Source organism: Solanum verrucosum, unplaced genomic scaffold (assembly GCF_900185275.1).
Source record: "Solanum verrucosum unplaced genomic scaffold, falcon-dt-bn FXZP01000049.1, whole genome shotgun sequence".
Taxonomy (NCBI): domain Eukaryota; kingdom Viridiplantae; phylum Streptophyta; class Magnoliopsida; order Solanales; family Solanaceae; genus Solanum; species Solanum verrucosum.
In genome coordinates, this window is record NW_026020221.1 from 5,438,601 (window position 1) to 5,563,514 (window position 124,914).

The following is a 124,914-nucleotide window of genomic DNA, read 5'->3' on the forward strand; positions in this document are numbered from 1 at the left end:
TTTGCCAATGCTCAATAATTTGAAGAATTCGAGTCCATTCAGATAGCTAACTTTAGTTTCTCAGCTAGCAGTTGATAGGTCTGGATCTTAAAGAAATGAGGTGTAGTCTTGAAAATTCCACTTTGATTAATATGACGACTTCCTATTCATGTTGGCGCCAAGCAGCTCGACATCATCACAAGGCATTTTTGCCAAGGATGAGAGATCACCAGCAGAACAGATAAGTTGCACAGCAACAACACTCCCAACAACAGCAGAAAGATTGGGAGCAAAGTATCCCATTCGATTCTCGACAAATTGGAGAACCTTTTTCTTTGCATAATCAAGTGCAAGCAGTTTATCACATGCTTCCATTGTTTTGCACAAAACATCTTATGGTAATGGCTTGCCAATTTTAGTTGATCCCGAAACAGAGACAAACTCGATAATATCAGCAATCCCTCCAAATCCACAAAATTTGCATCCATATGGTTGCCAATCTTCTTAACAACACAGGAGTAATCAGTTGGATGAGGTAAAATTGAATCTAACTCAGGAAATTTCAATCGATACTTTTGGATTATGAAATTATGAATTATAACAACTTCACTATCAATATCAACTAATAAAGCAGTACATGCTACTACAAAATTATATTCTGAATCATTGTTTGAATATATTGTATCGTTTGAGAAGAAAATATTAAGGTATGATACAATAGAGTTTAAATGATATGATACAAAGTAACAATCAAAACAAAACATTGTATTTAAACTTACAATACAATACAACAGGTAACCATCCAAACAAGGTGTATAATATGTATAACTATTAATTTATGGAAAAACCTATTGAGATGTCTTTTCTAGAATTCAAAACCTATAAACTCAAAATTTTACCTCCGCTATGAGTGCTGAATACCTTTTTTCTTATCTGCACTAGAATTACAATACAATTAATGTAATCTGGGGATAATCTGGGCTTGAAGGCGGATTGATTTTTGAGTATCCGCCTTCAAGCCCATCTTGACCACTATCTATAAAGATGAAAAAGGGGAATTTGTTTTATGCTGCTTTTGCAGTCGTCAACAGACAGGCAAATCTACTGGAGGAGCTTCCAATGATTCTAATTCACAAACTCCGTTTTCTACGAGGAACGCCATGGCCAAGCCCCATGTAATGTGAACATCCAAATGACAGTGCATTAGCCACACTCCTGAATTAAGTTAAAATTGCTAAGTTTGTACATTGAAATGTGAAATTGTATAGAAAAGAATTGGGAATAATAGGAGATATAAGTATTTGTTCCCTTACCTGGATTGTTCGCGACAAATCTGATGACTGTCCATCCGTTAACGGGTACACTTGCTGTATTTCTAAGAGGTGGATCAATAAGATTGAATTTAGATGTATCTGTTTTTGGATTGAAGTTACCAAAACCTTCTGCAATGATGTAGAAATCATATCCGTGAAGATGTATTGGGTGGTTCTCAGCTGAAAAGATACTAGTCCCCTGTAGCACAACTTGCACTCTTGCCCCATATTTCAGTTTGTACAGCTTAGTCCCCCGAATAGGTTGCCATAAAGACTGGCTTACGTTGCCGGTATAATCAAATTTTACAGGTGGCACAGCTGGGAAATCAGTTGAGAAAACACCAGGTATGCCTTGGTAATGTGCTTGTAGCAGGGAATTATTGGATGGTAGCACAAAAGATACATTGTTCATACTCGCAGTGAATCGAGTCCCACTCGGACCTTGACAGTAACTGGAGGGTGCACCTCTTGGGCAGTTCTCGAGTCCCAGCCCAACTGTGAAGAACAGATTTTCATCGATTTCCTTGGGAACCTCAACCTTTCTTGGGCTTCTGAATTTGGTTGTGAAAGCTGTGGCAGTGGCTGTGTCATTATATTCTGGTAAAGATGGGAAAACCGGTTTGGTCTTGACACAGTTCGAAGAACAAGAAGCTGTGTTGTACTCGAGGATGGCTGTGGTTGTGGTATCATCAAAGGGGGCGCCTTGAGCACTAGCATAGGCATGTGCTGCCATGTAATATCGAGCTGGTTGTTGATCAGCTTTGATCAGGACATCAGTTGTCTGGCCTGGTCCGAGCATAAGGACTGATGTTGTGAAGGGTTTAACATAAGAGGCATCTGCTCCAACAACAGTAAGTTTGTGATTGGCCACAGCAAAGAAAAGCTGCTGGTTCAGTGCAGTGTTGATAACACGAAGGAGGTTGGTTTCGCCAGAGTCTATATGAACTACGGTGGTATCTGCATAAATATGATTTCTATGAAAATATGTCCTGAGCATGTAAGTTTACTAAATATTTTTGCTTTTAGAAGTAATCTCGACTGTGTGTAAAACACAGTCGAGATACAACTTCTATAGGTCTTCTTTTAGTTTCTAAGGCAAATTTTTTGGTACCTTGACTGGAACATTTGTAGAGGTCACCTGGTTGAGAATTAATGGTGTATGCATCAGATAGATTAGGAGCTGCTCCTGTTCTTGTTGCTTGTCTTACAATGTCAATAGGGTTCGTATTCCACCACTCACCTAATTAATCAGCATTTCCAAAACTATCATTTCGACAAAATTTATAGGGGAAACAGAATATGAGAAAATGCTTAAGTAGGTATTTCTTTTGGTGTTAACTGAAGGTAGAAGTAGTACCAAGCAGAATTGGTGTTTCTCTTTTGGGCTTCGGAAATGGATAGATTTCTCCTTCTTTTGGATTGATAATTAAAGCTCCATAAACAGTAGCCCTAAGCCACGAGCTGTGGGCGTGCCACCAAAGAGTCCCTTCTTGTCTTTGAATAGTAAACCGGTAAGTGTAACTCTTTCCTGGTCTAATTGGGCACTGAGTGATAAATTCTGGTCCATCTGCCCATCCTGTTCTCATTTGCTTAACGCCATGCCTTTGGAAACACAACAAATTAGTATAAAAGTGTAAAAATAAAAATCATATGAAATATAATCATGTCCTAGTCTTTTGGAGTATCATATATCAGTTCATATGAGTTCTGCATGCATGAACTTACCAGTGAATTGTGACATTATATTGAGCTCTATTCACAACGTTAACCACCAGAGTATCCCCGTTGTTTACTTCCAATGTTGGTCCAGGGAATTGCCCATTCACCGTTATGATGTTGTGGATTTTGCACAGCCTCTTCACTGATGTTGCTTGAATCTGTTACAAGAAAATCAGAGGTCAGTATCGTAGAATTTGCAAAATTTACGAGATGTTAGCTAATAACAAATGGAAATCTTAGATATCTTACAACAAAATCATGGTAATGAGTTTTCGCAGACGCTGCATTTGCAAACAGAAGCAAAATGCATACAAAACATAAAGAACTCAAAGGGTTGAAGGGCTCCATTTCTTTTCCTTTTTTACTAAAACTCGATTCGAGTATTAATAGAAATGGAAGTAAGTGGTTGTTTGTGAAAGATCTTAGAGTTGAGGGATCTACTTTTATAGATAAAAGTTGTGTGAGGTTGGTTGACAGATTATGTTACCAAAAAAACTTAGTAAAACTCTGTAGAACTGATTTGTTCATCCACTTGAACTTATCTAACAGCAGCAATTTTCATGAACAATGCCTTGCACTATAACTACTTCACTAATTAGATTTTGCTTCACATTAGCAATGTGATGTTCTACAGCAAGATGATGTTCTAAGTTGCTCGGACTCTCCAAAAATGCACTACTGAAGGATCGACACACACTCGATGACATTTTTGAAGAGTCCGAACATAGCTATTGTTTATTGTGATGATTATGATACCACCTTCCACCTGTCTTCATCAATCACAAATTGATGTTATACAGAAAGGTGAAGTTTTGAGTTTTGCTGATTCAGAGTGTGTGCTTAATTGGCATACAATGTATTTATACTGTTTTTGTAGTTTCTTGATCTTCGATTTTGGCTACTGGTGCTTTCTTTTTTGTGTTCCGATTATTACATTATTTTGTTGTCGTTAGTGTTCTTTTTCATGTTTGAGGTGTGTTACTCTCTATTTCACATTATTTTGTTGTTGTTGTTGCTCACATATTTATATCTACTGGCGAATCTAGAATTTTCAACAACAGGTTTAAACAAATCGAAAAATAAAAATATAACGCTTGAGATTGGAACATAGAATCAAAGTAAATTTTGAACTCTCCTCCTTCAACCACTGAACCAATCTCTAATCTTACGTTCAATGGATTAAAAATCTATACATAATTTTTTTATAAAACACCTTATATTTAATGTAATTTTTTGTCGAGGGTTCAGGTGAATCCCCTGGCTATATCTATATCCAGCCCTATCAATCCCCTTTTCAAACCGTTTGGTAGGCTTTATTTAAGCTAAGGGTCTATCTGAAACAATGTTCTATCTCTACGAGGTAAGAATAAGGTCTGCGTACACTTTATTCTTTTCAAACTTCACTTGTGGAATTACACTGAGTATATTATTGTAGATGCTATTATTTAGTAGTTTAATAAACTAATGTCATCAAAGCTCTTAAGGTAATTAAAAAATGACTTATCTCACTATATTTCAACTCCAAGGGACCGACGTAGCTGTAAACAGCAATTTGTTTACTTATTAAAACTCTTGTAAAGTAGTGGCCAAGAATTAGTTAAAACGTAAATATCTCATTATGTTTTTTGTTTTGTTTTGAACCACGGGGTAACTCAGGATCTGAAGTTTACGAGTTTAGAATTTTTAGTTCTTTTTAAGTTATTGAGTTCTAAATTAATAATTTATACTTATTGAATGATTTTCTTAAGACAAATAAAGTTTGGATCAAAGTTATTGAATTTGGACGATTTCATATCTCAACATCTAACTATACAATGTATATAGACTAAAGTTACTGAATTTTCTTTAATTATATTCCAAATTAAATTATATCACATAAACTGTGACGAAGATTGTATTAATTAGATAGGTTTTTGTGTATTGACTAATCGTCCATAACAATGACATTTCGGCAAGGAATTTTTAGAATTAAAAATGCTACTTAACCTAGATTGCATCGAATGTAGTGGATGATGCGGTTAAAGATGGTAAAGAGTCTTCTTCAGTTTGTTGTGTTTATTAAATTAGCACTTTCTAAAACATCTTATTGGTTCTCAGTTCCTTTTTCTAACTATACTAGTAAAGAAAGCCCGGGCAACACATTAATAAAGTTATATTGTTACTCTCTTCGTCCCATATTAGATGAGAATCTTACTAAAAAAAAATATTTCATATTATTTGAGCACTTATTAAATTAGGATAGAATTAATTAATTCTTTTCCATTTTACCCTACAATTAATATGACCATTCCTATATTGTATGTGTATTTTTTGTAACTCATTTCAATGTGCATTGATATAAACAAAGGGTAAAATAGTGAAGTCTTCCAATGTATTAATGATTTCTTAATCACCGTGTAAAATTGGAAGTGCCCATCTAATATGGGACGGAGAGAGTATAGTTTATGTATTGTTATAAAATTAGTAAAGATTGTTATAATATATTTTGCTCATAAGTGAGCTAATATAAAAACTTATTTGTCATTTGTCTTTTTAATTTCAATTTCAAATAGCAAATAAATGTACCGATAAGATTGAGGGTAGAAATGAAACATATCTTTCTAAATTTAAGTAAAAATAAACAGAGTAGAAGTAACATTAGGGTTATTGATAGGACGATTCATTCAGTTATTTTTAAAAAAATTATATCATTCAATTTTTCGGCTATTTTATAATGTATAACCAAAATTAAAATTTTAAAATCATCCAATCCTAATTTATGTGACACAAGCAGTACAAAAATTAGTCTTTTTTTTGTTGTCTTGTAGATATTTTAAGTTATTATTTATTGTAAATTATAGTACTTTTTATTAAAGTTTTTAATAACATATGTTACTTTTTATGTTTGAGAGTTAAACCAATTTTTTTTATATGTCTTTTAATTTTATATGTGTTTTGTCCTTTTCCATTTTCAAAAACTAATACTCTGTCCATTTCATTTTATATGTCATTTCTTTTTATAAATATATTGGTTATTCCCTCTTCTTATGTCATATATTATGAAATTTGAGAAGTTATTGAAATTTTTATATGATTCTAAAAATATTTTAAATTGTTAGCTATTGTGATTTGTAGTACCTTTTTTTTACAGAATTTTGAAAATAATATTTATTACTCTCTTTGTTCTAATTTATGTGGCACATGCAAAATTTCAAATATTAACCATTTTTTATATGTCTCTTTACTATATTAAGTTGTTAATTATTGTATTTTATAGTACATTTTGAACTTAATTTTTAAAGAATATATGTTATTTTCCATGTCCCAATTTATGTGGCATTAATTGATAGATTTGTTGGAGTCGAGAGAATTTTTTTGTTAATTATTGTAATTTATAGTTTCTTTTTCGTCAATTTGAAACAATATATGTTCTTAATTGATAGATTTTTTGGAGCCGACAATTTTTTTTTGTTAATTATTGTAATTTATAGTTTATTTTTCGTCAATTTCAAACAATATATGTTTATCATATAATCCATTTTATGTGGTAGCAATAGAATTTAGAGAGTCAATTAAATTTTTTATATAACTTTTAAATATTTAAGCTATTAATTATTGTAATGTATAGTATTACTTAGATTATTTTTGAATATAAATGTTACCTTTTTTATCCTAATTTATATGGCATTGATAGAATTGAAAGTGTCAAATAATTGTTAATTATTGTAATATGATATGTAGTACTTTTTATGTAGTTTTTACTATTTTTAAGCATACTGAGTATAGTATTACTTATATTATTTTTAAATATATTTAAATCTACTACTTATATATATTTTTTTTAGTAGATAAGTGTGAATGTGAGGGTATTTTTAAATACCCAAAATACCCTCACTTTCACACTTATCTAGTACTTATATTATACATTATATATATTATATAGTAATTTTTTTTTAGTAGATAAGTGTGAATGTGAGGGTATTTTTAAATACCCAAAATACCCTCACATTCACACTTATGTTCAACCCTCTCCTTTTTTGGTGCCACGTGTCGAAAGAGGAGTGAATTTATTCACTCTTCTTATATAGTAATAATATAAACAAACACTTGATCTGATAAATGATGTCTTGAGTAGGTGGTCTGTCACGCGATTTTAATTTATTTGTCTTATTTATGTTTAGTTCGTTAAATATATGCTCTTTCTATTTTGAAAACATCTAAATTTCAACATTTCACATATCTTGTTTTTTTTTTTTTTTTTTTTTTGCAAGGAGAGAGAGCAATATATTTTATTAACAAGAAAAATACATATCTTGTTTAAGATTGTAAGGTTAAAGAATTTTTTAGAACATTTTACGTATTTTTAATTTAAGGCCATAAAATTTTAAAAAATAAAATTAAAAAATAAATTGAAATAGAAGGAATATTCTCTTATCCTTAAACTTCTCCATAATCCTTATTTAGGGATGGATTTAATATTTTTGGGTTGTATAAATTTGTGTAACAATTTGACTTAAAATATAATTAATAATTTTGTTAATACTTATACAAAATTATTGAGTTTACTTTCATGTTGCGCACACACATATTTTAGCTCCTTTTTATTTTATTTTATTTTATTATACATAGATATATCTTTTAACTTTATTTCATTTAATATCCATGTCTTCTAACTTGAAGCGTGCACAAGTAAATACTGAAATTTGTATAAAATTAAACAATTAAACACACATGTTCTACGTGATATAGTGCAGGGGCTACACACAAGGTGCCACATAGGACACAAAATTGCAATATAAGAAGTACGTATCTACTTATGCACACTCAAAATTGAAGAATGAAACTAAATTAAATGACATATTTATATATTAACACGAATTTGTGTGAATTATTTTTTTCTTTTTGTTACGTAGAAGTAGTGTCGAATCTAACGTATATGGTAGTGTTCAAGAAAATTCAATTACTTTTACTATGGACAAATTTTATATGTGTATAAAAAAAATTTATACCAAATATTTATAAGTATTTAATTATAAACTCAATTAAGTATTTACTTTTGCCAAAAGAAAATGTTTGCAAGCAAAATTTGCTGAAATCACAAATTATGCTGATCGGAGTACTTCAGTCGCCGGCGGGAAAACGTACCAATGCTCCCACCATATTGACCGCCGGAGCCCGGAGGAACTGAAGCTCAAAGGTTGATGAACAAACATTGCAATCATGGAACGCGAAGGTAACGATTGATTAGGTCTGTTTTTTCGCATAATTTCTCGAAAGTGATCTGTCTTTTTCCCCCAATATATTACGTACTATTTATGCAATTCTTACTGTTGCTCTGATGCTCGTTACACTAACGGAGAGTCTTTCGGAAGCAACCTCTTTACTCTTTACTCTTTATCTCCTTGAGGTAGTGTGGTAAGGTCTGCGTACATTGTATGCTCTTGACATACTATACTGGATTTTTTGTTGTTGTTGTTGTTATAGCAATGTGAGATTCAAGTTTAGTTCAAAATTCAAGTAAATTCTTCTGCACTCGAAACAATACAACTGGTTTAATCTGGAAAATATGCTGCCTTAATTCTAAGATATCTGGTGTATTACATAACAATTTTTGGCACTATATTGACCATAAATTCTAGGAAAAGGGGGGAAAATGTAGTAGAGCAAACACAAAAAAGAAGAACTAGCCCTAAATGGGGGGAACAATATCACTTGGAATTACTAAAACAATTAAATTGATTTCTCTAGGGCTTTGAATTTTGTATTATGTTGCTTGTTCCAGTTATCAGCAGACAGGCAGATCTACTGGTGGAGTTTCCAATGATTCCAATTGGCTGACTCCGTTTTCAACAAGGAATGCCATGGCCAAACCCCAGGTAATGTGAACATCCAAGTGACAGTGCATTAGCCACACTCCTGTATTAAGTTAATATTGTTAAATATGTATCATTGAAATGTGACATTGTATAGAATATTAGAATACTAGTATTTATCTTACCTGGATTGTCAGCGACAAATCTAATAACTGCCCATCCATTAACGGGCACACTGGCTGTGTTTCTGAGTGGTGGATCAACAAGGTTGAATTTAGATGTATCTCTTTTTGGATTAAAGTTACCAAAACCCTCTGCAATGATGTAGAAATCATATCCGTGAAGGTGAATTGGGTGGTTCTCAGCTGTGGAGATATTAGTCCCCTGTAACACAACTTGCACTCTTGCGCCATATTTCAGCTTGTACAGCTTAGTTCCTCGAATAGGTTGCCATAAAGACCGGCTTACGTTGCCAGTATAATCAAATTTTACAGGTGGCACAGCTGGGAAATCAGTTGAGAAAACACCAGGAATGCCATTGTGATGTGCTTGTAGCAGGGAAAAATTGGATGGTAACACAAAAGATACATTGTTCATACTGGCAGTGAATCGAGTTCCATTTGGACCTTGACAGTTTCTAGAGCGTGCACCTCTTGGACAATTGTTGAGTCCTAGCCCAACAGTGAAGAATAGGTTTTCATCGATTTCCTTGGGTACCTCGACCTTTCTTGGGCTTCTGAATTTTGTTGTGAAGGCTGTAGCAGTGGCTGTGTCATTATATGCTGGTAGAGATGGGAAAACTGGATTGGTCTTGACACAATTGGAAGAACAAGAAGATGTCTTGTACTCGAGGATGGCTGTTGTTGTGGTATTATCAAAGGGGGCGCCTTGAGCACTTGCGTAGGCACGTGCTGCCATGTAGTATCTGCTTGGTGGCTGATCAGCTTTGATAAGGACATCAGTTGTCTGGCCTGGTCCGAGCATAAGGACTGATGTAGTGAAGGGTTTAACATATGAGGCATCTGCTCCAACAACAGTAAACTTGTGGTTTGCCACAGTAAAGAAAAGCTCCTGGTTCATTCCAGCATTGATAACTCGAAGGAGGTTGGTTTCGCCAGAGTCCGTATGAACTATGGTGGTATCTGCATAAATATGATTTCTATTAAAACATGTCCTGAACCAGTAAGATATCATATCATAGTTTAGTGAATGCTAGCATACATTGTTAGCTGGAAATTATTCCTTTTACCATGTATAAATTTGCTTCTATTATTTGATCTTTTAAGAGTGATAGATGATTTTACTGTCTTGAGTATTTGAACAAAATAATTTTGCTTTTAGAAGTAATCTTGACTGTCTGTACAAAAGAGTCGAGACACAATTTCTTTCTGATGCAAATTTCATGGTTACCTGTTTAAAATTTTCTGTGAGACTAGAATTTAGAGCTAACCTTGACTGGAACACTTGTAGAGGTCACCTGGTTGACCATTGATGGTGTAAGCATCTGATACATTAGGAGCTGCTCCTGTTCTTGTAGCCTCTCTTACAACATCGATTGGGTTTGCATCCCACCACTCACCTGATCAGCATTTCCAAATTATCATTTCAACAATATTTCTAAAAGGAAACAGAATATGAGCAGATGCATAACTAGTACCCCCTCTGTTGGATTTTATGTGAACCACTATCCTTTTCAGTCAAACAAGGGCACATGAAATGGGACAGAGGGAGTATTGCTTTTGAAAATTGGTCAAAGCTTCTAATGATAAGAGAAGGTAGAATTATTACCAAGCAGAATAGGTGTTTCTCTTTTGGGCTTAGGAAATGGATAGTTTCCTCCTTCTTTTGGGTGAATAATTAGAGCTCCATAAACAGTAGCCCTGAGCCATGAGCTGTGGGCGTGCCACCAAAGTGTCCCTTCTTGTCCTTGAATTGTGAACCGGTAAGTGTAACTCTTTCCTGGTCTAATTGGGCACTGAGTGATAAATTCTGGTCCGTCTGCCCATGCTGTCCTCATTTGCCTAACCCCATGCCTTTTGAAACACAACAAAATAGTATAAAAAAGTAAGAGAAAAGGTCATATGAAACTTAATCATGTCTTATTCATTGGAGTAGCATATATCAGTTCATTTGAGTTCTGCATGCATGAACTTACCAGTGAATGGTGACATTATATCGAGCTCGATTGACTACTTTGACAACTAGAGTATCCCCGTTGTTTACTTCTAATGTTGGTCCAGGGAATTGTCCATTCACCGTTATGGTGTTGTGGGTTTTGCACAGCCTCTTCACTGGTGTTGCTTGAATCTGTTCCACAAAAACAGAGGTCAGTATCATATAATTTGTAAAATTTATGAAATGTTAGCACTTAGCAGATACCAAAGAAGCGAAATCTTGGATAGCTTACAACAAAATCATGGTAATGCGTTTTCGCCGATGCTGCATCTGCAAAGAGAAGGAAAACACACATAAACAAGAAATAGCACAAAGGTTTGACAATGCTCTTGAACGCCTCCATTTGTTTTCCTTTTTTTCTAAAACTCGATTCGAGTATTAGTAGAAATGCAAGTCAGTGCTTGTTTATGAAAGATAGTAGAGTTGAGGGGTCTGCTTTTATAGGGGAAGAAGTAGAGATAAAAGTTGTCTGAGGTTGACAGATTATATTATCAAAACTTAGTTGAACCCTGTTGAGCTATATTGGTTCACCCACTTAACCTATCTAACTGCATAATTTTTCATGAAAAATGCTTACACTAAAAGTCTCTTTCTTTGAAAAATCACTTCTATGGTTTTTACTTAACATTAACGATGTGCTGTTATCCAACTAATTGGAGTTGTTATGACTAAATGGGAGTTCAATTGAATTTCTTTTGTCGGAAAATATTATACTGGACAAATAGGATCAAAATGTTTTTTTATTATAATATGTAAACCGTTGAATCCCTCTGATATAAGGGAAGATTCTAGTGTTATGGGTTCAAAAGTTGCTTTAGATATTAAGTTCACATGTTCTGCGTCAACCTACAGATGCACTAATTTGTAGGTGTGAAAATATGGTACATTAAGGTGTTAAAAGGAGAGGTCTAGAAATCACATGGAAGGAAGTTGTCTCGATAGACCTACAGATACTTGGTATCAATGCATATACATATAAAGCTTATTTTTCACTTTTATTTTGTTTAATATGATGATATGAAATGAGTTTAAATGAAGAAGTGAGGATTCATATGGACGATCTCAACTTATTTGGGAGCAAAAACGTAGGTGGTGTTATTATTGTAGGTTCAAATCCCGATATGATATTCTAGTATAAATTCCTGACTCTGTTACGACGAGGAGGTAAAAGTCTTTGGTGAAATTATAAAATCCTACTACACCAGAAGTCACTAATAGATGATGATTAAAATCTTTAGAAAAGTGACAGTTTGGTTGTTAAAAGATTATAACTAAAGTATGGTAAAAACGTAATAGGATAAAGTCTAGTGATGATGAAATTAAAGACTACAAAAGTCTTCTTCTGTTTGGTTTTGTCTATTAAAGTAATCCTTTTAAAGATTTGATTGGTTTTGAATTCTAACTATAAGTTCTGTTAGAGAAACCTACAAAAACAAACTTTGATTTTTATTAGTCATGTCTTTAAGTAGGTGGTCTGTCAAAAACTTTTTTTTTTTCAAAAAAACACAATCTCCCCCGAGAGCTCTGGAGTAACGGGTAAAGTTGTTGTCATGTGATCAGAAGATTACAAGTTAAATCATTGGAAACAAGCTCTGATAGAAATGCAATGTAAGATTGCGTAGAATAGGTCCTTATGGTCGAACCTTTCTCCAAACCCTGTGCATAGCGCGAGCTTTAGTGTATCGGGCTGCCTTTTTTAAATCTCCCCCAACCCCTCTTTGACTTCTTGTCTTTCCTTTCCTCGTTTTGGAGCATTTAAAAAGAAAAAAAAAAGAGAAGAATGCACGTGTTACAATTTCATTCCTTTTTTTTCTTTCTAGAGATTTTGTAATTTGTAAATATGTAGCACAAATGTGCACATCAGTGACTATTTCAATATTTAATGCGGAGTATATGACATACGGTATGCATTTCAATTTTCATTTCATTTTTTTTTATATTCAGTATGAAATTTGGTATCTATGAAATACCAAAATACTGAGTATCATACGAAATACTTATATATACGATACTATTATGGTAATGACGGCTGATATAATAATTGTAAATGATTGTTAGCGGTGGTTTTTGTAGCTTTTTACTTGTGCATTTTCCGCTAACATGTTATGAAACACGATTATTATTGAAAATAATTTTTCTACCCGACAAAGAGAGGGAGAAGATATGCATACGCTATATTTTCCTCAAACTTCACTTGTAGAATATGATTGTGATGACTAGTAATTATGGCAATTACTGATTGTGGTGATTTAGCTATAGTGGTAGCTAGGGGTGGCAGAATGGGTAATTAATATGGGTATTCGCTCATATTTACCCATTTTAAATGGGTTGGGTATCCAACTCATTTAAAAATGAGTAAAACGAATAATACATATATTACCCATTTAAAAGTGGGTAATTAAATGGATAAAAAATGTGCATTCACACAAACACAAATAAGTAATAAAGGGTGGGTAGTAAGAAAGTCTTTTTTTTTTACATTTTTTTTGGGATAGGGGTAGGGGGCAGTTAGGGGGTGGGTTGGTAAATTTTTTAAAAAAAATTTTATTGAAAAAAAATTAAAATTTTGTTAATTTTTTTTTTTGGATGGGGTGTGGGGGGGGGGGGGGCTGGTAGGGGGGAGGAGTGGTAACTTTTTTTAAAAAAAAATTAATGAAATTGGGATGGGGTGTGGAGGGGGAGGGGTTGGTAGGGGGTAGGGGATAGGGGGTGGGGTGGTAATTTTTTTAAAAACAAAAATTAAAAAATTTTAATGAAAAAAATTAAAAATTTTGTTAATTTTTTTTTTGGGATGGGGTGTGGGAGTGGGGGGGGGGAGGCTGGTAGGGGGTGTGGGGGGGGCTGGTAGGGATGGGGTGGTTCTTTTTTATTTTTTTATTTTTTACTTTTTTTGGGATAGGGGGTGGGGGGGGGTGGTAGGGATGGAGTGAAGTGATAAAAAAAAAACTTAATTTTTTTTTGATTTTAAAGCTTTTAACAAGATTTCTATTATAATATGGATAAATATGGGTACCCATATTATCCATTGGGTAAATAATTTTTACCCATTTAAAATGTGAGTTGAGTCGAGTAACTTATCCATTTTTATTTATCTCGTTTTTTGATCGACTCATATTCAACTCGACTCGCTCGTTTGCCACTCCTAGTGGTAGCTGTGGTTGAGGTTGTTGGTTATGGGTGGTGGATGGTGGTGGTGATAATGGTGGGAGACGGTAGTGGCGAATGGACTAGTGATGGAATGCTGGGGCGAAGCTAAGTGGGTTTTAGACGAACTTACTAGCTTTTCTGTAGACTCTATATGTGTATTAGAAAATTAAATGAATATATATGTATATTAACTTGTGAACTTCTTAACAAAACTGATTGACGGTTTAGTGATAATGAAGGGGCTGTGAAAATGTTTTTCATGCTAGAGTTGTGGGTTCTCGAACCCCACTATCAACAAAAGTTTCTCTTTTTTAAAAAAAAAAAAGAGAAGAAGCATGTTTTGCAATATTTTTCTCTTTTTATCCTAAAATTTAGAATCCCAAACTTTTATCGTGCCTCTGAATTGGAATGTCATCTTTATATAAATTCTTGAACGAAATGACATTTTAACTATATATATATATCGTAGAGATTATATTTTTTACATCATCAATGTATATATATAACTAAAATAAAAGGTGCTTTTGGTATATTTAAAGTTGTTTCGAAGTGATAAAACATGTAAAATTTTAGGATGTATGTAATGAGAGAAACCTCAATCTCAAGTTATGTTCTTTAGGCCAAAAGGGGATGGTATTTAGGACTCCATTAAGCTCAAACACTTTTAACAATGTTGCACACTTTTATTTAAAGACACTTGAAACAGATCTAGTACTCTAGCAATGAAATTCAAGAATGAAAGAATCATGTTAATAAAATCAAAAACTGAGTATCTAGTAACTTGTCGAGGGACCTGCAGTTGGCGTTTCACGCCTAATGTCTTCCAGTTGCCGGAGAACTTGCTGAAGTTCTGGTCGAGCTGATGGCGAGGGATCAACACAGTGCAAAGCCAATTTTAGTGTAACTAACAATTCATCACCAATTATGGATGCATCCCTCATTAGTTCCAAATCGAATACCTCTTTTGTTCCCTCCTCTTTCACAATTGACGCCACCTTTCTAGGCAAATCTACACCATTCACTGCCTCACCTGGAGACTTGCCAGTTAGGAGTTCAAGTATAATGACTCCGAGGCTGTAGACATCCGTCTTCACATTGGCTTTCTTGAGCTTATTAAGCTCAGGTGCGCGATAACCAAGAGCCCCTGCTGTGGCTATAACATTTGAATTTGCAGCAGCAGTTACAAGGCGTGAAAGGCCATAATCTGCAATTATTGCATCTGTGTTGTCATCAAGTAGAACATTGCTTGATGTAAGATTCCCATGAATGATGTTGGCATTAGTGTGAAGGTACAGCAATCCCCTCGTCGTCCCTTTTGCTATTCTCATCCTTGTTGGCCAATCAATTGGTGTATCCGGTCCACGAGCTGCAACAAAAACAATAAAGCTATATTACCCCCTCCATAACAATTTCCTCCCCATGCGATCTCACAAGTGGGGTCTGGGGAGTGTAGAGTGTACGTAGACCTTACCTACATTGTGTGAGTTAGAGAAGTTGTTTCCGATATGATACATAATCCAAGTTTCATTACGTAAAATGGGATAGAAAGTATCTGATTCTCAAAAAAACAGAAGCAAAAGAATGTCAAATGGAAATCTGTTTTCTGCTTACCATGAAGAAAATTTGAGAGACTTCCTTTAGGCATGTAGTCGAAAATAAGAAGCTTCTCGCCTTTTGTCCCTAAGTAATAAGCCCTAATAGCCAGAAGATTAGGATGCCTTATCTTTCCAAGAACATTGACTTCTTTTTCGAATTCTCTCTGAACTTTCGTGATCTTTTCTCTCATTCTTTTCACTGCAACTTGACTTCCATCTTCTAATGTAGCCCTATACACCGTACCGAAAGTACTCTTTCCCAATATATCTGCAGTAGCACAAAGAAGATCATCTGCACTGAACATCATACCTCCACCAAAATGGACAAGTTTTCCTCCGTTATCCCCAGCCGCCTCAACTTCTCCGGCAGTTGGAGGAACATCCTTTACATCTTTTGCTTTTTTGGCTTCACCTCTTTTCTTGATCAAACAGCAGAGGAGAATGCAACAGAGTAGAAACAAGACTATTATAAGACACCCTACTACTATGAGAATAATGTCTTTAATACTTCGTTTTCTACCTCGTGTAACTGGAGAAGGCGTAACAGGACATGGATTCAAAGTATTATAGCCACATAGCTGAACATTACCCACAAATACACTTGAATTGAATTTCTTAGCAAGATAAGTAGGAACAGGACCAGACAGAGAGTTATATGAAACATTAAAGGAACTAAGATTAGGTAACTCACTAACAGACTCTGGGATTTCTCCGGTTAGATTGTTACGAGACAAATCTATCTCGACTAGACCAGAAATGTCCCCGATAGCAGCTGGAATATCACCTCTAAACCGGTTATTCCTCAGGTTAAGAAACAACAACTTTTGCAACTTCTTTACATCCAACGGGATTTCACCATCAAGATTGTTACTTTCCAAGTTGAGAACCATGAGGGAGGACAGATTGGTTATACTCTCTGGCAAACTACCATTAATCTCATTATAAGAAAAATCAAGATTCCTAACCATACTAAGCCTTCCAATATCATTTGGGATGACACCAACGATACGATTATGACTCAACGAAATCTCAAGAAGCTCACTCAACTTCCCAAAAGAAACAGGAATTCCACCAGACAAAGAGTTATGATCAAGCGTCAACGACTCTAATTTAAACTGTCTATCTCCATTTCCACCCCAAGAATCCGGAATAGACCCTGTCAAGTTATTATATTTCAAGTCAATAAAGACTAGAGAGCGCGATTGAGTTATACTAACAGGAATGGAACCAGACAATAAATTGTAACTAAGATTAAGTCTATAAAGCTTAGATGAATTCACAAGACTATCAGGGATTGCACCAGATAAAGAATTGTTACTAAGTTCAAGTGTTTGTAGAACTGGACATAAACCAAGTGAACCAGGAATAGAACCAGAAAACCTGTTATTGTACAATTGAACACCTCTTAGATTGGGTAAAAAACCCAAAGATGAAGGTACTGAACCACCAATTTCATTATCATGAAAACTAAGTTTTCTGAGTGCTTGAAATTGACCAATACTTTCAGTGATTCTTCCCCCAAATCCTTTTAACGGAAGCTGAATAACAATAACTTGTCCTTGAGCACATTTTATGCCAACCCAAGTACCAGAACAAGCTCCATAACCACTATCATTCCAGCTACTTAAATACCCTCTAGGATCAACTAACTCATGTTTGAGCGCTTCAAGTGCTTGATAATTTGCCTCAGTGATAATTACACCATCCCAAACTTGACCTAAAGCTAACTGAGCTCCACAAATCATCAGCTGCAAAAACAACAAAATTTGGATAAATGGTATCCATTTTTCCTTCATTTTAACACACCCCACATCTCTTTCTTGGATTAAAAACATGAAAACCCCAAATGGGTACTGGTAAAAACAGCTAAAATCTTGAACTTGGTCTTGATTTTTCATTATTTGTTAGAAAAAATGGGATTTTTCAGTTGACATTCTTTCTTTTTTTTGGCTTTGATAAGTATAGAAATGGGATAGGGAGAGTTATTTTTTTTTTACACACACCACAAGAAGGGTAATTGGTATTTTTTGGAGTACTATGTAGCAATAAGTGCGGTTCTTGAAAGGAAGCACGTGAAGAGGGGGAACACAAAGTGCTAAAATGGAGGAATCTAAGTAAAGTATTTTTCTTTTCTAGGGAACATGATAACTGTGTATGTCAGGTATCACTCTAGATTTTTCTTTTTGAAGGCTGTTATATTTGTTGCTCAAAAAAAGGTACTCCCTCCGTCCCTATTTACTTGTCCATATTTTCTTTTTTAGTTGTCCCTATTTAGTTGTCCATTTTGACAAATCAAGAAAGGACAACAAATTTTTTCCTATTATACCCTTATTTACACTTCTTGAAAATTGTAAAAGTGTATGTTGTTTCCCTCCAATTTATTTCACTTTAATTCAAATAAGTGGTTGTAATTTTGAAATGAAAAGTTGTCATAAGGGTAAAATTGTAACTTCACTGTGCTAATCATTGTTGTCTTAATCTGTGTGTCATTTCTAAAGTGGACAACTAAAAAGGGACGGAGGGAGTAATGTTTAAGTTTATATATTCTTGGTGGGCGTGCTCGACTAAATTTGAATTTGTGCATTACAGTGTTTATATTTTAGGCAGCATTGCTAATAAGATTTTTTTTTTTCATTTTTAGAGTTTCTAACATTCTATTTGGATGATTGTTATGTATTACTCTCTTCGTCTCATTTTATGGGAGGTAGTTTGACTTGCTACGAAATTTAAAAAAGAAAGAAAGACTTTTAAAACTTGTGGTCTAAAATGAATGATGTAGAATTTTGCGTGGTTATAAATCATTTTATTAAGAATAAAATATACATTTTAAAGGTAAAAAGGAATGATAGAAATATGTCATTCTTTGTGGAATCGACTAAAAAGAAAAGTAAATCACACAAATTGGGACAAAGAAAGTACTATTTTATAATATATTGTGTTGTATTTTATTGTATTGACATTTCACATGTGGACTCTCATAATAGATAGATTTTATAGCTTGTGTGTCTAAACTTCTAAAATTAATTTATTTTGAATTACTATTATGTTTTTCTGAGTAGATACTGTTTGTGTTGGGCTAAAAAAATTGCAAGTGTTTCTAAGCGGACCTTTTAAAAAGGTACTTTTGAGTAAAAATAAGTTTTTTAGCTTTTAAAAAGGTACTTTTGAGTAAAAATAAGTTTTTTAGCTTTTGAAAAAAATAGTTTTTGCTGCTGCAATACTTATTTTTTCTCAAAAATTTGACCAGAGATCTCACTTTTTAAAAATAAACAGTTTTGACTTTTCAAAAGTTTAATCAAACAGACTATTAATATGTATACAATTTGAAATCTATTTTAAACAGGGTTATGACCACATCCTCTGTCCTCAAGTATAGAGATAGTAGGTTCGAAGTTTGAGAGTGAAAAAATTGCGACAGGAATGTGTTTTATATAGTTTAAATTTAAATTAATCGAGACTCTAAAGCGATTTAATGGATAAATTTTTAATGCTTCTTTTTATTTCCCATAATATTTATGATTACAAATAAAAATGGAAATAAATAACTAACTATACCTTAATTTTTTAGAATGATAATTATTTTGAATCATTTATTTTTTTTCATAAAAACGACAGGTAAAATAGAACAGAAGGAATATGGCCTATGACCTAAGTTGGCTCGGCCCTCGAGTCGAAGTGAGTCCCATTTGACCATCCGAGGTTACCTTGAATTGATATTTTCAATATTCTATTCTTTATTTCACCTTGAACCATGTGATTTGGATGGAGAAACTAGGTAATTTAAGAGTGTGAGTACATTTAAAATATTGTTCGATGAGTAAGTAAAAATTATTGTCTTAAAAGTATTTACATATAATTTAGATAATTATTATAAACGGTAGGAGTGGAAGTAAGGGTGTGGGGTGATGGCGATAGAGGTTATGAAGTTGTTGGAGGATGGAAGATATTGTAAATGTGAAATATCATTTGTGAAACTTATTTTTAGCTATTTCTAGTGGCGGATTTAGGATTTTAAAATTATGGGTGTTCTCTTAGTTTAATAGTGACGGAGTCAAAATTTTCACTAAAGGAGTTCAAAAAATATATAAAAAAACATGTTGAGAGTGAAATTCTAACTCAGGCTCAACAACGCTAAAACAACCTTAAGCACCCACCATAAGTCACTGGACCAATCAATCCACTTGTTTATTGGGTGCTTTATGTAAATCTTATACTAATACTTTTTAATTTCTACATAGATATGCATAGTCCATACAACTTACAAGGTTAATAGGTGCTTTTACCGACGGACTCTATGTGGATCTGCCCCTAACTATTTCCATTAGAGAAATCAATTTCCTCATTTTTAAGGAATTAACTTATTTTCAGTAGGAAAAATATTTTTCAAAAATAATATTGACCAACTTAAAATGAAAAAAAATTGAAAGCATTTTTCTCGGTACCGAATACACCTTACAACATTGAAATATTAGATTATGTCGGATTGCATTGTGACGTGTTATTTAATCCGTTTTGATCCAACTTATTTTGATCGAAGCATATTTTCGATAGGTTGGATCATAATTTGATCTTTCAATTTGCTACATCTGCCTGTCATCTCATCATTAATGAATCTACGTACTCTACAACTTCTTTTTGGAAACACAACACATGTAGGACATGTCCATTAAAATTTAAATGCTTTAATTCGAAATCTCTTATAATAGAATGGATTCTATTTTGAAGTGTTATTAACAAAATTCAGAAATGAGTCTATAACGTATGAATTCAAACTTAATTTAATTTAATTTTAATATGAATATCAAACGTAAAATAGAAAATAAAAATGACAATACCCCCACACACACCAAGGGAAAAGAAGCTTTAGAGCATGCCTATTGGGATTTAAAGTCCCAAATATTATGATATCTTATTAGTGAGCATGCTTCAGAAGTCTGAAAAAGTTGTACGTGGTACTACTAAACAAGGGTTATTTAGCAAGGGAGAGGTGAAAAAGAGGTCAATTGGTAATGTAATATTATACTTACAAAAATTACTTTAATTTCATGTTTTTTTAATTAAACTTTTTTTATTTTTGCATAAAAATATCTTGAATTATCACATAAGAAATCTCTAACTGTATTTTGCTTTTGTTTCAACCAATTCATGTGGCTGCTGAGGTACAATAACTAAGTTAAGGTTATAGCTATGAGTGCTAAAGCGGTCTAACAAGAGAAATGAAAGAAATTGACACAATAACTCCTATAAGTGTTCTAGTTCTAGTTAGGGGATAGATTTTGGGATGAATTTTTAACGTGCTCGAATGACCTTTTGATAATTTAGGATTTGCATGTAGATACTATTACAACATTTTTTATTTATAGATCTGCACTCATCTTTATAAAGATGGTGATGTATTCTAGGTGTTTTGATGATTCTAGGTCCTCAGCAGAGTGTTCTCGTTCAGATATAATATGGTGTACAACTGAAAAGTTGTCTTGTCAGTGTGTTGGTGGAGCAGTTAGTGTACTTCACTAATAGAAATGGACGAGGTTGTTTGTCCAGTGGTCAACAATTCTTCTTGATTGATATAATCAAGAGACAAACAACTAAATGATTCATTCTTTCAAAGAGAGAGAAAAACCAAGCTTCAAAATACAACAAGGGACCTGATCAACTGTAGAAGTGTTATTCATGTGTGTTCTTGTTTTGAATGCTTGTAATGTGCTAAATTTGTAGGATTCGTTTCACTCTTATAAGAAACGTTTCAAACCTTTGTGCGAGTGGGTGTAAGAACATTGTTAGAGTTAACTTTGTGTCGTCTTACTATTGAAGTCTATATTAATTAGTGATAGTTAATATAGTGGAAAATAGATGCATTGATTTGGCTTAGTAAGTAATAGGCATATTACTTAGTATGAGATTAAGAGTTTAGTCTCATTGGTGTAGTTGAAATCTGTATTCACTTTTGATTGGAGATTAGTGAAAGCAGTTGAAAATCCTGTGTGACAGGTCGTGATTTTACACCCTTGAGCAAGGAGATTTTCACGTAAAATCTCATGTGTTGATTTTACTTCCAGCTATATACTTTCTGCAATTTAACTGTACCAAAGGACCTGGTCTTGTGAATCACTAGTGGACGCATACATTCCAACAGTTGGATACAAAATTATTTATTTTTGAAAAAAATTTAAAGTAGCTAGTAAATCTTTCAGCCCAAGAATGATCGAACAGGTTAAAATTTCTCTAAACTATAACTATTTTATGAATTTCATAGTGTTCTTGCACTTATCCCATGGAGTATAACTCCCTTCATAAAAAAAATCTTCAGTTAAATACATGATAAAATATTTAAAATAACTTACTGAAAAGTGATAAAAATATAATTTTTTAAAAATGAATCCACCTAAGACAATAAGTTTTTAATAATTCAACGAATTTTTATGAACATTCAAATTATAGATATGAAATTCATAAAACGGTAATAATTTGTATACATTATGTTACATGTTTTTTTTGATAGAGACATGAGATGCGGTCCATAGACAAACAAGTTTCCGTCGTCTTCAATCAATCTATATAATATACGAGGACCACTCTGGCTACCCATTCATGGACCACAACGACCAACAAGTTAAAACGTAATTGAGAGTCTGTTTGAATTGATTTATTTATCGTGTTGTGTAAGTTAAATTAATTATGATATATAGGTAAAATATATAAAATATATTTTTTTCATATATTTTTAGGTCAAAAAGATGAAAATAAATCAAAAATCATAAGTTAAAATTTTTAACTTATGACTTTTGATTTATAAGTCAAAAATCTTGTCAGACTCTAAGTAGGTAAACTATTGTGCTTGCACTTGAACAATTTATGAGAATATATACACGTACACTAAATTCATATATAGTATAAACAATAAAGTAATATTCTCTACATCTCTCTGTATGACACACTTTGACTTGACACAAAAATTTAAGAAGGAAATGAAGAATTTTGAAATTTGTGATTTAAAACAAACCGTAATGTTCTCTATGGCTATAAATTATTTTATATAGAGTAAAAGAGAAATTTTAAAATTATAGAAAGATAATTTATTTTTTTGGAACAAAATTAAAAAAAATAGTATGTCACATAAATTAAGACAGATCAAAAAAGTCATAAATGTAGTGATATACACTAGTACCTACTCAATTAAAATTAAAATTCGTACCATAAATCTTTGTACTTATTAGATTGATGAAGGTGAGATGGGCTTGGTGTTCACTACTTCTCTCAACAAAGGATTGAGCCCTTTCCTCCATTAAAAGGCAACTCCCTTTCTCCCCCTTTATAATTTTTTTTTTTTTTGGTTTTTAAATTGGTGTTCAATATTTGTATTGGAGTTTGATTATTTTGGATTTGCGCCACGTAGGGCTTCATTTGGGGGAAAACGCTCCCTACCAAGAACTTTTTCATAACCAGGGCTTGAACCCGAGACCTTTAATTAAGGAAGGAGTAGTCCCATCCGCTACCTGCACCACATCCGTTGATGGTCCCCTTATAATACTTGTTTCTCCACTAGAAATAAATTAGGAAAAATTTCGTATATAACATTATTTGCCTCTAGATTTGTGAAAAATTGCGATAATTTGCCTAATTATAGCGAGATTTTGGTTTCAAAATGTGGCGAATATATTGTGAAGTAAAACGAACTGAAACAGAGTTAACACAAAATCTCCATTAACAAGGAGCTAAGATAGAAGAAGAGAAACTCTCATTGTTTGAGTTCAAAGACTAACTTTTACAATGCTGAAAAGTACTATTTATAGAATCTAACTTCTAATCAAACTAACTAACTAACTTGAAGAATTAGTTGTAACAAACAATATAAAAGGTCTATACTACCCTTGAGCATCTTGGTGAAATAACTAACTCCTTAACTACCTTACACTCATATCTCATCACTCCCCTTCAAGTTAGGTGGGGCAAAAAATATTTAAGACACCTAACTTGGATAAGAGATATTCGTGTTGATACTTTGATAGCCCTTTTGTCAATACATCTGCAGGCTGCTCTTGTGTAGGAAGGTAGTTAACTTTGATCAAACCTTGTTGTAATCTTTCCCTTATAAAATGACAATCGATTTCAATATGTTTTGTCCTCTCATGATATACCGGATTTGCAGCAATCTGTATGGCAGCTTTACTATCACTATACACTTGAACTGGTAGCTGCACGTCAACTTCAATTTCTCTAAGTAATCCAAGTAACCAAATTAACTCTGACACAGTGGAGGCAAGACTCCTATATTCAGCTTCAGCTGAGCTCTTGGAAACTATAGTCTGCTTCTTTGCCTTCCATGACACCAAAGAGTTCCCTACCTTAACCACATATCCTGTTACTGATCTTCTGGTAAGTGGACAAGATGCCCAATCTGCATCACAAAATGCAGTGACTACTTCATCAGAAGAGCTAGGAAACAATAACCCCTGCCCAGGCTGTTTTTTCAAATATCTCACTACTCTTAAGGCTGCATCCATGTGAGATTTCTTTGGCTGTTGTAGGAACTGACTTAGGTTCTGTGTGCTGAAAGACAAGTCTGGTCTTGTCATGTTCAGATACAACAGTTTTCCAATTAATCTTTGATACATTGTCTGATCTACTAGAGGATCTTCAGGAGCTCCATGACTTTTCTCATGTTCATCATATAGTTTTGAGGTTAGTTTAACATTAACATCAATAGGAGTACCTGCAGGCTTAGCTGCTGACATCCCAACCTCAGCTATAAGTTCCAAAGCATACTTTCTTTGATGCATCAATATCCCTTCTGCTGACCTAGTGAACTCAATGCCCAGAAAATATTTCAATTCACCTAAGTCCTTCATTTTAAAAGCCTGCTGCAATTCCAGTTTTGTCTTCTCTATTAACTTCAAGCTGCTGCCAGTAATCATCATATCATCCACATATACTAACACCACAACAATGCCTGCTTCTGATTTATTGACAAATAAGGAATGATCATATTGACTTTGTTTGAAGTTAAGAGTAGTAAGAGCTTCAGTCAGCTTATGGTTCCACTGCCTTGGAGCCTGTTTGAGCCCATATAATGACTTTGTTAGTCTGCATACTTTCTCCCCTTGACTAACAAAGCCTTGAGGGAGCTTCATATAAATCTCATCATCAAGATCACCCTGCAAGAAGGCATTGAACACATCCATTTGATGAATGTGCCAATGTCTTGAAGCAGCTAAAGACACCACTGTCCTCACAGTCACCATCTTCACAACAGGGGAAAAAGTTTCTTGATAGTCGATACCTTCCAGTTGACTATATCCCTTAGCAACTAGCCTTGCTTTAAACCTTTCTATCTCTCCTGTGGACTTGTATTTAATCTTGTAAACCCACCGACAACCAATAGGTTTCTTTCCTGGTGGTAGCTCAGTTATCTCCCAAGTCTTATTATCTTCAAGGGCTTGAATCTCAGTTTGCATAGCATCTACCCACCTAGTGTCTGTCACAGCCTCTGAATAGGTGGTAGGTTCTCTAACTGAGGATGTAGCAGCAATGTATGATTGATAAGTAGGAGAAAGATGACCATAACTGATATAATTGCACACAGGATACTGCACTTTGGAATGCAATTTGGAGGAAACAAAATCTTTGAGCCATGTAGGAGTATTTTTAGTTCTGGTAGATCTTCTGGGATCAGCTGGTATAACAGCATCTGTGACTGCTGGAACTGGTTCCCCAACTGAATCAGAAACATCTGAAGAAACAATCTCAACATCTGGTAGCACAGATGAGCCTTCAAGACAAGATAGTTCATCATTGATAGAACTAGGTGTTTGGAAAAATTGAGTAGTGGAGGTATCAAATAGAGCAGCTGAATCTGACAGTGGATTTGGAAACAAGGAATGTTTTTCAGACATCTTGATCTGTGAGAAAGGGAATATATCTTCTCTAAATATAACATCTCTGCTAACAAAGAATGATTTAGCAGTAAGATCAAATAAAACATAACCTTTTTGTGTCTCTGAATACCCCATATGAACTGCAGACTTAGATCTGGGCATCATTTTGTCATGTTCAACTAGATTTTTGGAAAGACACAGACATCCAATAGTTCTCAAGTGTGTCAATCTAGGTTTACTTCCATATAATCTTTCATAGGGACTTTGATAATTCAGAACACTACTAGGAACTCTATTAATGAGATATGCTGCAGCTAGAACACAATGCCCCCAATACTTCAATGGAATTTTACCCTGAAACCTCAATGCCCTTGTCACTTCTAGTAAGTGTCTATGTTTCCTCTCAGCTACCCCATTTTGCTGAGGGGTATAAGAACAAGACCTTTGATGAATAATACCCAACTCTTGAAACATTGTAGTACAAACTGAGTTTACAAACTCAGTACCATTGTCAGATCTGATCACCTTGACTTGTGTAGCAAATTGATTCTTAACATACTGCAAAAAAATCTTTAATGCTACACATACATCAAACTTGTGTTTAAGTAAGAAGAGCCAAGTCATTCTGGAAAAATCATCAACAATGGTAAGAAAGTACTTATTGCCATCAAATGTAGCTGTATTGTATGGACCCCAAAGATCAACATGAATCAAATCAAAGCTAGTACAACTTTTGATACTACTAGATGGAAAAGGAAGTCGAGTCTGTTTTGCATAGGGACATACTAAACATTTGGAAACTTTACACATACTATTGATATTCAAATCAAACATCTTAGCTAGTACTACAGATGACACATGTCCAAGCCTTTGATGCCACAATTCCATATCAGATGGGACTTGTGCTACTGTCAATGCAGTATTCTTTTCATCACCTCCAGAACTTTGTGTATACAGACACCCTGCTTCTTTACCAACCACTCTCACCTTCCCATTGTAAAGCTCCTGAAGAACACAGAAGTTAGGGAAGAATGTAACTGAACAATCAAGTTCCTTTGTTAACTTACTCACAGACATCAAGTTATACTTGAATTCAGGTAAGTAAAATACATTTGAGATAACACTCCTGTCTGTTAAGGCACAAGAACCAACATGAGTAACCTGAGTAGTACCCCCATTAGGCAGATGTACAATTTTAGGAATCTGTAATTTTGACACAGAACCTTTTATAAACATGTCCATCTGAGAAACCATATGGTTTGTTGCACCAGAGTCTACAATCCATACTGCATTAGTCTCAGAAACAAACAAGGATTTACCTGCAGTGTGAGCAGCAAAAGTAGTATTGCTCTCAGATGTTGCAGGGCCTTGGTTTTGTGTGAGACCTCTAAGAATATGGTCATATTGTTCCTTTGTGAATGTACAACCCTTCAGTAATCGTTTCACATCTATTTCTGCTTGACTTGCTGCTTTAGAAATGCTATTACCATCCACTCTTCCATGCTCACTTTGTGCAGTAGCAGACTTCAGATCCCATCCTGCTTCATGCACATTAGTATTCAAGCCATAAGAAAAATGAGCCTGACCTGAACCAGGATTGTTGTAGCCTGAAGGAACACCACCTTGAACCTTCCTTTTGGACTTGAAATCAGGAGGATACCCCACAATTTTGTAGCAAAATTCTTTACTATGACCCTTACATTTACAGAAATCACAAATGAGAAGAGAGTTCCTTTTAAATCTCTGATTCACTCCTGAAGTAGAACCAGCAGCAGATGATTTAGAGTACATGGCCATAGGATCCATACTCTCAGAACTCAGCCCCATATTGCTAATGTGTGAAATCACTGCCTTTTGACTCTCATCCCCTACTACCATAGCATAAGCATGATTGACAGTTGGTAAGGGATTCATCATTAAAATTTGACTTCTAGCCTGATGATATGACTCATTAAGCCCCATTAAAAACTGATACAATTTCTGTCTGCTCAAGTGGTTTACAAACTCCTTCGACTTAGCACAATTACATCCAGGAGAAGGAACTACAGCCTCAAACTCATCCCACAAGGTCTTGAGTCTGGTGTAATACACAGAAACAGAAGCAGTCCCATGTTGTAGTGATACAATGTCTTTATGAAGACTATAGGTTCTCGAACCATCTACCCTGTCAAATCTTTCTTTTAAATCACTCCAAACATGAGAAGCATTTGTAGCAAAAGCAATTCCACTCAGTAAACTCTTCGACACTGAGTTCATTAACCAGGACAGTACTACAGCATTCACTCTCTCCCATTGTCCCCACAATTCTTCACTAAACATCTCTTTACTACAGGTTCCATCAATTAACCCCAGTTTATTGCGTCCTAACAATGCTAGTGTAATCGATCTATTCCATAGAGAGTAGTTCTCAATTCCAAGTAATTGAAACGAAATAAGATTTACTCCACTTAAATCTGTAGGACTAAGAAAAAGAGGATGATTGTAGTCAATACCTTGGCCAATTACAGAATTAGGTATCGACATTGATACACCTGTGTTTTCTCCATTGTTGCCTGGAATTGAGTCTGCAGATGTTCTTCCATTCGTCATCCTGATTCACTGCTGATCAACAATTGTTTGCAGAAGCTAAGCACTCACCAATTATCTACAAATTTTACCCAAAACTTTGTGTAAAACCTATAGATCGACTGATGAACCGATGGATCTGTGAATCTGTAACTTGATTCTATAATCCTCGATCGAAATTGCCTATCACAGTAATCACTGTGTGTGGCTCTGATACCATGAAGTAAAACGAACTGAAACAGAGTTAACACAAAATCTCCATTAACAAGGAGCTAAGATAGAAGAAGAGAAACTCTCATTGTTTGAGTTCAAAGACTAACTTTTACAATGCTGAAAAGTACTATTTATAGAATCTAACTTCTAATCAAACTAACTAACTAACTTGAAGAATTAGTTGTAACAAACAATATAAAAGGTCTATACTACCCTTGAGCATCTTGGTGAAATAACTAACTCCTTAACTACCTTACACTCATATCTCATCAGTATCCACACGTCTAATAAGTATATCAACATCCGCACATATATAGTATCTCCACCGAATTAACTGAAATCGCGCGAATACAAGATCAACTTACATTTACCTGTACACTTCACAAGCATCATCCTAAAATGTCAAACATACAACATACACTTGTATCTCATAAACTACCACAAATAATCACTTATATGTCACTATGTATGACACATGTATTTTGTGAGATATACACGATGATATAGTGTTATCATAAGAAAAATCTGTTGGGTTTTAAAGGTGTGAACAGGAAATGAAGGGTTGTGACTCTCCAGAAGGGTTGTGACTAAGCCGAAGGGTTGTGACCTTTATGAAAGGTTGTGTCCTTTCTAAAGGGTTGTGACCATTTGAAAGGTTGTGCCTTTTCCAAAGTGTTGTGACATTTCTGAAAGGTTGTCTTCTTTCCAAAGGGTTGTGACCCTTACCCTTTGTTGGCTATAAATAAAGAGGTTTTCTCTCATTTTTCTGCATCGAATTCTTCCCTTCTTTTGCATACATTTCTTACAAAACAAAATTGATCGATCGTGTCTGTGTGTGTGATTCGTTGCTGTCATTTTGAGTTCGTTGAAATTATCGAAGTTTGAGGTACCGCTACTTCTTTAATGGTTAATCCGTTTTATCTTGGGAGGAATTAATCTGCAACCTCGGGTACTTGAGGGGATTAAATTTCTTAAGGACACACAGTGAGTTCTGTGGACTCGGATAGTTCTTTGTGTTTTTCTTTTCATCTTTTATTATTTCTGGTTTGCTAATCTGAATACAGGAGATAACAAAATCTTGATGAACCTTAATTTCTATGAAATCTTTATCATCGTGATATTTCAAGATTGGCAAGAATTGTTGCAAGATCATGACTTATTACCCATTATATTGCAAAGTGAAGTAAACAAGATAAAAATGGGAAAACAAAAGAGGGCTAGGAAATCATTCAGCTTAAACAGATTGTAGGACTTTCTTTGTTATTTATTCCTATTTGCTAGAACAAATTGTAACACATAGATCTCGTTGGAGACGATGAGAGATATCGAAACATCAACGATGGGGAGAGAGAGGAGGGCAATGACGATGGGGCAACAATGACCGGGAGAGAGATACAATTATATACATTCTATACTTTTGAATTATTCAATTTAAGAATGAATGATCTCTTTAATATGATTTAAGCAAAGAAGGATCTAAGGCTAACGACTCCGAACTCAATATTCATATTATCATCGAAGCCCTACGCTTCATACTATTCTCAGTTTCTCACTCTCACTCTCACTTATATTATTAGTTACTTTTCCTTACTAATGTCATATATTCAATTGCTAATAATAGAATGTAGCGTGTTAAATTAAGATGCATGTTCTTGACTTTATATAATTTAACTGTACTGCTTTTCTGACAAATACTAAAATTTCTTGAGGAAAATAATAATAATTAAGTGGTATTATTGTTATAAAAATAAAATCAAATTATAAGCAAGTACCAAAACGTGAATGATCATCTAAAAAATAACTCGATAATTAAACAAAAAAGCAACACAAACCTTCTTATTAATGAGAATGTGAAAACAAAAATACTTCTAAAAAACAAGAAGTAATAAAAAAATAACACGTGGCCGCATAAAATATAAGCACACAATTTTGAGATAACGTATGTAACTACGTCTTAGACTTTTTGTCATAAAAAAGAATAAAAAGAAAAATGTAGAAGTCAAAGGTTGACAGAATATATATATACTTTTTTGACAGACCACCTACTTAGGGACATCATATATATTAGCAAATCAAAAACTTGTCGTTTTAGGTTTCTCTAACTAAATCTTATAGTTAGAATTAATTAAGATTTAAGAACCAATCAAATGTTTAACAAACTGAATAAGACTTTTTACCATCTTTAACTTAAGCATGTTAGTCAAAAGTATTTCTATCCTTTTTTTAACAACAATAATGATAGTAATAACATATTCAATATAGTTTCACGAGTGAAATTTCACAAGAGTATTATTAGTGTGAACATAGTCTTACTTCATGAACTTTGTGAAGGTTGATACTTAAACTTGTATAAAATTGATCAAGTAGATACATGTGTCATACATGACGTTCTATTTGACAATTCACATCCTACATGCTGTTCTATGTGCAATATACCACTTAGGATGTGTGTGCCTACTTGTTCAATTTTTATACAAGTTTAAGTTTCTACTTGTGTATATCCATTGTTGGGGCATAAATAGTACTGGTTAAAGCAAGTTAAAGAACATAATTATGTATTATGCCCAAAATAAAAAATAAAGACAAATTAAATGTGCAGTGTTGATTTAATAAACCTAACATTCAAATTTTATTTCTTTTATTTTTCTAATTCTGGTGAAGTTTTTGTTGTGCCATACCAACCAATGACTTCTATGACACAACAATTTTTTTTTGTTTTTACGTTTTAACCAACTTTTGGTCATTACTTTTCAGAGTTTTAAGAAGTAAACAATGCAAATTGCTGTTTACAGCCATTGGTTCTTTGGACTTGAAATATACTTCCTCCGTCTAATTTTACTTGTCCATATTTGACTCAGTACACACTCCTAAGAAATAATTAATAAAATGATAATTTTACTATACCATCCTTCGGTTATAATAAATTCAATACTATGGAAAATGCGGAAATGACAAGACAAAGATAGTTGTTGTATATAATCATAACAACAAACTTAAAGATAGTTGAATAACAACACATTGTTAATGTGAAGCAAATACCATAAAAGTGATGTTTACTTGATGATTGAAAATATAACAAACTTAGAGAAAAGGACTTATAATATACTCAAGGATTAATATTCATGAAAATTTATGCAATTAGATAGGTTAAGTTGGTGAACAAATCAATTCTACAAGAGTTCAACTAAGTTTTTTTGTACACAACTTTTATCTATAAAAGCAAACTCAACTCTAATATCTTTCACAAACAACTTGCATTTCTACTAATACTTGAATCGAGTTTTAGTAAAAAAGGAAAAGAAATGGAGGCTATGAAAAGCATTGTGAACCCTTTGAGTTCTATCTATTTTGTATGCATTTTGCTTCTCTTTGCAAATGCAGCATCCGCGAAAACTCATTACCATGATTTTGTTGTAAGATTTCCTTTCGTTATTTGCTAACATGTCGTAAATTTTTAAAAACATGCTGATACTGAACTCTGTTTTTCATTTGGAACAGATTCAAGCAACACCAGTGAAGAGGCTATGCAAAACTCACAACAGCATAACGGTGAATGGGAAATTCCCTGGACCAACATTGGAAGTAAACAACGGGGATACTCTGGTGGTTAACGTTGTTAATAGAGCTCGATATAATGTCACAATTCACTGGTAAGTTCATGCTTGCAGACTGATATATGTTAGACGCGATTATATGTATTGACATTTATTCTACTTTGTTGTATCTCAAAAGGCACGGGGTTAGGCAAATGAGAACAGCATGGGCAGATGGACCAGAATTTATCACTCAATGCCCGATTAGACCGGGAAAGAGTTACACTTACCGGTTTACAATTCAAGGACAGGAAGGAACTCTTTGGTGGCACGCCCACAGTTCGTGGCTTAGGGCTACCGTTTATGGAGCTTTGATTATCCATCCAAAACAAGGCGAAAACTATCCATTTCCTAAGCCCAAAAGAGAAACACCAGTTCTGCTTGGTACTACTTCACATTCTCTTATGCATTAGCCTATATTCTGTTTTCCCTTTTGAGGAAATGATAGTTATGAAAATGCTGATCAGGTGAGTGGTGGGATACAAATCCTATTGACGTTGTAAGACGAGCAACAAGAACAGGAGCAGCTCCTAATGTTTCAGATGCTTACACCATCAATGGTCAACCAGGTGACCTCTACAAGTGTTCCAAACAAGGTTAGTTCTAATATTTGTAACACGATACCATTATGCTAGCGTTCAGTAAACTATGATTTGATATCTTACCTGTTTAGGACATGTTTTCATAAAAATCATATTTATGCAGATACAACCATAGTCCATATGGACTCTGGCGAAACCAACCTCCTTCGAGTTATCAATGCTGGATTGAATCAGCAGCTTTTCTTTACTGTGGCCAACCACAAGCTTACTGTTGTTGGAGCAGATGCCAATTATGTTAAGCCCTTCACAACATCTGTCCTTATGCTCGGACCAGGACAGACAACCGATGTCCTGATCAAAGCTGATCAGACACCAAGCAGATACTACATGGCAGCACGTGCCTATGCAAGCGCTCAAGGTGCCCCCTTTGATAATACCACAACCACAGCCATCCTCGAGTACAAAACAGCTTCTTGTTCTTCCAATTGTGCCAAGACTAAACCGGTTTCCCCGTCTTTACCAGCATATAATGACACAGCCACTGCGACAGCTTTCACAAGAAAATTCAGAAGCCCAAAAAAGGTCGAGGTACCCACTGAAATCGATGAAAATCTATTCATCACAGTCGGGCTGGGACTCGAGAACTGCCCAAGAGGTGCACGATCTAGAAACTGTCAAGGTCCAAATGGAACTCGATTCGCTGCCAGTATGAACAATGTATCTTTTGTGCTACCATCCAACTTTTCCCTGCTACAAGCACATCACCAAGGCATACCTGGTGTTTTCTCAACTGATTTCCCAGCTGTGCCACCTGTAAAATTTAATTATACTGGCAACGTAAGCCGGTCTTTATGGCAACCTATTCGAGGAACTAAGCTGTACAAGCTGAAATATGGGGCAACAGTGCAAGTTGTGTTGCAGGGGACGGGTATCTTCACAGCTGAGAATCACCCAATTCATCTTCACGGATATGATTTCTACATCATTGCAGAGGGATTCGGTAACTTTAATCCGAAAACAGATACATCTAAATTCAACCTTGTTAATCCACCTCTCAGAAATACAGCCAGTTTACCCGTTAACGGATGGACAGTCATCAGATTTGTCGCGGACAATCCAGGTAAGAGAACAAATACTTATTTCTCCTAATATTCCCAATTCTTTTCTACACAATGTCGCATTTCAGTGTTAGAAAATTAACAATATTAACTTAATACAGGAGTGTGGATAATGCACTGTCATTTGGATGTTCACATTACATGGGGTTTGGCGATGGCGTTCCTCGTGGAAAATGGAGTTAGTGAATTGGAATCATTGGAGGCTCCTCCCGTAGATTTTCCTGTCTGTTGACGACTGCATTCAATATGAAGTTCCCTGCATATTTTTTCTAGCATTTCTTTGTTGCTGAGATTAAAGCAATTGTATTGTTTTGACTGTAATTAACAGAGGAATTTTGGGTTGAGTTGGATCTTGACCTCTTCTATATCCAGTTACCTAATTCATTTTGACCAAAGTAAATTTAGATTGTATTGTTATCTTGACATATTATGAACTGTCTAAATTTGAACCAGCCTGCTCAATTGTTACCCCTACTTTTGAACAATCTTTCCATCTCCTTACAATTTCAAAACTAATGCAAATCCATCACCACGTTTCATCAAATATGACACTTGCAACTTTCATTTTTACATTGTTTCACAAACAAATATCACTTTCTATGCAATTCAAAAGTTATTGTTATTTTATTAACTTTTATGTCTATGTTAAATTATATTAAAACACAAAAAATAAAATGATGGAGTAACATGATATTCTAAGAAATAGAAAAAGAAAACAGTAAATTTAATATTATTGCTAAATAACTCTCTTCTTTCAAATATATAATTATAACAACTTTTCGATCTATTTACAAAAAAAACATAACTAGATTTCATCAAACAAGACCCTTTTAAACATAATTGTAATAAATTTTCTCTCCTTACAAAAGTCGTCACAAAATTTCACCAATATTTTTTTGGTATCATTAACTAATGAGTAATTTCTGAACAAGAAAACTTAATGATAACAATACAGTATATGATACTAATTTAGTATTAGTTAAGCGAAAATTATCAGCCTTAATGATATCAATACAATATATGATACTGATTTTGTATCAGTTAAGCGAAAATTATCAGCCTTAATGTGGGGGTATGGGCTGTAATTATTTATGAGAGAATGAGTATTTCAGGAATTATTTTGGGTTTGAGTATGAACTTCTAATCATTTTAGATTTTTAGGAAAAAAACTACACAAACATTAATATACATTTAAAATAAATAGCTATAGTTTATCTTTTTTATGTTATATGGATATAACTACACAACAAATAGCAAAGTTAATTATATACAAATAATTAGAAAAGTTATTAATATTAATAGGAAAGTCATTATTACACACTTAATTGATTATGTATAGGCATGTTTTATGTGATTGGTTCCCCATGTTTATCCTCATTAACACTTTCTATTTCATCAATATTCCTATATCACAATTTTTTTTGTATTTCTCCCCCAAATTTCTTCCAATTTAAGATCCTTTTGATGGTTCTAGCAGTAATTTTTGTAATTTGAATTCATAAGATATCTTTTGATTGATTTTTTCCTCCTTTTTATGAAGATTATATTTGTATACATCTATATTTTCATCTATTTTTATAGGGTTTCGATTGAAGAATTATTTGTTTCTCCATTACAATGGTTATAGTTATAGAAAAAAAAGTAATATAGGAAGAACATGAACAAAAAGAGATTGAGGTTTGTATGATTGTCAGATTAGTATATAGTAGAATACTTATATACATAGATACTTGTATTGTAATATAACCCAAGTTGAAATGGTGATTTGTGAATACAAGTATATTTGGATACATAAGTGATCTATCCAATTTAAAAGGTTGATTTTTTATAAACAAATATCTGAGTTAACACCAAGCCTCAAGTATTACAGGAAAAACTTGACCAAAAAGAGATTGACGTTTGTTGGCGTTTTCAACTTTTTATACAATCGAATACTTACACACTTTGCTACCTACACATTCTATTATTTTCCATTTTTCTTCTTTCTGGGTTGTCCAAGTATCCATTTTTGTTTAACAACAATGTATTCAGAGTATACTATATTGGAGTATTCATTTTTGTTTAACTATTGTCTATTTATTCTCCAAATTGTCATGTTCAAATGTTAAATTGTTAAACTTTACCTTGTTTAATATATTAATACATGGGAAAAGGGTCTGATATACCCCTGAACTTTGTTATTCAGAGCTGATATAACCCCCGTTATGAAAGTGACTCATATATACCCCTACTTATATATAAATGGCTCACATATACCCTTTTCCTCTAAGGGAAATGAAAAAAATTAATTTTAGTTTAATTTTTTTTATCATTTACAAAAAAAAATATAATCCCATATGGGTATATTTTGATTCTTCTCAAACATTTTTTTTGTTTAAATGACTAATTTGGATTTATTATTTTTATGATCAAATTTATTTGTGTCTCACTAATATTCTTGTAAAACTTATTATAGATGACCAATTTTTTTCTTCAAATACAAAAATTAAATTACAATATCGACAAAAAAATAGTTTTAAATTATAATATAACCAAAAAAATAGTTTTAATTTTTTTTTCTTTACACTAAGGAATGAAAGAAAAAAATAAAATAAGAATAAGAAACTCAAACAATGATAATCAAAGAAGTCAAAAAATAATTTATGTATGAAAAAGAATAAAATATACTTTGAACCTTGCTAGAAGAATCATACATACCCCTAAATACTTTTAAAAAAATTAAAAGTCAAAATATAAATTTAAAACTAATTTTTTTACTTCCGTTAAATGAAGGATATATGTGAGCTCATTTTGTAAGGGTATGGGTATATGTGAGCCGTTTGTATAACGGTAAGGGTATATATGAGCTACTTTCATAACAAAGGGCATATCAGTTTCATATGACAAAGTTGAGGGGTATATCAGGCCATTTTCCCTTAATACATTAAATTTTTATAAATACTTGTATCCTTGATATATTAATACTTTAAGTTTTATAAATAGAGATACCAATTTGAATTTGTACAATTAATACATTTTCCTTATATAGTTCATTGTAATTAAAATTGTATCAGAGAAATAGAAAAATAGCAAACATATATAATAATACAGCTAGAAAAAGACATAAATTATAGTCATTTTTTGTAAATAACATACTTATAGTTATTGAACTTTCATAACCCTATAAATATAGTTGGAGTGATCCATGGTTCATGTCAAAAGCTAATGTGTTTGCCGGTAACCGGGCTTCCATTAGAGGCCCAACTAGCATTGTTTTGGCCCCTTTAGGATGCTTTTCCAAATCAAGAATCGCCACTTGGGAGAATTATTTAAAAATTGAATGTATTGAAACAATAAAATTGTAATGCTAATATTACAAATTGGATCAAATTCACTTAGTTTATTTAATTGAAGGTTTAATGTGCTATGTTGAATATTACAAGGACTGTAAAAGAAATTAAGCAATTATTCAAGGACCAAAAATGTTGTTTTAAATGGAGGAGTAACCTAATATTCCACAACAATAATCAGGGAAAAAAAACTAGTAAACTTATATTGCGATTTTAATAGTATAACAACCTTTCAATTTTCTTTCAAAAATCATCAAAAGATTTCATCAAGCATGAAACCTATGAATTAACTTGAATTTAAAGAACAAAAACCGAGGATCCCAATACAGGCCAACCTCATCATTGACGCGCAATCTACAATTCCTAAATAGATCCGCACAAACAAGTGCATAGTTCTCATTAGGCAACATCTCAATAAAAGTCCCTTCATTCTGATAATTTTTAGGATTGTTCTCTTCAGTAACATCCCATAAATCAATATTCTTCCTATGCCCTAACGTTATAGATCTAACTGTGTCCAATGTCCAGTATCGAAAAACATGCTCAAAAGCCTCGGCAAATGGCAACACAAGTTTTCCGACGACCGTCTCGTAATGTGTAATCATCTTTTTTATCATCCATGGATTTTGTAGGTCTATGATTGGGGCTGGATATAGATCTCGTATTTCTACTAAGTGACGAGTCACTATCCATGGGGTGTTACTTTCTCTGCATGATTCTTCTTCTGCCTTTGATGGAATGAAATTATAGTAGAAAACCGTCTTCATAGTAGAATAACTATATAATAGATAAATGTCTGATGAATTTTTAAGATGTTGAGGAAAATGGTGGAATTTATAGGATGTAACTGGTATAATTTTAGTTAATAGTATTAATTACTATGTAATCTATAATAAATGACTGACGCGTCTCGAGCAAAATCAAGTCAAATTAAAGTAATTGTACAAGTAAATTGAGTTGTATCCTCCGTACGAGTGACACCAACAACACTCCCCTTCCCGCGTTATCGTTACATTTATTTCCACGACCTCCCTGACACTACAATAAAAACAACTTTTAGCAATAATAATTATACACATTAATAAAGAGTGTTAAAGTCTTTACAAGCATTAGTTAAGTGCAATTAGATCCAATTTGGCTAAAGGCTTTAAAAACATATACAAAGAGCGCTAATTGATGCTAAAATACATATTTAGCGATAATAAAGCTATAGTCACTAATTAATTGCTACTAAATATCATTCTTGATGTAGTGTAGTTATTACCTCGTCCACCTTATTGGTGTCCTTTGCCATTGCGACCTCTACTTGTTGAAACTATAACTCTAGTCTGTTGTTGAATCTGATTACCTGCTGGTTTGAAAGGGAATTCCCTTTTAAGTGACCCAAGTTACCACAGTTAAAGCATCATCGATCAAGAGATGACTTGTTGACAGAAGAATAAGAACCTTCTTGGCCGCTAGGAGTTGAAGACTATTGAATGATCCCGAAATGGCCATCTGGGCTGACTAAATAGGACATGCCTAGTATATCTATTGACTGGGACCTCTAGAGTAAGAACCCTATTTGACTTTCTCCAATCGCTTCACATAATCAGTTACCTCATTAAAGTTCTTCCATGTAGAAATCACATGCATAGATAAGACTTGCAACTTAGTGTTCAAACCTTTTACATACAGAAAAATTCTCTTCTCCTCATGCCCAAAAATTGGGTATGTTATTTGTAGTTTTGATGATTTGATAAACCCAGGGACCTTGTAAAGGGACCTGATCTCTAGTGCAGATGTACACTCAACTGTCAGGCTGGAAAAAGTACAATTGGTTGGTGCACAGTCTCCAACTGTGGCAGAAATGGCATAAACCTCAGCCAATGGCATGGCCTCGAAATTTGTAACTATTCTTCATAAAGATTATGTCTAATAGTCATAACTTTAGTTTTTGCAACTTGAACAAAAACTCTTAAGAACTCTTGCAAAGGCTAATACAAAAGTGAAGATTCATCCTCAAGATCAACTCGAACCAGATAAACCTACAAGCTTAGTTGTCTTAGGATTATATCTTCTGCACGTTCATTGAAATTTGTTCCTACATTTATAAAAGATTCAGATAGTTATTTTATGAAAAAGTCTAAATCAGTTGAGTCAAACTGATTTAGTGGGCAGCCGTGTGTGCTGCTTAGTTAAAGTCTAAGTCATCTGAAGCGTGGTGGTTTAGTGGGCAACCTGCGTGTTGCTTAGTCAAATTCTAAGTTATCTAGTGGTGATAGCTTAGTGGGAAGAGTGACATCTTCTTAGGCTCTTCAAGTAATAGAGTTATTACTTGGTTGTGAGATTAATAGCTTTTTTTCACTTTGGTTGTAACTGGGTTTCACTTTTGCTTAAGGAAGATTAGTGAAAACAGTTGAAAATCCTGTGTGACAAGTCGTGGTTTTACTCCCTTGAGCAAGGAGGTTTCCACGTAAACTGCTTGTGTTGTGTTCTCGTTATTATTTACTCTTCTTATTGTTCTTGTTGAGTCAAGGGACCTGGTCCGTTGACTAAGAGTGGACGCACGCATTCTATTAATTGGTATCAGAGAGGGTACCTCTAGCTGGTTAACACCAAGAGAGATATTTCTGTAAAAGAATGGCTGCTCCACTGAACCTCGAAGAAGGATAATCTTCAACACGACCTCCTCGTTTCAATGGTTAGTTTTACAGTTGGTGGAAAACAAGGATGCACGACTATCTTATGGCTGAGGATAACGAGTTATGGGACATAGTGCTGGATGGACCTTTCATTCCAACCGTGGAAGTGAAAGATGGTGAAATCATAAAATTTATTCCAAAGACTCGCCAACAGTACAACGAGGCGGACATAAAGAAGATCGAGAAAAGCTACAGAGCTAAGGAGCTGTTAGTGTGTGGTATAAGTGCTGAAGAGTACAACCGCATCTCTGCTTGTGAATCGGCAAAGGAAATCTGGGACAGTCTAAGAACAGCTCATGAAGGGACTGAGCAGGTGAAGGAGTCGAAGGTAGATATGCTGACCACCTAATACGAGAACTTCACAATGAAAGAGGGTGAAAGCATTCATGACATGTATACAAGGTTTTCATCCATAACCAACGAGATGCGAAGCTTGGGAGAACCCATTAGCTCTAGTAAGAAGGTCAGGAAGATCCTTCGAATTCTTCCCAAGTCATAGGCAAGTAAAGTAGATGTCATAACTGAAGCAAAGGACTTGAAGGTTCTAACGATGGATGCTCTCATTGGAAATCTCAAAACTCATGAAATGAATAGAAATCAGGACACCTCAAAGAAGGAAGCTAAGAAAGACAAGTCTGGAGACGACTCTAATGAAGAGGATGACATGGCTTATCTCACTAAGAGATTTCAAAAAATTGTGAGAAAACATGGAGGGTTTAGAAAATGAGGGAATCATTCTCAGGCTGCAACTGCTGGTGATCTTTGTCACAAGTGTAGAAAGGCAGGGCACTTCATAAAAGATTGCCCGATGCTCAAAGCTAAAAACAAAGAGCATCAAAGACTTGGGGGTGAAAAAGATAAGAGAAAGGACCTGGTACCTGACAAAAATGCAAGGAAAGCTGCATCTGACTATGTTGTGAAGAAAGTTCTTGATATGTGGGGTGATTCTTCAAGTGAATCAGAAGAATCAGAATGTCCTGATAATGCCTCCATGCTGGTTGTTCAAGATGATGCCAACGTATTTGATAGGTTATTTGCTCTCATGGCGAAATCAGACGATGAAGATAAGGTAGCTCTCCTTGATATTAAACAAAACTTGAATACTTACTCTGTTAGAAGATTGAGAAAGCTTGCAAATGTTTTGAATGACTCTGTCATAGAGTTAACCACTGAAAGGGACTCTATGAACAACAGTCTTGATAGTCTAAGTGAAGATAATGGGGTGATGGTGGTGCAGATGTCAGTTCTTGAAGAATAAGTGATAGTTCTAGAATCTGAAAAACTAGAACTTAAAGAGCAATTGAATCTAATGATTGAGAAATCTGGGAAAAGAAAGGGGGAGGCTACTACCCTGCAGGCAGAACTAGAAAGCAATCTGAATACTGCTGAGACCAGGCTTGCCCTAGCCTTGGAAAAGAATGATCAGATGGAGAGGGACCTGGTCCGTCTTAAGGAAGAACTTCAAACTTCTCTAAAATGGACCAGCTCCACCAAACTACTCTCCCACATAAGCAGTCAAATAAGCTACAACAGAAAAGGGTTAGGCAGCCTGAACATTACTCCTCCCTATAATCCCCACAACTATGTATTTGTTCCAGACAACTTACTGTGTCTTCACTGTGGTCGCAATGGCCATCTAAAAGGGGGTTGTCCTGCCTGGAAGGCCTCACAAGAAAATTTTTCAGTCTATTCTAGACAGAAAAAGGCTCAACAAGGGGGACATGATCCCATTTCTAAATCTTCTAGACAGAAAACTACTAAAAAGAGCGGACCTGCTCCTGTTCGTAAGGCCTCGAACATGAACAGAACCAACCTGCCTTATTGGGAAAAAAACACTCTCATTACACATTTATCAGTCTACTGGGAACTCATATTGAAGTGGGTTCCCAAGTCTAATAAGTAATGGTTGTTGCAGGTGAGTGAATGAAGTAGCAGTCAGTACTGGTTTATGGACAGTGGCTGCTTGAAGCACTTGACTGGAAATACCGAAAACTTCCTTTCACTCAAGACACTTCAAGGTGGAGGTGTCTCTTTTGGCGATGGAAAAAATGGGTATATCCTTGGAGTTGGCAGGGTTGGAAAATCATTTGAAGACTCCATTGAAAATGTTTACTATGAGAGTGGTTTAAAATACAATCTACTCAGTGTTTCCCAGATTTTTGACAAGGGAAACGAAGTCAAGTTTTCTTCAGACAAATGCATTGTCACCGGCTTGTCCTCCAAGAAAGTGATCCTGATGGACAGAAGGCAAAAAAAAACATGTATGTGGTAGATTTGGAAACAACTCGTGGAGACGATCTGACATGCCTCAGTGCTCAAAGTGAAAATGCCAACTTATGGCATATGAGGCTAGGTCATGTGAGCTCGTCTCTATTGAACAAGCTTGTTTCTAGGGACCTGGTTCGTGGTTTGCCAAAATTGAAGTTCAGCGAAAGCAAGGTGTGTGATGCATGCGTCAAAGGGAAGCAGACCAGATCCTCTTCCAAACCAAAGAAACATGTAAGCTCATCAAGGGTTCTTGAATTGATTCACATGGATTTATGTGTACCTGCGAAGATCCAAAGTCGAAGCGGAAAGAAGTACATCCTGGTGATAGTGGGTGACTACTCAAGATTCACGTGGACTATGTTTCTCAAGTCAAAGTTTGAGACAGCTGATGTGCTCATGATGTTTTTCAAAATGATCCAAACTAAGCTCAATTGCTGGGATCAGGTCCGACCATAGAACTGAGTTTGAAAATGTGAAACTGGATGTCTCCTGTGCAGAAAATGACATTAATCATAACTTCTCAGCACCCAGAACACCTCAACAAAATAGGGTGGTGGAAATGAAGAACAAAACTCTGGTATATATTGCCAGAACCATGCTCATCGAGTCAAATCTTCCTCAAAACTTTTGGGCTGAGGTAGTCAATACTGCATGTTATGTGACCAACAGATGCTGGATCAGTGCTTTATGCTTAACAATGGCACGGATGATCTGGAAAGTTCGATGCCAGAAGTGATGAAGGTGTCTTTGTAGGGTACTCATTTTCAAGCAAAGCATACAGGGTCTTCAACAAAAGAATATTATGTATTGAGGAAAGTGTTCATATGACATTTGATGAAAGTGGTAATTTGAAGAGCTTGGAGATGAAGGACGATGATGATCTTGATGAGTTGTTCAAAATCCAGAATAATGAAACCAGCAGACTTGAAGCTGAAGGAGATCCAGAATCTGACGGTGCTGATCCCAATCAATCTGAGAAGGTGAAGAAGGATGAACAACCTACTATGGGACCCGATCCGTCTCATACTGCCAGTCAAGAGGAAACTCATCCTTCTGAGAATGACGATTCTGAAGATGAAGAAGAACAGATGGATCAACCACAACCCCTGGCCTCTAAACCAGGGTGGTAGCACATTTCATCTCACTGCCTTGAAAATCTCATTTCCCCACTGAATTCTGGAATGCAAACCAGGTCAAAAACAAGAAATCTAGTTGTATTCTCAGCCTTCATTTCCACCATTGAGCATAAAAATGTGAAAGAAGCCTTGAAGGATGCAGACTGGGTCAATTCAATGCAAGAAGAACTTCATCAATTTGAGCGAAGCAATGTGTGGTACCTGGTCCTAAGACCTGCTGACAGAACCATCACAGGGACTAAGTGTTTTTTTTTTTTTTTTGAAATAAGCTTGATGTAAATGGAGTTATCACAAGGAACAAGTCTAGACTAGTGGTTCAAGGTTATAATCAAGAATAATGCATCAATTATGACGAGACATTTGCCCATGTTACTCGAATGGAGGCCATCAGAATCGTCATAACCTTTGCAGCATTCATGGGATTCAAGTTGTTCCAAATGGATGTCAAAGTGCATTTCTAAATGGAGATCTAAAGGAAGAAGTATATGTAAAGCAACCATCTGGATTTGAAGATGCTAACCTTCCAAATCATGTCTTCAAACTCAACAAAGCCTTGTACGGCTTGAAACAGACACCCAGAGCTTGGTACGAAAGACTATCCAAATTCTTGTTGAAAAATGGTTTCAAATGGGATAAAATAGACAACACTTTGTTCTGATGAAAAGAGAACAAGAACTGCTCATCATCCAAGTGTATGTGGATGATATCATCTTCGGAGCTACCGCTGAACATTTGTGTGAAGAATTTGCTACTCTCACGGGAAATGAATTCGAGATGAGCATGATGGGGGAGTTGAACTTCTTCTTGGGTCTACATATCAAGAAAACCCTAAGTGGCACCTCAATCTGTCAAGAGAAGTACACAAAAGAGTTGCTGAAGAAGTTTCACATGGTGGATTCCAAGCCTATTGATACCCCTATGGGTACAAATTCAAAAATGGGAGCAGATAAGGCTGATCCACTAGTGAATCAAACCATGTACAGAGGCATTATTGGATCTCTGTTGTATTTAACAGCAAACAGACCTGCCATCGTCTTCAGTGTAGGAATGTTTGCACGATTTCAAGCATGTCCCAGGGAATCACATCTGAAGGCAGCTAAACGGGTCCTGAGGTATCTTAAGAAGACAGGGGACCTGGTCCTGTTCTATCATGCAGTACTGCAGAACAGAAGATTAGATTGTAGATATCTTCACCAAAGCACTCAGCAAGGATCAATTTGAGAGTAACAGGTTGAAGCTGGTAATGATGAATATGCACTGGCCTAATCCCATCCCAAGGCATCCAATCCTTGTTTTGGCTATGATTTGGAGGGCAGGTATCCTCATTACTTGTAGGGTATTCTTTAAGTGGGATCAATTATGTACCTGATGCAGGTACACACTCATGGAAATCACATAAGCAAATAATGGTCAGAACCATTCAGGAATCAAATCTCACATGCAGTTGAGGACCTGGTCCCTCTCAAGGTTAGCACCCTTTACATTTTATTTAAACTGTTAAATGAGAATCATTGAGATCGCCACGTGTCAGTCATCGGCCCTTCTGACCGTTGTCTCATCGCTTTAAGTCCAAGCGACGCATCTACTCAGGGACCTGACACATTGTTTCAATTCTTTTTATATGACTTTTCTTCACTCCATCTCCCCATTTTTCAAACTCCTTTCTCTTTAAGTCTTCCGTAAAAAAAACATTTTATATCTCTCTCTGTTTTTCTTTCTATCTGCTATTCTTCATCACTCTTTCTCAAACACTGTCTCAATCTTCATCTTCTTCGAAGAACATACTCTACTCTCTTATTGAAATTGACTAGTAGATTTCTACACATCTCCTTCCAAAATGTCGACCCTCTCTCCGGTCAACATTAGTGAAACCAGTCCTTTCAATCCAATCACCCTTTGGCCACAATAACCTAACACCCTCATAACAACCTGGTCCCTTTTCTGATATGTTATCTGATCATTTGTTTGAGGGAGACCTTCCTAAAAATAGAAGGAAGAGGAAATCCGGTGATTCACTGTTCGAAATGCCTGTTGCTGGCGTGATGGATGTTTTCATTGAAGAATCTGACCATGAGGGTGTGAAAGAAAGCTCTGAGAGAAGAAGAGAAAAACAAGTGAAAAAGGGGTAGTAAGGGAAAGAGTAAAAGAAAGTCAAAAACGTTTGTGGCCAAGAAAGGTGATGCAGAAAAGGAGAAGGGTAAAGCCTTCACAAAGAGAAGGGAGCCGTCCAAAAGGCAGAGAAAAATCTCTCTTGATGTTCAACAAACATCTTCATTGGGACCAGGTCCCACAGGAACCAGAGTGATCAAGATGTGAACAAGTAGACTATCATCAATAATTTGTGTTTACAAAGGGTTTTGGTGGAAGGGTATTTGACATGGATATCATCCACAAGACGGGGACGGACTCCTTACATGATCTGGTGGAAATTCAATCTTGGATCCACCTGTTTCAGTTCAAATCTCCTATTCTGCATAAGGAAGAGGTTAGAGAGTTCTATTACATTATCGAATTTGCAAAGGATGTCAAGATTAACTCTAGAATCGGAGACAAGAGTTTTTACTTAGATCAGGACCCACTGGAGAGATCCTTGAAGTACCTAGAGGAGGGATCAGGTCCGTGGTTGGAAAAGCCTACACTATGGAATTTGTGAAAGAATGCTCTAAAATTCCTAACACTCGGCGTGTTGGGGTTCTGAAGAAACTCATGAAGAAGAGTATCAGTTGGTTTTTGAATTCGTCAACAAAGTTCTTCTTCCTCGAACGGAGAAGAGAACTGTAGCCTTTGCAACTGATTTGTTCATCATGGAGTCATTGTGCAAGTTTGAGCCTATAGACCTTCATGTGCGAGTGAGCCCATAACAGGATCAGTTAAAGCATGAACTGGAAGAGATGACTGTGCGAGTGAGCAACAAGGATGCTGGAATTGCCTTACTAAAGGCAGAACTACTCAGTCTGAGGGACCTGGTACTACATAAGTCAACAAGCTAAGGAAGAAAGTTGATATGCTCACAGCTCAGAGTGCTGCTCTACAAGAGAAATTGATCAAAGATAATGATGAAGCCAATGCTAAACTCTCTCTTGTCATTAGGTCCCTCTCCCATCAGCCTCCTTCCACATAGTCCTTTTCGTCCCTTCCCGTGTCTTTTCTTTTGTGTGGACAGTGTCTGAGGTTCTCAATTTCTGTTTAACTTAAATGTATTTAATGCTGACTTTTGAGCAATGACATTGATTCCTGTTTTGTTGTGACTGATTTCTATTGTTTCCTGTTTTTATAACCATATTGGTGTTACCCTTGGCTATGATCTTGCTTAACAATCTTACTTGTTTTGTTGGTTTACCACACTTCTTTTTTATGATGCCCAAAGGGGGAATCATTGGGTGCTTAGGCTGGGGGGAAACAGTTCAGAGGTCTTGATCGACAGGGGAAAGAAATTGTAGGCACTTGTGTACCTGACTGACAGGGTTAATGTAAAAATGAATAAGGTGTCTTGATCGACATGGGGAAGAAATTGTAGGCACTGGTGTACAGTTTGTCATCATCAAAAAGGGGAAAAATGTTATTTGTAGTTTTGATGATTTGATAAACCCAGGGACCTTGTAAAGGGACCTGATCTCTAGTGCAGATGTACACTCAACTGTCAGGCTGGAAAAAGTACAATTGGTTGGTGCACAGTCTCCAACTGTGGTAGAAATGGCATAAACCTCAGCCAATGACATGGCCTCGAAAGTTGTGACTATTATTCATAAAGATTATGTCTAATAGTCATAACTTTAGTTTTTGCAACTTGAACAAAAACTCTCAAGAACTCTTGCAAAGGCTAATACAAAAGTGAAGATTTATCCTCAAGATCAACTCGAACCAGATAAAGCTGCAAGCTTAGTTGTCTTAGGATTATATCTTATGCACGTTCATTGAAATCTGTTCCTACATTTATAAAGGATTCAGATAGTTATTTTATGAAAAAGTCTAAATCAGTTGAGTCTAACTGATTTAGTGGGCAGCCGTGTATGCTGCTTAGTTAAAGTCTAAGTCATCTGAAGCGTGGTGGTTTAATGGGCAACCTGCGTGTTGCTTAGTCAAATTCTAAGTTGTCTAGTAGTGATAGCTTAGTGGGAAAAGTGACATCTGCTTAGGCTCTTCAAGTAATAGAGTTATTACTTGGTTGTGAGATTAATAGTTTTTTCTCACTTTGGTTGTAACTGGGTTTCACTTTTACTTAAGGAAGATTAGTGAAAACAGTTGAAAATCATGTGTGACAGGTCGTGATTTTACTCCCTTGAGCAAGGAGGTTTCCATGTAAACTGTTTGTGTTGTGTTCTCGTCATTATTTACTCTTCTTATTGTTCTTGTTGAGTCAAGGGACCTGGTCCGTTGGCTGAGAGTGCACGCACACATTATATCAGAGTAGCATAGCGAGACAAAGCATGAAACTTACCCTCATAAAAATCTTCAACTTTATAAACTTAGTCAATAACCCATGCTCACTTTCGGTCAGAAAAAGGCCTAGTATCGAATGGAAGAACTCATCAGCACCTGAAGCTTTATCCATCTTGGCGGCGGTGGTAGATTCGAGATGATGATATAGAGTATGAGTAGTCGCCACAATATGAGTGGATCCAATTCCCATTTATCTCACTCAAGATGGCTAACACCCACTGAACAACCTTAGAAGTCATAGGGGGAGGCATGTACCCCAACTTGTGTTTCCACTTGTGGTTATGTACCTTCCTTGTACTCTACCTCAAAAATCTCTCCAACTAGAACCTGGGGTAGGGGAAGGGTCGGCGGTCTTGTCCTAACCACTGCCTAAGCTTGACCCTTGGTGGGTATTGCTCTTTCTCTGACCCTGTCCCTTTCTCACCCTCGCACTGTCGATTCCATAATTGGAGATGGTACCCTTACTCGGTTATATCTAGTATTAACCATCTATGGACAAAAAATGAAAGAAGTCAGATATTAATTTTGATATCGCTAGCTACCAATTAGAATCAAGTTATAACATGAAGAGAGAAAAAATATATAATTTCTTGAGTGTTATAGCATGTCGATCGAGTAAAAGTACAGATTACTGTTCCGTAAGATTCTACTGGACCTATTTTGGTAATGAGATCAACGAATCTCGGACTCTAACATCAACTTTGTGAGGACCCAACCAGCTTTGAAAGACACTCACGCTAAACCTCTGATAGGAAAACAAATCATCTACTAAAATGAAATAAGCTAACCAACTCGAAGTAATAGTTTTCAACAATTAAAAACGAGTTTCATAGATAAAAAACCATTATCACAAAATATTTGTAGAAATAACCCCTAATCTGAAAGTCGTGTATCAAAATATCAATTTAGTCTAGAATATGAGGATTAACCACAAAACAAAAAGAGTCTAAGTCTGAAAAATGGACTAAAGGGAAAAGATGAAACCATAACAGCTTAGAGAAAGAAACTCGCCCTTGGATTAAGTAAATGTTGGGCTCATAACTGAGGTCGCGTAGCTGCTGCTGAAATATGTGTTGTACTTAAAAAATGAAAAGAGCAAGTGCAACATTAGTACACAAATCCATGTACAAATTCACCTTCAAAACTTATCTAAAATCATATTATTTTATTGTCTAGGCCTGCACCCCCAACCTTTGTTACCAATTCTAGTTTCGCACCCTCATCGTACTCTACCTCAACATCCTCTCCAACTCGATCATGGGATGGGGGAAGGGTTGCCGATTTTGGCCCAGCCACTACCTGTGCTCCACCTCTGGTGGATGTTACTCTTCTTCTGCCCCTGCCCCTTCCTCACTCTTGCACTACGGTTTCGCAGCTGGAGTTGGTACCCTCACTATGTTATGTCTAGTATCAACCATCTGCGGACAAACAATGAAGAAAGTCATATACCAATTTATTTCACCAGGTACCAATTGGAATCAAGTTATAACACGAAGGAAGAAAGAAGAGATGATTTCCTAAAGTAATGTAGCCACTCGAAGAAAAGTACAGACGTATAGTACTATTTCGCAAGATTCTACTAGACCTATTTTGGTACAACGAGAACAATGAATCTAGGACTCTGATACCAATTTTATCACGACTCATAGACATATGTGTTCTATGTGACATTCGATATGAAAATTTATGTCATATGTGAAATTCATGTAGGAGCATTTGTACATCACGCATATAACATGCAACATTTGAGTATTTATTTGTTTAAGTTTTGGATAGTTAGAATGCCTACTTGTGCACGTTCAAAATTAATGATCCTAGTTGCTTGCTGAAGTCAAGTTAAGAGGCATTGTTTATATATTATAAAAATGTAATGGTGCAGATAGTCATGGCTGTTAAATAGTTCTAGTCATCCCAAGTTACTCTATTTTTTAATTTTTTGGCTCTTGCTCTAAATTCCCCCACTTCTCATAGAATCTTTTTGTTGTCTTTTGTTTTAATAGAATCCACAATTGTTTCTTTAAACTCATTTCATGTTTTCATCATCGACCTGTATATCGAATAACTCATACAATTAATAATTTAAAAGAGATGTTGTATTCATAGTGACGAAGACATGCTGAAAAACCTCGATGACCTTAATGAATAAGAGAGTCGTTACAACAACAATTTTCTTTATGAGTGATATAGTGTCTTATGGAACTAATGACTTATGTTGCCCGGACTCTTTATGGTGTCTCATGGAACTAATGACTTATGTTGCCCGAGCTCTTTATGGTGTCTCATGGAACTAATGACTTATGTTGCTGGAAGAGGCAGACTCAGACCTTAAGGAGGTGGTGCACGCAATGGCGGATTTAGGATTTTAAGGTTGTGGGTATTCAAGTCAAAAATATAAAAAAGACATGTTAAAAGTGAGATTCGAACTCAAATTCAACAACACAATAAGACCCTTAAGCACCCACCCGAAAGCCAATGGACTAATTAGATCATTTGGTCATTGGGTGCTCTATGTTAATTTTATACAAATACCTCTTAATATATATATATATATATATATATATATATATATATATATATATATATCCCTAGACGAGGCTAATGGGTGCTCGAGCACCCGGAGGTTACCATGTGGGTCTGCCTCTGATGCACGTGCACTCGCTAACTTCGAAAAAAATCACGTGTATATATGTATATCTATTTTGAGAAACTGACAGAAACTAAAATATAGTTTAAAGTGCACCCATGAGAAGTATAGGAGTACCCTTGGGATGTTGGTACAAGCTAGAGGAATCATCCGTGAGACTAGGGTTCGAATCCAGCTAAAGCCCTTTTTCATTATTTTTTATTTTAAGCTTAGAGCTCATATTTGAGCTAAGGTAATATTGGAGTACCCGAAGTCTTCAATTCCTAGGTTCGCCTCTGGTCACTTGCTAGGACTCTTCAAAAATGTCAGGTGGTAACTATGGCAACTTATTCGAGATATTACCGATTTTTATTTTAAGCTTAGACCTCATATTTGAGCTAAGGTAATATTGGAGTACCCGAAGTCTTCAATTCCTAGGTTCACCTCTGGTCACTTGCTAGGACTCTTTAAAAATGTCAGGTGGTAACTATGGCAACTTATTCAAGATATTACCGATAATGCACGCCTACGGCGAAACAAATATGATCTACACTCATCATCGTCATAATTCCTTTGTGAAAGTAGAGTAACTACCACTTTATGGAATTATACGGAGTATGTTATTGTTGTTCAGTAAACGGAGGAATTTAGGAATAGAGTAAAGCAGGGGCGTGCATGTTTATATGGATGATTAAGCTAATCCTGATTTTAGACTGATTAATCTTCTCTTTATCCTTCTTCGTTGTACAACTTGTGTTTAACCCAATCCTTTTTAAATAAGGTTTAAATTTTACCTATTCCTTTAATTTAGGAGAAAATATTAGATATTTCCTAATTTGACATGTTTTCTCTTAATTTTATAATAACATATTTAAGATTACAACATTAAATAACATTTTGATACATCATATATTAATAACCAACAAATTCAAAGTTTTAGTCGATTAATTTTTAAAATATGTATGACTAATTCTACGTGAGCTAAAATTTTGTGGGTTTAGTGATAATAATCTATTTAATAATACTCATTATGTTTTAAAGGTGAACATCGCATTTTTGGAGTTTATGTATCACGAAACAAGAATTTAGAATTATCTCGATTTTTGTATGTATTAATCCATGGATTTTTTCAAAATATGCATGTCTGACTCCGTTTGAGCTCTGATTTTGTGGATCCGTTGGTGATGACCTATTAAATTTATATTCATTATTTTTGAACGGTAGACATATTTTTTATATTTTTTTATTTTGGAGTTAATGTGTCACAAAACATGAATTGAGGAGTATGTTTTTTTTCGTGTGTATTAGTCCATAAATTTTCAAGAATATGTGTAAACTGTTTTATTTCAGCTCAAATTTTGTGAGTCCATTATTGGTGACAACCTATTAAATGATACTCATTGTTTTCCAAATGTGGATATTGAATCTTTTGAAGTTTATGTATCACGAAATATGAATTTAGGATTATCTCAATTTTTCATGTGTATTAGTCCATAATTATTTTTGGGATAAATATGACTTAATATGTTTGAGCTTAAATTTTGTGGGTCCATTGGTAAGACCTATTGAATGATACACATTATTCTGGAAAGGTAGCATCACTCTTATGTGTCATGAAATAAGACTTTAGGAATATCTCAATGTATATTAGTCCTTGAATTGTTTAAAATACACACGATCAATTTTGTGTGAGTTGATTTCTCTAGGTTATTGGTGAAGATCTTTTAAATGATACTCATTATTTTCATAAGGTGGACATCACTTTTTTATGAGTTTATGTATTATGAAACAAGGATTCAAGACTATCTCAATTTTTTGTGTGTTATCCATGAATTTTTCAAGATATGTACGATAGACTTGATTTGAACTCAAATTTTATGGGTCTTTTGGTGACGACCTATTAAATAACACTTGCAAACTTTCATTTTTACACCGTTTGTATTAATCATAGAGAAAATGGAATTTTCACAATACATGCAAATTCCTCTGATATATCTCTTCATACATGATTCAAAAGTTATCATTGTTTTTTAAACTTCATGTCATATTAAATTAAAACACAAAAAATAAATGATGGAGTGACATCAAACATGATATCTAAAAGAATAAGTAAATTTAAGATTGTTAAACAAGACCCTTTAAAATATAATTATAATAAATTTTATTTCTTTAAAAAGTCATTAGGATTAGTAAGGTAAAACCTAACTCCCTTACTTGTACTTCTCTTTGAGCTATCCTCTTTATTTATTAATAAAAATCTTGCCCCCTATGTACACCTTATCTAGCGAAATTTCAAAAAAATAAAATAAAATAGAATCTTAATACAATCCAATTTCATCACAATTGCTCAATCCACCATCTCTAAACAAATGCATAATCTTTAATAGGCAACATTTGAACATATGCCCATTTGAATTTTTTAGGGTTGTTCTCTTCAGTAACATCCCTAATTCAACATGCTACCTGTTTATTGCTACAAATTAGACCATAAACAACATCCAAAAAAACATGCTTAAAATGAATGACAACACCAGTATCCTGACGAACTGCTCAAAAAACGTGACAACCTTATTGATAAGCCACTGATTCTGAAAGTCTATGAACGGGGCGGAGTAAATGTATTGTATCTCTACTCGTCCCTTAGTAGAAATACATAACATCTACTCGCCCACGCCATAGATCTGCATAGCCTGTGGCAGATCAAGAAGGTTGTCAAGTGTTTTGAGCAGTTTGCCAGGATGTTGGTGTTGCCATTTGCGAAAAATGTGTTTGATCAATTTTTACAATGCTAAGAAAAATTAGATAGATATTTATAGGGATGATTTGGTATAATTTGGAAGGTATATGACCACAATAAATTATTTACCTAGTAAAGCTTGGTTTCACATTTCTATGGTACATAATTAAGATTAGATTACTGTGATTAATCATATTTTAAAATTTTCAAGTCAACTACAACTTGATTTAATGAATCCGGCACAAAAGAAAGTTATTTAGATGCGATTATAATTAAGATTTTTTATTAAATAGACTTAATAATAAATAATAGTTGATTGGTAATAATTAATTAAATTACACTAATGATTAATTATATTTGACATATTGCATACACAGGCAAGTCATTTAAAAGGAATAATATATAAATATGACCTTTAATTTGGCTTCTTCTGGCAACTATGACTTTTGACTTTCTTAGTGCACAAGTAAGCACTTTAGCTATTCAAAGCATGAACAAATAAATACCCGAATACTACTAGAAAAAATGTGTGAAATACACCCAAGTCATACGCGTCAAAGGTAAAACATTGACTAACTCACACAAAAAATTGAGAAAATCACTTAATTTCTCTCGAGTGGCCCTTATATGTTAAAATAATAGTGTGGATCATGGTGATGATATACATATTGTTCCCCGAAGTCATTATGGAGGGTCTTCTAAAGGTTTTGGAAAAAAAATTACCCGAAACAATATCACCAAAAAGTTCATTGACTAACACACACAAAAAACTAAGAAAATTGCCTAATTCTTGATGAGTGACCCCTAAATGCTAAAAAAAATGTTGTGGATTATGGTGACGTATTGTTCCCCTAAGTCATTACGGAGGGTCCTACTTAGGTTTGAAAAAAAAAAGTACCCAAAAATCATTTCACTAAAAAAATCATTGACTAACAAACACAAAAAACAAAGAAAATCATCTAATTTATGTTGAGTGGCCCCTAAATGCTAAAAAAAATTATGTCGATCATTGTGAGTCTATACGTATTGTTCCCCCAGGTCATTACGGATGTTACTATAAAGGTTTTTGAAAAAGTGTCTGAAAACCATATCTCCGAAAAATTCATTGGCTAACACACACAAAATTGAGAAAAATATCGCACAATTCTTTTTTGGTAGCCCTAAATGCTAAAAAATGGTCTGGATCATGGTGAGAATATACATACTATTTCCCCAAGTTATTACGGAAGGTCCTCTAAAGGTTTTGTAAAAAAAGTGCTCGAAAACCATATCACCAAAATTGACTAACACACGAAAAACAGAGCAAATCATCTAATTCCTGTGGACTGGCCCCTAAATGCTAAAAACAATGATGTAGATCATTGTGAGTGTATATGTACTACTCGTCCTCCAGGTTATTACAGAGGGTCCTATAAAGATTTTGAAAAAAAAAATCCAAATATTGTATACCAAAAAATTAATGCATAAACACGAAAAACTAAGAAAATTACATAATTCATATTAAGTGGCCCCAAAATGCTAAAGAAAATGACATGGATCATGGTGAAACTATAAATATTGTTCCTTCGTGTCATTAAAAGGGATCTTGTAAAGGTTTTGGAAACAAAATTTCAAAAATCATATTATCAAAAAATTCATAGACTAAACATATAAAAACTGAGAAAATCGTTTGATTTGTGTTGAATTACCCGTAAATACTATAAAATATGTTGTAGATTCATGGTGAGGCTATAGGTATTGTTCTCTAGGTCTTTATGGAATATCTTGTAAAAGTTTTTGAAAAAAAAAATGCCAGAACACCATATCACAAAAAAAATTATTGACTAACACATACAAAAAAGTGAGAAAATTGCCTAATTGTGAAAGTTTTGAAAACAAAGCGACTTAAAACCATATCACCAAAAAATTCATTGACTAACATACACCATAAATTGAGAAAATTATCTAATTTATGTTGAGTGGCCCCTAATTGCTAAAAAATGATGTGAGTCATTGTGATTCTATACGTATTGCTCCCCAAGAACATTATAGAGGGTCTTGTAAAGATTTTAGAAAAGAAGTACCCAAAAACCATATTATCAAAATATTAATTGTCTAACACACGAAAAATTGAGAAAATTAACTAATTCTTGTTGAGTGACCTCTAAATGGTAAAATAATTGTGTGAATCAGGGTGAGAGTTTAAGTACTGTTCTCCCAAGTCATTATAGAGGGTACGGTAAATGTTTTGGAAAAAAATGTCCGAAAATTTTATGACCACAAAATTCATTGACTGACACACTAAAATAGAGAAAATCATCTTATTCCTATTGAGTGACCCGAAATGCTAAAACAGTAACATGGATCATGGTGAAACTATACCTATTGTTCCTCAGGTCATTACGGAGGGTCTTGTAAAGGTTTTGAAAAAAAAGTTCCCGACTTCTCCAATAAATTCTTTGACTAACACATAGAAAAAAGCTGAAAAAATCACTTAATTATGTTAAGTGGATCGTCCTAAATGGTAAAAAATGGTGTGGATGATGATGAGGTTATAGGTATTGTACCCCAAGGTCTTTGTGGAGGGTCAAGTAAAGATTTTTGGAAAAAAATGGCCCGAATACCATATAATCAAGAAAATCATTTACTTTAACACATGAAAAACTTTGAAAATTGACTATTTTTTGTTAAGTGGACCCTAAATGCTAAATAACACGTGTGGATCATGGTGAGGGTATACACACTATTACCCCAAGTCATTACGGTGCGTCTTATAAAGGTTTTGGAAAAAGGTTCCGAAAATTATATCACCAAAAAATTCATTGATTAACACATACGAAAAACTGAGAAAATTATCTGATTCTTGTTGAATGTCCCCTAAATACTAAAAAATAGTGTGGATCATGGTAAAGCTACATGTATTGTTCCACCAAGTCATTATGGAGGATCATGTAAAGGTTTCGGAAAAAAAAAAAAGTTCCCAAAAACCATATCACCAAAAAAATCATTGACTAACATACAAGAAAAACTTGGAAAATCGCATAATTTCTATTGAGTGACCTTTAAATGCTAAAATAATTGTGTGGATCATGGTGAGGCTATACGTACTGCTCCATTAGGTCATTATTGAGGGTTGTGTAAAGATTTGAAAAAAAAATGGTCGAAAATCTTATCACCGACAAATTATTTGAGTAACACTCATGAAAAAAAAAATCGCCTAAGTCTTGTTGATTGACCCCTAAATGCTAAAAAATGATGTGGATCATGGTGAGGATATACATATTGTCCCCCAAGAATATTACGAAAGGTCCTGTAAAGGTTTTGAGAAAAAAAAAAAGAGTTCAAAAACCATTCACCAAAAAATTTATTGACTAGCACGCATGAAAAACTCAGAAAATCGCTTAATTCGTTTTGAGTGACATCTAAATTCTAAAAGAATGATTGGATAATGGTGAGACTATACATATTTTCCCCTTGGTCATTACGGAGGGTCTTGTAAATGTTTTGGAGAAAATGCCAGAAAATCATATCGCCAAAAAAATCATTGATGCACAAGAAAAATTGAGAAAATTATCTAATTCATGTTGAGTGGTCGCTAAATGTAAAAAAAAAAATCGTGAATCATGGTGAAACTATATGTATTGCTCCCCGAGATGATTATGGAGGATACTGTAAGGGCTTTGCAAAAGTGCCGAAAACTATATCACTAAAAAAAGATTGACTAACACACACATAACTTTAAAAAAACGTCTATTTCCAATTGACTGGCACCTAAATGCTAAAAATATCGAAACAAAATCGATAACCCGTTACTTTATTTTAGTGTATTAATTTAAAATGACACGAAATTAAAAAAAAATAATGATAAACATTTAAATCGGGTTGAAAGTGATATTTGTTCTTGAAACAATGTATAAATGAAAGTTTGCGTGTCATATTTAATGAAACACTGTGATATATGGATTAGCATTAGTTTTCAAATTGTAAGCAGATCGAAAAATTGTTTAAAAAGTAATGAGGATTGGCTCATGCTATTAGGCAATAATATTTAATTTTACTATTTTTTTCCTGTTAAATATCAAATGTGACTCACTAATATGTTGTCTAATGATTAATATAAAGCTTTTGGATTTGGCAGATGTTGTTTATTCTTTAAAAAAAAACACCCAAAGGATTATTAAAACCATATGGAAAAAGCACAAAAAATTAGGTTTACTAGACAAATTTAATCAAAATTTACGATTTGAGTGAATTTTGATTATATCATCAAACCACTACATTATACAATTTGCTACCAATAATATGGGTGTGATTTGCACAAATAAAATGTTGAGTGTTATCATTCAAACTTCCGTTATAACAAGTTATAAAAATAGATTCGCAAAATATAGATGAGTTGTAACTAATATTATCGATGTATTATATCGAAAATAACCAATTCATGAAAATAGATGTACATAATATTTTGACAAAGATCCTTAATATTCTCAAATCCTATGTTAGAATTGGTCATTCCTAATAATCTTCTATACAAGCAAAACACTAGTTCTACCTACATTTGATTATCCTAGTCTTATACTACAAAATAGGAGTACAAAATATTTATTTTCTAATTGATTTTCATTATATTTTTTTAAGGGTTTTTTTTATAACAATAAAAATTCCCAAATTAAATTTAAATTTTTGGATGGATAAGGATGTCTATTGAAAAACAAGAAGTTGTTTAAAGTATATAATTTCTCCCTTTTATTAAAACTAGAATGCATAATCAATTAAATTAAGTTATTCAATCACATTTACAATATGGTTATGGTTTCCAATTTTCCTAAAAAGAAATCTATTTTAATTTTTATTTATATTGTCTTGGACTTGGTTAATTTTTGTTCTTGTCAATCATTTATCAATAGTAATTTAGATGCTACTGGATTTTCATCAGCAGTGGCAACTTGGTATGGAGATCCCACTGGAGCTGGAAGTGGTAATTTCTAGAAAATCATTTTTTACACGATTAGTATAATTTAATATGTTATAACAATATGAACAGTTATCGATAAAAAAAAATTGTGTGTGTGTTTAGGGGGAGCTTGTGGACTAGAAGATGACGTAGCAAAAGCACCATACAACGCGATGATAACCGCGGGAAATCAAGTTTTATTGAAACATGGTTTAGGATGTGGTGCATGTTATCAGGTACGTACGTACTTTCTTATAATAACGTACTTAGTATCAATCAGTCTAACAACATTTAAATTCTGAATCTGTCGTTTTTCAGGTATTATGTAATCAAAATGAAGAATGTTCACAAAATCCAATAACAGTAACTCTTACAGATGAGTGTCCAGGAACATGTAATGATGATCCAATTCATTTTGATTTAAGTGGAAATGCCTTTGGAGCTATGTCAAAATATGGCCAAGCGGACCAATTACGTAATCTTGGAAGAATTGATATTTATTATAAAAGGTGAGTGAGTTTCTTTATAATAAACTTAAAAAAAATTGTACAATATTATTTTATGAATTTAACTTATTATAAATATGTTAATAATGTAAAAGAATTTGCATTATCTATGTGATTTAACATGTTAAAAAAACATTGCAAAAAATCTTTCATCGGTTTTGGGTGTGTTTTAGTAGTGTTACTTGTTTTATTTTTCATCGACTGGAATTAGTTATAAACTTCATTGTTAGTTTATTCGTAGCTAACTGAAATTCATCGCTTATTCAAATTAGCGACAGATTTTATTGTTTCACTACAAAATTTGTCTAATTTTTTTAGTTGTATTCTTTGGTTAATTCTTCTTGTGATTTTTTTCAGGGTGGCATGCGACCACAAGCAAAATATTATGTTTAAGGTTGAAAAAGGATCAAACCCTCGTTTCATTGCAATTGCAATTGAAGCTCAAAATGGAGATGGTGATCTTTCTTTAGTTGAAATAAAACATACAAATTCAAATGAATGGCTTCAAATGCAACAAATGTTTGGAGCAACATGGTCAATAAATATTTATCCAGACACACAAATACCTCCTTTCTCTATTAGGTTAACTTCACAAAATAAACATCAAGTTCAAGCTGATAATGTCATTCCTATGAATTGGCAAGCAAAAGAAATTTACTATTCAAATGTCAATTTTTCTCCCTAATTATAAAGTTTTTTAGTTTTATTTTTGGAGGATTTGAGGAATTTTAGAGATTACAAAATGAATTTTTGGACTTCCTTTGTATACCAATAATATGATATATCAAATTCTTTATTTAAATTGAGGAGCTTGCTGTGATACAATTTTTTGACCTAATAAACTTATAAATGATACATGTATTTAATTAAATAACAGATGAATCAATGAGTTATCATAATTTTCTATTAACATATACATTCCTTTTAAATTTATATCCTATTCTATTATTATATATCCTAGTTTTATCAAACTTTTATTGTTAATCAATATTTAATAGTAATGTAGTTCTAAAAATACTCAAAATATCACATATTTCTTAGATATAAGGACCATAATCACACATTTTAATTTATTGAAGGTTAAATATGCAGAGTCATACCATATCACGAATTCACATCAGAAATCACCAACATGAACACTAGGGGTGTACAAAACCAAACCGAAAACTGAACCAAACCGCAAGCTGAGTCAAACTAAAAAAAAAAGACCCGACTAGTGGTTTGGTTTGACTTGGTTTGGTATTGGGAAAAAAAATCCGACTATATTTGGGTTGGTTTGGTTTCAACTAAAAAAAACCAACAAGACCAAACCAACCCGACATTATATATATAATTTTAAAATTTTATTTTATACGTAAAAATATTTACTTTGATATAATTTTTAAATATTTCTTGTACTTTTTCATAGTTTTTATCTTTTAATATATTATTTCATGTTTAAAAGTTAGAATTCTTAATGGTCCAATAAAGATTATAGTCCACAGATGTTGGTAATAGTAATAAAACTTAAATCAAAATCAAATTAATACTAATGCAAAAAGAAAATCAATTCAACACTAAGAATGACAATAATATTAAATATTTGTTCTTTAGTTTTACATAGGTTTAGACAATTAAAATACATAATCTGATTTTATTTTCCTTTAATATTTAGTCATGTAACTAATACTTATTAAACTTATTTTAGCATGATTTAGTACTTTTAATTATGATCATTGTCATTATTACATATTAATTTGCAATATTTGTTTTACGCGATTTCATTATTATTTTTTTGTTGGATATTTTAGTGTCATTAATCCTATCATATTTTGTGTCATTTTCTTAAGAAACACCTTAGATAGTTGTATTTTGGTAGGACTAAATAAATATTTGAAATATAAGTAAATTATATGTTTGTATGAATACATTACCCAAAAAACCCGAAAAAAACTCAAGGTTGAAAAACCTGAGTTTTATTGGTTTGGTTTGGTTTATAAATTCAAAAATCCGACACAAATGGTTTGGTTTGATTTTGAAAAACCCGAATCAACCCAACCATGTACACCCCTAATGAACACCAATAAAATCTTGAATTGCGTATAGAAAGAAAATTAACCACTTCTATTCTTGGAGTTGAGGTAGACCAAACTCAAAATTTACCAACAATTGATGGACCAAAGTTTCTATTATCCCAATTATAAAATTAGAGAAATTGATTGAGAGATGTGTGATGTTGTATTGTCATGAAAATTCAAATGTTAATTTACATAACTTTAATTGTGTGATGAAATCTACACAAAGAAATTTGGCATTTACATATTTGGTCTATTTGCTTCAAATGAAGGATTACTCTTCTCATTTGTTCTTAACAATTTGTTGCTGCACCACCAAGACTGAAACTGGTCTATTGATCTCTGCAGCTGCAAGCATGTCACCAACTGGTCCAAGTTCTGGCAAATCATTCCATTCATTAAGCCCTAATAGTTGTTGTAGATCGTCGCGATGACGCCTTCCGACCATGATAAGATCAAAGGCTTCTTCCATAGCATGTATGATCAAAGCTGTTTCAGCTCCATCTCTAACTCTTTCCTCTCTGTATACAATGTTATCCTGGTGCTGACCAAGAAGTCTTACCTCCTTCAACATCTCAGCATCAAGTACAGCATCCCACTGGTTTTCACGTACGTCGATGTCCCATGACACGAATCTAACCACAGTCAGTTGAAGTTCAGGTGATCTTGACATACGTTTAGCATAAGCTAACGCCTCACGATCATCATTGCCTCCCATGAAAACCACGGATACTTGATACATTGATGACTCATTACCGGATTGACTGGCTAGACGTTTTATTTTCTGACGGTCAATTAGGATACCTACAGAACAAGGGGCCAAGTCCAATACATTATTGTTGATTGTTCTCAAGTTACTGCTGTCCAAGATAATCTTCCCCTGCTGATTCCATTTCCTGTGAAACGGGAGTATGATCATGGACGCTAACTTGTCGAATGCAAGTGAACAAATGTCCTGATGCATGAACCTTGGCAGTGACATTGAGGTGAAGAAATGAGTACTAGCAGATCCCAAGAACTGAGTTTCAAATGCTATAAAAACTTCCACCATCTTTTGCGATCGAGCAACGCCAGAAGTATTCTTTTGGCCAAGCTGATGATCAATTAGAACTGGGGATGCTCGACCAGCAAGTTCCACCAAGTGTAGCGCATACACAGATAAAGGACTTTCTTTACATGGAAAAGAAGCATCTAAGATCTTTCGAGCACCTACGACATCATCAAATCGATGAGCACATGAAAGCAAGCGCAACTCAGAATTGCTTGAAGCATGTTGGATGTCTCTTTTCTGATAACCGGCATATATCCTTGTATGATCATAGAGCGTTCCAACGCAGAAATGTGAGAGTGCAGCTATGAGTAATACAGATGCAGTTAGCATGGAAAAGGTTTCTCCATCAACTGTCTGTGCTTCAATAAAGGAGAAGAGAAAACAGAATTAGAAGTCTGGCTGAAAAAGGTTATTAGCACGTAGGACACATATTGTCATTGTCATGTAGGATGCCACATAGGATGTGTATGTCTATTTGTTCAGCTCTATACAAATTTAAGTTTTTACTTGTGTACATCCAAAGTTGGAGGACATAAATGTGAAATGATGCCAAGTTAAAGGGCTTATTTATGTATTATGCCTAAAGAAACTGTAGTAATATTCCATGGAAAACATTTATACGTTACAGTACGTACTGCAGGCTCAGCAACACAATCTCAAAACTGTATTAATGGAACAGCAATATTAAGATATTGAAAGGATGATTAAATAATTACCTGATTAATAACATTGTTCAAGTAAAAAGACATCTGAATAACACCTTGTGAGGTCATGATGAAGGCAAGAGCCGCAGCATCTTTTGGGGGAACCTTGCAGGCCAATGCTGGAAGGAAAACTGATGCGTACTTCACGGTGAGACAAAAGAACACCATAACCCATACCCAATTCAGGAAGACGAGATCATACAAATCAACCAGATTTACTTTCATACCACAATAAGTAATCAGAAGAGGTGCAAGCATACCAGATACTAAGGTTTCTAATTTATCTACCAATGTTGACCCGAGAGGTGGACCGTCTGGTATGACAAGACCTAGGATAAAAGGACCATATTGGTAATTAAGCCCTGCATTATCAACAAGAATCACAGCTAACAGGACACAGACCGATGCCCAAGTAATGTAAACAGAATTTACAGGCCTGCCTTCTGGAGTCCTTTTGATGACCCAAAGTGAAATAGGTCGCACAGTAAACACAATAAGCAAGATTATACCAAGAAGTAGAACAAAAGACTGTACAGAGATAACCGTCGTAATCTCTGCCAATAATCCAATTCTAAGGGTGGAGAAGATAGTCAACCCCAGATTACTAAATAAGTCACTGATCAAACTTGATGCCAGAGCAAGACGACCAAGCTCAGAATTCATGATTTTCAGGTCAACAAGGAGAGATGCAACCACAGGAAATGCAATCAAACCTTGTATCAAGAAAATACTTTGGGCTGCCGGTTGTCGATATCTGTGCATATTTGCATCTTGTGAAAAGAATCCAAAATACAAGCTCGCAAAAGAGGCAACTGGTAGAATGACAGCAAGTAATCCTATTGTCCACGCCCTTGAACCACTTCTCAACACCACTTTTGGGTCCATCTTCACTCCACTTAGAAATATAAAGAAGATATACCCAATTTTTGACATTAAATCTATGAAAATTTCTCCTGATTGTGGGAATAAATTCTCCGTAAAGTTCGGGATCTTTCCTAGCATTGTTGGTCCTAGTATGATACCTGCCTGTAGGTGGAAGACAATACCATCACATCTTGAGTTAAACACAACCATAAATGAAACTACAACAATATAATATCCAGTGTAATCCCATAAGTAGGGTCAAGGGAGGGTAGAGTGTACGCAAACCTTACCCCTACCTTGGGAGGACAAGCATAAATGAAATTCAGTACACATTTTCATATAATTTAGCATTCGTGCCTTTGGTAGTCTAAAGAGTCACCACTTTAGCCTTTTGATGCAACAAGAACAATATGTTGGGAATCAGGAGGGGGAAATACAAGATTTTTCGTTCTTTTTCCAGTCGAAAATAATAGGAAACACTAGGATTGAAGGAAAAGAATAACAAGTTGCAGTGTATATTAACAAGGCTTAGAGAAACTTGATTTAGCCGCATCTTTTTGTGTGTTCATGTAGTTATATGCATTAAAACATTGCCGAGCATATATAACCTATGTTGCTCGGACTCCCCAAAAATGTCAACAAATGCGTGTCAGATTCTCCAAAAGTAGTGTGTTTTGCGCAACTTACTATTTTATTATAAAAACTACTCCCTATGTCTCAACCTATAGGGCACTGTTGGAATTTCGAGACTCAACCAAGTTTTTCTTTCACCGAAATTCCCTCTTTAAAATATTTCAAGCTATTAATTTTGTGATTTATAACCTAATATATAAATTTTATTTCAAAAAACTTAAAAGCTACAAAAGTTTAAAAGTCTCAAAATTTCAATTGTGTAATATAAGCAGAGGAAAGTAGTTTTCTTTTTTTACTATTTGCATATCCCATAGCCTGAAGCTAACCCTAACACCAGGATTTTTAAAAATAACAACATTATGAATAAATGTGAAGAGAGAAAATAATACCAAAATCTCAGAGATAAGACGGGGAAGACGGATGCGCTTGAGAACCAAATGAAGGGATTGTGTGAGGATAAAAATGACAGCTAATTGGAGAAGCAACAGCGGCAAATTGAAATCGAGGAATAAACTCGGATTGGGTAAACCCCATATACCAGGTGAATGAAGAGGTATTTCTGCATAACATTTTTCATTAACCGCACCGGGTAATTCCCCGGCTAATTTCACTGATGTTGCCGCCGCTGTCGCCATTGATGATGATGATAATGATAATGGTGACCTTGGCTAGGTCGAATCACACCCACATTTGAAGAGAAATTCAACAATTTTTGTTTAGAGATTTGTAGTAGTATCATTTTTTGTTTGAAGCAAAAATGGAGGGACGAAAATAGTATTACACCCGTAAAATATTCAATACCTTTGGTTTTGTTTTGCAGAAGGCAATGTAGCGGGAAAGATGAAAATACATATAGGAGGAGTTAACATCATGTCTTCGCTTCGAGTCATTGGAATTTAGTTGAATCTAACATTAATATTGGACATCAAATGAAAATAAAAATAAGACAAAGTACTTAAAATAAATACTTTTTAGGAAAATAATAGAATTTCTTAGTTATTTTTCTATGTTTAGATATATTTTAGAAGCTTTTTTATATGATCTAGATTGATATTATGGGATATAAGGAGATGGGAGTTACATGAGTGAAGAAGAAAATGAAGTGTGTTACAAGGTTGATAGTAAAATTATATTTATGTACGAATTATGATAATGTAATCAGTCATTAATATATATTTTGCATTTTTTTCTTGGAATAACATCCTCTTCTGACCACTATGACTAAAATGTTTTGTGCATCAACCTGTTTTTGTTTTATAAGGTTGATATATGAATCGAAACTCTAGAAAAAATAATTATGATTATTTACTTCAGGCGCAAGTATATTTTAGTGAACTAATTACAATTTGATTTTAAATTATCTTTTCTTCATTGGTTGATTACTTCTAGAAAAGTATAATTTTAGTTATATTTGAACATGTATTCACTTGAAAAAAAATAATTAGAGATTTGTAAGTGAATATAATATTATTTCACGGGATACATATTATCTCGCGCCAGCAACCGGTACCATGTAACAATATATTGAATTTGTTTTACCTCTGAATTTGGTAATCAAACTCAATCAACTAATATTAATATTGTGTGAAACCATTAATATTAGCTACCAGGCTATAACCTTTGTCAAACTCAATCAGTACAAAATGAAATGTTAAAAATTAAGTAGCATGAGATAAGAAAACAATCACCAAGTAGAAATAATTGTAATCACAAATAATGCAATTTACAAACCAGTTTCATATAAGAATAATTTAAGTAAGATCATCTTCCTCTAGCTCCTTCGCTTTCAACGCTTCCTTCACTCTCAAAAGAAGTGTTGTCCTCCATTCATCCTGTAAGGTGGGGGGAGACGAAAGAAAAGACATAAGTATTGCGATGAACAATTAAAAAAAAGAATAGTGAAGTGTGTTTAGGTTGATTGAGCCAACGAAGTATGAAATTCCTATCTCACTTGGATGAGTGAAATATGAAAACAAGCTTTAGAAAGTAAACATTCTGAAATATCCAGAAAACGAAAGGATTCCTTTCTTTAGTTTAGTCGCGTGGGACTGGCACTATCGAGTAGAGTACATAAAATGAACTGCCAAAGGTGTTACCAGTTACTACATATAACATCTATATGAACAATTCTGCAGTTAAGTTCCGATCTCAATATATTCACACAATGCCTGAAGGTTAACTGCAACATCAATCAATCCTGAAATGAAACTACTTCTATGTGGTTTCATAAAATCTGCAACGCAATCTCATAATGGAGCACAAATGGAGTTTATAACCCCATAAAGTGCTAGATAAAAGAAAAAACTCTGAGCAACTTTTCTGCTATGTAGAGCAAGGATTGACGTTGATGTTCAAATATTACTAAGGAGTTAGTAGATAGGAATATACGTAAGCCAAAACCACAAAGAAGAAACCCTAAAATTTACAATTATCAGCAGTTGGTATCTTTTTGTGGGCAAGGAAAGTGGAGAAAACTAAAATTTACCAGCTTTGTCATGCTATCATATTCCTTGAGACAACCAGTAAACTTTGCAACATCTTCCTCGTCAATAGCAGCTTCCAAATCCTGTCATTGCAAGAGTACTCTCCCAAATTAATTCTATATTATCATATTTGGAACACATAATGATCCTGAAAGAAATAACTATGGTATCAAGCGAGAGAACACAGTTGCTCTGGCACTCGCTTAGATGGACCTCAAATTGATGGTTCATCATATTAGTAACTATGTTGGTTAGCAAGCATTGTGCTTATGTCCCAAGGAAATCATTTCTGCGGCCAATTTCTTCTGATTTTGATTATCTATTTCGAAAGTTCTCTTCGATTAAATAATACTACATAGACATTTCTCCTAGTTTTTCACAAACCCCCATTTACCAATATGTTGTTAAGATCTGCACTTTTATCACATCAGTTTACCCTTGCCCAGACTTGACTAATTAATAAATGTGCAAATTGTATGCCTCGAAAATAAAAGGAGTAACAAAAAGATCAGACACAAGTCAACCCGCGGATGAAACTCCATTCTGTGTCCTGGTAATTCATCCCCATATATACATTTCCCCTGTCTGCATTTAAGTTAAAGATCAACCACATTAAAGTTGACAATTCATATTTTGGAAAATTCTTAACAATTTAAACACTTAATACAGTATGTACTTGCTATATACACAGATAAGGCAGGAAAACTTGATTTAAAGAGATGGAGAATGGATCAAGATAAAAGAACTCGCATGCTTGAGTTAAAATACAAGATATGGCATACCACTAGCAACTTGCACTCGCGTGTCCCTGAAAATGTTGGATCCAGTTCCTGCAAGTTAGGATGTATTATTTACTTAAACATATCATGTCCCGTTATAATCTTAGAGACTTAACAAGCAGGACATTTACCTGATATCGCTCCAATGCATTGTTAATTGCAACAACATCACCTCTACAAAGTTGGCAAATACCAGCATTCAGAAGATGACCTCTAACTCCATACTTCAACAAGTTGTTCTTGATGGAGTGTCGTGCTATCTCCTCAAAGATCTCAATTGCTCTTTGATATCTGGGTGACAAATTCTGAATGTTAAGTTAATCCTTTTTACAAGGCAAAATTTCAGTTATTCTTACTTATGGAGCAATTAGAACTTAGAAGTTGAACATTAGCTTATTAACATTTATAACTTATTAAATTATCCACACTTTTAAAATGGCATTTACTGAACATTTCTACTCTTAGTTTGGAATTGACTTCTTTTCTTAATTATCAGTTCTGACTCCTTTTATATCTTTTCCCTTTCTCAACCCATATATTAGTTATGGCACCAGTACTCCAAGAGATTAGGATAGAATTCGATAATTCCACAGAGAAATATATAAGATAAAGAGGGAATCTTGGCATCAAATTCGGACCTCCCAGATTATCCAGAAATTGTCCTCAAGGGAAATTTCTTGCAGTTTCTAGGTCCACTTTTTAACAAGTTGCCTTTGTCTTCAACTGTGTCAACATTTACATGTTCAGCAATGAATTTGCAATTGCCAAACACAATTATTCTTCTTTAGAAAAACTAAATTACTACTTCCAGACAAAGAATCTTACTTTTCTAATTTAGCAGAGAATTCTGCAATTTTCTGCTTGCACTGATTTGCAGTTGTTGTTACATCCTCACTCTGGAAAAGATCAGCTGCTTTCTCATAATAAGTGACAGCCTGCTCCAAATTTTGCTCTTGTTCATATAACTCAGCAATTTCCTGGACATGGCAGATTCATTATGTATCTTTCAGTTGCAACCAAGCTATCAAGATACACTCCAAATAACCGTACACAATATCTATAATCATTAATGAAATGAGGTGACCATGTACTACGTTAGACAGTCACTTATCACCTTCCTATGGTATAAAAATTTAAATTTCTACATAACTTGAAGAGACTAAGCAAAAGATTTACCAAAAAACTGGACCTTACACTAGAAAAGAATTTTGACCAAACACACAGTACGGCTATTGAAAACATCAAAGAGCACATCCGGATTCTCACCGACAATATAGTTGTACCTTGTAATATCTTGCAGACATATTTAGCCTTCCAATGTCCAGAAACATGTGTACTGCCTGCTCTAGACATGATATTGCCTCTGCAAGAGGTACATCATAAATAGTTATTTTTCAGCAGAAGTAATATCTGATGAATGAAAATATGAATTCGACATGATGATTACAAACAGTATGACCATGAAATGATAAACTGATATGGTAGTAGAGTTTTGCTTCTATTTTTTATAAAATATACCAAGTCATTTACCAAAAGGTCTACACAGGGCAGGTGGGCTCAGCAATTCCCCAATAGTTGGGACAATGCATTCTTTCTACATCTTTACAGGAAGCATTTAAATACTGCTAGTATCATGTTTTTAGCATTTGCCATAAGCTAACAAATAAAGGAGATTATTCAGCTGTTAAAGGACAATAGAGAAACTATATATAAATAGGAGGGCAGTAAAATCAACTACAATACGAACGACCACGCATAGACCACAATTCTGGGACAAGTAAGCTTTTTTCATTACTAGATTGTACAAAATACCCTTTAAAGAGTTCCTACTGAAAGAAATCTAAAAGAGCTTCAATCTACTGCGCAATGGACATATATCCCAAGGATGTCAACAACACATTATTTTGGAGCACATAAGACATTCCGCAACATAAAAGAAGTGGACAAGAAGCATAAGAAGGCAACACACAACCTCTTATATTTGTCTTCTTGTAGCAATGAGCAGCATTAGCATAAGCACCAGCAGCCTCATGTTTGCTATCCAACTGAAAAGATAAGAAGAAATAGTTCAAGAATTTGAGTTTGTAGGAAAAATGAAAGGGAAAGGCGTGCTTTGTAACTAGCGGTTTTCTATCGCGTCAGCCTTTTCCCAGTGCGTGGATGCATTACTGGATTAATTCGAATTAATAGTAATAAAACTAGGGCCACGTAGACTATTCAGAGGGGTATGCTAGTCAATGATCTACTGATGTAGCTAATGTTACTAAAGCTTTTGCTAGATATCTATTGGCTTAACTGGCTCTAAACCCTCCCACCAGATAAAGAATGGAATTTCAAGTACAAGTAGTCGTCAACACTTGAAAGCTTTCTTGTCTTCACTGATCAACATTTAGTTTGGCCTAAGATTTTCTAAGTCCGAAGCATCACTTACCTTTCGTCATCGTGGGTCCACAACCATTTTACTACCTATTTATGTGGTTGATATATAGACAAGTCATTCAAGAGGATAAAAAACTTACTTTCAAATGACAACTCGCTAATTTGACATATACTGCTCCAGCTCGATCCCCTGAAAGACCAACATTCCAAGAGTAATATGCAGTTTTTTGTCATACCATATAGTTGATCTACTTTATGAAACAGTAACCCTACCCTGATAGATCCTACAAAACAGGAACAACAGCTACTACTGCTATGCTCAACCCCAAGTTGGGCTGCCTATATGATCCTCTGTACCCATTTTGCCCCATTTAAACCTGTTCAATTCTACTATGGAAAAACAAATTAGGAGTTCTCTAAAACTAAAAACAACAACAAACCCAGTGTAATCCCACAAGTGAGGTCTAAGGAGGGTGGTGTGTATGCAGACTTACCCCTACTTTGTGAGGGTAGAGAAGTTGTTTCCGATATACCCTCAGCTCAAGTTCTCTAAAACTAAGGATTCTACAAAAATTTGAGGCCTTCCTACATTATATTCTTTCGGTTTTTGCACTACCAAACAAATCCATCATATATGAGAAACTAAGGAATATCCTTTCTTCCACTTTTCAGTTTCAATTCACCGACTTTCACAAAGCACACAGATAAATTAGGTGATAGTGCATACATCAAACACTTTGTGCATTAATTCAAAAGTAATAGTCGACCCAGTGAATGGTAGTAGCATATTGGAATTATGACATTAGATTATTCTCCATAAATGTACACCATTCCAGTCATCAGAAGTTTGAGAAAGTAATATAACTTTCATTGTTACCTAATACTTTCACCGAAAGAAACAATACAGCTAAATGCTACCTTTTAGTGGCTGTACTCATACTCTATTGCATGTGACAAACTTTGATGGAACGATAGTAAGCATTCTAAGTATTACAATCTTCACAAATACAAACATAAATGTTGGATCAAGTTCAATTAAACAACAAACATCTTTTCCAAAACAATCTATACTATCAATCAACCAACAATATATTGGTTAAATTAACTACAGTTAACGGTCAAAATCACGCCTAAACTATCACTCTTTCGCAAGTTTCATAACCTCAACTACTCATTATTCTCTTTACCTATATAAACTATCACACTGTTTGTATTAAAACACATCTTGATGTTGAGTTGGCCAAATATTTGTTCCCAACAACAGACGTGTGTAGGCCAACTCGACATCGGGTTGTGTTTTAATACAAAGGGAGTGATAATTGAGGTATGAAACTCCCGAGAAAGTGATAGTTTAGGTAGGTAAATAGAACAATGGATAGTTGATGTACGAAACCCTCAAAAGGTGATAGCTTAGGTGTGTTTTCTACCACTAAATCAGAGTGAAAATCCTAGCAAAAGTTTCATTATAAATGTACACAGAATCATACAAAAAATTACTCATAATTGAATGCATATGACAACTAATTACTTTAACAGACCGATTATTGGCATAAGAATAACAATTTCATAAATTCGAATTAAGCATTCTTAATCAGCTCAAATTAGAAAAAAATATTAATTTATAAGTAGTATATATAACAGAAAATAACACCAGCAATCAATTATAAAAATCCAAAAAAAAATGAAATCACAGTTAATCACTACAGTACTTAAGTTGATAATTTTCTCTCAGAATTGATAAGTACTAATAATTATTATTAACAATTGAAAAATATCAGACCATCGTAATCTTCATAAAATTCTAAAATAAACACTCTTAATCAGCTCGAATTAGCAAATTTAAAAACAACAAATAACACCAGCAATCGATTAAAACACTGAAATCACAGTTAATCAGTACAATTACTGAAGTTGATCAAAACAATTTGAGTTGATAAAACTCACATGATTTAGCGAGTTTGAAGCAATTCGCAGCTTTATCGAACAAATCTGCAGCATCGTCGTATTTGGAGCCGAACAGTCCCCAACCGCTGAGTTTTTTCTCAGCTTTCTTCATGAATTCTTCACCCCTAGCAATCTGATCGCCCATTTTTGTGTGATTTTTTTTGCTCAGCAGAAGAGGATTTTTTGTAATGGAGAAATGAAGAAGATTCAAAACAAAGTGGGTGAGGTGATTTGGGAGTTAGATTTTTAAATGACGGGCCTTGACTTTTTGTCAAGCCTGTATACTTTTAGTTGGGCTTGGAAGTTTCGAACCCAAAAGTGTGAATTTCCAAGAAATTGTTCAAGCATCTCCGCGAGCGTAATTACAAAACATAGCTACAGTTTACATATTTATGAAATACAAATTTTTGATATGCGCATTGTACGTATATATATCAAATTATATATGTGTGATATATCTAAGACGAGAAAATGATCAAAATGGTCCTTGATGTATTGGGGTTGCTTTATTTTGATCCTTAATATATTCTAAGTGATTGAAATAGTTCTTAATGTATGACAAAATGTGTTCAATTTAGTCTTTTACCCTAAACTTAACAATTTACCCCCAAAAACTGTTAAATATAACTGTGGGGCCCACATAACTTACAAAATCCATAATTTTTATCATCTTTATTAGCTTAAAGAAAGAGTTTCATGAATTCTAAAACACAATTTTCTCTAACATCGAATCACACAATTACAAAATAATTATTATAATAAGGCTAAATGAAGTGGATCGTCAAGAATATGAGCTAATAAAGATGGTAAAAATTGTGGATTTTGTAAGTTATGTGTGCCCCACAGTTATATTTAACAGTTTTTGGGGTAAATTGCTAAGTTTTAGGGTAAAAGACTAAATTGAACACATTTTGTCATACATGAAGGACTATTTCAATCACCTAGAATATATTAAGGACCAAAATAAAGCAACTTCAATACATCAAGGACCATTTTGATCATTTTCTCTATCTAAGACCAATCAAAATGTCACTTTACTACCCTTTAATGTGAAAAGATATTTATTTTCAATATAATATAGTATAATAAATTTAAATATTAAAATATAGAAGATATACTAAATTAGGTGTTTAAGTTGGGGTATAATACTCCCTCCGTTCCTTTTTATATGTCATCTTTTTTTATAAATAGATAGACCACAATATTTGTCATTTTATAAAATTTATGCATAAATTACCATATTTTGCCTATTATACCCTTGATAGAGTAGTTAATTAATCTTGAAAAAATGTATTCATCATTTATTATAAAGTTGACTTAAGAAAACATTAAATAAGGGTAGAAGGGTAAAGTTACATCATTTCTTAATGCAAGTGCAAAGTAAAAATGTGATATATAAAAAGGGACGGAGGGAATAGTAATTTAACATTCAAGTTAAAAAGTGTTTTTAGTAAGTTATGGGGAAGGACCTAAAATGTCTCTTAATTATTGATGGTGAATTGGTACAAAAATACCCTACATATACAGTTCGGCTCCCAAATACTCTTGACGTTAACTTTTTGGTTAAAAAATACCCTCAATATTATTCTTTGGTTCATACTTGCCCTTATTTTTAATAGTTCTCCTAAAGTAAAATAAATGATTAAATATTTATTTATTATGTTACCTAATCTGAATGGTTCAAATTTAAACACTTCTCAAATATATAATACAAACTACATATGATTCATATTTTGACCCAATACGCTTGAAAATAATATTAAAAAATTATTAATTTCATGATATCTTCCTATTGACTTATTTTAGATCAATCCTCAATTTATTATAACTCAAATCTTAACTGGGGATCTAACTAAAATTTCATATTCACCCCGCCTGATTGTCAATCTAAAAAAGATTATTACTTTTTATTAATATAAAATTTTCTATCAATTAACCAATTTTCTTGTTCATTCCCTCTTTTTATCCCTTTTTTTAATCTCTTGATCTTAATAATTAGGATATCAAGGATTCAAACTTGAAATGAACTTATATGTTCATATTCTTTTAATTTGTATTATTTTTATGGTGAGTGGGGATAGGAAATAAAATGTTACTTTCATTCTTTATTTTTGAATTTCGGATACACACAAAAGAAAAATTGCAGAGTATACATACGTATATAGTTGCTTAATTAAATCATCTTTTATTGAACTAACTTTTTATAAATGAATGTCATCATTATTTTTCTCTTTTTTTCTCCCTTATTTAATTTGTCATTAGTTGAAAAAGATTCAAATTTAAAATGGTGGACAAAAGAAAAAAAGTAGAAGAGAGAGTAAGTGGAAAGAGGTGAATATGTAGGTAGTAGACTATTAATCTTTTTTATTTTATAATCAAAATAACATGCATGAAGTATACAAGATCACAAAAAAATAAAGAATTTTGACACAAACACAACATTTTTGTCTGTACAAGATCAAAAAGAAAAGATGAAGGAATTTTAACATGAGATATTTGACTGTTCAACAAAAAGATATTTTGACATGAAGATATTTGAGCTTAAACATCAACAATAAAAGAGGAATAAAATTTATGAAAATGAATTTTTTAGACAAAGAAAAGAAGAAAGAGGCTGATTTTCAAAGTGAGTCATTATTTCTGAAAATGAAACAAGACTTATTTATACTAAATTTGAAAAGGGATGACCTTCCATGATTATTCATCAATACTATTGTAGGATGTTGCCATGTGATGATAATAAATTAATGGCCATGATCATGTTTTGATGTTTCATAATTCTTTATATAATATTTTAAAGTAGAATAATTCTAAAATTTTCTGTGAACTTGACAAAACTAGTCAAAAATGCTATAAATTGTAATTTTTATATTAATATATTAAAGAAATATATTTTAAAAGGGAAAATATATAAAAAAAAACTCCTTGAACTTGGCACGAAAACTTACTTTAGTACTTAAACTTTACGGGTAATTATTTACCCCCCTTAACATATTTGAAGTGAATTAATATCACCCAAAAAATATAATACCAGTCTCAAGTTGGCAAGTGTATTACACACGCGCCACATCATTGACACATTAGAACCACATGAGCGCCATGTCATAGCCACATTGGAAATTCTCTAAAATTTGATTTTTGATTTTTTAAATTCATTTCTTTCTTTCCATTTCAGAATATTTAAATACTAGTTAATCTTTAGTTCTTAATTAGTTTAAGAAATATTGAAATCATTAGCAGTGATTTTTTTTCAATACCAACGTCATTTACTGTCACGTCGATTGTCGGTGTTCTTCATTTTTTTTATTTTTATATACTAATCAAGGTCTAATTCTTAACTAATTCAAGAAAAAACACATTTATTTGTAGTGATTTCTTTTTTTAAAAAATAAAATAAAATTCTCTACCCATTGCTTCAATCGCCATTGCCAACCATTAACATTATAGATCGGTTAACAAAACCTCATCTTCTTTTATGCCAAAGTCTTTATTTTTCAAAAAACTTCATAACTTTTTAAGAAAGATCAAATCTCCAAAGTAAAGAGTAAAAAAATTATGTGGGTCTTGAATGTGATTCTTTTTATTATGTGTTTAACGAGAAAATGTACTTTGAATGTAGAGTTTGAAGAAGGAGAAAGAGGATGGGTGGGTGGGGATAAGGTGGTGGGGAGTTTGAGGAAGAAAAGACAAGCAGGTAGAGGGGGTAGGTGGGGTTTTGAGAAAGCGGGTGGGTGGTTTGAAGAAGAAGAAGAATGGTGTGGGTGGGTGGGTTTCTTTTTCTTTTTTTCATTATATATATATAAAGTGGGACCATTACTTTTTAAAAAAAATAACTTAACGCGCTTTCAAAAAAAAATCTTTTCTTTTTTTGCCACGTCATCCGTTAGGATGATATTAAATTCATGCGAAATGAGATAAGGGGGGTAAATAATTATCCGTAAAGTTTAAGTACTAAAGTAAGTTTCCGTGCCAAGTTCAGGAGAGTTTTTATGTATTTTCCCATTTTAAAATTTCGAACAAACTTTACCTAGTTTGAATCTCAAAAAAAATATATAAGAAAAATAAAAATTATTTTAAAATAACAATTGACATTAAAATAAATGTTATATTTATCTAAATGATAAGAATTTCATATAGGAAGATTAAAAAGTTACTTTAGTAAATGTATCTATTATTTAATATTTTTTAATTTTAATATACTTATTTATTTATTTAGTCATAATTTAAGTAAAATTTTATGAGGTAAAAGTATTGGTTTTTAGAATATTAAATGTTAGTACTTTTAATATAGTTCTAAGTAAGAAAAGATTTAAGATCCAAAATTTAAATAAATTTTAAAGTACTAAATAGGGATATATTGATAGTTAGTCAGAATGTAATATAAATTAATATCGATTTATTACAGCTTACTTATCATAGTTCTTAAATGCATTTTCCCCCTTCTTTATTATAGTTTTGAAATTATAACAATCATGTATAATTTGTGAAATAATGTAACATGATAGATAAGATGAATTTATCATAAAGTTATATCAGCTGCCACAATTTGCTTGCTATTGTTTTGAAGTGTATATGTTTTGATTTTTTCTTTATTTGTAACTTTGAAAATTGAAATCATAAATGGGTCAAAGAAAGCTAAAACCCAAAATTGAAAATGTTAGAAAAGAACGTCCTAGATAACATATGACTTCACTTTGAAATTGTGTATCTTCCCATATATAAAGAATTTGGCTAATAATCCAATATGTAAATTGTAGCAATTTGGGTTGTTCAGTTCATCTTTCTTGAAAAGTTATGATTATTTTATCAAAGAATAATAGAGTTATTTTCAAGAGCGCATGATTCAACATTCATTATAGGAATAAGGCACAAGTGCCCCAAGACTATAATCAAAATTTCAGAGTTAACTAAACTAAAATTTTATTACCCCCTCTCTAAATTCATCTCTTTTGTAATTTTATACACCTTTTTGGCTTACGTGACATTCAAACATCTCTCACGCGTCTCAACTACGTGGAGTCACAGTGCCACGTAAGTCAAAAGGTGTACAAAATTACATAAAAATAAGTTTGGGGTAATAAGACCTTAATTTAGTTAAGATGTGTCTGAAATTTCGGCCATAATCTAGGGAGGTATTTGTGTCTTATCCCTTCGTTATATCAAACTCAACCAACTGAAAAAGAATTAAGTAAAATTCGATCCCCGATCTTCCTTATGAGATATCTCTACTATACCAATCCAATCACCCTTTCGAATTATATTTATTTTAAATTTCATTGAAGAGGAAGCTGCATTGATGCTGTCATACAAGACACGTAACTCCCACGTTTTTTTCCCAACACGTCAAAGATATTGATTGAAATAAATAAAAAAAAAACTTATATATAAAAAAATATATAGATCCTCTAAGAACATAAATAAAATTTGTTGACCCTTAATTAAAATAGAGAATCGAATATTTTCTAAACGAATATTTGGTGATCCTTGATAGTCTTGTGATTGTTGAGATGACCTACAAAAGATACGAAATTTTTTCGAGAAAATGAAATCTCTTGACCATCAACAGAGCAAATAGAAATAAAATAGCTTTTTTCAATTCTTTATATATAAAAATAAAATAAAAATTTATAAATAAGTTATAAATTTAAAAAAAAAAATAAGTAACCTACAAAATCAATTATCTCGAAAAACACGTTTTGTGGTTGATTATTGCCCTAAAGTGACTATTCATGATGCAAAAACAAACTAATATTCTCTTTCAACAAGTCACTTCCCTACGCAACTAATTTTACTATGCACAAAACATAGCAGAGTTTTAATTGGAATATATTAACTTTTTTATATTAATGAGTGGTGTACTCATCAATATTTTTGACTTATGATTACTTTATTCGTTTTAATTAATTTATCGTTTTTTAACTTGATATAAAATTTAAGAATGTAAAAAATACTTTTGAATCTTGTAATTTTATAAAAGATATATCAAATATATAAAATACTTTTTAATCTTATAATTTTAAACATATCATGTAAGTTTTTCTATATGCTTAAAGATTATAAAGAAATTTTACATTATTAAATTATCTAAAATATGAGTAATAATTATGTTGCAGTCTCACACAAATAGCTAGGCATAAGCTATGTATATAGTAGATACGTGAATTCGTGATGGAGTTATTAAATTTTGATTAAGGAAATTCAAATTATAAAGAAGTAAACACAAATGATTTGAATTAAATTTCTTACCTAAATTTTCAGTGAAAAGGTATAAATTGACACTCAAGCTCCTTATATAAGGATGACTCCACGGCTAACGTAAATCTAGTAGCTTTAACACATCCTAAATATATATTTTTTTAAAATAATTGACTCACGTGAACTCAATAAACTTGAGATTGCTCAAATCTTGAACTCACCTCTTCACATATGTGAATCTTCATCAATTATGATTCTCCTTTAATTAACTCTGCCTACGTGAGGTTGATCACATTATCGATTAAAAAATTATTATTTTTAAAAAAAAGGTTACAATGTGTTGATAGTTAGTATCAAAGCTAATCAATTTACGATGAATTCTCACTATAAATAACTATCCATAAATAATATAAAGGTAAGATTACTAACTTCAAAATAAGCAAAATTATTTATTATAATAGACTAAATTACACTGATAATATAAATGTGATAATATATATACATAGTCACCATTAGCTGTCGTTTATGAGTAAGAAGACCATCTATGCCGTATTTGCGTCCACGTTCATTTAGTCTTCCTAATCTGTCCTTATTGCTGGGTCCATGTGCACCCTTCAATTATTCAAACTAAAAATATGTCATCCTCACATTATATTTTCAACTTTAACCCTCATTATCACTAATCATTTATTTAATTTGTTCCCATGAATTAGAACTTTGTCATCCCTCAATTATTAATAAATTATAATTTTAATCCTTATAATATTTCATTTAATATATTCAACCTTCAATTAATTGAAATGTGTGACGCTGTTGATCCTTTTAGGTAAGATAATATTGTATATGCGTTATTTTTAAAACTATGTTACTCTCAAGTCTCAAGTATGGAGTAACAATACAAGTTAACTCGCCTGGAATTGAAGTGTGGACAGGTTCTTTTGGAGTTAGCTCATCCTAGTATCGGAATTGAATCAGAAAGCAAGACAAAATATGCTCGTACTGCTGTAAAACGAACTTCCCTTGAATTAATTGCTAGTGAATAGTAGTGAAATTTCTCTTTTTGGTTGCTACACTCCTTTCTTATTCTTTTTTTTTCTCTCGCTAAAGTCAAGCTAGCCTCAACATATCGAACAATATAGACTTAACATAACACATGAGTAACTACATAGATGGAACAATTGATATTCACAAGCAAATGGATCAAAAGTGCACATTTCAACTAATTAAAGATCAAATATGCTTAATCAGATATCATAAGGACTAAAATCAGAATTCATAAATAACCTAGGGACTAAAAATGATACAAATGCTTGTTGCCACAAATGTCATATGACACCCTTTTTGTAAATTCACCAAATTAGTCAATTATTGTTACTCTTATACATGCTTTAAAAAACCATAATATGTAAAACATAAAAACAACAATAATAAAAACATGGCTCTAGCCAAAAATGGTGCTGAAATTCCCCTGTTACCAAAAACAGAACAAACTCTGTTTACAAGGGAAAATCAGCAGCTGATTTTGAGGGCAGTGTTCAATGTATCGACGAGTATAATTGGTGCTGGGATTATGTCTGTTCCAGCAACTCTTAAGGTTTTAGGTGTAATCCCAGGTTTTGTTTTGATTATTTTGGTTGCTCTTTTGGTTGACATATCAGTAGAGTTCATGTTGAGGTTCACGTATAGAGGCGAATCGAAAACTTATGCTGCATTGATGAATGAGTCATTTGGGAAAATTGGTTCTGTTGCAGTTCAAATATGTATCATGATAACAAATCTTGGTTGCTTGATCATGTACCTTATTATTATTGGTAAGTGTACATGATAATAAGCTATGAATTTTGTCGTTGATTTGTTGTTAAGTAGCTCGTAGCTAACATGATTTTTTTGATGATTAGTTTTTAATCCTTTGTTAAATAGGACTATTGACAGATTTTTATTGTTTAGTGACAGAAGTTGTCCCCTGCTAATTCTTGTAAATGTGTGTCCAAAGGCGGGGCTAGGTTCAGACGAATCCAACAGTTTTTCTGTAAACCCTGTATTTGTACAAGAAAATTAAATAAATATATATATGTATATTAACTTGTGAACTCTTAACAAAATTGATTGACGGTTAAGTGGTAAGGAACATACCGTGAAAATGTTTTTCACGCTAGAGTTGTAGCTCCGAACCCCCTCTCTTTTTAAAAAAAAAGAAATTTAGAATCCCCAGACTCTTAATCTTGGCTCTGCCTCTGTGTCACATGCTTTGTCTGATGCAAAGTCATTATCAAGCTTTTCTTCAACTTTTAGAGAAAATTTACTTTTTTTCTTTCTTTTTGTTTTCATACTAAAATCATACTAAACTAAAAAAGAAAGCAATTATTAGTGGGCGTTTGACCATGTTTTCATTATATAATTTGAAAAAAAAAAAGTAGTTTTTGTTTTCAAAGTAAAAAATGATATTTGAAAATATGTTATTTTCTATGAGTAGGAGATGTTCTTTCTGGACAAGGAGAACATCTTGGTGTTCTACAAGAATGGTTTGGGATTCACTGGTGGAACTCGCGTAATTTCGCGATCCTCTTCATTGTCTTGTTTGTTATGCTCCCTCTCGTCCTCTATCGACGTATTGGTCAGTAAATACTACCTTTTTCTTGACAAAAATTTCTACAAAATTAGTGAAAATATTATTGCTGACATTCTTTTATGTGGCTTGTGATTGATTGTAGAATCATTGTGGTTGAGTTCAGCATTAGCTGTTCTACTAGCAATTGTATTTGTTGTCATATGTTCAGTTATGGCAATCACAGCAATACTAAAAGGGCAAACAGTAAGTCCAAGAATGTTACCTAAGATGGATGATGAAACATCTTTTTTTAACCTTTTTACTGCTGTTCCTGTCATTGTTACAGCATTTACATTTCACTTCAATGGTAAGAATCCGATATTGATCTTTTCGATTCTTGTTTAGTATTTCAAGGCGTAATACGTAAACAGACACACAAACTTGGCCTCAAGTGAATAAATACTCCAACTTTGAGTATATATGCATATCTAGACACCACAACTCGTCTCCACTGTGTCAGTTGAACACTCCGACTTACAAAATGATCATCTAGACACCAATGACTAATTTATGTGACATTAGCCACGGACCACGAGGCACAGTGGGGATGAGTTGGAGTGTTTAGTTGTCAGTTGAGACTAAGTTGAAGTGTCTAGACGTGCACTGTCAAAGTTGTAGTACTTACGTTACTTGTCAGTTGAGGTCAAGTTTGAGTGTTTGTTTATGTTTTATGGCTGAATTCTTTGATGAACGTGACGTTATAACTTGTTTGCAGTTCATCCGATTGCAACTGAGCTGGGAAAGCCTGCAGCTATGTCTTCTGCTGTCAAGATTTCACTAGTACTATGTGCAGCTATCTATTTTTCAATTGGGATTTTCGGGTACCTTCTATTCGGGGATTCAATCATGCCAGACATACTTGTAAATTTCGACAAATCATCTGGTACTTCAGCGATAAGTTCAATGCTAAACGTTGTAGTTCGTCTGAGCTATGCATTTCACCTAATGCTGGTGTTTCCCCTCTTGAACTTCTCCCTGAGAACCAATCTAGATGAACTCGTATTCCCAAAGAAGCCCTTTTTGGCAACTGACACCAAACGATTCGTGTGTCTTAGTTTAGTCTTGTTAGCCTTCTCATATGTAGCAGCCATTTTTATCCCATCTATATGGTACATTTTCCAGTTCATGGGAACAACAACAGGTGTTTGCATTGCCTTCATATTTCCAGGTGCAATCGCCCTGAGGTATCTGTCTTTCTCTCATTCATATTTACTCCTCTCTCGCGTTTTTAAAGTTATTTTCGTTCTTTTTTATGCTAACATATTGATTTTTCCTGTTTCGCAGAGATGTTCACGGTATATCTTCAAGAAAAGATAAGATCATTGCAGTGATCATGATTGTTCAAGCAGTTGTGACTAGCTTTGTAACAATTGCTACTAATATCTACAATATGAGTGGAAATACACCATAGTTTATAGCTTGTCAATTCTTTTTTCGTAGATGAGTTCGTTTGTATATGTAACACCAGAAAATGTCCAACATATATCAATGAATACAAATTTTTTAAATCAACGAAACACACGGTCATCGATAGTAATAAAACAATTTCACATCAATATATATTGAGATCTGTGTTCTGTTTCTTAGTTCTCTCCTATCAAGACATTGCATACCTTATTGTACTTTGGCTCCTAAAGCTCACCACGCCCGGGGCAACTTGCACACACCTCAACAATTTCAAGTATCGGGTAACTCTATCCACCAAAGCTTAGACAGATGAGAAAAAATCACCAGTGTTTTTGCCTCCGGAGGGATTTGAACAAGAGAGATCTCATTGTTCTCAACACATATATCATATGCATAGGTCAAACTTTATGTTTCTTATTTTTGTTAGTGATGACAGAAGCTCTTGTAATCTGAACGGCTAAATGAGGATTCTCGACTGCAAATGCATCAAATTTAGGTGTGAAGACAATGCCCTCGACGTTCTTAATGATGAAGATCATGGCCTCCACCTTCAAATGTGAGTAAGATTTATATGTCTCCGAAATCTCCAAAAGCTCAAGAGCATTCGATGTGTTCAAAGATCCTAACATGTGGTGCTCACAGTATTTCTGCAAGAGTTTGATTTCATACTTGTCTGCTGCAATTGACAATGTGTAGACATGTTTTTCCAATTTCTCTTTAGGCAATTCTCCGCGATAAAGAAACTCAAGGAGAGCATGCAGCTCCACGTAGCTCAGCTCTGCCAGTGTTATTGTGTGACCCGGGGGAGCTTTGCACGCATCCGAATCCAACATGAACTTGAAAATAACAGAATTTGCTGACTGTTGGATCACAACAGCATATGGTCATTAACATCAAATAGAATAAGCGATGAATTTTTGCTCTTTAGCTAGGGTGTGCTTGGTATAGAGGAAAATATTTTCTCGAAAATGCTTTCCAATTTTTTGATGTTTGGTTGATCAAATGTTTTGAATTATTTTGTTTTTGGAAATACAAGTTCCTTAAAAATCAGGAGAGACCTCTTTGACATAAGGAAAATAAGTTCCATAAGTGACGTTTTATGTTGATGGTCTCCCCCCATCTCCAACTCTCAACCTAACCTCAGTACTCCCACTCCCTCCACCCCCACCCATCTCACCTCCACTCTCATAGTGTTTACAACGACAACATACCCAGTGTAATCCCACAAAGTGGCGTCTGGGGAGGATAAAGTGTACGCAGACCAGACTTCTTCCTCAGAGGTAGAACACTCTCATAGTGTTTGCCTTTTTATATTTAAATGCTCTTGAGACTATTTTTGTTCACTTACCACACAAACCATAAAATAAGTAAGAAAATCACATATTTCCCATTAAAAATTTTTTTTCGTGGAAAACACTTTCCTTTATACCAAACACACACCGCCACCCTTAGCTATAGAAGTTGTCTGTCGCTAATTACTAATATTGTTTTGGTAGTATATGTTGATACAAAAATTGTAACAAAATTGTAAATATAGAGAAAAGATGGCTACATACCAGAAGAGACTTGTGTGCTGCTATTGAGGGGCCATTGTTTCCAGGTTTAACAAGAATATCTTTATGAACTTGACCTTTAAATGCATTAAGACAACTACTGAGATAGTTAACCTTCTCCTTCATTTCACTCGCTCGTCGCAAGGCAAGTGTAAATCCCTGTGGAACAATCAATTATAAGCAACTTCAAATTTCTCTACATGTTTGGTATGTTGTAAAATGTTTTCCAAAAAATGACTTTTTTTTCTATGGATTCGTCTCTCTAGAAATTGCTATCGACTCAAATGAGGCAATCAGTTTTAATAGAAATTATCACAATTTTGCACTAGTATTGTGAATGACATTGAGTATAGTTTCGAGATTTAATGGGACACTTACTACCTCTCAGGTTCCAAGTAACTCTGTTCACCAAGACTTGGATAAGACAACTTTGGATAGATGGAAAGAAACAACTTGCACGCATCTTGACTAATACCATGGGACACCTATCACCTATCCACTAGCACAGATACCGAATAACTTTATCCAATAAGGCTTTGGACAGAAGGGAAGAAAGCACCTAGTTTGTTGGCCTCCGTTGAAAATTAAACCTAGACCTCATGGTTCTCAATCCTTTCATTGACCACTAGGCTATACACTCGAGAAATAACCCTAGTTCTCTGGCCTCCGCTGGAAATTGAACGTAAGACCTCATGGTTCTCAACATTTTCATTGACCACTAGGTTATACAGTAGGGAAATCACCCTAGTTCTCTGGCCTCCGCTGTAAATTGAACCTCAGACCTCATTGTTCTCAACCCTTTCATTGACCACTAGGTTATACACTCGGGAAATCACCCTAGCTCTCTGGATTCCGCTGGAAATTGAACCTCATACCTTATGGTTCTTAACCTTTTCATAGACCACTAGGCTATACACTGGAGAAATCACCCTATTTCTTTGGCCTCTGCTGTAAACTAAACCTAAGACCTCGAGGTTCTTAACCCTTTCATTGACCACTAAGCTATACACTCAGGAAATCACCCTAGTTCTCTGGCCTCCGCTGGAAATTGACTTAAGACCTTATGGTTCTCAACCTTTTCATTGACCACTAGGTTATACACTCGGGAAATCACCCTAGATCTCTAGCCTCTACTGGAAATTAAACCTAAGACCTCATGGTTCTCAACCTTTTCATTGACCACTAGGCTATACACTCGGGAAATCACCCTAGTTCTTTGGCTTCGCTGGAAATTAAACTTAAGACCTCATGGTTCTCAACCTTTTCATTAACCAGTAGGTCATATACTCGGGAAATCACCCTAGTTCTCTGGCCTCCTCTGGAAATTGAACCTAAGACCTCACGGTTCTCAACCCTTTCATTGACCACTAGGCTATACACTCGGGAAATCACCCTAGTTCTTTGGCTCCGCTGGAAATTAAACCTAAGACCTCATGGTTTTCAACCTTTTCATTGACCAATAGGTCATATACTCAGGAAATCACCCTAGTTCTCTAGCCTCCACTGGAAATTGAACCTAAGACATCACGGTTCTCAATCCTTTCATTGACCACTAGGCTATACACTCAGAAAATCACCCTAGTTTTTTGGCCTCCGATGGAAATTAAACCTCCCCATGGTTCTCAACTCTTTCATTGACCACTAAGCTATACACTCAGAAAATCACCCTAGTTCTCTGGCCAGGAAATTGAACCTAAGACCTCATAGTTCTCAACACCTTCATTGACCACTAGGCCATACATTCACACGCTTCTCAATCTGAATTTGTTTCATAATATCTAGAAGAAAAGATCAAATTAATTAATCAAAAGAAAGAGATCATATACATGCCTTACTAACAGATAAGTTGGATGAAGAAGTATTAGCTGCATGATTTGTAGAATTGTTGACAGGTCCTCTTGTATTTGCACTGTTATTATCAGACTTGGTACTGGTTAATAAGGCATGTATGGCTTTAGCTCCATTAACACATCCTTCACATAATTTATTCCTTGCTGACAAACCACATATTTCACAAGGCATCTTCCCTACATAAAACTCAAAAATATAAGCAAAAACAGAGAAAACAGAGAGCACTTGACAGTTGGTCCTTTTAGCCTATGTTACTTGGACTCTTCAAAAGTGTTGCATTGTTGCCAAACTTGTGTCGGATTCTCCAAATATGCACTACTTTTGGAGGATCTGACATGCACCTGACCCTAACGACATCTTTGAAGAGTCCGAGCAATATAGCTTGATGAAGTTTTTCACTCAAATTGTTTGAATGGTTGTTGGAGACGGAGTCAGGATTTTCACTAAGAAAAAATTGAATATAAAAAAAGTAACACACAAAGAAGGGTGAGCATCAAATGGATTAGAGTTATTACAAAACTAGAAGAGGTTTGATTCCTCTTTGATGTTAAGGAAAGGCTAAGCAAGTTCAACATCTACTATTTATACCTAAAAATAATGTTTCATTGTTTCATTATAATGTATGCTTTGCACTAATAGTATATTAGCTAAAATGAAGTTAAAATTAGCATGCATCATTTGAATTTGACATAGTTCATCTAATTTTCACATAATGCATTCAATCAATAAAGAAGTACTCTTCCGATCACATTAAATTCAACAATAATAACATATTCAGTGGAATCTGATGCAACCTTAGGCTACCTATCACATCTACACACCACCCAAATAAAGCATATGAGATCACATATGGAAATTAAACTAGAATTATAATCGGAAATTTGATTATAACAAATCCTAAAACAGAATTTAATAGTAACTAATTCCAGTTTTCTGATCCCCAATTTAATAATAGAATTAAAAATAAAAATAAAATACAAAAATTTATAAGGTATTTAATTATAAAATCCGAATAACTAACCAATTTCTGTGTTTATCGAAACAAAGTTCATAACGCTTTGCAATTGCATGCCTTTATAATTAATTTGCATGGTAAAATAGCCCTAATGGGCCTTTTCATGGGCTGGGCCGGTTTCTTTTTTAATTTTTATTTATTTTGTGCTCAAATTTTAAATGAACAACTTTCACATATAGCAAACATAAAAATCATATTTGAATGCTATAGTTATAGTTTGCATAATTGCGTTTCATAGCAAACTTTACTATTAATATGTATATTTCGCTATACATATACAAAAGAAATCAATTGTATAATTTGTTTCGGTATACATATACAAAAGAATCAATTGTATAATCTCTGTTTGTATAAAGCGAGAAAGAGAGAAAGACAAAAGAAAACTAGGCAGGGGAAGATCGTATTTGTATAATCATAAGTGTATAGGACGAAAATATATGCATTTGTATATACAATTTTCTCTCGCTTTATACAAACACAAACGCAATGTATACATTTGTGTTTGTATAAAGTGAGAGAGGCGAGTGAGAGTGGCGAGCGAGATCTGGGAGATAGGAGAGAGGGGAACGAAAATATATGTATATATACAATTTTCTCTCGCTTTATACAAACACAAACGCATTTTATACATTTGTGTTTGTATAAAAGCGAGAGAAGCGAGGGAGACTGCCTAGCGAGATTCACCAGGGTGAGAAGCAAAATAACAACAGTTTGCTATGGAGTACAATTAAATCAAACTATGGTTATAACATTTAATTTGAATTAATAGTTTGCTATTATATACAATTTTCTCATTTTAAATTGAGAAAACTTCTAAAATAGCAAACATAATAAACATAAAAGGCTCTGTAGCTATAGTTTCAGTAATTAATTAATGCCGATAAAGACTTTTAATGTGTATATTTATTGTCATTGAAACTTATTTTTGTTATATAGTGTATATAGCTTGATTGGTCGAAACTTCTGAAATGTTATATTTATAAAGAAACCATTTGTTTTAGAAACAAAATGTGTTTGGCCAAGTTTTTGCGGAAGAAATAAGTATAAGTATAATCAATGAGTTTAACTTAGTTCTAAGAATGTTATAGGTCAAATCTATTAAATTTAAGTTCTCAATTCACCTTTCACTATGAGGATGAAAAAAAGCCCCAACTTTCAAGTGTGTAAGTATAGACAATTTGTTAAAAAAAATTTTTATGTAATTTTTATATTTAAACACAATTTAATTTTAAATTTATCATATCACTATCAATGGCATAATTTTATATAAATGCATAATTGTCAATGACATATTTTAGTCCATAAATTTCAAGTTCTATTTCCTAATGAATTGGCTTCACGATAAAAAAAAAATTAAAAAAAAAAATTGACTTCACAATGAGGTAGTATTGGAATTTTGTTTTAAAAAAAATTGATGAAATAATAATTTTCGATGAAGAAATGTCTTTTGAATGAAAAAATGTGTTCCTTTCCTTCTTTGGTTATCACTCAATTATTTAAATTCAATTTCTTGTAATTTCTAATATAACTTTTACCGAAAATGTTTATTTTCAATATTTTTCAAAGAAAAATTCTTCTCCAACCTTCTGCTCAAAAAATATTAAGTCCAAATTCTTGCTTTTCAATAAAATTTCTTTATTGTTTGCTTGGTGCAAAAAATCAAATATCCATTGAATTTATTTACGTACAATCTCACAGAAGAGAGGGAGAAAATATTGTTCTAGTTTTGCACATTTCAAATCCTTAATTCTTTTAATTCATTGTTTATATTGTCAAATCTTCGTCTTTCTGTTCTTCGTATATTTTTTTTGTTCTTGATATATATATATATATATATATATATGTTTTCCAATAGCTACTTCAACCAAATCAGAATTCTTCACTAATAACATCATTATTTATAACAGATAGGCACTTTGAAACAATGGCAAAGTTAGCCTAAGTTACGAGTTTAGTAGAATTCAATACCTTTGGCTCAATTCCATATTTATAATAAAAGATTATTTATATATTATTATCCAAAATACATTATAGTTTAGATTCCATGAATAAAAAATCTTAGTTTTTAAGGGCAAATTGTAGGGCCGATTCTAAAGGGTAGAAAATAAGGGAGGTGTCTTAGACCCCAACTTTAAGGGCCCCTATCTTTTTAGCGATTATAAAATTATAGTAAAGGAAAGAATATTTTTTTAAATTCAAAATATATATGTAATATTTAACTTGCTTAATATTTTAGGTGCCTCAACTGAATGGACTTTTTAAAAATTAAAATTAATAAAATCTTATCTAAAATCAACAATATTTAAAAAATATTATATTGATTGCCATCAAAGTCTTTTGGAAACTATACATATTTTAGTGTCCACTAGGCCATGAACAGTGAGGCATCTACTTGATATGCAAAGCACGACTTCTTATTTATTTAAGTTTAACACACAAGTTGTTGATTCTTTAATTCTCAACAAGAAATATCCAAAAAAATAAATAATTTTTTTTATATATTTCTAATATTATCCTTTTTATTTTCAAGAATTAGACTAGTACAAATATATCTATAGTTCCCACTTGTATTATTTTTAGAATCTAACAAGAATAAAATAATCTAAGTTTCACACCTTAACTGTCAATTGTTCTATTTATCTATCTAAAGTATTACTCCCTTGTATTAAAACAGACCTCGATATTGAGTTGGCCTACATGCACCTGTTGTTGAGTAGGAATAATATTTGGCCAACTTAGAATCGAGATGTGTTTTTAATATAAAGAGAGTGATAGTTTAGCTAGATAAAAGTTAACAATGGATAGTTGAAGTATGAAACTCTGTGAAAAAATGATAGCTCAAATGTATATCTTTTTTTAACCATAAACTCTTGTTTTTATTACATCTCTCTCTATTTAAAAATATTTAAACTTCAAACTTCTCATTTTATACCTAATGCCATGATTTTGTACCCACATAAAAATGTTTATGAATGTTTCAGGTTATAACAAAGGCGGAGCTAGGATTAAGAGTTTGAGGATTCTAAATTTCCTTTCGAACCGTCAATCCATTTTGCTAGGGGTTCACAAATTAATATACATATATATTTAATTAATTTTCTAATACAAATACAGGATCTATGAAAAAGTTACTGAGTTCGTCCGAACCCACAAACCCCCACTTAGCTCCGCCTGTGGGTTATATGTTTCGAGAACCTGGCTTTCTTTCAACTATGTAACCGGCCAAACACCATCGCAATCGAGGGGTCTTCAACACCTTAATACTATTTTAAAGCTTAGGAATTCAAAAGAACTATCTAACATGATCACAAGAAATTTGATACCTTCTATAACAATTTCAAGTGGATTTCCAAAATATATATTCTCCCTTTGTTTAAAAAAAAAGACTAATTACTTTCATTTTTAGTTTGTTTAAAAAAGAATAACTTCTTCCTTTTTTTGGCAACACTTTATTTTCAACTTCCAACCTGACATATTTAATTAAAACCACAAGATTAAAAAACATTTTGATACATTTGACATAACTTTAATCTAGAACCACAAGATTGAAAAAATCTTCTTTATTTTTCTTAAATTCCGTGTTAAGTCAAACTAGATCGTCATTCTTTTTTAAACAGAGGGAATATTATCCGTCTATATATATGTGTGTGATGAGGGAAAATAGCTATATCACTTCAAATAAAAACTAGCTAAACCTAAAGTATAACAAGATGGCTTTTCTTGCCTTTATGCTTCTTTTTCTACCTATGTTAGCTATGTCAATAGAGAACACAAACATGATGAGCAACAACATGGCAAAGCCTGGATGCCAAACAAAATGTGGGAACTTGAGTGTTCCTTATCCATTTGGTATCGGTATAGATGCTGGTTGCTCTATACATCCTATATTTGACATCAGGTGCAACACTTCCTCGAACCCTCCAATTGCCTATCTCAACACCGGAGCCACGAATGTACTAAACATAACAACTAAACCCATGGAGGTCATCGACATATCAACTAGCCAAATACGTATTAGAAACGTGTTGGCAAGCAAATGTTATGAAGAAAATGGTGAACTATCTGCTCAACAACTTGTGTTTCTCAATACAGGAGTGTCGTTTTTCACGTTATCTGAGAAAGATAACAAGTTGATTCTTATAGGATGTGATGATTTGGCTATGGTTTTTGGTTTTTCGTTATATGAAGGGAAGAATTTCAGCACTGGTTGTATGACAACTTGCAAGAGGTCAGGATGTGAGCAATAATGGGACATGTTCCGGGATTGGTTGTTGTCAAGCCGCGATCCCTAAGGGATTGACGACTTATTTAGGTTTTGTAAATAGCCCCGGAAACCACACTAATGTATGGTCCTTTAACCCTTGTAGCTACGCGTTCCTTGGCGATCATGAAAAGTTCACATTTAGGGGTACATCAGACTTCATGGACCCAAACTTTGTGAACAGAATAGTGAATGATGTTCCTATTGTGATTGACTGGGCAATTGGGACTAAAAATTGCAGTGTGGTTAGAAACTCAACAACTTATTCATGTATGGAACATAGTCTATGTGTTGATTCTGAAAGTGGACGTGGAGGTTATCGTTGTATTTGTGAGGAAGGATATGACGGAAATCCTTATCTTAGTCCAGGCTGTCAAGGTTTGTGTGACCATCTCATCTAAAAGTTTAAGCTGTTAGAAAGAGTCAAGCAGGTGCTTTCAGGATTTTTGTCTGCTCTGATACCATATTGAACTGTGTGACCATCTCATCTAAAAACTTAAGCTGTCAGAGGTACATTAACTTTCTGATGAACTAATTTGAGCATTCTTGTAACAGATATCGATGTGTGCAACGAGCCCTTGTGATGGAATTTGCATAAACACTCCAGGAGGGTTTGAGTGTTCGTGTCCGAAGGGATATTTTGGCGATGGAAAGAAGGGACGTGGTTGCCAGAAGGAGCATGATTTCCCCATCTTAAAGTTATCTCTTGGTATGTAAACACAATTACAATGGCATGAAGTTTCAATTTATCAAACCATAGACATAAAAAATATAAACATTAGATGATTATAATGTAGTTAGAAATTATAGAACCAAGCTCAAAATGATTTAGGTAGTTTTAGTCTTTAATTATCTTAGTCAATAAGCATATCACTATAATAGGGAGATTTTACAATTACCAGTACATGTGGAGAGGAGACTCTCCAAACTTATATATTCAACATAAACTATCTTTAACATAGGAAAAAACTCAAATATGTCATCAAACTTTGAGAAAAGATTCATATATGTCATCGGTTAAACGTTTGGTTCATCTATGTCATTTCTATTTGAGAAAAAGGTTCATTCATGCCATTATTTGTTAACGGAAAACAGTTCCAATTTTGCAAAATTATTTTTTATACGTGGTCAATTATGATTTGGCCACGTCACTAATTAAATCATTCTTTCAAACGGAAAAAGTTTAAATATGTTATCAAACTTTGAGAAAAGGCACATCTATGTCATCAGTTAAAAATTTGGCTTATCTATGTCATTTCAGTTAACAGAGATAATGACATGGATGAGCCTTTCTCAAATGGAAATGACATAGATAAACCAAATTTTTAACGAATGATATCGATGGGTCTTTTCTCAAAATTCGATGACGTATTTGAGTCTTTCTCAAAAAACAAAACCCTCTTTTGAGACACAATTCCTCGGTACACACTATGTTTCTCCTTATGACTTGAATGAATAATATAAAGAAAAAATTACCTAAATACACAACTTATTTTGTCATATTTTAAAAAATTTTCCACCATTTGAAAAAAATTACAAAAAATCCTTACTCCCTCTCCTCGGATATATCATGATGTATTGGTCGGATACATCACTTTACGTGATGCATCCATCGGATACATCATTTTACGCGATTGTATCGATTCGAAATCAAGACGCGATGTATTGGAATATTGAGTGATGTATTCGAAATTGGGACGTGATGTATATTGGATACGTTTTGTAATTTGAAAAAGAGTATGGATATGATGTAATTAGCTCTTAATACTATGTGATTTATGTAAAAATCCCCGAGACTTTGTCAAAAACAAATATCCCAAGAAACATTGTCAAAAAAACAAATATCCCAATATTTTTTTTTATTTTTGACATTCTACTATATTGATCAATTGCAGGTTTAGGTCTTGGATTGTTGTCAATACTGGTTAGTATTACATGGATATATTTCAGTTTAAAAAGAAGAAAAATTTTAAAATTACGAGAGAAATTCTTCGAAAAAAATGGTGGTATGCTATTAAAACAGCAAATGCCATCCAATTTAAACAAAGTGTTTACGATAGAAGAGCTTGAAAAAGCCACAAACAATTTCTCAGAAGATGAGATTCTTGGAGAAGGCGGAAATGGTGTAGTTTACAAAGGTGTTCTACCAGATCAACGCGTAGTTGCAATCAAGAAATCAAAACCAAATAGAAGAGTTTATAAATGAAGTCGTAATACTAACTCAGATTAACCACAAGAATGTGGTGAAATTGTTGGGGTGTTAATATCAAAGGTGAAGAAAGACCTACCATGAGAGAAGTAGCGAATGCATTGGAAGGATTCACTAAATATAATATCCGTTCTTGGGCTCATGATCTTGATCAAGAAAACGATATTCAACTACAAATGGGAGAACAAAATGATCTTTATACTGTGTTAACGCGAACTGTTCAACAAAGCTCTGAGTATAACATCAAACGTGAAGAACATAACCTTGACAATATTTCATAAATTTGTGTATTTGGATCGATGTTCATTCATTGCTAGCTATACACAGCCCAACCTGAGGGTCTTCTTTCGGAAATAGTCTTTATGCTTTCACAAATCACAACGTAGCATATGTTATAGTTGTTGTATTCGTGTTTACTTATTGCTTAATTAATATGATGTAATAGTGGTCTCTAAATGAATATCAAGTTTTAATTTTCTTATTATTGACCCCTAATCCCTTTCTAAATGTTAAAAGTAGGTTAGAGTCCTACATTGGTTGGAGAAAGGACGGGTGGTTTGTTTATATGGACTTCGGCAATCTTCCCTCATGAGTTAGCTTTTAAGGTTGAGTTATACTCAAATCAGTGGCGAATTTATGTGTAAAAATTGGGTCACCCGAACCCGTGGTCATCCGACTAAACTCGACATATTACTTGTATAATTATTAAAGAACATATTAAATAAACACTTGTGAACCCATTCTTAAAGTTGCTGGATGGTTCACTGGTTTGACAGTCAGGTTTTAACACCAAGGTCCTGAGTTCAATCTCAGCCAACCACAATTCACTTCAATTTTTGTAGTAACTAATAACACTAGTTTTTTCAAAAAAAAAAAAACGAAATTCTAAAGCAATGGTGCACCCGTTTTCTTGAAATCCTGGATTCGCCTCTGACTCAAATGTCATATCTTTATATGGTATCAGAGTCGGGTCCATCCATGTTTGAACTCTCAGTATAGTTGAGACTGGGCGAGTGTGATAAAGTGGGTTAAAGTCCCACAATAATTGGGATCGGATGGATGACTTACTTATATGAACTCGGACAATCTTCAACTTATAAACTACCTTTTGATGTTAAGTTATGTTCGATCATCATAAAAAACATGAAACTTTTCAAAAGACGGAATATATAAATGGCCCCCTAAACTTACCAAATATTTTCAATTTAGACAACTGAAATTGGGGTACTGCGACCTATTAAATACTTTAAGTTGTTGGATATTGTTCCTATTAAACGCTACGAAATGCACAAAGTAGAGGAGTTTTTCTCATTTGTCCTTATTTTGATGAACAAGATTATCTAATTAATACCTATTGCTGATGGAAGGTTGCACATATACTTCGAATGTTATGATCCTCTTTGCGATGTATTTGATCTATGGAAATTATGTTGGATAGTACTACTTCATCGTTTCTAGTTGATCTCCGGGAAGACCTATGTTGATTGACCAAGAGAGATATATAGTACCCATATCAATATATAGTTGAACGGGTAGGTAGTTCAAGTGTAGATGAACTCTCTTTGTATAATTTTAACTAAGTCATGTAAGTCATCAAATCTATCACAAAAGTTATGTAATAACGTTGTATGTTATTGGTTAAGACATGTCATTTTGGCCACTTTGTGGCTTTTAATTGATTTTTGCTTTAACTAGAAATTGTTAAATCATTTAAATACGTAACATCATTTTGCTTATCTTGAATTAGACAAGATATCATGTCACCAAATGCATAACATAAAATAAATATAATTAATAAAATCAAAATCAATTGATTATTTGACCCAACTAATTTAGATTCTACTCCAAAAGTTATTTGAACTAAATTCAATGATTTTTATATATCTACACCCCATCATTATAATCAGGGGATAACTTATTAATTTATCAATCTCCAACCAAAATGGCCCCTCAATAATCTATGTTTCCTCTAAAAGATAGCATTTTCAAACTTTACATCCTAGCTAGTCAAAGGAAGCTATAATTAAGTTTGGTGATTAAATCTTCTAGATTTTTCAATAACTAAATCTACTTATTTACACACCTAAATGAAATATGCTTCATCCAAAGTTATCTTCCAAATTTTCATGATTCTTGTATCTTGTCTACTTAGTAATTATTAATCTCATGCATGCACCTTTCAATGAAATTAAAGTTATATTAGGCCAAAAGTTTAACAATATTCACACTTTATATATCTAGGGATGCGACGGATCGATCCAACATTGTATGTGTGGAGGTTCACGGAAATTCAATAATTGGATGTCAATAAAAGTAAAAAGATATTCGAAAATAAATATATTGTTGCTTTAGATAATAATCCTCAAATCTGTTAACTTTAGGGATTAAAATAACACATATTAACTAACTGAAGGTCAAATATGTTAAATCGTATAACACAAGAACCAAAATCGCAATAAGACAATAATTTGAGGACCAGAATTATTATTTTCCTGATGTGCAATGTATAGTTAAAGACTTAAAAGGTTCGAATAAACTCAATAACTATGATTTGAACTTTGCATTATCTTAAATAACTTTATATTACGTTGACAAATTCACTAAATACGTATAATTACAAATATTAGAGTTCAAAAACCATATTACTTTCCAACAAATAAAGGTTAAACAACTTTTCAAAAAGTCCTAACTTTAACATCAATTAGAATTAGTTGGGGGAGTGGAAGGTTTTGGGAAAATGACATAACTTATTACTTTGGTATATATGGAAAGGGTGAAGGTATTTTGGAAGTTTCTTATGGTTCTTTTCTGCTTTTTTTTGCCTTTTTCCCCTCGGTGTCAGTATCCATATTAAAATCTGATTAAATTTTGAGTTGCATTGGAAATCGTGCCAAAAAGTAAAACGCTCGAAGATCTGAACCTGAGACATTTGATTAAGAATAAAGATGCACCTACCACTCCACCACATGCAATCCTGGTTGATTTTACCTATTTGTTTACTATAGTACGTACTAGAAAGGGTCAAAATATAACGAAACTAATAAATAAAAGATTTGAAGTTTTTTTATACAATAATAAAACAAAAAAAAAATAAAAAATCTACATAACTAGGTTCTCACCTTATTACAATATCAAATTTAATATAAAGAATTATCTATTGTAATAATTGGTCAACTTAACCTAATAGTGTAAAAAAAAACACTATACATTTATCCATACACCAAACTTAAATTCAACTAAATAATAATTGGACAAACTTTGACTAGCTAGAAAGTAATTAATTAATGCCTAAAAGGCCCATGCAACCAGAATTTTCCACGTTGTTTACCAACCAGTAGAAAAAATTGCCTCATTTGAATGAGTCTCTAGTCCTTATCACAATAAGTAATTTTCAAGTGTAGCTAAAGATATTGTCTAACTTTTTTTAATCAAAAAGTCACGCAGTTTTATCTTAGTATCATATAAAATACGATTAATGTAATTTTTATTTTCTCATTTAGTGTTCATAGAAAGTTTCACGTTATTTATATTAGAGTTCGATTAAATTTGAATTCGTGTGGAAAAGTCTCACATTGAGGATAGAGAGCTCCTTAATAAAGGTGATTTCGTACCCAAAACAATCGAACTCGAGACCTCTGATTAGGGATGAAGAGTACTTACCACTCAACTACATTCCTCGGTAAAACACTATATTTTTTGTTTCATCTTTAATGATTTTTTTGTGAGTTCTAAGCAATGTTGAATTACTTTTTGATTACATAAAATAGTTTAGTGATTCATGTGAAACATAAGTAAAGGAGTCTGGAACCAAAATGGAAATAAAACTAATCAAAAATTTGAAAAGGGCATATAATTTTTGTATGAAACCAAAATAAAATGTTGTCGGTAGGAGTGTTAATGGTACAATTCGATCGGTTATTTTTTCAAAATTATACCATTTCAATTTTTTTGGTATTTTATAATACATAACCAAAATTAGACTTTTTAAAATCGTCTCACTCATATCGGTTTCTCTTTGGTATCGTATGGTTCGGTTAATTTTTTATTTTTTAACTCTTAAAATATCACTTCAAAATATACTACTATTAATATATTTCTTTCACAAATATGTTGTTGAAGAAGCACTTTAATCCTTCACCAAAAAGATAAGAATGTAAACCCTTATTGTCATATTGTCTGATCTTAAATATTTAATTGGAGTGTTTGGATAGGTTTTGTTGTATTGTTTGATAGAGTATCTATTACAATATCTTTTAATTTAAACCTAATTAAGTAAAAGTTAATTAAAAAGCAAAGACCCAAAATCGCCTAGTCATCAGAGGTCTAGGACCTAAGTTATATTTATATTTGAAAAATGTTACAAAATATATTTATATATTAAATTTAACATAATATATAAAATAAAATAAAACGGCTCACATTTTCCTTCTTTTATTCTTTAGTTATTTTAATATTTTCATTCTTTATATAGTTATTTTAATACTTAGTTATGTTGATATTTTTCTAATTTCATATATTTTGAACTTTTTTTTTAATATGACACTGGGTGGACTAAGTCAATTATAAAGTGAACCTTAGGCTCTGTAGGAAAGTAAATGCACAACTATATAAGTTGGTGAAGTAAATTAATTTTCTAGTTGACAAATCAAATCTTTCACTTCATTTTGCTCTTTGATTGACTACATAATTTAATCTCCTTAAATTAATTATTCTTATGTTTAGGTAATACAATTTTGGCACTTTTTGTTAATTATCTTAATCCCTATTGGCACTCAATAAAAAAACAATTCTTTCCATTTTTTAATAATATTTCTTGACATTGATTAAACAAATAATAAAATGACAATTTTTTATTAGCTAAAAATCACATCATTTCGTTAGAATTTACTCGATATAAAAATTATTTGTAAATATAGAAATGTCATTTTCCAGCAGTAAAAAGTGAGTCGTTGAGAGTAAGTAATAGTAAGTTCTTATAAATAATAAGTTACTATATAATATACAATTTAACTTGTTTGAGATTATGTTCAATCTTTTATTGTCTTCGCCAATTTTCTAGTTCAAAGATTCTCAAAACACTTGTAAAACTAAAGGTAGTTTCTTTATCCAAACAAAACAGAAGTCAATTTGTACCTTTAATTATTCCCCCATTATAAATAATAAGTTACTATATAATATACAATTTAACTTGTTTGAGATTATGTTCAATCTTTTATTGTCTTTGCCAATTTTCTAGTTCAAAGATTCTCAAAACACTTGTAACTAAAGGTAGTTTCTTTATCCAAACAAAACAGAAGTCAATTTGTACCTTTAATTATTCCCCCATTAATTGTCTTTGGTCTTCACCAAATTATAAGATTATTGTGTTTATTTGGGTCCCATCCTTTGACAAAGTAGTAAATTACTCATTTAACTTCTTAATTTCTTCTACTTTTCTTCACACATTTATAAGTTAATATTAGATACTGGGATCTGATGTATATTATTCAATTTTATTGACTATTTAATTATCGAGTAATTGTGTCTGGTATTCACATTGGAGTCTGACTAAATTTGGGTTTGCGTCAGAAAGTCTCACATTGGGGGTAAAACGCCTTCTAACAAAGGGAACTCAAACCCGAGATCTCTTGATTAAGAATAAAGGAGTACTTACCATTTCATCACAACTGATCTTGTCGGTAAGTTGACTTACAACACTTGTAGTTCGATATCCATATCAAGCATGATATAGACATGTTAGCTAATTAAAATAGTTGATTAGCATCGATTGTTGAAGTGGGAATTCTTTTTTATATAGGTGGCGATGAAATCCGATCTTAAGACCACTGTTTGCTCTGATATCATATTGAAATGTGTGATCATCTCATTAAAAATCTTCAATTGTTAGAGAGAATACACTTTTATTATTTAATTGTATTATCAATATCATTAAACTTTTTTTTTTAATACTTTTATTTATTATAGTTAAATGAGATCTAATCGTCATATGTCAGGATACTACCTATATAACAATACATCACTATAATAATTATGAAATTTCAAACGAATGCTACCACTACAATCAGATTTTAACTGTACTATTAAAAGTGACATGATAATTCACTAGATTTTAATTGTACTATTATGAGTTACATGATAATTATAGAAATATTTTGTATATTAATTATTAATGCATTGAACTTGAACTCATATAGTACTAATCATAACTAACTAACTATTGGTTTGTTTCCTTTAATTAATTAATTAATTAATTAATACTTTTTCAAACTTGGAATGCCATGCAAATCAATTTAATCTACAATTCGTACATGTTAGGTAACCTACCCAAATCAATTACCTTGAGCCAACTTAATTAATTTCTCTATCCAATAATTTACGAAAAATTCCCTATAAATACTTAGACATTTCTCAATAACTTGTGCACACCACACTTTATTCTTCTCTATTTTTATTATATTTTCCACTCTCTAAATATTAGTCAACTTTTGTAATGGCTTCTTCAAAAAATAATACTATGGTTTTTTTATTTTTGCTTGTGACCTTACTAATTGGAAGTTCATCAGCACAACTTTCAACTAGTTTTTACTCAAAATCATGTCCTAAACTTTATCAAACTGTGAAATCAACAGTGCAATCAGCTATCAAAAAAGAAACCCGAATGGGCGCTTCGCTTCTTAGGCTTTTCTTCCATGATTGCTTCGTTAACGTAAAAATATCCCTACCATTTTTTGTTAAATTTCTTATTTCTTCATTATTTTATAGAATTTTCTTTGTTTTGACTCTGACGTTTATGCATTAGTATAGTAAGGTGGTTATTATATTGTAGTCCAAAAAAAAAACTTTTCATATCTGGCACCAATATAATAAATCTCATAGAGTGAAGTATGGTCAGTTATATTAGAATAACGTTTTATCAAAAAAATATATTATATATATAAATCGAATTAGTTAACATCCTTAGTGAAACTTTTCACATAGGTATACATACTATTCATCAATTGGTCACATGTATCATTCATTTGTTATTATATGTACTTACAAAAATATTTTGTCTGTTTATTATACTAAAAATATATGTTCAGTTTTACTTATCAAATTGAAGAAGTCAAGAGATGATTTATTACTTAATTTTTAATTTATTATTATTAGTAACTATAGTTAATTTTCCAAAGCTTAAAGAGTGTTATAACTAGTAAAATTGTCATTTTATTTATTACTCCTTAAAAGATATGTTAGGTCAATACTGGATTGAACAAGTAAAAATTAACGTAGTGAGTAGTTTTGAATAGTTAGCCCCTACTACTTTGTTTTTTGGTTATCTAAATTACTGCTCAATTTTTTTCTCTTTTAGGGATGTGATGGATCACTACTCCTTGATGACACATCAAGCTTTACTGGAGAAAAAAGGGCTGCTCCAAATGTGAACTCTGTTAGAGGATTTGAAGTCATTGACAACATCAAATCTGCTGTAGAAAAGGCATGCCCCGGCGTTGTTTCTTGTGCTGATATTTTAGCTGTTACGGCTCGTGATTCTGTTGTCATTGTAAGTCCTAGTTACTTCCCAATTTCAATTTTGAGATAATTACGGACCTGAACCATTTATCGTTTAGTTTACATACTTTTCATTTTAGTCGATTAAAAAAGTCATTTTTTTATTTGACAAATGTTTAATAATAGTCTCAACATTTTATCTATAGTGGGTCCCACTTATTTGGTAAAAAGTCCACAAAAGTGTATTCTTTTATTTAAAAATTTATTTATTTTAAGGATAATTTTTAGAACATTGCAAAGTATTTCCGTATTTCTTAAATTTCATGTTCAATCAAACTACATCACACAAATTAGAACAGAGAGGTACAAAGTTTATAGGTAGTATATACTTTATACTAAATATACATATAATATACATATCTATACACTATATATACAATAGCAGTGCCTATCAATGTATATGCTGATATGTATATATTAGAAATTTTAGTAGCTCGGTTGATAGGTTACCTGAACTTTCACCACCTTAAAATAGAGGTAGTATATATTATTATAAGGATTGACTTTTCAAGTAAAACAAATGTATTTTAAAGTTTATTTTCATCTAATTATTTTTGTGACTTATGTAGCTTGGAGGGCCTAATTGGAATGTAAAATTGGGCAGAAGAGATGCCAGGACTGCAAGCCAAGGTGCTGCCAACAGCAGCATTCCAGCTCCTACTTTTAACCTAAATAGACTCATCTCAAGTTTTAGTGCTGTTGGCCTTTCTACCAAGGATATGGTTGCCTTATCTGGTTTGTTCTTTTTCCCCTACTTTTTTTCTTATTTATAATGATGGTCGTGTCCGAATCAACTTGCACTCTTTCTGATACTACCTAGTACCTAACATAAGTAGAGATATTCTATTGGGTAACTATGCACATCAAGACTTATTAGTCAAAAATCATAAGGGGAAAGTATATCTTAACAGGAGGATTACCGTTACAAAATTTCAAACTCAAGACTTTCACTTAGGGGGCCGGGGGGTGGGGGTGTAATTTCGTTTTTGATCTATCTCACCATACTCCTCCTGCAGTAGTGTAGTCACATATAGCTTAGGGTATCCAGTTTGTCAAAATATATAGAAAGAAAATTATACAAAATATATTGGTCAAAAGTTATTTTCAAACATATATATTAAATCTTGAACATGCTTAACGAAATTTCTGACTTCGTCACTGCCTCCGACCTCAGTTACTTTAAACAAAGTTCTTTTATGGATAACATTTACGGTGATTTGGGTATCTTGATTGACCTATATCGACAAATTCATAATATTAGGGCTTGAGAATGAAGATCTAACATTAGTGATATCTCTAAAAGCTAATAAGCCAAATATTGGACAAATTATGAACGAATATGTAATTACCGAATCGAAGTTTAATTTATCGTATTACTGAACTTTGAAAGTTTGTTTTTTTAATAAGTATCTACTTTCAATTACCAATTGTGAAATCAAATTTTAAAAATACTGAACATCCGCCCTGAATACACTCCACCCTCCAAAAACAGAGGAAATTTCATATATAAAATTTGATTGTTTCTATGTTTGTGTTTCATAGGTGCTCACACAATTGGACAAGCAAGATGCACAACATTTAGGGCACGTATATACAATGAGACCAACAACATAGATTCATCATTTGCAAGAACAAGGCAAAATAGTTGTCCAAGAAACTCAGGATCAGGTGACAACAACTTAGCGCCTCTAGATCTTCAAACACCTTCGAAATTCGATAACAATTACTTCAAGAATCTCGTGAATAAAAAGGGTCTTCTACATTCCGATCAACAATTATTCAATGGGGGATCTGCTGATTCGATCGTTAGGTCTTACATCAATAATCCTAGTAGTTTCAACTCTGATTTTGTGACTGCTATGATCAAGATGGGCGATATTCGTCCACTTACTGGATCGAATGGTGAAATTAGGAAGAACTGTCGTAGAAGAAATTAAGTGTTGAATATTGGTATTAAGTGTGTGTGTGTGTGTGTGTTTTAAGTGTGGAAAATGCCCATTTTGAGTTTGAGACGTGTGATTTTGTTTTACTATATAGTTTAATTAGTCAAAGTTTTCTTTCTTAATATGATAGTTCAATGTGTGTTAAAGGCTTAAAGCATTTTGTATTTGTATCACTATTGGAATATTATGAATAACTTAAACACACTTTTTGTTAGTCAAAGATTACTGCAAATCTTTTATTAGTATTATCGGATATAGACATTTTAACTTGGCCTCAACTGATAACTAATCACTTGACATTTTAATACGGAAAAAATGTATTAAGGGTGAATTGATCCCCGAGTCCTCAAGGTACGTGACTCAACATTTAATCGAGTGCGCCATTTAGCATTGATATCAGAATTTTAGAAAAAATATATAAAAAAATATCTAGTTTCATAGATTATTATAGATTTATCTTCCCCATATTTTGCATATAAATTCGCCCTTGAGTTGAACACTCCAACTTACAAAATGATCATCTAGACACCTTCAAAATTTATGTGTTATGTTAACATGAGGTCTTCATTGGACACACGGTGAAAATAAGTTGAATTGCTTAGATATGCTTTCAATATTGGAATATTATTAATTGTCAATTATGATCAAGTTAAAATACGTATTTATATATTATATACTTACAAAAATATCGATGTAATAGCAAATAAACAACTTTTTATGATAAATTTCATTGAAATGTAAATTGATTTTATCATGTTAGTATACATAACTTAAATCTTATATCTTATACTCACACCTATAAGAACCACAATATATTATTTTTTTCAACTTTTTTTAATTGATGGGTATTCAACAGCCCCACTCTTTTGTGCACTTAATTTTCCACCTACAAATTAATGCAAACTCTTATTTTATTATATTGGACTGCAGGATTAATTAAATAAATAAAAAGAAATAATAATATATATTCTTAACTCTGCTGATACTTTTCATCCATGGTTTTTTTTAAAAAAAATTAAATCAAAATACTCAATGTTCAAGTAGAGAAAATAAATGGAAAAATAAAATAAAAAATGGTAAAAACTTGAGAGCCAGACAAATATATATTATAAAATTTATCTTGGGCAGTATTCATTACAATTACAACAATAAAAAAAAGGGAAAAAATATCTTGACATAAACTTAAAACTGGGAAATGAGAAAGAAAAAAAAAACATTGCACACACTTCACACACCATTAATTCAAATTAAAACTATTCAAATCTGATAAACACCATAGAAATTCAAATGATAAATTCACTGCTTCTGGCTCGAACTATATAGTATACATAAAAATACTTGGGTACACTGACGAAATTCATCATGTCGATGTTATTCAATTTGCTTCAATCATATTGAAGTATTTCACAAATGGTCACTCAATTTTTATTTTATTACAATAAAAGTCACTAAACTATTTTTCGTAACAAAGAAAATTATTCAATTTATCTAAATATCACCGAAAGTCAATAAACTAATTTTGTTACAAACAAATCACTCATTTGCCTAAGTATCATATAAAATGTCTCTTGTGTTTCCTCTTGATGCCTTTTTGTGATACTTGGGCAAATTTGAGTGATATTTGTTTAGTGACTTCCGTGAGTTTTCTATAAGTGAACTGACTTTTTCGTTACAAAAAATAATATGATGACTTTAGTGCAATAAAGTAAAAATTGAGTGATCATTTATGAAACTAACCTGTTCGTCATTTTATATTCCTAGAAGCACGAATCCCAATAAAGGACAACAATAGTTTCTTCACTTTCCTCATAGAGTAGTAGCTAACTCGAAATCGCCTGGATTTATTCTCATGTGTCGAACCAAAGCACTTATGTGTAGACGTTGGCGAATCATCAATTGCCACGTGGGGATTACTCTCGAAGTTCGTTAAGTTTGAACTATACGCGAATAGTGGCATGGAAGACATAGAGAATGATGACGAACGAGATGAGGAGGGAGATAGGGAAGCAATTGATGGAGAAGAAGTGATTCTCTTGGAGAAAATTGAGCGATAAAACTTAGGTTTATTTGATCGTAATTTTTGCAAAGAATTTAAATGTACATTAAGGGATTGATTATTAATATTATTATTATAAGAAGGTGGAGGAGTAAGTGGAGGATTTAATAAAGTTGAATTTGAAAATTTATGTTTAGGGGTACCTGGTTCAGATTCCCAATGAAATGGAATTGAACTAGATGAAGAAGATCCTCCATAATAATAAAACCTAAAAGAAGACTCACCTTTATTGGAATTTTCCTTAGACAAAAGTCTTGAAAAGAATTTGTCATCATCTTTAATTAGAAGAAAATCTTGTAAATATTGTGGACGACGATCATTATCAGCACCATCATTAGTCATCACCATTTGGATCAAAGAACGATCGAGAATTTGATCAAGATATATTATATTCTGCTTCGATCGATAATTCCAACCCTCTATGTTTCTTGGATGAATTAGAGGAGAAGGAAAATTAAGAAGATTTTTTGTATCATGCCATAATTGGTCAACTTGATGCAAATATAATTAAGAAGATTTAGAGGGGTGTTAATTGAATTGAATGAGTCAAAGAAATTGTGATGTTTATAGAAGAGATCGATTGAACACAACGTTTCAACTAATTATGTGTATGTTGAGTTATTCAATATTTAAACTAATTTAAGTAAGGCATGGTGCATTTTGTTGTGTGTCAATTAGTTAGTATGTCACGTACTTTTTAGTTTAATGAAATTTAATACTGTTGGCCAGTAGCTATAACTAGTAAAGCATCTTACTTAAATAAATTTAATTTTATTTATTGGCGATTTGATAGTAGAAAAAAGAAAAGTTGATATATTTTCATAGTTGACTGACTCAATAGTAAGGGTGTACATACGTCAGGTTAGTTGAGAAAAGTGAGATTTGATTGGAGAGTAAAGGTATGCATTATAAAAAAGAATGAAATTAACTATGAATTTTGTCGTTAATATGTGGTGAAATAGTTCGTAGCTAAACTCATATGTATCATAAAATAAACTATAATTTTGCCCCTATAGTTAGGGACAGAGTCATAATAAAGATTATGAGAGTTTGGCAGAATTTAATATTTTTATCTCAAAATTTTATATTTATATTAAAATTTTTAGTTAATATATATAATAATGTACCATATGAACCAAGTAAGGGGAAAAAATTATGATTCGAAACTCATTAACTAAAATTTTTGGATTTACTTCTATTGACATGGCCAGAAGCGGATCCACATGTATAGGTTGGGGTGCACGTGCATCCGTTAATTTCAAAAAAAATCATGTGTATATATGTATATTCATCTTGAAAAACTGACAGATACTAAAATATATTGAACAGTGCACTATGAGGAGCATAGAAATGCACTTGGGTTGCTGGTACAAGCCAAAGCACCCACCTGCTAACCAGAGTTCTATCTCGGCTAGAACCCTATTTTGTTGTTTTTATTACAAGTATTAGCTTAGAGCTCATATTTAATCTATATATTGTATTTAATATTTTTAGTATAGTTCAAGATATTAGTGATCAATTGAATACTACATTATCCGATAATTGTACTTGAAAGTATCGCTAACACCTAACTTAAGATAATATTGATCCCCCGGAATTTTCAAATTTTAAGTTTGCCTCTCATGGCCTTAGTATTCAATGTCATGTGCTACTATACATAACAAGTTGTTAGAGTTTCCTCATCAAGGGTAGCAAAGAACTTTTATAAACAATTGATAAACATACCTATTTGTACACTATAGTCTATAAATAACATAATTATTTGTACCTAACCATTATGAATTACTTTTATGTTTGATGGCGACTTTTTCTAGACAAAATGATCAAACAAATACCCCTAATTTCTGTTAAAAAATAATTGATATCCCTAATTTCTATAGACGAAGAGTATGAAGGTTGTTGATTAGAATAGAAGGCTAGTAGGTAGTTAAACGTCGTCTCGTTTTTTGGAGATTAAGTTTTGTGGGAGTCTAGAGCACTGTGTTTGTCGTAGTATTAGCATTATTCATGTAATTTCTTGCATTTGATATTTGTTACTATCTATTTTGTCTATATTGTGTTTGGATTACCACATTATTTTGTTGTTGTTACTGTTTTTTTTTAAATGCTTTGTACGGTTTTTCATATTAGTTTTCTTGTTTTCTTCACTGTTGTATTTTCTTTTTATAACTATTTTGATTTGCTTCAATTGGGTCGAGGTTCTTTCAAAAACAGTTTATCAACCTCTATGAGATATAATAAGATTTATTTACACTCTATTCTTTTCATACTTCACTTGTGAAATTACACTGAATATGTTATTGTGTGAACTCAATAGAGATTCTTAAGTCACTCACTGTAAGCACTCAATTTAATTATTTGTATCTCTAAATCACCAATCACTATCAATTAATCTATCTTGTCTCTTTTTTATTTTATGAAATTGACTGAATAATTATCATTACTTGCTAGAAACATGACTTTAAAGTTTAATGTACCATGTGTTTACTTAATTTCAATACTAAGACTTCACATTTCCATTAAAATAACCCCACGATATTTCTCTAGAGTATTATACATATAAATGTTCTTGAAATAATAATTTTTTAATTTATTTATCAAATACTATCAAATAAAAATTATTTTCCTTCGAACCAAACACACTCATTTTCTCGTGGTCGAACTGAATAATTGTTAAACTTTGAAGTCCAAAAAGGCATTTAGACTTTTCAAATGAATTAGTTAGACATAACACACTCATTTAATAAAAAAACTTGAGTATTCAATTTCTCGTGGCCGAACTGAATAATTGTTAAACTTTGAAGTCCAAAAAGGCATTTAGACTTTTCAAATGAATTAGTTAGACATAACACATCAATTACAAGAATCTAAAACCAAATACATTAACTATATATGCAAAATTTACGAATTTTAAAATAAAAATGTTACTTGCTCAACGTGTTATGGTTTTTAAATTACTAGAGACATCTCTTTCATTTCATGAGGACGTATTAACATACCACTAGGGATGGGTGTTTGTGTTATTCAAATTGGATGTGAAAATTTTAGTTTGAAGTTTTAATTTTTGAATTGGAAAAATGATAATTCAAATAAATTTGGATGGACTTTGATTTATTTAGTTCTGTTTTGTATTAATCAGTTTGGATATTTCAAATTTTTGGTTTTGATTATCCACTTTCTCCTTATATTTGACTCCTCTTCATTTCTCTTCTGCCCATTTCTCCCAAGTTTCTATTTAGATGTGTGACAACGGACACCTATGTTACCTAAATATCAAAGGTCTTGATTAATTAGTTTAATTTCTTAATGAAAAGAAGTATATTAATTAATCATGTTTAAAAGACGAGATGTTGGTACTTAAGTTTCCCAACTTTGTTAAAAAAATATTCATTTTCCAAAATTTTGAAAATGGATGGAATTACTTAAATAGAATTAAACTCTGAGAGAAGTATTTTATCTATCTCTATTTATTTACTCCCTCCGTCCCTATTTAGTTGTTCACTTTAGAAATGACACACATATTAAGACAACAATAATTAGCATAGTGAAGTTACAATTTTACCCTTATAGTACAATTTACTTCCAAAATAAATTCACTCAAAATAACTAATCAATGCTAAGAGTTCATAAGTTTATTTACTTTATTTATGACAACTTTTCACTTTAAATAAGGGTATAATAGGAAAAAAATTGTTGTCCTTTCTTGATTTGTCAAAATGGACAACTAAATAGGGACAACTAAAAGAGGAAATATGGACAACTAAATAGGGACGGAGGGAGTATCTACTTTTGAATTGACACACTTATTAATTATGAAGTGGATGAATTATAAATTTAAAATTTTCAATAAGTTCTACATTTTTCAAAATAATTAATTGAGGGTATAATAGGTAAAACAAATGTCTTTTCTTTATTTGTCAAAATGGACAAATAAAAAGGGATAATTAAAAAAGGAAAATTGGAACAAGTAATTCGGGTCAGTGGGAGTTAGGGGTGGGCATTTGGTTCTTCAGTTCGGTTTTATCAAACTTCGATTCGATTCTTCGATTTTAGAAAAATGTGCACCGTATTCCAAACCAAACTAATTCGGTTCGGTTCTGTTTAGTTCAATTTATTTCAGTGTTTTTAGATTGGTTTTTTGGTGCGGATGATAAATAAATGAGGACAAAATCAAAGTATAAGATACTTAAAAATTTAAAACTTTGTTGAGGAATGATGTGTTTCTCCATGGAACACTTATTGTGCTAACTAAAAGACTATATTTGTCTTTGTCAAGAACATTGTGCCTCCAACTATTTCTCGAGAAAAACAAGGACGAAGACGGATTCCTATGTACATTGATAAAAATATGTTTGGGTTCCTCTTGGTGATTAATAGTTGAAGTTAATTATTGAATTGTAAATTTGTTGCTACTCTGATTTGTTCATAAATGATTTAGTTGTTAGTTGACCTTTTATTTTTAGTTTAGAGAATGCCCATATATATGGGCATTCTTCAGTGCACCGAAGAACCGAACTTTTAAAAAAATAAAACCGACGCTGAATCGAAAAACCGAAACCGAAGAACCGAATTAGTTCGATTCTGTTTGGTTTCCGGTATTTATGTCCGCTAGTAGTGGGGAGTATTGAAAACACCCTTGAATTTGGTATGAATTATTAGTTTCGTCCCCAAATTATTAATATTCTTAAAATACTATTCTACTTGATTAACTGAACCTAAATACACATCCGATCTGATATGTTTCATCCCCGAACCACTGGTGGACCAAATATTGTCTATCCAGTCCAGTACGGGATCGGTCCAAATTTTATGTGGTTGGAACTAGGTCAACCCGGCCCAATTGACACCTTTTACTAAGATAAATACTACAAAATCACACATTAATTTAATTACATAAAGGAGTAACCTTTCAATTAGTAATGCCATCAGACTCAACAATCCATTAATATGACAGCATTTAGAAAGATACTCCTTCCGTCCACTTTTAATTGTCATATTGTGTTTTTTGAAAATTAATTTGATTAATTTTTAAAATTAAATTAGATTATATTAATTTGATATTTTAAACAAAAAATTTAGATATTCAAAAATTATACGAAAAGTACTATAAATTGTGATTTTTTTGCATATCATTATGATGAAAAAATACATCGTAAAATGTTAGTCAAAGTTTTTATAGTTTGATTGTAAAAAAGAAACCATGACAATAAAAAATGAACAGAGGGAATAAAATTTAGACATTTGATTATAAAAATATGCACCATTGATATTTAAATACGACAAGTATGATAAATCTAGATAGGAAGTTGGGGAAAATGTAGAAATATAAGAGAAATGAAAAGGAGGCGGATTCTTTCTCCAATACGCTTTTTTTAAGAAATCATAATTCATAAATACGAAAGTTTACTAATTTACCCTTAAGAAACTTTGTTGGAACTTTACAACTTGTTTACATTTTCAAAAAGAATTAATCGTAAGGATAAAATCAGAAAAATGTAATTAATTTTATCTTGATTTTATAAATTGACAAGTAATTTGGGATAACATTTTTTATCACGTGGAAAACTAATATGGGAGGAAACATTACAGTAAAACTTCACTAAACTAATATAGTTGGGACCGTAAAACATTATTATATTTTAGAGGTATCATTTAATCGATAAATTAATAATTATTAATTTATAGAGTGTTTTGAAATTTAACCTTGTGATGCTGGGATAATAAGAGCTTTTAAGATGTATTATCGGAACAAATTTTATCGTAGGATATTAGAAGGCTATGAAGTGGAACATGAAACTCATCGAGGAAAGATTAAACTTTGGATGCTATCAATTTTATAATCCGGGCTTGGACGAAAAAATGTTCAACACTGTAACGACAGGTTCTCGTCGTTATGAAAAAACCAATGGGGAAGGAATTTGGGCCAGAAAACTTCTAAGTAGTAACTTGGAAATTTCTAGCCTAGGCCAGACTTGAACTAAATCTGAGTCAGGTGAGGTTTAGAGAAATATGGTAATGAATGGGGGATCTAATTATAAATTTGATCACATGAATGGATAGCCAAGACGTTAAGGAGCCTGACGGCTTTACGAAATCGAATTCGAGCGAGTAAACTCCCGAAACTGACCTTGGCATGAAAGGGTAGTTTTAGAACGTCTCGAATTGAAGGTGTGATGTGAAATGGAAGCTTGGAACTCAAACTCCAAGCTTTTGTCTTTGTGCAAACCTCCAGGGCAGGATTAATCCTGCCAAGGTGGGGCCGCTGTGGCGGGATGGGGTCCACCGTGGCAGGCCAGTCGCCAACTTAAGTCGGGAAAAACCCCAAAATCGTTATTTTCTATAAAACTTCGTTCTTGAGAGCTAGGAGGCGACCCAAGGCGATTCTTGACAGTTTTCCACGACTTCTAGTGCTAAAGGTAAAGGAAATTACTCCCTTAATCCGTATTTCGATTTCTATGACTTAGAATCTTGGGTAATTATCGTTAGGAGGGAGTTTTGGCCTAAAGTTGATGGTGGGAAAACCCCTAGCTAGTTGAATATTAGGATTATGGGTTTGATCTTGGGTTGATAAGTTTGTTATAATCCGGGTAAATTAGACCTTGTTTATTGATCCTTGCATTAATTACTTGTTTATAGACCAAGAACAAGTTGAAAGACTTCAGAAAGGGAAGGCTCAAGTGTCTTAGGACTATTCAGTCTTGATTTCGAGGTATGTGATACTTCGATTTCCTATTTGTGTGATATATGCCGGATAATTGTTTCATTGTATGCATATGTGTATGCGAATTGAATCTAATGAAATGATTATGTGCGAACAACTACATGCCATGAACTTTTACTTGACCATGTGATATATGTATTATTCGTTATAGTGTGGTTGTGATTGTGGTTGTGGTGATTTAGATTGGATGTCATGTTCCGACCCATACATTGGATTGGGTGTCACGTTTCGACACATATATTGAACCGAATATCACGTTCCGACACATACATTAGATCGGGTGTCACGTTTCGACACACTAACAGTTTGAGTATGGGTTCCATGAGAGAAACACTTGTGATTATTATGTTCATGTCTACCTGTCATTGATATTGAGAAATTGTATGTTGCTCCTGAAAAGCTAATTGAACTATGTATTCTGTATATGTGTGTTTACTGTGTTGTAATTTCCTGCTTGTATTTCGCTAACTAGAGTAGCCGTGTGATCCTACCAGTACACTGTGGTTGTGTACTGATACTGCACTTGCTAATTTTTTATTGAGTACAGGGCATCTTCGGGCGGCTACTGACAGACCTCAGTTAGGAGATCATTGATCGAGACCGAATTCAAGGGTGAGCCAGTTCTTCCATGCTGCCATTAGTCCTTTATTGTTTAGTCTATTCTTTTCGGACTCAGACTCTATAGTTAGATTTATTCGTATGTTTAGTTCCGGGGTTGCACCCCTTTCCTTAGACTTGTTGATTGGTAGAGTTTTGGTACAATGACTTTCAGGTTCTAGGGGTTGACTTTCGCAATAGTTTGTTTAATTTTTATTTAAAACATTCGGAGTTTATGGGAACTCTGTTTCTATCCATCGTTTAAACCTGCTTCCGTATCTTTAAATGTTTAGTTTTTCGTTAAGTTGCTTAGTTGGGTTGTAGTAATGGTTCTCCCACCGAAGGATTAGTGTGGGTGCCAATCACGACGGACTGGGTCTTGACAAGCAAGAGACAAAAACAAATTGGTTTCGACACTGCAAAGTTTGTTTGGAGGATGAAATCTCAAAGAATTTGAATAAACCCACATGTGAAAACATCATCCATGAACTTGATGTCATGATTAATGATCTCGATTACCGCAATAAAATTGACGTCAATAACTTATCGAATTATCCAGGTGAAAATGATATATATTCAGCGGTCCTGAGTTTAGAAGAAATTGTGGATACCATAAAAAACAATGTTGATGATGAAGTTGTAGATGATACAATACCTTTGGAACCAGTGTCGTGTAAGGGAACACTTATCGTATCTAGAACTTTTCACAATTTTATGGTGCAGATCGAAAAGACAACACCAGAATTTTTGGATGCAATAAGAAAAGATAGAGATGAGCTTCAACTAGATTTAAAGTTTAACAAAAAAATAAAACACAATAGAATCACATTTCACTAAATTGTCTTAGATATATTTGTACTTTTAAAGAATTATTAATTTATAATATTAATGAGACCATATATTTATATAGGGGTCTTCAAAAAAAATATATATTATCTTATTATCTTATCGAAATAATTGATTTTTTCCATTGGCCCAAATCGGGATCGAAGAAAAATATTATCTTAGAGAGATTATTAATTTAGTGAGGTTTTACAATATAACTTTCTACAATAAACAAGGATTGATGCCTCTAACTTTTCACTCATACGGTATAGTTTCATATTGAACTTAATACTATAATAAGTAGGATCGTGGGGTACTAATCTATTGGATCTTCGAGAAGTAAATTTACTAGAATTTGGCGCATTGATATTGGTAGGAGCAAATATAAGACAATAAAATTTAAATTTTCAGATATCCAAAAATTCAAATCAAATATGCAAACAATCTGAATTTTGAGTTGCGCTAGACTATGTCCACCCCTAGTTGAAAGAATGGCTAGATATAAGGAAGTCTATAAATAAAATCTCTTACTCCATTCATTCAAAATACTTGTCATGTTTCAATTTCACTATTAAACTATATACATGAATTTTGATCAACATTTTAAAATGAATATTTCATTATCGTATTGATATGAGAAGAACTATAACTTAAACTACTTTTTGTATAGTTCTTAAATATCTAAAACGTAATTTTAAAAATGTCAAATCAATAAAATTCAATTTAGTTGGAAAAGAAATAATCAAATTGAATACTCTCAAAATATGAAATCTAACAACTAATATGATGGGGAGACTATTTGGAAGATGTCCATCCACTTCAAGAGTCATTAAAGGATTCAGTAATGGGATTCCCTTCTCTTTAGGGATTTTTACGCTTTATAATTGTCCATCAAAATAAAAGTCGATAACTATATATATTACTTTCTCCTAAGATTGTTTATAATCAAACGTTATTGATAATCCAACCGCAAAACTAACTTATTTAAATTGGGTAATCTGACTAACAATTATTGAACAAATTAAAATTTTATAATTAGTAGTTTATTGATGCGGAGCGAATTACTTACTTTCTTATCGGGTAAATCATTTAACCCGTTAAGAATTATCATAATTACATTTTTACCCCTAGGTATACATTGTATATAATGTAAATCCCAAAAACATAAGCCTCATTTTAGTGAAATGTTCATTTTTTAACTTAGGAAATAACGAGTCAATTTTAAATCCTAAAACATATCCGCCGCTCTTTACAAAATTGATCGAAACAAATCAACAATTTCTCTTAATCAAGTAGGTAATTCACTCGATTTTTTTGTTTATTTCCAGCTTTATATATTTCAAAAGATTGTTAGCTTGATTTTTTTTTTATGAAACGCTATTATATATATATATATATATATGTTTTTTTTTTCTAATTGCTATTTGCATTATATGTTAATGTTTTTATTTTGATGTTGTATGTTCTTGTTTTGGTAGTTTCTTAAATTGCTATATATATATGTTGTTTTTTCTAATTGCTATTTGCATTATATGTTAATGTTTTTATTTTGATGTTGTATGTTCTTGTTTTGGTAGTTTCTTAAATTGCTCGAGATGATTTAGTGAGAGATTTGTTAAAGTTATAAGTTTTTTTTATGTTGGAAATTGATAGATCATAACTTTAATTTAAGTTTTCATTTCTTGACTATTATTATTATTATTATTTTATCATAATCGTACAAAAGAATTGGAAGTTGTTATTTTTCGAGAGTCAATCAATTTTATTTTTTTGTAAATTATTGTGATTGATTGTACTTCTTAGTTAGTTTTTAAGTATATACATTTTAATTCAAAAATCTTAAGGCTTTCATGTACGAATTATGATCAAAGTTTAGAAGTTTGAATTCCGAAATTTCAATTGTGTCACTAGGAAGTATCAAATGAGTGCGTTACTATGTTTTAAATTTAAAGTTTGTTTTCATATTATTTGTTTGAGTACCTGATAATTTGTTTCCTTATCTTATGACTCTATAAAACATATCATATTGTCATGACCCAAAACGAGTCGTGAGTGCCACCCACACTTAACCTCTTAAGTGAGCGAGCCAAGAAATCCAAACCTCAACATATATTAATAATTCAACCACGAAATAACAATAAAATGCGGAAGCTCAAAACTTGTTAAATGTAACAAATCAAATCAACCTCTAAAGTCTATTACCCATTATCCCCAAAACCTGCACATCAAGGACATCTGTTCTCAAAATACAGAGTCTAAGAGTATTAAAGACACCAAAATAAGTAAATAAGATGGTCCATGTCTGAAATTTAAGGACATCATGCCATGACTGAGAGAATCCAGCACGAGCTAGAAAGAATAACTCACCCTGAAATCTGATGTGCTGGAGACCGGCTAGAGCTAAGGGCGAGTTGAAGTCGATGGTACACTTGTTGCACTCCACAAAAGAAAAACGAAGAAAACACAAGTAGGGGTCAGTACAAGGAACACGTACTGAATAGGTATCATCGGCCAACCCAAAATAGAAACTAATATGCAATGAATAATAGTATAAAATCAACTATGACACTTACCAGGTGACAAGCAACAAACATCATGAACAAGTGACAACGGAAGCCAGTACATAATCAATCACAATATCCATCACATATAGGGACTCATGCCTCCACACCACGCTCATTTGGGAAGTGGGTTCTTTGAGATTGAGTACACTAAGTTAATTCAATATCTTTTTCTTTAATGTTATCGTGTCGGAACGTGACACTCCGATCCAAGAATACCGTATCGGAACGTGACACTCCGATCCAAAATATCATTAATTTATCATTTATTATCACCACTTTTCAATTCATTAACAATATTTCATCAAACCTTCTTTATTCAAGGCATCACTTCGATAGAGAGGGTTCAAAATTATAAATTCCACGGTCTCAGGATTTCAGACCAATCACAAACCACACAACCAAGCAACACAATCACACCATCAAGCACATAGAGAACTTCACAATATCATTCAATCACTATTAAGAGTTTATCTATCAAATAGAATAAACCATTATAACCTACCTCCACCGAAGAGCCGAAGTCAAGCAAGCTACTTTTTCTTTCCTCAATGCCTCCGAACCTTTCCAATCTATTAAGTATATATAATTTGTAAATTAACGAGTATATAAACACCCAAAACTAAAATTAATTTCCTAAAGTTCAAGTCTAAGGGTTTTCTAAATTCTTCCAATTAGCATAACTTTAATGAAGTTTAAATAATACGAGACACATAATATTTAATTATCTATCTCAATACATCAAAATATAATTTATAATAGAATAAAAACATTTTAATGTTTAAAAGTTCAAGCCACTGGTTTCAATGAACACCTACACTTTAATACTCCAATTCTTTACATGATTAATGTTGTGGCCTGATTAACTTTTCTCTCAGCATTCATCTAACATCAAATACTATACATATGCACACTTCCACTTTATAATATAATATAATATAATATAATAATAATTAAAGTTGAGGCCACTGGTTACGAAACCAGTGGCACTACCTCTGAACCAGTCAGTACGTACAAATCCTACCACTGAAGAAAGCCACTGATCACATATAGTACTCTTCAAACTACACTAATTAGAATAGTCCAATCAATTCTATAAATGTAGTTACAAATAGTCCAAAATATCCATTTAGAATATTTCGAAAAGAGTATTCTATAAAATAAAAAGTTCTAGTACTCAAAACGATCAAATGGGATCGTTACACATATAAATAATGTCTTTATTAAAACTATTTAGATAAAATTTCTAATAAGTCCATCTGAGTTACATATCAACCAGTTTTAAAATGAATTGAACTAAGCAAATCAAAATAAACTTAATTAATGAAATGTGTGGATTCTTAATATGTGAAAATCTAAACGGATCGGACAGATCTTAATTTTATAGGTTGATTTTGCCATCCCAATAAGCCACGTAAATTAGGACTAGGAGAGTATACATCATATAATATACATATTGTACACATAATTAATGTGTAATTTTATATAAGAGCACAAATTACACATTTAGCCGATCAATCGTAAAAATAACAGTCGCTAGCCAAATATACAAATTATATATATATAAACTTATGTCATTTTCAATATCTCCTCAACTATATAGGTCCAATAAGACTTCTTCGTACTATCAAATTATTAGACCTAAATCTTGCTAAAAGAGAAACCAAATCTTGCACAAAACCTTCACTCTCACGTCAATATAATTTAGTATAAAAAGTAAGCTATTTAATTATTAAAAACTACCCAATTAATTCTATAAATATAGTTACAAATAGTTCAAAATATCTATTTAGAATCATTTGAAAAGTATTCTATGAAATAAAAAGCTCTAGTACTCAAAACAACCAAATGGGTCGTTACATTAGTTATCAATTTACCAATCATTCGTCCTCGAAAGATCAAAAGAAAGACGAGGCAGAAAAGGCAGATGTCTTAGCGATTCCTTCCAAATGTTAGTACCCAATAGGCTTCATCTCAAAAGTATCAAACCAACCAATTGGAGATATACACCTCCTCCCATACAATGCCTCAAATGGGGACATCTCAATACTCTAATGATAACTTATTGTTGTATGTAAACTCAACTAACAACAAAATTATTCTCAAGTGGACTCTCCAACTGACCGATTCTTCCACTAGACCCTTAACACAACCATCAGGACAAATATTTTCTACCATAACCATGATAAAATCCTGAATCAATATTGGCTACTATCAGGAGTGAACCTGAACCAGCCACCACACTCATAATGCACAAACCACCATAGATCTTATTAAGATTTTCTTCTCATAACATAAACTTTCACAAGCTTAAGCTATAAAAATTTGATCTTTAGACATCAAGTACTCATCAATAGAATTAAACTTGTTTAACCCAAAGAAGAAAATGATCAAGTAACTACCCCTCGAGTGATACACCCAAGCATACATAACCTCTAACAACACTGTTGAAATGCTAAATCAGTAGCTATTATAGACAAACCTTAAGAATGACAAAACTAGACCCCATGGTCACCACATTCAATCACACATAGCCAAAATATGATACGATGATGAGATAAATCTTAAGTCTATTGAACAACTGTAAATTTTCATTATACCTCTACTATAAATTCTCATAAGCAACGGTGTGTGTAGAATTACTAGTATACTTCAACTATCCCAAACAACACCAAATCTTCCATAATTGAAATGAGCAAGTCTAACCAAAGATGCCACCCTACCAGGAAAACAATCACATAATTGGTACACCCGATCCACTACTAGGGTCTCACTCATAGAATTGAAAACATGCATGAGAATAGGTAGTGAATCATACTCCAAATCATGTCCCAGACTAAATAGGTGGTCACATAAGAATGTTCAGAATAAAGGTCGAATAACTCAAGATACTCCTTACATAGTGCTCACATCAAACATTTCTATTCATCTGACTTTATCTCCTTGATTTTTAGCCACCCACAATCAACCAGTCTGGTCCTTATTACAATAATACACAAATTCAATTTATCAACCCTACATACTTCTCACAGTACTCCATTGAAGCCAACACTCTTAATACTAACAAAAATCATAACTACACCCTCCATTTACCTTACTCTCAAACTGTCACTCGTATAAAAGTCTACTTAGAAAACACATTGTCGCCTCTAAAATTTTCAAATTATGGCTCCCTCTCTTTCCATTTAAATATACTCTCCTAGTCCTAATTTACGTGGTTTATGGGGATGGCAAAATCAACCTATAAAATTAAGATCTGTCCAATCCGTTTAGATTTCGACATATTAAGAATCCACACATTTCATTAATTAAGTTTATTTTGATTTGCTTAGTTCAATTCATTTTTAAACTAGCTGATATGTAACTCAGATGGACTCAGAATTTTTATCTAAATAGCTTTAATAAAGACATTGTTTGTATGTGTAACGATCCATTTAGTCGTTTTGAGTACTAGAACTTTTTATTTCATAAAATACTCTTTTCGAAAGATTCTAAATGGATATTTTGGACTATTTATAACTACATTTATAGAATTAATTGGGTAGTTTTGGCTTATGTACGTTGTTCTCCAATACAAGTTACTGATTATTTCTTGGTGGTATCATGTTATATAATTGTATGGTTATAAGAGTATTATATTGTAAATTATTAGTGCAGTTTGAAGAGTACTATATGTGACCAGTGGCTTTCTTCAGTGGTAGGATTTGTACGTACTGACTGGTTCAGAGGTAGTGCCACTGGTTTCGTAACCAGTTGCCTCAACTTTAATTATTATTATATTATATTATATTATAAAGTGGAAGTGTGCATATGTATAGTATTTGATGTTAGATGAATGCTAAGAGAAAAGTTAATCAGGCCACAACATTAATCATGTAAAGAATTGGAGTATTAAAGTGTAGGTGTATAGGTGGAGGTGTTCATTGCCACTGGTGGCTTGAACTTTTAAACATTAAAATGTTTTTATCTTATATTTTGATGTATTGAGATAGATAATTAAATATTAGGTGTCTCGTATTATTTAAACTTCATTAAAGTTATGCTAATTGGAAGAATTTAAAAAACTCTTAGGCTTGAACTATAGGAAATTAATTATAGTTTGGAGTGTTTATATACTCGTTAATTTACATATTATATAGATTTGAAAGGTTCGGAGGCATTGAGGAAAGGAAAAGTAGCTTGCTTGACTTCGGCTCTTCGGTGGAGGTATGTTATAATGGTTTACTCTATTTGATAGATAGACTCTTAATAGTGATTGATATGCATTGAATGCTATTGTGAAGTTCTCTATGATGGTGTGATTGTGTAGCTTGGTTGTGTGGTTTGTGATTGGTCTGAAATCATGAGACCGTGGAATTTATAATCTTGAACCCTCTTTATCGAAGTGATGCCTTGAATAAAGAAGGTTTGATGAAATATTGTTCATGAATTGAAAAGTGGTGATAATAAATGATAAATTAATGGTATTACTGGATCGGAGTGTCACGTTCCGACACGGTATTCTTGGATCGGAGTGTCACGTTCCGACACAGTATTATTGGATCGGAGTGTCACGTTTCGACACGGTATTCTTGGATCGGAGTGTCACGTTCCGACACGGTATAATTGGATCGGAGTGTCACGTTCCGACACGGTATAATTGGATCGAAGTGTCACGTTCTGACACGGTAACATTAAAGGAAAAATATATTTAATTAACTTAATGTATTCAATCTCAAAGAACCAATTTCCCAAGTGAGCGTGGTGTGGAGGCACAAGTCCCCATATGTGTGCTGGATATTGTGATTGATTGTGTACTGCCTTCAGTTGTCACTTGTTCATGATGTTTATTGCTTGTCACCTGCTAAGTGTCATAGTTGATTTTATACTATTATTCATTGCTTATTAGTTTCTATTTTGGGTTGGCCGATGATACCTACACAGTACGTGTTCCTTGTACTGACCCCTACTTGTGTTTTCTTCATTTTTCTTTTGTGGAGAGCAGCAAGTGTACCATCGACTTCGACTCGCCCTCAGCTCTAGCCGGTCTACAACACATCATATTTCAGGGTGAGCTATTACTTCTAGCTCATGCTGGATTCTCTCAGTCATGGCAAGATGTCCTTAAATTTCAGACATGGACCATCTTATTTACTTATGATGGTGTCTTTAATACTCTTATACTTGATATTTTGAGAACAAATAACCTTGATGTGATGACTTTCAGGTTTTCGAGATAATGGGTATTAGGCTTTAAAGGTTGATTTGATTGGTGCATTTAACACGTTTTGAGCTTCCGCATTTTATTGTTTTTCGTGATTTAATTATTAATATATGTTGGGGTTTGAATTTCTTGGCTCGCCCACTTAGGAGGTTAAGTGTGGGTGCCACTCACGACTCGTTTTAGGTCGTGACAAACTTGGTATCAGAGCCTTAGGTTCGTTGATCTCATTAAACAAGGACATGTCTAGTAGAGTCTTGCGGAACGGCATGAGTACACCTTAACTTTTCTTCGAGAGGCTACACTCATCCCATTTAAGATACCTTGCAATCGGAGAAAAATATTCTTACTCTCACCTCTTTCCGAAGGCTACACTCATCCCATTAATTTTATTTCATTTTCATTATGACTCTACCTCCTTTAAATTTTATTCGAGCGGTGCCCCAATATCTCTCAAAACTTTCCACACAACTACATTACTCACTAAATAGTAGAAAATCGCAACCTTAGATACTCACAAGTCATAACTACCATACAAAAATTATGTAACCAACAATTTGTATTCAATAGTTGCATCTCAATTACAATCCATCACTAACTCGTATTACCATGATACTCAGTAAGCCCATGTCATCACTATGAAGTCAACATTTTCATCGACATGACACATCAATCCAGTTATAGCAATCAGATCCAAAGGACTAAACCAAATTTTATACACACTCTCTAACTAAAATCTTCAATTGCATTTGTCCAAGTATACTCACTAACTTGCTTTATCCATAATTTTGTCATTCCGGTATCAATCTACTCATTTGGAGCTTAAGATAAAATCACTAGTCCTAGAGCCCTCAAGATAGACTTCACTACCTAATACATTAATACCGTACCAACGATCCACCACTAAAAACTTCCTTAAAATAATGTTTAACTCAAGCATCTGTAGTAACAAACTAGTTGGTTTCTCAAATGTGAATGTAACACTAAATCTTATTATCTGAACATCTCATACAACTGATAACTCCTTAAGTAGTTAGTATTCCCACTTGACAATCAATGTATTCATTTCCATTTAACACTAGAACCACATCGTGAAAGTCTGTTAGATCCATCACACATTATACTTATCGAGAAGATCGCACACCAATAGCTAACACATTTCTATCCATTAAATAAATTCAAAACATTATCAAATTTATTCTTAGATCAGGTCGATAACAAAGATAACACACTTCATAACTTAAACCCAGTAAGCATCAATATTATTGTAGTAATTGTATCGTGACCCTCTTTGATATACGCTCAACCTATGAAATCGTAATAGAGATTATGCCCTCAATTGATTCAACATAATTTCATTATTCGCTAAGCAACCCATATATGTTATGATAACTTTATTAACTGTATTTTCCAAAGTAATGGTATTCATTATCTAGTCGTCCCTTGTGAACTTCTTGAATGTTGTCACCTTGGCAAAGTCATCTTGCTGCACCCCATTTACCTCATATCTCTCAAAATCCAGAGAATATACTTCTCCATGAAGAAGCCAGAAAAAATTGCCCCAGTCATAGGTAATGCCCTTATTGGTCGACAATCAACATGAGACCGCCACAATATTTTGGCGTCTCCCTGAAACTTGTATGTCACAAACTCAACAACAAGCCTCTATACTATATTTATCTTACGAAGTAGACCATAACAATCAACAAGGAGATAATAGACATCTTCATATTAAGCCCGTGAAGAAAGAAGTTTAAACTTTAAGAACTTAATTTTTTTTTTAAAAACTCATGTTGGCCACTAGTCATTACAGGCCTTATAGTCAATTGGGAAAATATGCTTATATTCAAGGATGCATTATCTCTTTTTAGTGTTTCCACTTCTTCTGCTCTAGTACTAACCATGTTTGAAATAGAGTGAAGAAGATGAGATACCAATTTGTATCACCTAGATACCAATTGGATTCCAGTAATAGCATGGAAGAAAGTATGAATAGAGTTTTCCTAAAGTCCTATAGCCTCTCGAAGAAAAGTAAAGGTGTACCCATACCGTTCCGCAAGACTCTATTAGACATGTCTTTGTGTAATGAGATCAACGAACCTAAGGCTCTGATACCAAGTTTGTCATGACCTAAAACGAGTCGTGAGTGACACCCACACTTAACCTCCTAAGTGGGCGAGCCAAGAAATTCAAACCCCAACATATATTAATAATTTAACCACGAAAAACAATAAAATGCGGAAGCTCAAAACGTGTTAAATGCACCAATCAAATCAACTTTTAAAGTCTATTATCCATTATCTCAAAAACCTGAAAGTCATCACATCAAGGTTATTTGTTCTCAAAATATCAAGTATAAGAGTATTAAAGACACCATAATAAGTAAATAAGATGGTCCATGTCTGAAATTTAAGGACATCCTGCCATGACTAGAGAATCCAGCATGAGTTAGAAGGAATAGCTCACCCTGAAATCTGATGTTCTGGAGACCGGCTAAAGTTGAGGGCGAGTCGAAGTCAGTGGTACACTTATTGCACTCCACAAAAGAAAAACGAAGAAAACACAAATAGGGGTCAGTACAAGAAACACGTACTTAGTAGGTATCATCGGTCAACCCAAAATAGAAACTAATATGCAATGAATAATAGTATAAAATCAACTATGACACTTAGCAGGTGACAAGCAACAAACATCATGAACAAGTGACAACGGAAGCCACTGCACAATCAATTTCAATATCCATCACACATATAGAGACTCATGCCTCCACACCACGCTTATTTGGGAAATGGGTTCTTTGAGATAGAGTACATTAATTTAATTCAATATCTTTTTCCTTTAATGTTATCGTGTCAAAATGTGACACTCCGATCCAATTATACCGTGTACCGTGTCGGAACGTGACATTTCGATCCAAGAATACCGTGTCGGAACGTGACACTCTGATCCAATAATACTGTGTCGAAAAGTGACACTCCGATCCAAGAATACCGTGTCGAAACGTGACACTCCGATCCAATAATATCATTAATATATCATTTATTATCACCACTTTTCAATTAATTAACAATATTTCATCAAGCCTTCTTTATTCAAGGCATCACTTCGATAGAGAGGGTTCAAGATTATAAATTTCACAGTCTCAAGATTTCAGACCAATCACAAACCACACAACCAAGTTACACAATCACACCATCAAGTACATAGAGAACTTCATAATATCATTCAATCCATATCAATCACTATTAAAAGTATATCTATCAAATAGAATAAACCATTATAACCTATTTCCACCGAAGAGCCGAAGTCAAGCAAGCTACTTTTCTTTTCCTCAATGCCTCCAAACCTTTCCAATCTATATAATTTGTAAATTAACGAGTATATAAACACCCAAAACTATAATCAATTTCCTAAAGTTCAAGCCTAAGACTTTTCTAAATTCTTCCAATTAGCATAACTTTAATGAAGTTTAAATAATACGAGACACCTAATATTTAATTATCTTTGTCAATACATCATAATAAGATAAAAACATTTTAATGTTTAAATGTTCAAGCCACCAGTGGCACTGAACACCTCCACCTATATATACACCTACACTTTAATACTCCAATTCTTTACATGATTAATGTTGTGGCCTGATTAACTTTTCTCTCAGCATTCATCTAACATCAAATACTATACATATGCACACTTCCACTTTATAATATAATATAATATAATAATAATTAAAGTTGAGGCAACTGGTTACGAAACCAGTGGCACTACCTCTGAACCAGTCAGTACGTACAAATCCTACCACTGAAGAAAGCCACTGATCACATATAGTACTCTTCAAACTACACTAATAATTTACAATATAATACTCTTATAACCATACAATTATATAACATGATACCACCATGTATTTGTAAAATCTGTCTTATACTATACTTCTAATGATCATTCCCATTATTAAATAATTAATCCTACAATATATATATATATATATATGTTCTCTCATACATATAAAATATACCAAGGTTGATTCTTTACCTGATTTGCTGCTTCTTCTTCACCGCCGCAGGTAAAGAGTAACTCCTCTTGTCTCCTCTTTTAATTAAGTATTCTCAACTAATAATTAAATAAATACTAAACCCTCTAATTTATATATTCCTATCCATGGCCCATATAGTAATTTAATTAAATAAATTATTATGGACTTAGTTCATTAATCACCAACTAAATTAATTATTAAAAACTATCCAATTAATTCTATAAATGTAGTTACAAATAGTCCAAAATATCCATTTACAATCTTTCGGAAAGAGTATTCTATGAAATAAAAAGCTCTAGTACTCAAAACGACCAAATGGGTCGTTACACATATAAACAATGTCTTTATTAAAACTATTTAGATAAAATTTCTAATGAGTCCATCTGAGTTACATATCAGCCAGTTTAAAATAAGGTGAACTAAGTAAATCAAAATAAACTTAATTAATGAAATGTGTGGATTCTTAATATGTTGAAATCTAAACGGATCGGGCAGATCTTAATTTTATAGGTTGATTTTGCAATCCCCATAAGCCACGTAAATTAGGACTAGGAGAGTATACATCATATAATATACATAATTAATGTGTAATTTTATATAAGAGCACAAATTACACATTTAGCGGATCAATCGTAATAATAACAGTCGCTAGCCAAATATACAAATTTTATATATATATATATATATATATATATATATATATATATATATAAACTTATGTCATTTTCAATATCTCCTCAACTATATAGGTCCAATAAGACTTCTTCGTACTATCAAATTATTAGACCTAAATCTTGCTAAAAGAGAAACCAAATCTTGCACAAAACCTTCACTCTCACGTCAATTTATACTCTCTCTGTCCCAATTTATATGACTTACTTTCATTTTTAGTCAGTTCCAAAAAAAAAATGACACATTTCTATATAAAGTAACAATTTAACTATAAAATGTCCATTTTACCCTTAATGAAATGATTTACAACCACACAAATTTCTATCATTCATTTTAGACCACAAGTTTTAAAAGTCTTCGTTCCTTTCTTAAACTTCGTGCTGAGTCAAAGTACCTCACATAAAATGGGACGGAGGGAGTATAATTTAGTATGTAAAGTAAGCTATTTTATTATTTTTTAGATTGTCATATATTAGACTT

The 124,914-nt window shown here is 33.0% G+C and overlaps 11 protein-coding genes and 1 pseudogene across 11 annotated transcripts; 5 read left to right on the forward strand and 7 right to left on the reverse strand.

The window, feature by feature from the left end:
- Positions 1 to 1,063: 1,063 nt before the first annotated feature.
- Positions 1,064 to 3,359, reverse strand: LOC125831340 (laccase-12-like). Its single transcript, XM_049510539.1, has 6 exons — positions 3,261 to 3,359; positions 3,018 to 3,169; positions 2,650 to 2,894; positions 2,404 to 2,532; positions 1,293 to 2,249; positions 1,064 to 1,194 (listed from the first exon to the last, which is right to left on the reverse strand). Exons 1-6 carry the CDS (start codon positions 3,357 to 3,359, stop codon positions 1,064 to 1,066), a joined length of 1,713 nt encoding a protein of 570 aa, XP_049366496.1.
- A 5,138-nt stretch (positions 3,360 to 8,497) lies between these two features.
- Positions 8,498 to 11,440, reverse strand: LOC125831338 (laccase-12-like). Its single transcript, XM_049510537.1, has 6 exons — positions 11,211 to 11,440; positions 10,959 to 11,110; positions 10,592 to 10,836; positions 10,254 to 10,382; positions 8,989 to 9,945; positions 8,498 to 8,906 (listed from the first exon to the last, which is right to left on the reverse strand). The coding sequence occupies exons 1-6, from the start codon at positions 11,319 to 11,321 to the stop codon at positions 8,776 to 8,778; spliced, it is 1,725 nt and encodes a 574-aa protein (XP_049366494.1). The 5' UTR covers positions 11,322 to 11,440; the 3' UTR covers positions 8,498 to 8,775.
- A 3,324-nt stretch (positions 11,441 to 14,764) lies between these two features.
- On the reverse strand, positions 14,765 to 17,618 carry LOC125831252 (probably inactive leucine-rich repeat receptor-like protein kinase IMK2). The gene is made up of 2 exons (XM_049510447.1): positions 15,737 to 17,618; positions 14,765 to 15,491 (listed from the first exon to the last, which is right to left on the reverse strand). Exons 1-2 carry the CDS (start codon positions 17,616 to 17,618, stop codon positions 14,899 to 14,901), a joined length of 2,475 nt encoding a protein of 824 aa, XP_049366404.1. The 3' UTR covers positions 14,765 to 14,898.
- A 14,057-nt stretch (positions 17,619 to 31,675) lies between these two features.
- Positions 31,676 to 33,858, forward strand: LOC125831311 (laccase-12-like). The gene is made up of 6 exons (XM_049510510.1): positions 31,676 to 31,786; positions 31,872 to 32,023; positions 32,106 to 32,350; positions 32,434 to 32,562; positions 32,672 to 33,628; positions 33,728 to 33,858. The coding sequence occupies exons 1-6, from the start codon at positions 31,676 to 31,678 to the stop codon at positions 33,856 to 33,858; spliced, it is 1,725 nt and encodes a 574-aa protein (XP_049366467.1).
- Positions 33,859 to 57,622: 23,764 nt separating this feature from the next.
- Positions 57,623 to 58,720, forward strand: LOC125831334 (expansin-B4-like; annotated as a pseudogene).
- A 1,889-nt stretch (positions 58,721 to 60,609) lies between these two features.
- On the reverse strand, positions 60,610 to 64,235 carry LOC125831382 (cation/H(+) antiporter 3-like). Its single transcript, XM_049510583.1, has 3 exons — positions 63,978 to 64,235; positions 62,104 to 63,117; positions 60,610 to 61,741 (listed from the first exon to the last, which is right to left on the reverse strand). The coding sequence occupies exons 1-3, from the start codon at positions 64,221 to 64,223 to the stop codon at positions 60,620 to 60,622; spliced, it is 2,382 nt and encodes a 793-aa protein (XP_049366540.1). The 5' UTR covers positions 64,224 to 64,235; the 3' UTR covers positions 60,610 to 60,619.
- Positions 64,236 to 65,207: 972 nt separating this feature from the next.
- LOC125831748 (alpha-soluble NSF attachment protein-like) lies at positions 65,208 to 71,391 on the reverse strand. The gene is made up of 9 exons (XM_049510934.1): positions 71,174 to 71,391; positions 69,370 to 69,419; positions 68,823 to 68,895; positions 68,134 to 68,213; positions 67,676 to 67,827; positions 66,982 to 67,141; positions 66,854 to 66,901; positions 66,074 to 66,154; positions 65,208 to 65,420 (listed from the first exon to the last, which is right to left on the reverse strand). Exons 1-9 carry the CDS (start codon positions 71,316 to 71,318, stop codon positions 65,340 to 65,342), a joined length of 870 nt encoding a protein of 289 aa, XP_049366891.1. The 5' UTR covers positions 71,319 to 71,391; the 3' UTR covers positions 65,208 to 65,339.
- Positions 71,392 to 78,759: 7,368 nt separating this feature from the next.
- On the forward strand, positions 78,760 to 81,474 carry LOC125831746 (amino acid transporter AVT6C-like). The gene is made up of 5 exons (XM_049510932.1): positions 78,760 to 79,179; positions 79,842 to 79,982; positions 80,080 to 80,283; positions 80,692 to 81,160; positions 81,261 to 81,474. Exons 1-5 carry the CDS (start codon positions 78,804 to 78,806, stop codon positions 81,385 to 81,387), a joined length of 1,317 nt encoding a protein of 438 aa, XP_049366889.1. The 5' UTR covers positions 78,760 to 78,803; the 3' UTR covers positions 81,388 to 81,474.
- A 262-nt stretch (positions 81,475 to 81,736) lies between these two features.
- Positions 81,737 to 83,091, reverse strand: LOC125831750 (BTB/POZ domain-containing protein At3g56230-like). The gene is made up of 2 exons (XM_049510937.1): positions 82,940 to 83,091; positions 81,737 to 82,243 (listed from the first exon to the last, which is right to left on the reverse strand). The coding sequence occupies exons 1-2, from the start codon at positions 83,060 to 83,062 to the stop codon at positions 81,782 to 81,784; spliced, it is 585 nt and encodes a 194-aa protein (XP_049366894.1). The 5' UTR covers positions 83,063 to 83,091; the 3' UTR covers positions 81,737 to 81,781.
- Positions 83,092 to 89,512: 6,421 nt separating this feature from the next.
- LOC125831411 (wall-associated receptor kinase 2-like) lies at positions 89,513 to 92,269 on the forward strand. The gene is made up of 5 exons (XM_049510616.1): positions 89,513 to 90,038; positions 90,305 to 90,441; positions 90,619 to 90,772; positions 91,959 to 91,987; positions 92,087 to 92,269. Exons 1-5 carry the CDS (start codon positions 89,513 to 89,515, stop codon positions 92,267 to 92,269), a joined length of 1,029 nt encoding a protein of 342 aa, XP_049366573.1.
- Positions 92,270 to 98,690: 6,421 nt separating this feature from the next.
- LOC125831747 (peroxidase P7-like) lies at positions 98,691 to 101,986 on the forward strand. Its single transcript, XM_049510933.1, has 4 exons — positions 98,691 to 98,978; positions 99,624 to 99,815; positions 100,393 to 100,558; positions 101,366 to 101,986. The coding sequence occupies exons 1-4, from the start codon at positions 98,763 to 98,765 to the stop codon at positions 101,758 to 101,760; spliced, it is 969 nt and encodes a 322-aa protein (XP_049366890.1). The 5' UTR covers positions 98,691 to 98,762; the 3' UTR covers positions 101,761 to 101,986.
- A 1,520-nt stretch (positions 101,987 to 103,506) lies between these two features.
- On the reverse strand, positions 103,507 to 104,169 carry LOC125831749 (uncharacterized). The gene has a single exon (XM_049510936.1). The coding sequence runs from the start codon at positions 104,162 to 104,164 to the stop codon at positions 103,511 to 103,513; it is 654 nt and encodes a 217-aa protein (XP_049366893.1). The 5' UTR covers positions 104,165 to 104,169; the 3' UTR covers positions 103,507 to 103,510.
- Between the last annotated feature and the right edge of the window lie 20,745 nt (positions 104,170 to 124,914).

Bases quoted from the DNA above. Each gene is read 5' to 3' on its own strand.
- LOC125831338 (XM_049510537.1), bottom strand. From the start codon at position 11,321: ATGGAGGCGTTCAAGAGCATTGTCAAACCTTTGTGCTATTTCTTGTTT. The intron at 10,383-10,591 runs GTAATAATTCTA...AATGCTGATCAG, and splicing joins AGAAACACCTATTCTGCTTG to GTGAGTGGTGGGATGCAAAC. The intron at 8,907-8,988 runs GTAAGATAAATA...AACTTAATACAG, and splicing joins ATTTGTCGCTGACAATCCAG to GAGTGTGGCTAATGCACTGT.
- LOC125831252 (XM_049510447.1), bottom strand. From the start codon at position 17,618: ATGAAAAATCAAGACCAAGTTCAAGATTTTAGCTGTTTTTACCAGTAC. The intron at 15,492-15,736 runs GTAAGCAGAAAA...TTTTTGTTGCAG, and splicing joins TCTCTCAAATTTTCTTCATG to CTCGTGGACCGGATACACCA.
- LOC125831746 (XM_049510932.1), top strand. From the start codon at position 78,804: ATGGCTCTAGCCAAAAATGGTGCTGAAATTCCCCTGTTACCAAAAACA. The intron at 80,284-80,691 runs GTAAGAATCCGA...ACTTGTTTGCAG, and splicing joins ATTTACATTTCACTTCAATG to TTCATCCGATTGCAACTGAG. The intron at 81,161-81,260 runs GTATCTGTCTTT...CCTGTTTCGCAG, and splicing joins CCAGGTGCAATCGCCCTGAG to AGATGTTCACGGTATATCTT.
- LOC125831411 (XM_049510616.1), top strand. From the start codon at position 89,513: ATGGCTTTTCTTGCCTTTATGCTTCTTTTTCTACCTATGTTAGCTATG. The intron at 90,039-90,304 runs GTGAGCAATAAT...TAAAAATTGCAG, and splicing joins AACTTGCAAGAGGTCAGGAT to TGTGGTTAGAAACTCAACAA. The intron at 90,442-90,618 runs GTTTGTGTGACC...TTCTTGTAACAG, and splicing joins TCTTAGTCCAGGCTGTCAAG to ATATCGATGTGTGCAACGAG.
- LOC125831340 (XM_049510539.1), bottom strand. From the start codon at position 3,359: ATGGAGCCCTTCAACCCTTTGAGTTCTTTATGTTTTGTATGCATTTTG. The intron at 3,170-3,260 runs GTAAGATATCTA...TTCTTGTAACAG, and splicing joins CTCATTACCATGATTTTGTT to ATTCAAGCAACATCAGTGAA. The intron at 2,250-2,403 runs GTACCAAAAAAT...ATATTTATGCAG, and splicing joins CTACAAATGTTCCAGTCAAG to ATACCACCGTAGTTCATATA.
- LOC125831750 (XM_049510937.1), bottom strand. From the start codon at position 83,062: ATGAAGGAGAAGGTTAACTATCTCAGTAGTTGTCTTAATGCATTTAAA. The intron at 82,244-82,939 runs GTATGTAGCCAT...GTGATCCAACAG, and splicing joins CAGCACACAAGTCTCTTCTG to TCAGCAAATTCTGTTATTTT.
- LOC125831311 (XM_049510510.1), top strand. From the start codon at position 31,676: ATGGAGGCTATGAAAAGCATTGTGAACCCTTTGAGTTCTATCTATTTT. The intron at 31,787-31,871 runs GTAAGATTTCCT...CATTTGGAACAG, and splicing joins CTCATTACCATGATTTTGTT to ATTCAAGCAACACCAGTGAA. The intron at 32,563-32,671 runs GTTAGTTCTAAT...ATATTTATGCAG, and splicing joins CTACAAGTGTTCCAAACAAG to ATACAACCATAGTCCATATG.
- LOC125831748 (XM_049510934.1), bottom strand. From the start codon at position 71,318: ATGGGCGATCAGATTGCTAGGGGTGAAGAATTCATGAAGAAAGCTGAG. The intron at 68,896-69,369 runs GTAAGTTTTTTA...TTATCTTTTCAG, and splicing joins TAGCGAGTTGTCATTTGAAA to TTGGATAGCAAACATGAGGC. The intron at 67,142-67,675 runs GTAAGATTCTTT...TTTGTCACCCAG, and splicing joins TTCTCTGCTAAATTAGAAAA to ATATCAAAGAGCAATTGAGA.
- LOC125831382 (XM_049510583.1), bottom strand. From the start codon at position 64,223: ATGGCGACAGCGGCGGCAACATCAGTGAAATTAGCCGGGGAATTACCC. The intron at 63,118-63,977 runs GTATTATTTTCT...TTCCACCTACAG, and splicing joins GTCTTATCTCTGAGATTTTG to GCAGGTATCATACTAGGACC. The intron at 61,742-62,103 runs GTAATTATTTAA...ATTGAAGCACAG, and splicing joins TGAACAATGTTATTAATCAG to ACAGTTGATGGAGAAACCTT.
- LOC125831749 (XM_049510936.1), bottom strand. From the start codon at position 104,164: ATGACTAATGATGGTGCTGATAATGATCGTCGTCCACAATATTTACAA.
- LOC125831747 (XM_049510933.1), top strand. From the start codon at position 98,763: ATGGCTTCTTCAAAAAATAATACTATGGTTTTTTTATTTTTGCTTGTG. The intron at 98,979-99,623 runs GTAAAAATATCC...TTTCTCTTTTAG, and splicing joins TCCATGATTGCTTCGTTAAC to GGATGTGATGGATCACTACT. The intron at 100,559-101,365 runs GTTTGTTCTTTT...TGTGTTTCATAG, and splicing joins GGATATGGTTGCCTTATCTG to GTGCTCACACAATTGGACAA.